At 42.4% G+C, this 144,179-nt stretch overlaps 3 protein-coding genes and 1 non-coding gene across 5 annotated transcripts; 2 read left to right on the top strand and 2 right to left on the bottom strand.

Annotated features, from left to right (window-relative positions):
* Nucleotides 1–32,320: 32,320 nt before the first annotated feature.
* Nucleotides 32,321–45,621, bottom strand: LOC138087769 (zinc finger protein 852-like). Its single transcript, XM_068983105.1, has 4 exons — nucleotides 45,094–45,621; nucleotides 42,785–43,075; nucleotides 35,968–36,211; nucleotides 32,321–33,774 (listed from the first exon to the last, which is right to left on the bottom strand). Exons 1-4 carry the CDS (start codon nucleotides 45,619–45,621, stop codon nucleotides 32,321–32,323), a joined length of 2,517 nt encoding a protein of 838 aa, XP_068839206.1.
* TRNAG-UCC (transfer RNA glycine (anticodon UCC)) lies at nucleotides 36,662–36,734 on the bottom strand. Its single transcript has one exon. It is a non-coding gene; the product is annotated as a tRNA-Gly (tRNA).
* A 1,573-nt stretch (nucleotides 45,622–47,194) lies between the features above and the next one.
* On the top strand, nucleotides 47,195–104,455 carry ZNF197 (zinc finger protein 197). The gene is made up of 8 exons (XM_068983106.1): nucleotides 47,195–47,617; nucleotides 53,292–53,443; nucleotides 54,929–55,014; nucleotides 57,214–58,636; nucleotides 74,933–75,261; nucleotides 75,517–75,718; nucleotides 102,267–103,142; nucleotides 103,227–104,455. The coding sequence occupies exons 1-8, from the start codon at nucleotides 47,195–47,197 to the stop codon at nucleotides 104,248–104,250; spliced, it is 4,515 nt and encodes a 1,504-aa protein (XP_068839207.1). The 3' UTR covers nucleotides 104,251–104,455.
* A 6,366-nt stretch (nucleotides 104,456–110,821) lies between these two features.
* LOC138087596 (zinc finger protein 502) lies at nucleotides 110,822–136,599 on the top strand. Of its 2 annotated transcripts, XM_068982862.1 has the most exons (5): nucleotides 110,822–111,013; nucleotides 111,988–112,132; nucleotides 115,401–116,638; nucleotides 127,730–127,737; nucleotides 135,507–136,599. In XM_068982862.1, the coding sequence occupies exons 1-5, from the start codon at nucleotides 110,822–110,824 to the stop codon at nucleotides 136,597–136,599; spliced, it is 2,676 nt and encodes an 891-aa protein (XP_068838963.1). The 2 variants fall into 2 exon arrangements, with proteins under 2 accessions (XP_068838963.1, XP_068838964.1); XM_068982863.1 differs by lacking the exons at nucleotides 110,822–111,013; nucleotides 111,988–112,132; nucleotides 115,401–116,638; nucleotides 127,730–127,737 and adding an exon at nucleotides 134,499–134,553 and having other exon boundaries at nucleotides 135,035–136,599.
* The last annotated feature ends 7,580 nt before the right edge of the window (nucleotides 136,600–144,179 follow it).

The following is a 144,179-nucleotide window of genomic DNA, read 5'->3' on the forward strand; positions in this document are numbered from 1 at the left end:
AGACCTTTTAGAACTAACACCCAAAAAAGATGTCCTTTTCATTGCAGGGGATTGAAATGCAAAAGTAGGAAGTCTGGAAACACCTGGAGTAACAGGCAAATTTGGCATTGGAGTATGGAATGAAGCAGGGCAAAGACTAATAGTTTTGCCCAGAGAACGCACTGGTCATAGCAAACACCCTCTTCCAACAACACAAGAGAAGACTCTACACAAGGACATCACCAGATGGTCAACAACGAAATCAGACTGATTATGTTCTTTGCAGACAAAGATGGAGAAGCTCTATATAGTCAACAAAAACAAGACCGGGAGCTGACTGTGGCTCAGATCATGAACTCCTTATTGCCAAATTCAGACTTAAATTGAAGAAAGTAGGGAAAACCACTAGACCATTCAGGTATGACCTAAATCAAATCCCTTAAGATTATACAGTGGAAGTGAGAAATAGATTTAAGGGATTAGATCTGATAGAGTGCCTAATGAACTATGGATGGAGGTTCATGACATTGTACAGGAGGCAGTGATCAAGACCATTGCCAAAAAAGAAATGCAAAAAGGCAAAATGGTTGTTTGAGGAGGCCTTACAAATAGCTGAGAAGAGAAGCAAAAGGCAAAGGAGAAAAGGAAAGATATACCCATTTGAATGCAGCGTTCCAAAGCATAGCAAGGAGAGATAAGAAAGCCTTCCTCAGTGATCAGTGCAAAGAAATAGAGGAAAACAAGAGAGTGGGAAAGACTAGAGATCTCTTCAAGAAAATCAGAGATACCAAGGGAACATTTCATGCAAAGATGGGCTCGATAAAGGACAGAAATTGTATGGACCTAACAGAAGCAGAAGATATTAAGAAGAGGTGGCAAGAATACACAGAAGAACTATACAGAAAAGATCTTCATGACCCAGATAAGCATGATAATGTGATCAATCACCTAGAGCCAGACATCCTGGAATGTGAAGTCAAGTGGGCCTTAGAAAGCATCACTATGAACAAAGCTAGTGGAGGTGATGGAATTCCAGTTGAGCTATTTTAAATCCTGAAAGATGATGCTGTGAAAGTACTGCACGCAATATGTCAGCAAATTTGGAAAACTCAGCAGTGGCCACAGGACTGGAAAAGGTCAGTTTTCATCCCAATCCCAAAGAAAGGAGGCAATGCCAAAGAATGCTCAAACTACCACACAATTGCACTCATCTCATACATTAGTAAAGTAATGCTCAAAATTCTCCAAGCCAGGCTTCAGCAATACGTGAACCATGAACTTCCACATTTCCAGAGATCAAACTGCCAACATCTGCTGGATCATTGAAAAAGCAAGAGAGTTCCAGGAAAATATCTATTTCTGCTTTATTGACTATGCCAAAGCCTTTGACTGTGTGGATCACAATAAACTGTGGAAAATTCTGAAAGAGATGGGAATACCAGATCACCTGACCTGCCTCTTGAGAAATCTGTATGCAGGTCAGGAAGCAACAGTTAGAACTGGACATGGAACAACAGACTGGTTCCAAATAGGAAAAGGAGTACGTCAAGGCCGTATATTGTCACCCTGCTTATTTAACTTATATGCAGAGTACATCATGAGAAACGCTGGGCTGGAAGAAGCACAAGCTGGAATCAAGATTGCCGGGAGAAATGTCAACAACCTCAGATATGCAGATGACACCACTCTTATGGCAGAAAGCGAAGAGGAACTAAAAAGCTTCTTGATGAAAGTGAAAGAGGAGAGTGAAAAAGTTGGCTTAAAGCTCAACATTCAGAAAATGAAGATCATGGCATCTGGTCCCATCACTGCATGGGAAACAGATGTGGAAACAGTGTCAGACTTTATTTTTGGAGGCTCCAAAATCACTGCAGATGGTGACTGCAGCCATGAAATTAAAAGACACTTACTCCTTGGAAGGGAAGTTATGACCAACCTAGATAGCATATTCAAAAGCAGAGACATTACTTTGCCAACAAAGGTCTGTCTAGTCAAGGCTATGGTTTTTCCAGTAGTCATGTATGGATGTGAGAGTTGGACTGTGAAGAAAGCTGAGCGCCGAAGAATTGATGCGTTTGAACTGTGGTGTTGGAGAAGACTCTTGAGAGTCCCTTGGACTGCAAGGAGATCAAACCAGTCCATCCTAAAGGAGATCAGTCCTGGGTGTTCACTGGAAGGACTGATGCTGAAGCTGAAACTCCAATACTTTGGCCAACTCATGTGAAGAGATGGCTCATTAGAAAAGACCCTGATGCTGGGAGGGATTAGGGGCAGGAGGAGAAGGGGACGACCGAGGATGAGATGGCTGGATCGCATCACCAACTCGATGGACACGGGTTTGAGTGAACTCTGGGAGTTGGTGATGGACAGGGAGGCCGGGCGTGCTGCAATTCATGGGGTCGCAAAAAGTCGGACACGACTGAGCGACTGAACTGAACTGATGTCTAGGTATGATGTACATATAAGCACTTGAAAGCTTTTTAAATGCCCAAAAAAGGATTTACAAAAACTCTTACTGACAGTGGAGGTGGAGAGGCTGGGAATAACAGTTAAAGGAGACTTTATTTGCAGTGATTTGATTTTTTTAATTTATGTACGAGGTCTCTTTACTAAGACTGTACATCAAAAACAATGAATGCAAATATCCTAAAATGTAAGAAGAGGTTTACTTCTGTGTACTGTGTGCCAGTTAGTTTCTTCTTTATACTTTTTGTCTTTTCCCAATTTCTCCAAATAAATTAAGTTTTAGGAATTATAGTTATGAACTGTTTTATGTCTTAAAAATAAAACACACTTGCTTATACACAAAAAAGTTCCCAAGCCTTGGCCACCAAAGTGTTTTCCACAGTTATCTACTCTGGCAAGTATAACTAGCGGGTTTTCCCTTCCTATTTTTCCTCTGTTTCCTAAAATGTTCAACATTATTTCTATAATCAGCAAGGTGATCAATAATTCTGTTTAAAAAACAAAGCAACTGGAATTCCCTGGCGGTCCAGTGGTTAGGACTCAGTGTTTTCACTCCTGGGCCCAGGTTCAATCCCTGGTCAGGAAACTAAGCTCTCACAAGGAGTACAGCAAAAAAAGGAAAGAAAGAAAGCAATTGAGTATTAGCACCCTGGACTGAAAGGTGGCCACTAGGCAGAAGAGGCTGCACATCCTTGAAGGGAACTTGTAAGTAGATCTCAGACAATGTAAAGGGAAAAAGAAACCTAGTTGACCCTAGTTCTAGTTAAGCCACTCAGTCAACAACCAAAGCAAAGCAGGCAAGCTGAACTGAGAACACGTCAGACAAAAATTGACAACTAAGGCACCGAACAAAAGAGAGTAAAATGCTGCCCAAAACCACAACATGCAGAAGAAAACAAGAGCGAGCATGTTAAAACTAAACAAAGCCAAAAAATGTCTATAAAGAGGTATTCTTGATGTACCCCCATGTCCAAAGCAGCACTGCTCATAATAGCCAAAACATGAAGACAACCTAAATGTCCACTGACAGATGAGTGGATAAAGAAGAAGTGGTACATATACACAGTGGAACACTACTCAGCCATAAAAAAGGCACGAATGAATGCCATTTGCAGCAACATGGATACAACCAGACGTAATCATACTAAGTGAACTAAGACAGACAAAGACAATACCACACGGAATCACTTATATGCAGAATCTCAAGTATGACCCAATGGACTTCCCAGGTGGCTCAGTGGTAAAGAACCTGCTTGCCAATGCCGGGAACACAGGTTTGATTCCCGTTCTGGGAAGATTCCACATGCCACAGAACAACTAAGCCTGAATACCAGAACTGAGGCTATGCTCTAGAGCCTGGGAGCCACAACCACTGAAGATCTCGAGTCCTCAAGCCTGTGCTCCACAAGAGAAGCCACTCCAACAAGAAGCCCAAACACCCCCCACAACTACAGAAAGCCCTGTACTGCCATGAAGATCCAGAACAGTCAAAAATAGACAATAAAATAAAGCAGGACACAAATGAGTCTACCTACAAAACAGAAACTGACTCATAGACATAGAAAAAAGACCACTTGGGGTTGCTAAGGGGGAAGGAGGGAGGGAGAGGGACAGACAGGGAGTTTGGGGTTGGCAGACACAAACCATTACATTTAGAAGGGATAAACAAGATCCTAGTGTGCAGCACAAAGAACTATATTCAATATCTTGTTTTAAACCATTAATGAAAAGGAATATAAAAAGAATAGGAAAAGAAGCATGCATGACTATTAGCATAACTGACACCATCACGGGCCCATTCAATTCCTCCCATCCCTCCACTGACCCTACCTATGACTGTACTACAAGGTAAGTCACTTTTCTGTCATCAAGGGCTTCCAAGTTAACAGACACTTTTTTTTGGATCGTTAGTTCTAGGCGGCTGCAATGTTCTATTAGCCTCCAAACAATGATGAAGACCTTCACTGACATACTTCCATTGCCTCCGAGACTAGTTAGCCATTCATAAAGCCTAATTTAGCAACGCACTTCCTGTTTCCAAGCACACGCTCCCACACCCAAGGTTAACTATAAACCTGTCCCAACGGCCCCTCAGAAGCACAAAGTGAAGCTGCAACTGCTTCCAGTTAGTCCACCTGATCTCACCATGTGAGTTAATGACCCTCTAATAACCTGCCTAGGTTTTCAGTCTCAAGATACCGTCTCAGTTCAATGGGCATTTTTCATTCCCTCCATCCTCCAACGGAAGTCAGAGGCAGTCAGCAGGCCTTAGCACCTGTTGTAAAGTGGCCCCATTACTCAGTGCACAAGTCACAGACGATGGTCATCTTCCCTGGAAAGCGCGGCACCCTCCACCTCTCACGAAGCTAAGAAAATTTAGAAATCGTTATTTCAACCAAAAGCCAAACACAGACAGCTAGTATTTCTAGGACTGTCAAAAAAGATGACCAGTGACAGAAATGGGACAAAGAAAGCATGCCATCTATGTGGCTGGACCACACTGACTTCATCTTGTCAGCTCCATCTTAGACCTGCAGCAGCTCCCTTTCTGAGCTTTAACCCGACTCATAAGGAATGCACCCAAGCCAGATAACTTCCTGTCAGCTCTTACTCTTGCCATCATCTGATATGAAAACTGGAACAATGTATTGTGCTGTCCCAGATGGTTAATGGTCCATGAGGAATAATGTTCATGAGACCTCAGAGGGGAAGAGAAACCCAGTTTCCACTTGTGCAAATGCGCTTTGCATTTAGTAGTCAGATTCTGTCTTTATCCTGGCCCCTTTAAATTCCCCCGTGCCTCTTCTGGCCACAATGAGTTCAGCTTCAAATGCCTCTTGATGGTTGTGCACCCACAGCTACTGCCTGATCTAAGTACCTATAATAAACATCATAATTACATTTCAAGGAGTTGCCAGCTTCATTTTTCAGTCTCAAAGTTTCTTCTAAGTCCAGAAGGTATCATTCAATATTCCCTCTGTCCAACACCATCATCCAGATAAAAGAAATGGCGGTGCTGCTACAAGGACATGGACAGTCAAATGAAGAACTACTTTGGGATTATGCATGATGAGGAAGCTGGCTAAAGCTCTGGCAGAAAGATGAAGCTTTGCAGTGAAAGGAGGGGACAGGATAAGGAAAATAAATATACAGAGAAACAAAAGCAAAGGCAAACTGAGAAGTGATAAGGTACAGAACTGCAGGCCTACAAGGGACCTGAAGACACAACAAGAGGAGGCTGAAGAGGAAAGGTGCTTCCGGAGGGGCAGGGGCAGGCTCCAGGCTTGCAGGGCCCCAGCAGCACCAACAGGAATAGAAACGACTGCTCAGGAGGAAGCTGAGAGTCAGAGAAAGAAGCAGAGACTTTCCCAGCCAAAGGTGCAGAAGAGACTGGAGAAGAGAATGAAGCTCAGGTGAAGAGAAATCCAGCAGTGCGACTCAAGAGAATGAACTGGAGGCTAGACAGAATGCCCTCAGTGGGAAATATAAAGAATAGACCTATCTCTAGAAACTGGGGCGTACAGTCAAATTAGCACCAAACATAAGCCTCCAAGCTGACCTGTTATGAAGCAGCTGCTGAAGATATGTCCAAAGAGGTCAGTGAAGTATTTGTAAAGAGACGATGAGAAGGAACAGCAGAAAAATGAGGACAACTGGCTGTGAATATGGCAAAAGAATACAGTCCTTTGAGCCCAGCCTCTGCAACCATGAACATGGATAAAAGCTAATGATTTCCTGGGCCTTTCAAAGTCTGAATGAAAGACCCACAGCACAGTAAGTAAAGATGGAAGCCAGTGAGCTGAAACTGCCCAATTAAATTCAGGTATTCCAATGCCTCAGGGTTCCTCCCAGGTCCCAACCAGCTTTTGAGGACAGAAGAAAAGGTTCATTCATTGCCTTAAGATGACACCACAAATGTGAGCCCCCAAGCTGGGGAGGAACCTGAGACAGATCAGGCCTCTTCTCCCCTAGAGCTTTACCCCTTCACTTCATTCCCAAGTGAAAATGACTTGGAAAAGAACCCAGGAAACACCAACAAATCACATGGGCATTTTCCAGGGACATTTTCTTCTGTCATTTTGTTTTAATACAGAGTAATTTTGATTTCCTCTTAAAATCCTCATTCCGTAGTCTCTTATTCTCGTGTTTTTCCTGCCAGTGAGAGGGTACATAAGGTTTATTTTACACACTGATAGTAAGCAAGCAAGTTTCTAAGACAATCAAAAACTAAAGAAAGACTGCTTCTGGCACACATTTAAAATGTTAAAACAAGGGCTCCCCTGGTGACCCAGGGGTTAAGACCCCACACTTCCAATGTAAGGGGCAGATGTTTGATCCTTGATCAGGGAACCCCACATAGAACACAGCGTGAAAAGAAAACAGCCAGAAAAGAAAAAAATAAAAGTATTTTTAAAAAAAACATTTCAGTGTTAAAATAATATTTACACCAATTTGCTAACTAAGAAATGAGCTCAACCTAGTGCCCAAAATTTGGTTTCTCAATACCATTCTATAATAAATGAAACCAGGAATCCTTGCAGAAATGGTTGATTCCAGGGTTGGAGGAAATGAAAATACAAGATCTATCTTGTGGCGCCTTAAAAAATCAGAGAAAGACACAAAAAAGGATGGGAACTTGTAAGGGGAAACAGGAGCTTTGATTTGAAAGAGCCCCCAATAGCCAAAGTTAGAATAATTTAAGCCACAAAATAAATAACACACCTCGATAAACCCCCAAAATAAATACCCAACATCACACACTGACGTAACTGATATAATTTAAGCAAATAAACAAATGGGAGAGAAGGTACAACTCTTCCTCGAAAAGAATGCCAGTTCACAGATGCAGAAGGAACAGAAATGAAAGGCACCTAGAAGAATGTCACAATAATAACTGCTTCGGGCAAGATCCACCAAGAAGCGCTAATTAGGTGAAAGCTGAGAAGAAAGAATATTTCTATGCAGTCTCAAGGTGTCTATCTCAAAATAATTGCTAATTACCAAAGGACAGACACTAACTTTACAGGGCTGATACTTGGCAGAAATACTGAATCGAGAGTATTATCACTGAATGGACGTGTGGACACAGCAGGGGAAGGGGAGGACAGGATGAACTGAGGGAGGAGCACTGACAGATATACTCCATGGGTAAAACCTCTAGTGGGAAGCTACTGTAGAGCACAACGGTGGGAGGGAGGCTCGAGAGGAAGGGGAAATATGTATACATAGACCTGATTCACTCTGCTGTACACCAGAAACTAGAACAACATTTAAAGCAATTATACTTCAATAATATTTTTTAAGAGTAATATCACCAGTTAAAAGACGTATCGACATCATCCTCAATGGAAGGAGAACATCTGACAAAACCAAATGAGAGGATTACTCTAAAATTACAAATACAAAATATTTCAAAATTGTCAAGATGGTAAAAAACATGCAAAACTGAGGAGCTGTCACAGACCGAAGGGGAGCTAGAAGACATGACAACTAACTGGAATGAGAGATTCTAGACGGGATACCAGCAAGACAGTGAGGAGCTCTCCATAAATCAGAACTTTCATTACTAGTACTGGACCACTGTAAATGTCTCAAGTTCAGTGACTGCAGTATGTTTATGCAAGATTCTACCTTTAGGCAAACCAGGTAAAGATATAAAGGAAGTCTATAGAGTTCTGACACCCTCTGTGAGTCTACAATTACTCAAAATGAAAAGGTTTTTATTTTTTTATTTTTATTTTTTAAAACTTATTTATTCTTTTTTTGTTTTTTTTAGGTTTTTAAATTGAAGACAAGTTGTTTCTCTTTTCCTTAATTTTTTTTCTTAGATACTAAGGATTAACTTGGTGATTGTTGGCTCAGAGGTTAAAGTGTCTGCCTCCAATGTGGGAGACCTGGGTTCGATCCCTGGGTTGGGAAGACCCCCCTGGAGAAGGAAATGGCAACCCACTCCAGTATTCTTGCCTGGAAAATCCAATGCACGGAGGAGCCTGGCGGGTTACAGTCCATGGGGTCGCAAAGAGTCGGACACGACTGAGAGACTTCACCTTCACCTTCAAGGACACTAAATACTGTCCAGTGTTATCTAAAATTTGAACTCACTCTTTCATTAATTCAACAAACATTTACTAAAGCACCTATTACATCCCAGACACTATGGTCTCTGTAGTGAATAAAGCAGACAAAACACACTGCTTTGAGCAGCTTATGAGAAGACAGACAAAGAGACAGAAACAGTATCAGGTGCTACGTAGTAAAATAAAATAAGGAAGGAGGGTAAGAGATCTAAGATCAGGGAAAGAAAAGTATAAGCTCAAAAATTCAATCTTCGGAAGCACAGGATGACTCACCAGAGGAACCTCCTTTCAGATGTTAAAAATACTGAAGATTACAAAGTAACACTACATTTTACCACACTTTCAGTGTTTCTGAAAGCTCAGGAGCATGACATCAGACTGCCCATGCATTAATAATTCGAGATACCAGGAGCCACAGAAAACTTAACAGTGGCACAGTTACTATTTTTCATGATTTTATCAGTTTCCCTTCCTTACAAGTATACAAAGCAGTTTATCGTTCCCATCTTTTTGGCTTTTCTCATCAAAAATTCAGTCTTCCCTCAATCTTAAGAACATGTAAAGCAGCCTCATTCATCAGCCCCTGAAAACACACACAACTACACACACGCGTATAATAAATGGAAAGATCCCTGAAATCAAATTACAGCTCAAACTACTCTCTGACACTTCTGTGCATAATAACCCACCTAATATTAATGAGTTTTCAGTTTTGAAATGCAAACAGTTTGAAAGAGAATGGGGTTCTTTCCTGGCACTACTTTTACTTAGGAAGGTGAACATTCTCTGATTTTTTTAGGCCAAGGTAAGTGAGAAGACAGAAGAGTGGCTTTAGGTTACAACTGTACCTTGTGTTTAAAAACTGTATTTTATATATTACTCTTTCATTTAGAAACCAGAAACAATCAACCTAATACATATCACTTGTTAAGCATTTACAGCATCATGTAATGCATACTATGAAAATAAACTGCAAACAAAAATGTTTTAATTATACTTGCAAAATTATGTCTCGGTGATGTCATAATGCTGGCTCCAACTTTAACCAATTTATGAACAAATGCATTCCACAAGTTGAAGACATCACAGTTTTCAAAAATAGGATGAATGTACTTGATGCCACTGAATTACACACTTTAAAATGACTTAAATGATCAATGATTACATATGGTAAATGTCATCTGTATTTTATCATAATAATACTTAAAAAAAAAAGCTTTTTAAAAGTAGCACTATACAAATACGGAAACATGTTGTACCCCTAAAACCAATATGATGTTCTCTGTGGATTACACCTCAAATTTTTTAAATTAATTAAAAATAAAATATGTGGACTATATATATTTTTAAAAGCAGTAAAATAATCCCACTTAAAAAAATATATATTTGTACATGTATAAGCGTCTGCATAATTATGCACACATTTTAAAAGGTCAAGAAGCCCTAGACAAAAACACTAACGAAGTGCGGGTACTTCTACTTTTCTTAACAATCACCCAAGTCATCTAATTACCTATAATCAGTACGCTTTGTTTGCATAATTGGGAGAAGCGATAAAACACCGAAACCAATGCTCCAAATTCGCGCCCCAGGCGACGAAGAGCAGGCAGATACTCACTCACTGCGGCAGGTCAGGCTCCCAGGCCAGACCCCCTCGGGTCGCAGCCTCCAGGCCGAGCCTCACTCACTGCCCCCAACCCGGGAACCCCACGCCCGCACCGCAAACCCCGACGCCCGCGCAGTCACCCGACTCACCGACTCGCGCGGCCGCGAAACGCTCAGTCCCCTGACCGCACGCCCGGGCCCGCACCAGTCGCCCCCACGCCGACTTCTTCGCTGGGCCGTATCGCGCACGCGCGTCACCGCCCCAGGCCTCTCGGCCTCTCTAGGAAGCTGGGAGGGCCAGCGTCTCTGTTTCTCCCGGGCCCCAGTGCCTTGTTGGCAGGCCTCTGAGCGCAGCCCGAGGGGCTTGGCCCCACACATCCCCACCTAAGGCACTGGACGCCTGTCTTCTGTTCGTGCCACAGAGCTCCATCAGTTTGTCCCGTCTTTCTACTCCCACTCCCAATGTGTGTGCAGGGCTTCCCTCCAGGGCTCCCTCCCCCCAGGGAAGGACGGGATCAAAACCGGGGGTCCGAAAAGGGACCAGCACGATTTAGTTGACCGGGCTGGCCAGGAGGAGCTGTTAAAGGAGCCACTCATTACTCTCTGGTGCTCCCTTCAAGGTGAGGAATCAAAACCTAAAGGAGTTCACGGCAGTCCCTTTCCTCATCACCACCACAACCAGTAGTTGCTCATTCCCAGTCCACAGGCACACAAACTTCCTGACCACAGCTTCCAATGTTTCCTCCTGTTAACGAAATTTAAGTAAATTTTAAAGATCTCTGGGCTTTAATCAGCAATTCATAAGTCAAACTGCATTCCATTTAGCAGATAGAGAACAGTTCTGAAGAGCAGGAAAAGCAAGAGGCTTTATCCTGAGAAGGCAGTAGAAATGAGGCAACATAGAGACAATTTTTTAATATATATTTATTATTTATTTTGTGTGTGTGTATGGCCATCCTGCACTGACTGAAGGATCCCAGTTTCCTGAACAGGGATTGAACCTTGGCCCTCAGCAGTGAGAACCCAAAGTCTCAACCACTGGACTGCCAGGGACTTCCTGGGACAATTTATTATAGTTAACCTATGACATGGGGGTAGATATATTTATAAGTTAAGATTTATGGATGTGTAACTTGTCTTGTGAGACTGGGAATACACCAGGGAAGGTTCTCATCATTGTCTGGGGACTAATAGAGCATAGAACCTGGACTTAATGAATATTAAAGGAAAGGAAATTTGCTCAGTCCTGTCAGACTCTTTGTGACCCCATGGACTGTAGCCTACTGGGCTCCTCCATCCATGGGATTTTCAGGAATACCTATTAGTAGTAACTACAAAGTTCTTGATGACAGAGAAGTGACTTACTGCACAGTACAGTCCTGGGTAGGGTCAGCAAAAAAACAGGAGAAACTCTAAGGATCAAGATGACATCAGTTATGCTAACAGCCACACACAGGGTCTGGTGAGGATGAGATAGGACTTTAATGGGTCTCTGGGTGAGAGAGCTGGTATTTGTCAAGTAGAGTAAAACTGATGCTTTGTTCTCACCCAGACACTCCAAGGACAAAACTAGTGGCAAAAGCTGAGCTCTGCTAAAGTATAGAAATAAGGTGCCCACTCCCCAGGTCAAGGAAAACTTCCCTGTCTGGACATGCACGGGAAGGCTTCTTGAGGGTCAAAGAGGGAGGGGGCCAAAAAGGAAGGGGCCCCAACCTATAATAAGTGTGGACCTGCACCCACAAGCCTCCACGGTGGTATTCTTCTTAGCAAAAATGTGCCCACATATCTTGGGAAGGGTCCAAGGACCAATCAGGTGTGAAAAAAGAAACAAAAGTAATTGGCCAAATGTAAGCAAAGACCCCGCAGAAGGTGATGGCACCCCACTCCAGTACTCTTGCCTGGAAAATCCCATGGACAGAGGAGCCTGGTAGGCTGCAGTCCATGGGGTCACTAAGAGTCGGACACGACTGAGCGACTTCACTTTCACTTTTCACTTTAATGCATTGGAGAAGGAAATGGCAACCCACTCTAGTGTTCTTGCCTGGAGAATCCCAGGGACGGGGGAGCCTGGTGGGCTGCCGTTTATGGGGTCGCACAGAGTCGGACACGACTGAAGCGACTTAGCAGCAGCAGCAGCAGCAAGCAAAGACCCAGAAGGACTGTCTTATATCAGGCATTTAAATCACTTCTTTACTGTGTCCCTGTTCCTCATTCAGGACACCCACCCTCCTCTCAGCGTGTGTGGTTCTGACTTACTAGGCTCCTCGCCATTGCAGAAGACGCCCATACCCTTTTCTCTCCAGGAGTGTATTCCTGCATATTCCTGCCTTGCTTCAGTCTTAAACCGTTTCTCTGTGTGCTCTTTCATACATTATGTTGTGTCTCTAATAATAAACTTTGTATGTGTTTTTACAGTTTTTGCCTCTTTGAGACGTTGATTCCAAATGGGGGAAAGATCCAGGGCCACTTTGCTTCTAGACTCTAGCCTCTGGTGGTCTGGTGGCTAACCATTCCTAGCTTTCATCCAGGCTGAAACTGAAAGTGTTAGTCCATCAATTGTGTCTAATTCTTTGGGACCCCATGGACTGTAGCCTGCCAGGCTCCTCTGTTCATGGAATTCTACAGGCAAGAATACTGGAGTGGGTAGCCTTCTCCAGGAGTTCTTCCTGACCCAGGGATCAAACCCAGGTCTCCTGGATTGCAAGCAGATTTTTTACCATCTGAGCCATGAGGGAAGCTCAGATATCCAGGCTCAATTCCTTGGGCAGGGAACTAAGATCTCTCTTCTGAATCACTCACTGCTGTTTCTCTGATATCACAGGGAACGGTTAGCCCCTGGGTGATTAGATCTTCTGCTGTTAATGTGAGGCCTTGTGTGATCAATATTGAGATAATTTGGGAAGAGGTTAGTTGTATCTATCTGAATATTTTAGATTCCACACTTGAAAAAAAAACATTGATTTGGCTGTGTTGGGTCTTGGTTAAGAATAGTTTTTAAAATATCCATTGCTATTTTGTGAGCCCTTTCTGATCCATAAGGGAACCATGTTGGAGATCAAAGACCTTGAGTATCCTTCTCAAGGTTACACCATTCTGCCTCTATCTTGGGGCTTTGCTGGGTACTGCAACATAAGCACAAGCTGGTCAAGATCTGACAGTCTAGATGAGGACTCTAAATTCTTTGGAGTCCTTTGATTCTTTGGGGATCCTCCCTGGGTTTAAGAGATTCTTTAAACTGTGGCCCATCCTCTTTGACCAAGGAATGGAAGATACCCAAAGGAGATCGCCAGCAGCCTTGAGTAGTCTTAGTTTGAAAGATGTCTTCAGGGACTTCCTTGGTGGTCCAGTGGCTAAGACTCTGAACTCCCAAGGCAGGGGGCCCAGGTCTGATCTCTGGTTAGGGAACTAGATCTCACATGCCACAACTGAGAGATCACATGCCACAACTAAAAGATCCCACACGTCGCACTAAGACCTGGCACATCCAAATAAATAAACACTAAAAAAAAAAGGGACTTTGGCAACTCTCCACCACAAGGCATGTGCACTCGTCAGCCAGTGCAGTCCTTCAGGAAGGACGTACAGGCCTGGTGTAATCTTCTGTCTGGACAGAGTGAAAGAAAATAGTGCCTTTATATGGACTTCAGTTATGCAGCACTGGTTGCTACCAGGGGGCCCACTAGCTACACAAAAGCAGACAGTGTCCCATTCCTGGCTACTCAGCTTCTCTTTGGTAGTTTAGCAGGCCTGGGTGCCTATCAGCTGTCTCAAGATCCAAGGAACATTTAGGTTTTCTTAGTTACATCTGGAACCTTGGCTGGCATCATGGGAATGATGAGATTCTACCACTCTGGGAAACTGATGCCCACAGGTTTAATTGGAGGTGCCAGTTTGCTGATGGTCGCTAAACTTGGAATTAGTGCACTGAGTAAACTCAACAGTAGTAGTCATGGCCCAGCTTGGATTCATGAAGAGTCTTTAAACTTCCACTATTTTTAGTGTGTTAAGTAAGTACAGCACTTTCACAGATTCTGACATTTTCAGTTCAGTTCAGTTCCGTCACTCAGTACTGTCCAACTCTTTGCAACCCCATGAACTGCAGCACGCCAGCCCTCCCTGTCCATCACCAACTCCCGGAGTTTACCCAAACCCATGTCCATTGACTCGGTGATGCCATCCAACCATCTCATCCTCTGTCGTCCCCTTCTCCTCCTGCCCCCAATCCCTCCCAGCATCAGGATCTTTTCCAATGAGTCAGCTCTTCGCGTCAGGTGGCCAAAGTATTAGAGTTTCAGCTTCAACATCAGTCCTACCAATGAACACCCAGGACTGATCTCCTTTAGGATGGACTGGTTGGATCTCCTTGCAGTCCAAGGGACTCTCAAGAGTCTTCTCCAACACCACAGTTCAAAAGCATCAATTCTTCAGAGCTCAGCTTTCTTTATAGTCTAACTCACATCCATACATGACTATTGGAGAAAACATAGCCTTGACTAGATGGACCTTTGCTGACAAAGTAATGTTTCTGCTTTTTAATATGCTGTCCAGGTTAGTCATAACTTTCCTTCCAAGGAGTAAGCGTCTTTTAATTTCATGGCTGAAGTCACCATCTGCAGTGACTTTGGAGCCCAAAAAAATAAAGTCACCCACTGTTCCACTGTTTCCCCATTTATTTGCCATGAAGTGATAGGAGAAGGAAATGGCAACCCACTCCAGTACTCTTGCCTGGAAAATCCCATGGATGGAGGAGCGTAGTAGGCTACAGTCCACGGGGTTGCTAAAAGTCAGACACCACTGAGCGACTTCGCTTTCACTTTTCACTTTCATGCACTGGAGAAGGAAATGGCAACCCACTCCAGTATTCTTGCCTGTAGAATCCCGGGGACAGAGGAGCCTGGTGGGCTGCCGTCTATGGGGTCACACAGAGTCGGACATGACTGAAGCAACTTAGCAGCAGCAGCAGCAGCAGATGGGACCAAATGACATGATCTCAGTTTTCTGAATGTTGAGCTTTAAGCCAACTTTTCCACTCTCTTCTTTCACTTTCATCAAGAGGCTTTTTAGTTCTTCTCGCTTTCTGCCATAAGGGTGGTGTCATCTGCATATCTGAGGTTATTGTTATTTCTCCTGGCAATCTTGATTCCAACTTGTGCTTCTTCCAGTCTGGCGTTTCTCATGATGTACTCTGCATATAAGTTAAATAAGCAGGGTGACGATATATAGCCTTGACGTACTCCTTTTCCTATTTGGAACCAGTCTGTTGTTCCATGTCCAGTTCTAACTGTTGCTTCCTGATCTGCATACAGATTTCTCAAGAGGCAGGTCAGGTGGTCTGGTATTCCCATCTCTTTCAGAATTTTCCACAGTTTATTGTGATCCACACAGTCAAGGGCTTTATCATAGTCAATAAAGCAGAAATAGATGTTTTTCTGGAACTCTCTTGCTTTTTCGATGATCCAGTGGATGTTGGCAATTTGATCTCTGGTTCCTCTGCCTTTTCTAAATCCAGCTTGAACATCTGGAAGTTCATGGTTCGTGTATTGCTGAAGCCTGGCTTGGAGAATTTTGAGCATTACTTTACTAGCGTTTGTGCAATTGTGTGGTAGTTTGAGCATTCTTTGGCATTGCCTTTCTTTGGAATTGGAATGAAAACTGACCTTTTCTAGTCCTGTGGCCACTGCTGAGTTTTCCAAATTTGGTGACATATCGAGTGCAGCACTTTCACAGCATCACCTTTCAGGATTTGAGATAGCTCAACTGGAATTCCATCACCTCCACTAGCTTTGTTCATAGTGATGCTTCCTAAGGCCCACTTGACTTCACATTCCAGGGTGTCTGGCTCTAGGTGAGTGATCACACCATCGTGATTATCTTGGTCGTGAAGATCTTTTTTGTACAGTTCTTCTGTGTATTCTTCTGACATTTTACTTAAAAGCAAAAAAAAAAAAAGACAAGATTGAACTTAGCAAAAAGAAAGTCAGTCCTTATCATTACAACCCTAAAGAGGTGGACAGAGTGTATCAGCTTCTTCCTGTAGTACCCTCATATGGTTTGATTCTTGTATGTTGGTGTTATGTGTTCTTCCCGTATCTATAGCTAAAATTTCCAGGGACAAAATGTTAAGTGTCACCATTGGGGTCCCTGAAACCCTTCGCCTTACTCAGAGGAACAGTGTGAAAAAGATCTATTAATGAGATTTAGGATATCTGTTCTTTTGCTTATTTTAGAGCACAGACTTACTTTGAAATCCCGTTAAAGGAAATCAACAAAAGTAAAATTTACTATAAATAAAAAATGAAATAAAAAGTAATTGGTTAATAGTCTCTTCAGCGTGAAAAGGTGATTCCACTCATCCACAGAGGATTAGTAGACTATGAGTACTCAGGTAAAGGAAGATAGATGGGAGTGGTAGGAGTCACGTCAGTTTTGTAGTCTTTGGTTTTGGGTACCTTTTGTGCCTTTTACTTTTCATTAGCCTTTTGCAATGAATCTTTCTGTGAAGCTATTTTAGAATCTTCAAACCTTTTGGAGGCTTCTGCATATCAACAAAAGTAATAAGTATCCCTTTCGGTTGGTTTAATTTGGGAACCCTTGATTTCAGCTGTACTTTTAAAAACGATAATTTTAATTGAAGTCTTACTCCCTTTTTATTTTTTTTTCTTTTTTGGCCTTGCTTTGTGGCATGTGAAATCTTAGTTCCCCAGCCAGGGATCAAACCCACAGCCCTTACATTGGAAGTGCAGAGTTTGAACCATTGGATTGCCAAGGAAGTCCCTCAATTGTACTTCTTGAATGAATGACTTTGTCTCATTATGGAATGTTCTCCATAATGGCCATTGTAAATCGAGTTGTCTTTAGTAATATTTTGACATTTTTGTATGTATCTATAGCTTCTAGGGGAGAAGGCAATGGCAACCCACTCCAGTACTCTTGCCTGGAGAATCCCATGGGTGGAGGAGCCTGGTAGGCTGCGGTCCATGGGTTCGCGAAGAATCTGACATGACTGAGTGACTTCGCTTTCACTTTTCACTTTCACGCATTGGAGAGGGAAACGGCAACCTACTCCAGTGTTCTTGCCTGGAGAATCCCAGGGACAGTGGAGCCTGGTGGGCTGCCGTCTATGGGGTCGCACAGAGTCGGACACGACTGAAGTGACTTAGCAGCAACAGCAGCATAGCTTCTGGGACCACAGTTCTTAGACATAAAATAAGCAGGTGTGACAGAAGGTAGAGCACTTAGTTCTTTTGAACTTGAGGAGTCTATCTAACAGGAATGTACCACTGGGTTGGAGATTTTGTAGTGTTTTATGTTTTACTGGGCTCCTCAATGCACAAACATTTTCTGGAGGTTGAAGGGTAACCTCATATTGATCTTACCCACTCCTTAACCAATCTATCCTAGCATGGGAGTCTTCGGCTAGATGGCAAGCTCAAACAGCTTTTAGGTGTTCAATCTAAACACATATTTTGCATCTTGGCCTTCCAAGATTCCCGTTAACAATAAATCTATTTCTTTTAATTTATGTGTATGTATATCAGCAGAAACCAACAATAACTAAAAGAGGAAACAGACCTGTGGATGCCAGTGGTAACCAAAGAAACGGTACTGTGGACTGACCAAGAGCTAAGAACCGGTGCTCTGTTAAAGCCTCCTGTTAGCCCAGGCTGCCCTGTTAACCCTGGACTGGAAAATCGATGAGTGCAGCAAGCTCAGATGCAAAGGGAGAACTCAGATTCAAGAGAAGCTTACCCATGAACTTCAGAAGCAGCAAGAGGGAATTCCCTGGTGGTCCAGTGACTGGAATTTTGACTTCCACTCCAGGGGGCACAGGTTTGATCCTTGGTCCAGGAAATAAGACTCTGCATACCCAAAAAAGGTTTCAGTGGTGCCAGTGACTGTTTTTCGTTGTCCTTGAGGATGTTAGTAGACTCCCTTGGATTCTATTCTCATCACTAAAACTGTTAAAGAACAAATTCAATGAAGAAAATTTTAAAGATCTTATTGGCCTTAAACTCATAAGTCAGACAGCATACAATCTATGAGACCTGAATGAGCTCCAAAGAGTTATGCAAGGCAAGAGAGTTTATAGACAGAAAGGAGCAGGAACAAGAAAATTATACTAGGCAAAAAGATATGGGTTGTTGCAAGGTTGGTTTCCTTATAAAGGATGACGGGGTTATCAGGTAGATTACCTAACTAGTGCTGATCAGGAAATTCCTGATAGACTGGGATTGTTTTAAAATTCCATTTCTGGCAAAACCAAAACTTTAAGTTTTATTTTGGAGCTTAGCATCAGTTACTCCATTTGGGGGCTGCTGTCTGGTCTTCAAAAGCCCCATCGGTGAGCTTTAACAAGGCTCACCTAGTGGTTGAGCAAGTGGTATTATTTGCCAATCTGTGGAATCCTGGAGGAGTAGGTTTGGGGGTACAGAAGCTACTTGAAGAAAGACTGAAGCCATATCAGGAGACTGCCCAGCGCCTGTAGGAGCAAATATCCTCTATCAACACCACCAGAGAACCGGGAGGGGGTGGACCCAATGCTACAAAGACCATCTGCTCCCATTGGAGCACACGTGCAGCTGTGCTAAGGGGCCAGGGAGCTGTCCTGGTTGTCTTCTGGTAGATGCATCCTAGTGCCAAGCCTCAGCATGTTCCCAAACTGATTTTTCAGTAGGAGGGATGTTCCATTTTTGACCAGAGGCTCTGCTCCTCTTGTTTGAACCACCCTAGGTTCTTTTTCAATGTCCCAGCCACCAAGAATGGAAACAGAGAGTGGATCCAGGCATCAGAGACCTATTGATGAGATGGAAGAGAAACCAAAGGCACAGTATAACTAAGGAGGGTTCAAGGGGTGATATATAAAAAGTATAATTGTTAAGGACATGGTACAAAACCTCAAGGCTAGAGATATTTGAAATGGTAAAAACAAAGCAACAGGCCCCAAATGGAGTAGCTCATGATAAGTGCCAAGCCACCAAAATAAAACTTAACTAAAAGCTTTGACTCTGCCAGAATTGAAATGTTAAAACTAGTCCCAGTCCATCAGGAATTTCCTGATCAGCATTAGTTAGGTAATCTGCCTGATAGACCCCTGCCATTTCCTTATAAAGGAAAGTAACCTTATAATCAACCCACTTTTTTTGCCTTATATAACTTCCCCATTCCTGCTCCCTTCTGGCTATAAAAGTCTTTTGTTTTGTAAAGCTCCTCAGAGCTCCTTTCTATCTGCTAGGCTGGCTGATTTATGAATTGTTGAAGAAAGCCAACAAGCTCTTTAAAATTTACTCCATTGAATTTTGTTTTTTAACAGGAAGCTATTACCACTTCTAGAAGCAGATTACCTGACAGAAGCGGTAGCCTTCAGCTTAGGGACATACTCAGTCCATAGTCCAGCATACAGTGATCTGGGGGAGCAAGTTCCTAAACTTGAGCTTCCTTCTGATCTGTCAGGGCCTGCCACTGGCATAACCCAACTGGAAGCTGGAGGGCAGTCCAAGAAGGTCAGCTTCCCAAGTCTTAAGGCAGGGTTCAGAAGAACCAAGAGTGAATATGGTGGTTGCAGGACAGCACTGGGGGACAGAACACAACTGGAAAATATCCAACACACCCAAAAGGAAGATAGGAACTGTTCGTCTATGCCTAATATGTCCATTAATTTCCTTTTGAAATATGTGAAAAGAAAATAAAAATGAAGTCAGTATTGCTAAGAGCACTCACCCACATGGAGACAAGAGGGCATTGAGGAAGTAGGACTTATATCCATCTCAGCCAGGATGGAATCTGAACTTTTGACCGCTTATTGACTTAAAGCAGGCACACAGAACATCTACACAATATTCCAGAAACCCAAGACACTTATCAGAACCTTTCCCTAAATAACTTATGACAGTCTATCCCTTAAGGGCAAATATTCCCTTTTTACATTAGACCCAATCATAATTCTTACAAGACAACTTTAACAATCTCGTGGTTTCTGCCTTTATAAGCCCCTGATTCTTTCTCTTCCTTGGAACATTCTTTTGGTTTTACCCAAGACTGTGTCTCCCAAATTGCAATTCCCCAGATCCCAAATAAAGCTCTTTGTTCTGTGGACACAAAAATGAGGATTGCTAAGCCAAAGAGCATTGCTCACCATCCAATTCTACAAGGGTTAAGTTGTAACCCACTGCAGTTGCTGACCTGACAGTTAAAAACAGACCCCATAGATAGCGAAAGTCACTCAGTCATGTCCAAATCTGTGACTCCATGGACTATGCAGTCCATGGAATTCTCTAGGCCAGAATACTGGAATATTCTTTCCCTTCTTCAGGGGATCTTCCCAACCCAGGGATCGAACCCAGTTCTTCCACATTGCAGGCAGATTCTTTACCAGCTGAGCCACAAGGGAAGCCCAACCCCATAGATAGTCAGATATATATTTCAGGAAGAATTTTAATGTCCCTGGATTTTTTTTTAATCTTCCCATACATAGAAATGCACTAAAACCATTAACTTGAGACGTCTGTTCTGTATGATCTGCACTATTTTCTTCTTTTGATATATGCATTTGAAATTTTGTACCAAGACATATGGGTTTCCCAGGTGGCTCAGACAGCAAAGAATCCTCTACAATGCAGGAGACCCAGATTCAATCCCCAGGTCAGGAAGATCTGCTGGAGAAGGGAATGGCTGCTACTCACTCCAGTATTCTTACCTGGAGAATTCCATGGACAGAAGTGGGCTACAGTTCACAGGGTTGCAAAGAGTCACAGGGTTGCAAAATTTGAGAGACTAACACATACCCACCAAGACATATGCTTGACTACATGTATTTCCTTGCCAAAATCATATATAAACTGTTTTCTCCCCTCTTTCTTCAGAGCAGCTCCTCAGAGCCAACTGAGGGGCTGTTTCCTGGACTTTAGTCTTCAAAAAGACCCCCAAATAAAACTCCAACTCACAACTCTTTCATCGTGTCTTTCTATAAGTCAACAGTTCTTTGCAACATTGGTACTGATTACTGTGGACAAATAATGTTCCTGATAACTAGTCTCCACAGGGATGGAACTCAAGGTGGCTGGGACAGCTGGAGTGGGGCTGGAGGTGCTGAACATTCATAACCATCCACCAAAAAGAGATTTTTGTTTTGTCTGAGAACAAAATGTTCCCATCAAAGAGGAGCTTGAGCAGGTCCTGTGTTTGGAGTGGACTTCCCAGGTGGTACTAGTGGTAAAGAACCAATGCAGGAAATGCAGGTTCAATTCCTGGGTTGGGAAGATCCCCTGGAGCAGGAAACGGCAACCCACTCCAGTATTCTTGCCTGGAGAAATCCCATGGACGGAGGAGCCTGGTGGGCTACAGTCTATAGGGTTGCAAAGAGTTGGACACGACTGAAGTGACTTAGCACTACTCAGCAGGACAGCAGCTAACATGGACAGCACCTGGACTGCTATGGTCCAACAGGTCCAGCAGATCAGCACTCGAGCGTTTGCAGAGCTCAAGAGCAGACTCCTCCTTCTGCTCTGTTCAGACAGCAGCTCTGTTCTGAAGTCCTGCCCAGCTTCTTGAAGCTCAGCCCACCTCTGCTGCTACCTGATTTCTCTGAGTCACCGCACAGAGCCTGCAGCAAGGCGATCTCTCCCCTCCTCTGCTGGGAGCCTGTCCTTGGATCTCTGGTTCCTGACAGCATTACTTCCCTTCACGTTGGGCCGCTTGACTTGGCAGGAGCCAGGGCAGAGCTTCTGCAACTTGAATGTGCATATGAATACAAATCACTTGTGGTTACTCTGGTTTAACCGGTTGTTAAACTGCAGACTCCACTTTGGGAGCTCTCTGGAAGCTGGTAAAGACTAAAGAGGAAAACTTAAAACTTAGACTCAGCTAGAAATAACTTCATGCTCATTCTGCTTCTGTAAGATATAGTTATAAGATGCTCTGATAAGTATGGAATGTTCTGTTTCTGCTTCTACAAGTTTCTGTTTGGAAATTCCCTGCGCATAACCCATAACAACTCCCACACTCTGTAACTGCCTGTAGCCCATAGCAACTAGGTAACCAATCAACCAGTGCCAACTGTAATTGTGTGTACTGACCCCATAAGAATAAAGCTCAACCTGAACTCGGAAGGCCCCAGAACTAGAGGGCGATAGCTCGTCTGGGACTGCCAGCTTAATAAACCTGAGTTCTCCAACCCTCCGTATGTGGTGCTGTTTCTCAACGGTTCGACTTCTGCAACAAGCCTATTTCTTGAGAAACTCGCAAGTGTGCCCACGTTGTGTTCCTATACCAGGCTTTGAGTAGGAAAAAACTGTTACTGTAAATCATTGACTTTTAATTTTTGCTGCTCAGTATAATCTCCTGGCTTGGAAAAGATTAGTTTGCATTCCAATCCCAAAGAAAGGCAATGCCAAAGAATGTTTAAACTACCATACAATTGCACTCATCTCACACACTAGCAAAGTAATGCTCAAAATTTTCCAAGCCAGGCTTCAGCAATACATGAACCATGAACTTCCAGATGTTCAAGCTGGAAAAGGCAGAGGAACTAGAGATCAAATTGCCAACATCCGCTGGATCATGGAAAAAGCAAGAGAGTTTCAGAGAAACATTCTTCTTCTGCTTCTTTGACTATGCCAAAGCCTTTGACTGTGTGGATCACAACAAACTGTGGCAAATTCTTGAAGAGACGGTAATACCAGACCACCTTATCTGCCTCCTGAGAAATCTGTGTGCAGGTCAAGAAGCAAAATTAGAACTGGACATGGAACAATGAACTTGTTCTAAATTGGGAAAGGAGTACATCAAGGCTGTATATTGTCACCCTGCTTATTTAACTTCTATGCAGAGTACATCATGTAAAATGATAGGCCAGATGAAGAACAAGCTGAAATCAAGACTGCCAGGAGAAATATCAATAACCTCAGATACACAGATGACACCACCCTTATGGCAGAAAGAGAGAAGAACTAAAGTGCCTCTTGATGAAAGTGAAAGAGGAGAGTGAAAAAACTGGCTTAAAACTCAACATTCAAAAACAAAGGTCATGGAATTCAGTCCCTTCACTTCATGGCAAATAGATGGGGAAATAAGGGGCTCCAGAATCACTGCATATGGTGACTGTAGCCATGAAATTAAAAGACAGTTGCTCCTTGGAAGAAAAGCTATGACAAACCTAGACAACATATGAAAAAACAGAGACATTACTTTGCCCACAAAGGTACATCTAGTCAAAGCTATGGCTTTTCCAGTAGTTGTATATGGATGTGAGAGTTGGACTATAAAGAAAGCTGAGCACTGAAGAACTGATGCTTTGAACTGTAATGTTGAAGACTCTTGAGAGTCCCTTGGACTGAAAGGAGATCCAACCAATCCTAAACGAAATCAGTCCTGAATATTCACTGGAAGGACTGATGTTGAAGCTGAAACTCCAACACTTTGGCCATCTGATGTGAAGAGCGGACTCATATGAAAAGACCTTGATGCTGGGAAAGATTGAGGGCAGGAGGAGAAGGGGACAACAAAGGATGAGATGGCTGGATGGCATCACCAACTCGATGGACATGGGTTTGATCAAGCTCTGGGAGTTGGATGGATAGGGAAGCCTGTGTGCTGCAGTCCACGGGGTTGCAAAGAGTCGGACACAGCTAAGCTACTGAATTGAACTGACAATCCCCTGTAGTGGCTTCCCAGGTGGTAAAGAATCCGTCTGCTAATGCAGGAGACTCAGGAGACACAGGTTTGATCCCTGGATCAGGAAGATCCCCTGGAGGAGAAAATGGCAACCCACTCCAGTGTTCTGTGAAGGACAGGGAAGCCTGGCATGCTGCAGTCCATGGGGTTGCAAAGAGTCAGACATGACTGACCAACTGAACAACAACAACCAGTATTCTTGCCTGGAAAATCCCATGGACAGGTGATCCTGGCAGGCTGCAGTCAATGAGGTCGGCAAGAGTTGGACATGGCTGAGTGATTGCGCATGCATGCATAATCCCCTGGGCAGTTTCTCAATTAAGTGCAAAACTGTGGGTGGGACCTAGGTGTTCCTACTTCTTTAACTACCCAGCTGGTCACAAAGTGTAGCCAGGGTTGACAACCTGAGGATGAAGGATCCTTCCTTTTACACAGATTCCCTGCAGCGTTGCTGAAGGGTGTTATTCGTTTGCTTGTTCTCAAATTTAAAACGCATTAGCTTCGGACACGACTGAGCGACTTCACTTTCACTTTTCACTTTCATGCATTGGAGAAGGAAATGGCAACCCACTCCAATGTTCTTACCTGGAGAATCCCAAGGATGGGGAAGCCTGGTGGGCTGCCATCTATGGGGTCGCACAGAGTCGGACAGGACTGAAGTGACTTAGCAGCAGCAGCTTTTGACTTTGAAAAAGGAGGAAAATTTTACCTCCCGTTTTTTACCTATTTTCTTTTTGATTTTGGTCTTGACACAGGATTTTTGGAGCTCTTAGTTCTTGAACCAGGGACAGAACCCAGGCCCTAGCAGTGGAAGTGTGCAGTCCTAATCACTGGACCACCAGGGAATTTCCTTTACCTCCTATTTTGAAATGTGAAAAGATAAGTTTTGGTATATTGAGGCGGGGGTGGGAGTTGCGGCGGGGCTCTGGACTGTGGCCAAAGAACGATCAGAGTGTACAACTGAGAATCAGCTGCGGCCAAGTGACAGAAAGAAAACTGTCCTGATGGCTGAAGGAAAGTTACAGGGCTTAAAATAGCATGGAGTTAAAACTCCCCTCCAGGTTCTCCCTACCATTCTATGCAAAACAAAGAACTGGGGGGTGGGGGGGGTGGGGGGGGGTGGGCAGGACATTAAGGCTGATTACGCCTGGCTCCCAGCTGGTCCAGCCTCTGGCTGATCTCCAAAATTCCTTGCCCCAGCCGTTTAAGAGATAACTACTCCGAACAACCTTTGAGAATAGGCCCCCATAATACAGTAGCTTTCCAAATATATGCCTGTATATACTTACTCTTTTCTTGGGTTAGTGCAGCAGCTCACTAATCTGACTGCTGCCCCTTCTCGCCTCATGAAAGGTGGTCTGTTCCTGTAAAGTGCTGGTCTCGTTCTTTTTTCAAACCTCACCTTCTCTAACTCCCTTACCTTACAATGGAATTGTCCACTCCTAGTCACAAACTCAGCCCTGGTTCATGGGGGAAAACAAGGAATTGTTATGTCCAAGTCGCTAAATCTCCCAATGACCACCAGGGAGCCGATATCCGATGCAAAAGCAAGAGAGTTATTACCAAGCTCGAGCTGGGGCTCCTACCGTTACCGACTCAGCAGCTATAGGGAGGAGCCCCAGGTTTTGGATTATATTGCTTATATAGGGAGTGTTCATGAAAAAAAGAATTTCTAGGTAGGGGGAAATCTGATTGGTCACTTTCTTTCGAAGGGTTGTGTGTTGGTTTCTGATTGGTCCCTATTACCTAGGTAGACCACAAGTTCCTGAACGTTAAGTCAGGAGATTCTCGTCTGGGGTCCGATTGGCTCGTGGGTGGTGGGGTGAGGTCAGGGGATTTCCAAAGGCTCTTTTCCCGGAACATTACAAAATGGAGTTTTTCTCTTAACAAAATGGAGTAGCTTAGGTTCTTCAGAATAAAAAAATGTGTTCTCTTTTACAAAGATGATGTTTGAATTTTAAAAGTACTTTCTAACATAGCAAAGAAATACTGATACTTTAAGTAGTACTAAAAATGATTTAAAAGTGGAATTCAGCCTCTCCTCCCTTGCCAGGAATTCATACACATCCTTCCTCCATCCCTAACACTCTAAAAGCCCTCCTCTGTCTTCCTCCAAAAAGATGATGGTATGCCTTTGGATCCAGGGATAAAGACAGGATCAGGAAGGCTCTCCTGGAGACTTGAATCTTTATTGGTAATGGGTAGGGGATCCATCTTTGGGTCAGGTCATAGGAATGGGAAAGAAAGATTATGAAATCTGTTTTTATTTATTGCTGCATCCCAAGTGGTGTTGGATGGCAGGGATACTGAATGATAACTGTCGAGGGGTGTGGTGATGGGCCAGCAACTCAGTGGTAAAAGGATTTATTGAGTCAAAAGTGAAGGTACCAAGTGAGATTTATTGAGTACACTGCAAGGGTGCAGCAAGAGAGACCCAGAAGTGTCTGCCTCTGGTAGGGGAGAGAAATTGGGCTTCTTTTATGGTCCATTCTGGTCACCCTTGGGTTGATGTTCCACCCGTATCATTGCTCAATCTTTCTGGACCGCTAACTGCTTGTGACTGCTAGTGATTTTTCCTTGGGGGAGGGTATGACTGTCTTATCTTGAAATGACTTCTCAAGCCTAAGATGACTGTTCTATTGTTCAGTTCCACAATAACCTCTGGACTGAGAAGGAAGTTTGAGACCCAAAAAACGAAGCAAGCAACTCTGTAGAGAGCAATTATGAAATATGTTGTGGGTAATTTGCCTACAGAAAGGATCAGGCAGGCGACCACCCAGAGGCATTAGGAGCTATACTCAATGTTGCTCAAAGAGGTAAGTATTCACACTGAATTGGTTGATTGAAGCCAGGATGCTTTGTCTCAAAAGGTGTAAACACAAAAGAAAAGGTGCAAACACAAACCATACCATCAACTGGAACATCTCTGAGCCGTGCGTTGCACTTCACTAAGGGAGTGGTGAGAGCGCTCTCTGCAGGCTGCTCAGCCCTTTCTGGCAAGGCAGCCGCTTCACGGAGTTGGCCAACCCCTGGAATCCCACTGAGGCTTGATATTGGATGTAATATTAACAATAGCACTTTGTTAAGCCTGTCCTATTTTATTAGTAAGATAAGTGAGTACTCATATGAGGATGGGCAGCTCGGGTCTTAAGGTCACATACAGGGCTTTGGTAGTCAGGAGCTGTTTTCATTTGGGCCAAAAGCCAACTAGGAGTTGCCATTTGAAGAGGGTGTTTCTGGCAGCTGCCTTTGGTATTCACATGTCCCAAACTCAAGGGGCCTATGTATCCAAATAGCAGTCTCTTGTTGCTGTAGGCTCCAATTATCACGGTAAGTCTCTATGATACATAGCTCCAGAGCTGGCAAGCATCATTGGTCCCAATGACAGGGCCCATCCCAACGTATCTAGCACAACCTCTAGAGTCTGCTGCTTTTAGGAGCCCCATTCATAGATGGCTGTCTTGCAGGTAACCTTGACATAAAGGACATTTGGTATCTGTTGGTTCTGATAGCCAAACAGGCCTAACAGTTAGCTTCTTTCTTGTTGGTGGAAGCTGCCAAGGACAGCAGCTTTTGGTTGACTTTATCAGGGATACTCCTCCAATGACTTGTGGAGGTGGCTCATAGAAATGGCATTTTTGAGCAGGTCTTGCATCTCATCAGGGTTGTCAACCCTTCTTGCGTGTCATAAGATCTATGACCTCATGTAGAGACTGGTTAAGGCCAGCTTGTTGGTCAGATCAGTAATGAGGATGTCAACACAGTGGATGAAAAGTAATTCTTGAGAGGGACTTCCCTGCTGGTCCAGTGGTTGGGAGTCGTCCTGTCCCCTTGCGTGCAGGGGACACAAGTTCTGGTCAGAGAACTAGGATCCCACATGCTGAGGGGCAACTAAGCTCACACACTGCATCTACTAAGCCTGCACGACAGAACTATTGAGCTCTCGAAATATTTTTTTAAACAAGTAATTCTGAGGATAACTGGGTTGGTGCAGATTGAGGCCTACCACTGGTGGCATATTGCAGAGGAATGAGGTATTGCTAGGACTGAATTGTGTACCCCCTAAATTAACAGGGTGAAGTCCTAACCTCCGGTATGACTGCATCTGAAGTTGTAAAATGAGAAATGAAGACAGAGTGTGAAAGTGTGCTCCTTCTTCAAGACAAAGAAAGCATAACCCTTACAATGATTGAGATCAGGGTTACCACTTCAGTTTCAGACAGACCAGACAACTCCCACAGAATCCATGGGGGCAGAGCCACTTAGAGGTTTGGGAGCAAGACTCCCCTAGAGCTCTGATAAGCTGGTGTATCCAGAAGGTGGGACTATCACCCCTAATCCTGGAGAGCAGAGAACTGAGCCAGAATTATTCTCGAGCCTTAAGATCTCACTTAACTAAGTTTTGAACTTGCTCAGGACCGAGCACATTTTCTTTCCCTTTGGATTTCTCCTTTTGGGAACTGAAATGTGAGATAATACACATTGGTGTCTGCCCCTAGTTCCTAGCAGAGCCCCTTAAGTCCTTGTAATTTTCGAAGTGGTAAGAGCACCAGGAGTACCTTTGGTTCTAATATTTGGTCTTTGACCCTGGTTCCTGACACAGGGTTCCTGAAATCTTTGTTATTTACTAAGTGATAGGAATATTGCTTTATTATTTTTTTGGGGGGGCGGAATCTGACCCATGCCTCCTCCACTGGGAGCAGAGTCTTAACCATTGGACCACCAAGGAAGTCTCATATTTCATTCTAATAAAGCAACTCTGCGTAGGCTCCTGGATGAGGGCTGGTCACGGGAAAGACAAAACCATGGTTAAAGCTTGAGATTTTCAGCTCCCCTACCCCCACCCCATTCTCTTGATAATGGAGTTGCCTGCATGATGAAGCCTCCATAAAAAAACAATAGTATCAGGTTCAGAGAGCTCCTCAGAGCGTGACACATCCTAACTCCACAGAGACAGCAGCTCTTGTGCTCGGGACCCTCTCAGATCTTACTCTATATATCCATCCGCATCACCTTTTATTAAAAAAAAAAAAAAAAAAAAACACAGAAAATGTAAGTAAACTGTTTTCCTGAGTTCTGTGAACCACTCTAGCAAATTAAACCCAAAAGGGGGTTGTTGGAACCTCTGATCTACAGCTGGTTAGTCAATAGGGCAGGTGATAACCTGGGCTTGGAACTAGTATCTAAAGTTGGTGTGTGTGTATCTTGTGAGACCAATCGCTTAACCTGTGCAGTTTGACACTGTCTCCAGAGTGTCAGAACTGAGCTAAATTGTGGGACACTCAGCTGGTGTTGCAGAGAATTAGTGTGGGGGATATTACCCACATTTGGTGACCCCAAATGTCAGAAGGGAAATGTTCTGTGTGAATAGTAAAGAAGACACAGGAGAGGGACTTCCCCAGTGGCCCAGTGGTTAAGACTTTGCTTTTCAATGCAGCGGGTACAGGTTCGACCCCTGGTAGGGGAACTAAGATCCCACATGCCTCACGACCAAAAAACCAGACATAAAACTGAAGCAGTATTTTAACAAATACAATAAAGACTTTAAAAAAATGATCCCCATTAAAAAAAAAAGTTTAATAGAAAAAAAAGACCCCTTCTTGGGGGTTTAAAAAAAAAGACACAGGAGAGAAACACAGGAGGAAGAACTGTGGGTTTTTATCGACATCCAATGTCTATACCCTATAAACACTCAAAACTGTATTTGGGAAGCATATAACCTGTCTGGTTTTACAGGTTCATAGCTGAAGAGGAATCGCCTCAGCTTGAATATGACCCATATCTGACTTAGATAATGTTTAGATGAGACTTTGGACTTCAGACTGTAAATCTAAAGCGGAATTAAGACTATGGGGCTGCTAGGATGGAATTATTTTGTAAATGAAAAGGACCTGAATTTCAGGAAGCCAGAGGCAGAATGTATGGACTGAATGTCTGTGTTTTTGAAATTCATGTGTTAAAGCCCTAATCACCATAATCCACCTAAGGGTGATCCTATGTAGAGTTGGGCTTTGGGGAAGTAACTCAAAATAGATTAGTTTACGTGGGTAGAGCACTCATGATGGACTTAATGTTCTTATTGGAAGAGGAAGGGACTTCGCTGATGGTCCAGTGGCTAAGACTCTATGATCCCAATGCAGCGGGCCTGGGTTCCATACTGGGTCAGGGAACTATATCCCACACGCTGCAACTAAAGATCCTGCACACTACAACAAAGATCAAAGATCCCAAAGGCCGCAACTAAGATCCGGTAAAGCCAAATAAATAAAAACAAATACTGGAAAAGAAAAAGGAGGAAGAGACAGCTGCTCTCTTTCTCTGCAATACAAGGATATAGCAAGGAAGCAGCTGGCTGCAGCCAGGACTCAAAGGATTCGTACCAGAACCTGACCATGCTGGCAACTTGATCTTGGATTTCCCAGCCTCTGAGGAATAAATGTTTGGTAAGCCACCACTCTATGGCATTTTGTTACAGCAATTCCAACTAAGACAGCTGCTAAAGATATGTCCCTCCCAATCCCCTTCTTCCCCAAAAGGGATCAGGCCCAGTCATCTTTACTCTTCAAAGAATATCTCCCTTATTATGCAAACTCTTTCAGGTAACAAAAGAGAAATAAACTCCCAAATTAATTTTGCTTAGCAAATTGAATCTAGTTCTGTACTTCAAAAATAAGACACAATCACCATGAGAAAACAGATTTTATTCCAGGGACACAAGAAAATTTCAATTATTTGGAAACCTGCCAACAAAATCGATACAAAAAGAGTAAAGGATAAGACCCATGAAATTTTACCAAGAGATTTTTAAAGTTTTTGACAGAACTTAGCATCCATTCCTAATAAAAACTTAAGTATGATAACTTCCTACAGTATGTGTACACTACATGTCAAGTACTGTTTCGAGTGCCTTACACTTATAAATGAATTTTATCCTCAAGGCCCTATGAGGTAGCTCCATTTTACACATGGAAGACAAAAGGAAGGGCACTCATGATAGAGTTTATGTTCTTATTAAAAGGGACTTCCCTGGTGGTCCAGTGGCTTATGCAAGATTACACATCTAAGGAAAGTGATGGAGGCAGGATTTGAACCTAGGTTTCCAGGCACAAAATCTGTGCTCTTTACCACTGTAACATCTTGCTCCTTCTAAAAACAGGAATAGAAGAAAACTTCCTTAACACAGTATTTATCAGAAACAATGAGGGTGAACCACATATACAACTGTGACATGCTGAAAAACCTTTCTGGAAATTAGGAACAAGACATGGAATATGCCTGTTATTCAGTGTTCAACTTATTTTTTTTTAAATATTCATGCTATTCAACATAAGTGGCATACAGACTGGAAATTAAGAGAACACTAACCGTTACTGTTTTATTGTATACCTAGAAAAGTTAGGAAATGCAACTAAATAATTCTTCAAACCCAAATTAATTAAACGAGGTAACTGGATCCAGGTAAAAATGTTTTTAAATCAGTTAACTTTTAAAATACTAGCAATAGCCAATAGAAATTGAGATGTAGTGTTCAAATGTAGCTCCTTTTCCTCCAACCAAGAGCCTGAGTGCTTTGCTAGGAAGTGAGGACATTCATTTCTACTGAGAACTTACTGGGGCTGCTGGTGGTCAGCTCACAGTTATGAGCAGTGCTGGACCTGTCCTCTCAGAGACTCAGTGTGGTAGGGTATGAGCAGAACCAGAAGATAACAAATTAAAACATTCAACAGACAACAGTTTCTTAAGATATGACCAGCCACATTCAAATCAGAGTTGAGGGCTGGACCCGTGTGTTCATATAGGGTCTCCCCTGGAACTGGGAGTTTCCAAAGTAAAACACTTAAAAAAAATAAAGTCCGGGATCTTAAAGGTTCAAGGGACACAGACTGGCAAACAGGAAGAAAAGCTTTTCTTCCTAGAGACCACAAGTGGTGAGGGTCTAAATTAAACCAAGCTTTAAAAGGGCCATACTCAAGAGGTAGGAAGAATGACTCAGTCTTAAGAGGATGACTTTATATAAACGGTAAAATGGAGGAGATCCAGTGGTTCAAACAGTCCATGACTTCGTGCTTTCATTTCTGAGGGCACAGGTTCTATCCCTGGTTGGGGAACCAAGATCCTGCAAGCTGCCTGATGCAGCCAAAAAAAAAAGAGGAAAAGGAAACCTGTAAGCACATGAAACATGTAGTGTCCTTATTTCCCCAAAAGGAGGAGGAAGATTCCACTGTTACTCTAACTCTTCTACCTTTGTGACCAGCAGCGAGCATTTGGAGATGGTCTATATTTTTTTTTTCTAATTTTTTTTCTTTATGGTAGCCACACTGTGTGGCATGTGGAATCTTCATTCCCAAACCAGGAATCAAAACTCATGCCCCCCATTTTGGGAGCTCAGAGCCTTAACCACTGGACCACCAGGGAAGTCCTGGGATGGTATACATGGAACAGGTGGTTCCAAGTAGAGATCAGGATGAACATAATTATATAGAAACTTTAACCAAAAGTTTCTTGCTGTCTTAAAGAATCATGTCTTAAGAAAGAGACCAAGCCAGACCTGAGTGCTTCTCTCCAGCGTGAGTTCGCTGGTGGTGATTGAAAGTAGAACGCTGACTAAAGGCTTTCCCACACTCGATACATTCATAGGGCTTCTCTCCAGTATGAACTCTTTGGTGCACGGTGAGTTGTGAGCTATCACGAAAGGCTTTCTCACAATCTTTGCATTTATAGGGCTTCTCCCCAGTATGGGTTCTCTGATGTACCATAAGGCTAGAATTATGAGTGAAGACCTTTCCACACTCATTACATTCATAAGGTTTCTCACCAGTGTGAATTCGCTGATGAATAAGGAGGTACGAGTTTTGATTGAAGGATTTTCCACAATCATTGCATTTATAGGGCTTTTCACCGGTGTGAAGTCGCTGATGTCGAGTGAGACATTTACTCAGACTGAATGCCTTACCACACACATTACATTCAAAAGGTTTTTCTCCAGTATGAATTCGCTCATGGTCAGCAAGTTGAGAAATCTGACTGAAGGCTTTCACACATTTGCTACACTTGTATGGTTTTTTCCCGGTATGGAGACTCTGATGTCGAGTAAGACATTTACTCTGACTGAAGGCCTTGCCACATTCATTACACTCATAAGGCTTCTCCCCAGTGTGGATTCTCTGATGGTCAATAAGATTTCTGTTAAAATAGAAAGCTTTCCCACACTCCTCACACTTGTAAGGTTTCTTACCAGTGTGAAGTACCTGATGGCGGATAAGGCTTTTACTCCGACTAAAGAGTGCTCCACACTTATTGCATCCATATGGTTTTTCCCCAGTATGAGTTCTCTGGTGGTCAAAGAGTTTGGAACTTTCATTGAAAGCTTTTCCACATTCATTACATTTATATGGTTTCTCCCCAGTATGAAGTCTCTGGTGTTGAATGAGATGGGAGCTGTGGCGATAGGTCTTTCCGCAATCACTGCATTCATAAGGTTTTTCCCCTGTATGGATTCTGAGGTGGACAATGAGCTGAGAGGTCTGCCTAAACGTCTTGCCACACTCAGTACACTCATATGGTTTTTCTCCAGTGTGGATTCTCTGATGCCCAATGAGGTGTGAACTCCAATTAAAAACTTTGCCACATTCATCACATCGATATAATTTCTGTCCCTTCAGAACTCCCTGATGTTTTGAGAGACTGGAGGACAGATCTGGATGTCCCCCAAGTTTCTTATACTCATCACATCGATCCTTTGTGGATTTCTTTTTATCCTCCTGTGTTATCTCTAAGAAATCACTTTCCAGTCTGGTTCCTTCTTCATCTGAGGGTTGAACTTTTAGTTTTTCTAAAGCTTCTTCACAGGCAGTCCCAGCTTCTGGTCCTCCAAGAATCAGTCTACAAAGTATGCCTGAGGTCCTGTCAGCTGACTTTGACTCTTCAGAAATGTCCTGCTTCGGAGACAACTGTGAACTTGCCATCCTGTTTTCACCTGCTGCCAAAAGACAGAAGAAAACAATTGTCACTCACTTTTTGTCCTGTTGAGGAAATGAACTGTCAGGAGTCTATGTAGCTTAAAAAAAAATTCACATTGAGGGTACGGAATAAGGAGACACATTGAGAACAGGAGGGAAAAAGCAAAGCTATCAGGACAGAGGGATGTGGAGCCAGCACAGCCAGGTGAGCAGACCAATTGAAAGGCAAGAGACTAGACTGTAAAGCACAGTGTGATCTCCCGGAAGTCACTTAGATGTGGGTCTCCTTAGTAAAATTATGATCTCTCAGGTCCACTCCAACCATGACATTGTACGGCTCCACAGTTCACAGCAAAGATGTCGAGGAGAGTGGTGGTAAATACTTTAAACTAAATATGAAAAACATGTAGGCAAACATGAGAGTTGAAGGGAATGTGTATTACGAGGGCATGATCAGGAAAAAGTGCACAAAAAGGAGTGATTCTGGTATGAAAGAATACTAATAATATTTGGAGAAGTTATGGGTTCAAAAAGGCTGGGAAAATGTACTGAAGGAGAGAGTGAAAGTGAAAGTGAAGTGGCTCAGTCGTGTCTGACTCTTTGTGATCCCATGGACTGTAGCCTACCAGGCTCCTTCCTCCAAGGGATTCTCCTGGCAAGAGTACTGGAATGGGTTGCCATTTCCTTCTCCAGGGGATCTTCCCGACCCAGGGATCGAACCAGGGTCTCCCACATTCCAGGTAGACACTTTAACCTCTGAGCCACAAGGAGAGAGTAGAGCTCTAAAATTGGCGACGTCCTTGTCTCTGGAGCACTGGGCTAGGAGGTGCCAGTAGGCACTCCTATGAAACTTAACAAAGGCAATAATTTGAAATACAAATCAAAGTACATTGTTTTGTAGCTTGATAACCTGGAATCATAATGAGACTGAACAGCTGAGTATTTGCTTTTGAATTCTGGAATTTAATATAAAAGCTGGGAAAGGCAGAGCATTCACGGTCATAGGTAAACACAAAAATATTGGTTCCTTTCAATCACATCTTAACCAGGCTACAAGCTTTCATATCATCTCAGCATATGGAAAATGAAAGGTATCTGGTCCTTTAATTCTAAGCCCACCCTCTCCAGAGTAGGTTACTGTCCTAGACCAGTCAACCCCAGAACCTCCTCTGACAACAGCCCCTTTCAGGAAGCAGCCCTGCCCTAGTCTTTCTGAAGGGGAAGCTGAAAAAACCATGTTTTGTGCAAAGCAATCCAGATCATCCCAGGATGGACAAGGACTAAGACTAGGTGACTGGACCAGGGCCAAGCACCAGACCCAAGTGCAGCTTATAGAGTAGTCATCAGCCCTGGGTGACCTGGAACAAAGTTCTGCCCAAAGAAATATGATATTTAATGGCTGAACCACCAATGGAGTCCCTTTCTACATAAATTCTGAACTGAAAGTAGGACAAAATGAAGGAAATTACAAGTAGTAGCTCAAGTTGAAATGATGCATGGAGAGAAGAAATCCATCAGGAACCCCAGGAAACAGAACATATGAGGAAATAGGAAGTCTAATGAAGAAAGAGCTTGGAGGGGGACAAAAGATTCAGAGTAAAGAGAATGGCCATCAGTGAGAACAGAAAAACAGATACACAGGACATGGCTGTCTTACAACACTGCCATAAAAATCCTTTTACTTCTGCTGCTGGGTTGGAAAGATTCCTTGGTGCAGGGAAAGGCTACCCACTCCAGCATTCTGGCCTAGAGAATTCTACGGACTGTATAGTCCATGGGGTCACAAAGAGTTGGACATGACTGAGCAACTTTCACTGTCACTTTTCTGCTGCTGAGGCTCCCAAGTCCTCACAAAGCTTTGTTTCCCAAAGCCTGGTCTAGCTGGTGAGTCTGTTCAGGGTTTCTAACCCTTCAGTCTTATTCTAAGTAACTTAGCTCATGACTTATAGTAACTGAATGGTTCTCTATTCCTTCCAACTACAAACTCAACTAAACCAGCTCACTTCAATTAATAAGGAAGTACAGAGAATCGTCTGAGCCACCAGGGAAGTCACAGAGAATGTTAATAACTATCAAAGTGAGTGATGATGTAGAGAGATTCATTATACTATTTTCTCCATTGTCTTCATATTTTCATAATTAAAAGAATAAGAACATAGCAAAGAAAATGTAAAGAAGGTAGACTCTAAGTTATTAGGGAGCAGAGTCATTACCCGATGGGGCCAGGCTGCAGCAATTTTCCAGCATGATGTTCCAGTACAGGGCTCTCTGGCTGAGTGCTGTACCTTTCCACTTCTTCAGAGTATAGTTCACAGACAGAAACTCCAACTCTGCAGCCTCCTGGAATGACAAGCTTCTACTGCTCAGGGACATTCGCAGCCTGAGGGGCAGAGTCAACAAGGGTACCAAGACAGGGTTGAGACCCTGGGGCCAAAGGGGTGGTGGGACAGAAAGAAGCTGGGAGGACACATTAATAAAAAGACATGCTCAGGGTAAGATAACATTCCATGAACTCAGTGGATGGGACCAAGTCCAGGGGAAGCAGTTAGGAAGAGAAGTCACAGGAGCAGACTCCGAATGGGCCAGAGCCCTGGAGGTGAGGTCGTGCTATTCCTGGGCCACAGACTTGGAACCCAGGAAGCTCACCTGGGGTCTGACCATCTGGAAAATTCACTGGAAATTCAAGGATTCCAGCACAATGGAAAAAAAAAAAAAAAAAACCTTGAAAAATAAAATTAAGTTGAAGAACTCACACTTTACAATTTCAAAACTTACTTGACAAAACAGTACTGATCAGGACTGTGTGATACACACATAGATCAGTGAAATAGGTAAGAGTCCAGAAGTAAACATCTACAGTTAACTTTTTTTTTTTCCGGCTGTACTGCATAGCATGTAGGATCTTAGTTCCCCAACAGGGATTGAACCTGTGTCCTCTGCATTGGAAGGACAGAGTCTTAACCACTAGACCACTAGGGGAGACTCCTAAGGTCAACTTACTTTTAAAATATATTTTAAATTTATGTATGTATTTTATTTGGCTTCACTGGGTCCTAGTTGCAGCATGTAGGATCCAGTTCCCTGACTAGGGATCAAACCCGGGCCCCCTGTATTGGGGGCATCGAGTCCCAGACACTGGCTGCTGATGCTAAGTCGCTCCAGTCGTGTCCAACTCTGTGCGACCCCATAGATGGCAGCCTGCCAGGCTCCCCCGTCCCTGGGATTCTCCAGGCAAGAACAGTGGAGTGGGCTGCCATTTCCTTCTCCAATGCAGGAAAGTGAAAAGTGAAAGTGAACTCGCTGAGTCGTGTCCGACTCAGCGACCCCATGGACTGCAGCTCACCAGGCTCCTCCGTCCATGGGATTTTCCAGGCAAGAGTACTGGAGTGGGTTGCCACTGCCTTCTCCGCCCAGACACTGGACCACCAGCAAAATCCCAGTCAACTTATTTTTTATTGAAGTCCCAAGACCACTCAAAGGGGAAAGAAGATACTTTTCAACAAATGGTGCTGGAACAACTGGATATACACATTCGAAAAATGAGGTTACACCTTTACCTCTGTCCATATATAAAAATTATATGGACAGTAGGCTTTGGCACCTGTTGCAAATTAGCCCCACTGCTCTGTGTATCAAATCATACATGACAGCTAGCTTCCCCTGAGAGCATGGAACCCTCCAACTTCCACCACTTTTAAGCACATTTTTAAAAAATCACTATCCTCATCCATGATTAAAACAGAGACCATCATCTCCTACATTTGCTACAAACCAATACCTAGTCAATGTCTCCGGGACTCAGTGAGTGCTGGGAGGACTGTCAGCTGAAATGGGAAGAAGGCTCACATGGGAATGCTTGTCACCACCCAGACAAAAGAAACTGCAGTGCTGTTACAGGGTCATGGAGAGTCAAGTGAAGAACTACTTTAGGATCGCGCATGATGAGGAAGTTGAAGTTCTGGCAGAGAAATGAAGCTTCGCTGTGAAAGAAAAAGGCAGGGCCTTTGCCAGATAAATTTGCACAACAGACTGGGGAAGAGAAAGATGTTCAGGTGAAGAGAAATCCAGGAGTAAGACTCAAGACAATGAACTGGAGACCAGAGAGAAGTATTGTGAAGAAACATACCAGCAGGAAATATAAAGCACTGACATATCTTAGTGAAATAAGCACCAAACGTAAGCCTCCAAGCTGACCTGTTGTGAAGCAGCTGCTACAGAAATGTCCAAGGAGGTCAGTGAAGTATTTGAAAGAGATAATGCCAAAGACCAGCAGAAAAATGATGACAACTGCCTGCGAATGTGGCAAAAGGACACAGTCCTTTGAGCCCAGCCTCTGAAACCATGAACATGGATAAAAGCTAATGACTGCTTCTGCCACGAGAGGACAAAGCAAGAAGGCCATCTATGAACCAGGAAGCAGGCTCTCACCAGACACCTAATCTGCCAGCACCTTGACAGTGGACTTTCCAGTCTCTAGAACTATGAGAAATAAATTTCTGTTGTTCATAAGGCATCCAGTCTATGGCATTCTGTTACAGCAGCCCAACCAGATTAAGACTTTGAGAAAGAGCTTTCTTTAAATTTCTATTTATCAAAGTCCCAGAGTTAAGCCTGGCCTGGCTAACACATCTCTTTGTGAACCAATCACTGTGACGAGGTGATAAAATGCTCTGATGGGTCACATCTGAGTCAGTATCTGCCACCAGAATATCCTGGAAGGGGAACTGAATGCATCAAAACCTCAGGAGCACATGGACTGAGAGTAGAGACAGTAGTTCTCCCCAAGCTGAGGTATTATAATCAAAAGAAAGGGGCCTGTGTACCAGACAGAAAGAAAACAGACATTGCTACCAAACCAACTTGGGTCCACTTGCTCTGATGCAGTAAAGCCAATGTACTAAAGCAGCATTAAAAAAAAAAAAAAAAAAAAAAGCTAATGACCTCCTGGGCCTTTCAAAGTCTGAATCAAAGCCTCACAGCACAGTAAATAAAGATGGAGGCCAGTGAGATGAAACTGCCCAATTAAATTCAGGTATTCTAATGCCTCTGGGTTCCTCCCATTCAGCTTTTGAGGACAGAAGAAAACATCAACTTGTTAAGATGACACCATAAATGTGAGCCCCCAGACTGGGGGGCAACCTAAGATGGATCAGGCCTCTTCTCCCCAGCTTCATTCCTTCACTCAGTTTCATCCCTAAATGAAAATGGCCTGGAAAAGAACCAGGGAAATCCCTGGGCAGTTTTCAAGAATATTTTCTTCTTTCTGTCATTTGGCTTTAATACAAAGTAATTCTGACTTCCTTTTAAAATCCTCTTAAATAAGTAGTCTCTTATTCTTGTGTTTTTCCTGCTGGTGAGAGGGTGTGTGCTGTGTTTAGTCGCTCAGTCGTGTCCAACTCTTTGCGATCCCATGGACTGCAGCCTGCCAAGTTCCTCTGTCCATGGGCATTCTCCAGGCAAGAAGACTGGAATGGATTGCCATTCCCTTCTCCAGGGACTCTTCCCAACCCAAGGATCAAACTCAGGTCTCCTGCATTACAGGCAGATTCTTTACCAACTGAGCCAGCAGGGAAGCCCCCAATGAGAGGGTACATAAGGTTTATTTTATACACTGATAATACGCAAACTAGTTTCTAAGACAATTAGAAACTAAAGCAAGACTGCTTCTAGTACACATTTAAATGTTAAAATTTTATTTATACCGATTTAGAAATGAACTCAATCTAGTGCCCAAAATTTGATTTCTCAATACCACTTCAACAAAAAATGAAACCAAGAATCCTTGCAGATATTATTGACTCCAGGGCTGGAGAGGTGAAAATATAAGACGAGTATCTTGTGGTGCCTAAAAATCAGGGAAAGACACAAAAAAGGATGGGAACGTGTAAGGGGAAACAGGAGCCAATTTGAAAGATGCCCAACAGCTAAAGGTAGAATAATTAATGCCACAAAATAAATAACAGCACAGCTCAATATACTCCCCAAATAAACACCCAACATCACACACTGATGTAACTGATATAACTAAGTAAATGGACAAGTGGGAGAGAAGGCACAACTCTTCCTCACAAAGGATTTCAGTTAATAAATGTAGGAAAAAAACACACAAAATGAAAAGCTCCTAGGAGAACATCACAATAACAACTGCTGTAGGCAAGAGTCCACCAAGAAATGGTAATTAGTAGGAAAAGCATATTTCTATGCAAAGTCTGAGTGTCTACCTCAAAATAATTGCTAATTACAAAGGAAAGACAGTAACTTTACAATCATTAATCCTTGGCAGAAATACTGGATCAAGAGTAACATCACCAGTAAGAAGACATATGGATGTCAACCTCAATCTAAGCAGGAGAACATCTGACAAAACCAAATCGAGAGGGTCAGTCTAAAATTACAAATATAAAATACTTCAAAAGTGTCAAGATTGTAAAAATCAAGTAAAACTGAGGAGCTGTTACAGACTGAAAGGCAGCTAGGAGACATGACAATTAGATGGAATGAGGGATTCTAGACTGGGTTCTGAAACAGGAAAAGAACATTAGCTAGCCAATCAGGAGCTCTAGATAAATCAGTAGTTTAATTACTAGTACTGGACCACTGGAAATGTCTCAAGTTTGATGACCGTCCTATGGTTATGCATGACATTGCCTTTAGGTATACCAGGTAAAGATACAAGGGAACTCTACAAAATTCTGACAGTCTCTGTGAGTCTACAATTATTCAAAATAAAAAGGTTTTCAAACTGAGGTTTGAGTTGTTACTGTGTTTACTTCTATCTAGAAATAGTAATGTCTATATACTAAGGATTAACTTGGCAATAAGGGTACTGAATAGAGGCTACCCAGGTGGCACAGTGGTAAAGAGCCACCTACCAGTGCAGTAGATGTGGGTGATCCCTGGGTTGGGAAGATCCCCTGGAGGAGGAAATGGCAACCTACTCCATTACTCTTGCCTGGAAAATTCCATGGACAGAGGAGCCTGGCAGGCTAGAGTAGGACACGACTGAGCTGCAGGCATGCGCGCGCGCACACACACACACACCACACAAATAATTACTGAGCACCTACTACCTTCTTAAACACCATAGTCTCCGCAGTGAATAAAGCAGACAAAATGCACTAACTGAAGTAGCTTATAAGAAGACAGACAATAAGATAAAAAGACAGTGTCAGGTGCTATGTAGCAAAATAAAACAAGGAAGAAGGCTAAAAGGCCTAAAATCAGGCAAGGGAAAGTATAAGCTCAAAATTCTATCTAGGGAACTCCTTGGTGGTTCAGTGGTTAGGATTTGGCACTTTTACTCCTGAGGGCACAGTTTTGATCCCTAGTTGAGGAACTACGATCTTGCTAGCTGCACACAGGGACCAAAAAGAAAAAAAATCAGTCTAGAGCACATAATGACTCATTTGAGGGACCTTTTTCAGACTGTTTCCAATATTAAAAACACTGAAGATTATAAAGTAATGAATTATATTCTATTACATCTTCTGTATTTTTGCTCTGGAGCATGACATCACAGAATGCTCACATACTAACATTCCTGGATACCAGGAGTCACAGAACTGTGGCAGTTACCATTTTTCAGTTTTTATCAGTTTCCCTTACTTGTAAGTACACATAGAGATTTATCTTCAAAACAGTCCCACAGTCTTTTTTGGCTAACTTTTTGAACCAAAAGCTGTCTGCCTTTCTTCAGCATTAAGAAACAGATGTCAAAGCAGTCTCATTTGTCAGTTCCTGAATGTGCACACAGATATTTATGTGTGTAACAAAGGGAAATTCCCTGAAATCCTTGAGCAAATTAGTTACTTGCAAAATAAGAGACCTAACATTAAGCAGTTTTTAGTTTGGAACTGAGGCAGGCTGGGACTTGGGACCCTTTGTTGCAGTGCTTGCACCTGAACAAACGTTTCCTCCAGCAAGGAAATACAAAGAAACTATAAGGGTCTAAAAATAACTGCGCATATTTGCATGTGGGACGTATTATGAACCATAAGCTACAAAAAGACCAAAAACCCAACTGCCACTTCTGAGGAGCTGGAAGCAAAAGCAAAGTATTGCCCAAGCACCCCTGCACACAGCATCACCAAGAAGGTGGATAGACCACCTAAGTCACCCCTCCAGCCAGATCCCTGGAAGCACTTCTACCCTCATTCTCTGTAAGGAACCACCCTCACCCGATAGGAAACAAACAAAGGAACCTGTTAACTTGTTTTCACTCCCTCCTGCTGCCACATAAATTCCAGTAAAGCCTTGACTGAATTTCAACTTTTATTAAGGAGACCAAGAACTCCAGTTCGTAACAAAAGTCCAAACAATTTGAAAAAGAGCAGTGTTCTTTTCCTTGCCACTACTCTTAACTTAGTAAGGAGAACATTTTCTTACTTCTTAGGTCTATGTTAGTCAGAAAACATTAGAGTGGTTTTAGGTTAGTGCTGTTACTTGTGTTTAAAAACTGCATTTTATACATACTACTCTCTTTATTTTGAAAACAGACATAATCACCCTAATGAAGCTTTTGGTATTTTTCTGCACAAATGTCACTTGCTTAATTTACAGCTTCATGCAATATCTACTATAGGAAACTGCAAACAAAATGTTTAATTATAGCTGCACATATGTGACTCAGTGGCGTCGTAATGCTGGCAACAATTTTAACCAATATATTAAATGCATTCCAGAAATTGAAGACATCATTTTCAGAAAGCAACAGTATGAAGGTACTTAATATCACTGAATTATACACTTCAAATGGTTAAAATGGCAACATTTACCATGATACATGAAAATTTATTACAACTGTTTGCTATAATACCAAAAAATTAATAATGCCTGTTTTCTAATAAAAAATATATACTCGTGTAAGAGTTTGCGAAATCATGCACAAATTTTAAAGAGTCAGGAAGACTTCAATTAACGGACTGTGATTACTCTTCCTTTTCTTAGGGTCACCCGACTCACCTAGTTATCTGTGATGAATATGCTTTGTTTGCATAACTGGCAGAGGAGATAAAATTCAGAAACCATTACTTCAAATTCGCGCCCCGGACGCCAGGAGCAGCGAAGAACCTGGGCTGGTTGATCTCCAAAGCCAGATCCTTGCCAGGGCGCAGCCTCCAGGCCGATCCTCACCCGCCACTCCCCGGGGAACTCCGCACCCGCACAGTAGCCCCCATTGCCTCCACTGTCGCCCCGCTTACCAGCTCCAGAGGCCGCAAAACTCTCAGTGCCCTGACTGCTCGACCCACCACACTCCACACTCTTCCGGCCCGGCTCTCCGCCGCTCCGTAGCGCGCATGCGCATCGCCGCTCCAGGCCTCTCTAGGAACTTGGGAGGGCCAACTTCTCGGCGTCTCCCGGGCCCCAGTGCCCTGCTGGAAGGCCTCTTGAGCTCAGCCCAGAGGCTTGTCGCCACAACCCCCCACCTAACCCACTGGACGCCTGCCTTCTGTTCCTCCCACAGTGAAACGCTTTCCCACCACAACTAGAGAAAGCCCTCGTGCATCAACGAAGACCCATAACGTCGCCTACTTTTGCGGACGGGGATACTAAAATTCCTTACGGCTAGTTGGACAATAGGGAGAGACCCAAAAAGGAGCCGAGCCCTGATACTCCAAGGAGCTTGTAAATTATCTATATATGAGGCCTCCACGATGTCTCCATCTGTTATTGGAGGTTTGCCACGGTTAAGCCTAGTCTTTCCTGAGACGATCTAGCAGATTACTCTGTGCTCCAATAACACCAGTGTTCCATACACTGATGCATCTACAGAGTAAGCATGTAGAACTTCATTACTGAGTGGATGTTTCCTAATTTCTCAGAAGAGGCTTTCTGGAGGGCCAGGCTGGCTCTCCCGGGAGGTGGGAGACGTATTGTTCTCTCTCTTTTCTATTAGCGTCTGGACCAAGGTTGTCCCCAACGGCTGCTCACCTGAAATGTGTTGAGCCTGTTCCCCTGTCGTCCTAATTCCCTGTCATTTCTGGCTTCCCTCTATTACCTAGAAACTGATGGAGTCTGGGAAGAGTATAAGTGAAAGTGAAGTAATTCTATCCTGTCCGACTTTTTGCGACCCCATGCACTGTAGCTTACCAGTCTCCTCCGTCCATGGAAGTTTACAGCAAGTATACTGGAGTGGTTTGCCATTTCCTTTTCCAGGGGATCTTCCTGACCCAGGGATTGAACTCAGGTCTCCCACATTGCAGGCAGATGCTTTACCATCTGAGCCACCAGTGATAACAAGAAGAAAAGTCTGATACTTCTCTAAGTATCTTTTAGAGTTACAAAGGGTTTGTTTTTCAGTCATTGGCATTAAATTTACTGATAGGAATGCACAATAAAGTTTGGAGAGTAAGCTATAGTGAAAATGTCTCTGTGAAAACATCAGTTGTGTACTGTAATACCTTGTGTTTGCACTTTGCTTCTTGGACTATGATCAGTTCAGTTCAGTTGCTCTATCATGTCCAACTCTGCAACTCCCCGGACTACAGCATGCTAGGTTTCCCTGTCCATTACCAACTCTCAGAACTTGCTCAAACTCATGTCCATTGAGTCGGTGATGCCAGGCAACCATCTCGTCCTCCGTTGTCTCCTCCCCCTCCTGCCTTCAAGCTTTCCCAGCATCAGGGTCTTTTCCAATGAGTGGGCTCTTCACATCAGGTGGCCAAAGGATTCGAGCTTCAGCTTCAGGATCAGTCCTTACAATGAGCATTCACGGCTGATATGATAAGTGCTACAATTCTTCTTTAGAAGAAACACCACCTCCAAAAGCTTTAATATATCACTGTATCCCTGAGTCCAGAAGTCCAGGAGAACCCCTGTCTTCCCAGAATCTACCCTGAGGCCATTTTGTGACCATCGGTGACCCTCTTCAGAACAGGGCCTGATGCCACTGGCAGGAAGAAATCTGAGAGAAATTAAAGAATGAGGAATGAATGAGGGTGAGAGAGAGAGAGACAGGATCTTAAAACAGAAAAAAGAGGAGAAAAGGGGGGGGGGGGGTCTATCGACCTGAATTCAAAGTCTTCCGTGCCCTTTCCAGCCAGTAAACTGTAACCCAGGTAGCAGGACATTTGCCGAGGCTCAGAATCCTGATCTGCAAACTGATTCTTTCCTACAAGCAGATATGAAGATGTAATTGATGCCCAAATTTCCTTCCCTCCAAATCCCTCAGTATAAATGACAAAGTCCAGACTGGTAGACTCCTTCCCTGCTTAAAAACCTTTCCGCAGCAGTCTGGATGAAGGACACATTTCTTAGAGGTTAGCCCAGGTTCTGTGCTGGACAAAGGGGCAAATCCGGTGTGCGTCAGGGTCCCCCAGACTCAGAACACGCGAGCCTACTAACGCCTCAGTTGAAACCCCGGCCCCACCCCCGCCCCCGTCGCTGTGCGTGGTTCCTGCACCAAAGTGCAACCAGCTCTCTGGCTGCGGGGGCGCGCGTGCCCAGCTTCTCGATCGAGACTTCCGGGATCCCACGGGTGGGGGGGGGCGGAAGTGGGGCTTCTCTTGCTTCCGGCTCGGCCATTGTTTTCGCTTCTGCTGGCCACTACGGTGTCTGGCGCTCGGGGGTCGCCGCCGTGGTGCCCCGGTGAGCGGGCCTTGGACTGGGAGGGAAGTGTTACCAGGGCCAGGGCCACTGGGCTGGGGCTGCTCGGCCGGAACTGCGGCCGCCCACTGCCCAGGTTGGCGACGGCGGCCCGAGCCACTCTTCTCCCCCGTGGTCGGCAGCGCGGTCCCGGTGACGCTCAGAAGGCGCCAGATGTAGAGCAGCCTCTTTGTCCCAGTGCCTTGACCAGCTGTGCCTGGCACAGAGCCCGGCACCTGCGGGCACCGCGATGAGCAGACGTGGCCAGGTGAGCGGCGCAGCATAAGCCTGGTTGAACGCACTTGTAGTTAGACTTTTCCCCAGCCTTGCGCCGGGAAACGACAGTACGAAGCTCAGAAGTGGGTCAGACCTAGTCGGAGTTTAAACGTGAAGTATGACTTTTATGAAGGAGACATAAAAGTCCAGATAAGAGGTTGAACGTTCGGAGCTGTAAGGGAAGTAGGAAAGTGGCCTTAACTTTCTTTGTGTGTGGGATCTTAGAGCAGAGTCACAAATTTTTACGTCTGTCTTTTCTTTTTAAAGAAGTCGAGGCCTGGAGAGAGTTAGTTTACTCAGGTTACCAAGATGCATGGTGACTTTGGAAGTGTAGCACAGATGCCCTAATTAACACCACGGTGCTGATTTTATAATATGTAAACTGATAAAAGTTGCCCTAGCCCCAATTTCAGTATCATTCATTCGTTTCCCAGGTATGTGCCTCAGTATCCCAAATACACACACATGTACAAAAGTGACAGGGAACCAGCTCTGCCCTTTGAATCCTCAGAAAGTGGAGGTGGCAGCAGTGTAAGTCATAAACACAGTGTAAAAAGTGTTCTAGCAGAGGTGTGAATGAAAAAGGTGCTGTGGGTTCACTGAGGCAGTCATCACACTTAACTCCTGGAGAGATAAGCAAAGCTTGCAATGGGAGGTGGGATGAGTGGAAAAGGGTCTGATATTTCTGACTCCATTGTGTTCCTTTCCTTTTGTGGCCATCCAGTTTGGGGGGTGTGAGTGGTGAGTTATGGATAAAATAGTTAAAATACAGTGTGTTTGAAGTACAGAGAGGTAGGCTCCCAGCTCCCCTTCCTGGATGAGGCAATCAGGAATGCCTTTAGGAGAAAATGGCATTTGATATGGATCATGCCAGATGAATAGGTGTTTGTCAAAAGTTTCAGAAGAAGAAAAATTCAAAGAGACGGTATGTGTGGCTTATAGCTGTTTCTGGAGCTTTAGTCCCTACCTTTCGTTATGGTTATCTCTGTCACAGAAGAGTAGAAGACTTTTGAGCAAGCATTTCCAACATAGGTTTATTTGTAAATTTAAAAATGTACTGTTCTACGATGCACATTGTAACACAGCTACTAAATAGTTAAATAACAACTTACTATTTTTTAAACACACCTTTTGGATTATCCTGCACATCCCATATTTGGAGATCATTGCAGTATTTCAGTTTGGGTACCTGGGGAAAGTGGTAGGGTGGGTGGCCAGAATAGAGGCCTCAGACTAGGTTGTGAATGCTGGGCATAGAATTTAGGTTTTATCTTGTAGTTAGGTGATGGAAACCACTGAAACTTTAAAAAAGGAAGTCACTTGGAGAGATGCTTAGAGAGTCTGCCTTGGTTGTGTTCTTTTTTTATCCCCATGAAGGTTTGCCTTTTAACTGGAGGGTCTGTCATCAGCCTGAGGCTGAACACTCTGGGGACTGTGATTTCTCTCTTGATATTTCTGTAGGTGACACTCCCATCATCCTACATCCTCAATTCTGACAACAGCTTCTGAGACCTGAATTACAGACCATCATTTTAATTGGACATAAACTGCAAGTGCAGCAAGCCTCTCTTTGGTGTCTCAATGGCTACCCAAGGCAGGGGAACTTCAGGCCTCTTCCCCAGGGGTGCTGTTCTCCAGAGACAGGAAGGCTGCCTGACTGTGAAACAGGAGCCGGGGAGCCTGACATGGGGCCATGGCTGCAGTCTCCAAAAGAATCACCCTCCTGTCTGTGAAATTTTCAGGCTCCACTTTAGGCAGTTATGTTATCACGAGATGTCTGGGCCACAGGAGGCACTGAGCCGGCTCCGGGAGCTGTGCCGCTGGTGGTTGATGCCAGAGGTGCACACCAAGGAGCAGATCCTGGAGCTGCTGGTGCTGGAGCAATTCCTGAGCATCCTGCCTGGGGACCTCCGGACCTGGGTGCAGATGCATCACCCTGAGAGTGGTGAGGAGGCTGTGGCTGTGGTGGAGGACTTCCAGAGACACATCAGTGGACCAGGAGAGGTGAGCAGCTGAATCTAGGTTGGCATCTGGAACTGTTCTCTACTGCTTGGGGTAGCCTAGGAATAGGCGTTCTCCATTCCATAGTCTCTAAACTGGTTTCCCTTTAGGATTCCTAAGCCAGTGCCCGCCCCCCGCCACGACCTGTTCTTACAAAGGGTTTTGTGCTCCCAGCCTTAAAAATACAGGGCCCAGCCAAGTTCTGTGAATTACTTCGTGAAATACCATGTTGTAAACCTAGTTTAAGCCTGGAGCACCGCACACTGCTCCTGACACACAGAGGATCTGCACACTGGTTAGAATAGGGAAGCATGTCAGCGAGAAGTAGCCCTGAAGATGTGCTGATAATATGATCCCTCATTTGAGAAGTTTCTCATTACTTCCTTGGACTTCTAAGAGTTAATGGGCTCTTTTCCTGCTTTTCAGGTTCCTTATGAGATGTGACAGGTCTGGGCTTCAGCATCATTTTTTTCCTTTATAGCTTTCCAAACCCAACTGGCATCTTTCTGCTTCTTGAATTCTAATTTTGATTTTACCTATTTTCTAGAATTCTTTCAAGTTTTAAGTCAAGGTAATGCAAATGAAAGGACAGCTTGGAGAAGTCACCAGTGTCATAATAGTGTGAAGGCTGACTGCTAGGATCATAGAGCTAACTAGCTCAGTGACCATGTGTATCAGTCACAATTCAGCCAGAGAAACAAAACCAGTAGGAAATTATATATTGGGTTGGCCAAAAAAGTTTGTTTGGGTTTTACCATAAGATGTTATGGAAAAACCCAAATGAACTTCTTAGTCAACCCAGTGTATGTCTGTTGCTAGAAAGTGACTTATGTCACTATGGGACCTTGTGAGTCTAGTCAAGAATTTGCAAGGCAGGTTGTCAGAAAGCTAGGCTAGAACTGTGACTCACAGGTTGAAGCAGCTGTCCATAGAAAGAATTCCTTCTTCATGAACTTTCAGTTCCGATTTTAAGACCTTGCTACTGTTTAAATCAAGCCCATCCAGACTTATATAAGATAACCTTCTTTACTTAAACTGATTATGAGTGAAAACTCATACTTTATACACTTGTATAAAGTATCTTCACAGTAACACCTAGATTAGAGCTAAATTGACATCAAAAGACGATCACACTGTGGATAATCAGTTCTTCCTGATGAGTCTTCAGTTGCTTCTCTTGTAACTGAGCATGATGGATTAGGGTCCCCTCTACATTTCCTCCTTTGTGCTTTACCAGGGAAAACCAGTATGTGAAATTTCCCAGGTACCCAGTACAGCATTCTATTCAGTGCTTTTTCAAAAATGATTATATGTCTGAGCCTAGGAAATCAATTCCAGTTGATTGGAGTCCTAGGATTAGACCTTTTCCCGAAAGTCTAAACGCTTTGACAGTTTCAAATCCATTGTTCGATCATTATTTCCTTGGGTATACAAGTAAGTGAAAATTACTCAGTTGTGTTCATCTCTTTGTGTCCCCATGGACTGTAGCCCACCAGGCTTCTCTGTCCTTGGAATTATCCAGGCAAGAATACTGAAGTGGGTTCCATTCTCTTCTCCAGAGGATCTTCCCGACCCAGGGATCGAACTCAGGTCTCCTGCATTGCAAGTGGATTCTTTACCTTCTGAGCCACCAGTGAAGCCCATAAACAAGTAAACACAGGAATAAGTTAATTATCAGCAGAGTCTAGTGGACAACTTGGCCCAACCATAGTCAAGGACAAGCGGTTGTGGAAATGTTTAGAGTGCCATTTAGTGAGGAGTGTAGAAAGATTTCTCTATCTTCTGCCTTTTACTTAAGCATAAGAGAATGTCCCCTCCATTAAAACTGTCACTTGGGACTTCCCTGGTCATCTATAGATGCCCTGCTTTCAATGCATGGGGCCCAGGTTCAACCCCTGGACAGGGAAATGGGTCCCACACACCGTAACTAAGAATTTGCATGTCACAACTAAAAGATGCCTCATGCAGCCAGATAAATAATAATTTTTTAATTAAAAAAAAAATACTGTCTTTTATCCAGGGAACCTGGATAGAAAAAAGGTGACTGAGTCACAAACCCAAGAGAATGACTAACAGTTGACAGGGCCACTGAACACTCATGGGGCTCTAACCTAGAAGTGAGATATTTGGACTCCATTTCTTACTCTGCCGCTGTTGTCAGTTTAAGTTTTTCAACATGGAAACATGAGAACAGGGCTGTCTCACCTAGTCTGAACTCAGAAAGTGTTTTTTTTTTTTTTGACTAAATGGAAAAAAAAAAAAATCACAGAGGCTTTTTCATGAAAGTTTGCCAGGAGAAGATGACAGGGTGTCATTTGGATCAGCAGGAGTGAGTGAGCATGTGCATGCGTGTACACTGGGGCCAGAGAGTGTTGTAGGGACATCCCTGCTGGGTTGAGAATCACACAGTTTACAAAATGCTTTATATCTGTTTTAATTTGTGTTCCTAGCAAGCTTCCAAATAGTAGCTCAAATAGTGATCATCTCCATTTGACAAGCGATGCAAGTACAGAGAGGTTAATTGGCTTATCTAAGATGAAAGAGCTAGTGTGTGTGTTTGTGTTAATTGATCAGTCGTGTCTGACTCTTTAAACATTCCCTTTGTCCATGTGTATGGGACCAGGATTTTCCAGTTCCTATATTCTAAGCCTCTACCTTTCCCCTAATATGTTGCTGTGGAATGCTATCGGGATGAAAATTGGAATGGGGTTTCCATGGCCTGCAAGAAAAGGACCCCTATGAGTCCTAGGGAATGAATAGGAACTTTATCAGGATTTAATTATCAGTGAGTTACAAGGTTGTGTTATCACAGTGCAGTTAAGTTCTGTTTTCTGCCAGTACCCACAGCTGCTGTGTTTAAGAGTGCTAAGTCCCATTGATAAGAACCATCCAGTGGAGAGATGGGGAAGCACAGGCCCCAAGGAGCCTCTTGGACCTACCATTTCATTGGAGAGATACACACTAAAGGAGAGAGCCCCCTCACTTCTCAGCAGATGTAACCCAAGAGGGCAAATCCAGTGTACTTTGTTGAAGAAGTTATTCTCAGCTTATGCTGTACTATGTACCTGCCAGAATGAGTGAGCTTATAAGTATGATTTGTTTAAGATAACCAAAAAGGACCTGCTATATAACACAAGGAACTGTACTGAATATTCTGTAACAACCTAAATGAGAAAAGAATTTGAGAGTGAATGTGTATAATATGTATCACTGAATTACTTTGCTGTACACCTGAAACTAACATGGCATTGCAAATCAACTATATTTCAGGTTTTTAAAAATGTGATTTATTTAGATATTTTAGGTTTTCTGCTCTAAATGCTGGTAAAAGTAGTAACCATGAGATTACGAGGAACTGATTTGATGACAACAAGCAAGGGTTACAAATAAAAGGTCTGTACTGAGATAGTCTCAAGGTCTCTAAAGATTGGTGTTAACTGATCCCATTTGACTTTTTTTTTTAATTCTTTTTTTCTCCTATTTGACTTCTTACATAAATTTTTGGAGAGAGGTAGTATATACTGAGAACCAATTTTTTTTTTTTTAATTTATTTTGACTGCGCTGGATCTTTGTTGCTGCTTGCAGGCTTTCTCTAGTTGCAGTGAGCAGAGGCCACTCTCTACTTGCAGTGCATGGGATTTTCATTGTGGTGACTTATTTTGTTGCAGAGCATGGGCTCTAGGCATGCAGGCTCAATAGTTGTGGCCCACAGGCTTACTTGCTTCAAGGCATGTGGAATCTTCTCAGAGCAGGGATCAAACCTGTGTCCCCTGCATTGCAAAGCAGATTCTTTACCACTAGACCACCACAGAAGTTCCTGAAAACCAAGTTTGCAGGTCAGTTCAGTCGCTCAGTCGTGTCCAACTCTTTGCGACCCCATGGACTGCAGCATGCCAGTCTTCCCTGTCCATCACCAACTCTCAGAGCTTGCTCAAACTCATGTCCATTGAGTCAGTGATGCCTTCCAACCATCTCATCTCATCTTCTGTCATCCCCTTCTCTTCCTGCCTTCATTCTTTCCCAGCATCAGGGTTTTTTCTAGTGAGTCAGTTCTTCCTGTCCATCACTATCTCCCGGAGTTCATGCAAACTCACATCCATCGAGTCGGTGATGCCATCCAGCCATCTCATCCTCTGTTGTCCCCTTCTCCTCCTGCCCCCAATCCCTCCCAGCATCAGAGTCTCTTCCAATGAGTCAACTCTTCGCATGAGGTGGCCAAAGTATTGGAGTTTCAGCTTCAGCATCAGTCCTTCCAATGAATATTCAGGACTGATTTCCTTTAGAATGGACTGGTTGGATCTCCTTGCAGTCCAAGGGACTGTCAAGGGTCTTCTCCAACACCACAGTTCAGAAGTATCAATTCTTTGGCGCTCAGCTTTCTTTATAGTCCCAACTCTCACATCCATACATGACTACTGGAAAAACCAAAGCTTTGACTAGACAGACCTTTGTTGGCAAAGTAATGTCTCTGCTTTTTAATATGCTATCTAGGTTGGTTATAACTTTCCTTCCAAGGAGCAAGCCTCTTTCAATTTCATGGCTGCAGTCACCATCTGCAGTGATTTTGGAGCCCCCCAAAATAAAGTCTTTCACTGTTTACATTGTTTCCCCATCTATTTGGCGATGAAGTGATGGGACTGGATACTATGATCTTAGTTTTCTGAATGTTGAATTTTCCCTAGACAGCATATTAAAAAGCAGAGACATTACTTTGCCAACAAAGGTCCATCTAGTCAAAGCTAAGGTTTTTCCAGTAAGCATGTATGGATGTGAGAGTTGGACTATAAAGAAAGCTGAGCACCAAAGAATTGATGCTTTTGAATTGTGGTGTTGAAGAAGACTCTTGAGCGTTCCTTGGACTGCAAGGACATCCAATCAGTCCATCCTAAGGGAAATCAGTCCTAAATATTCATTGGAAGGACTGATGCTGAAGCTGAAACTCCCAATACTTTGGCCACTTGATGTGAAAAACTGACTCACTGGCAAAGACCCTGATGCTGAGAAAGATTGAAGGCAGGAGGAGAAGGGGACAACGGCAAAATATTGAGAGGAAGGCATTCAGCATAATGCCACCACTGAGCTAAGCATTGTTCTAGGAATGTGTGATCAAGACAGAGTTCTCACCCCCAGAAAGCTTATATTTCACTGGCAGAGAAATAGACAATAAAGTAATAACTTTTGCTGAGAGAAGTTGGAAAAGCTAAGGTTTGTCAGCAGCTGTATTGGGATATTGCTCCAGGTGTCAGCCTTGGTAGCATAATTCATGCACATACGGGTACACACACCTATCACTTTTTACTTCCTTTGTACTTGTGATTGACCTGTTCTGTAGGTTAAGGCCCTTGGGAGCATACAGAGTTACTGTCCTGACTCCTTTTTCTAGGTGGTTCTTCATGAGAACATGTGTGTCTGAAGCACTAGCCCAGAGTGGAAATAGTTCTATAATCTGGTCTTGAAGCTCCTGCCAAGAGGGGCAACAGAGGGATGGCAAGTAGGACTGCAAGCTGTAGATCCTGCTTGGACAGTATTCTCCCACTTGGCTAACCTGGTAGGGCTAGAAGGACCCTCTGGCTCTTCTTTTCCTGGCTTCCTCTCTTGGGAGTGCTTCCTAGAGGTCTTGGGTTCTGTACCTTCATGAATGCTGTTTTGGACCCAATTTTATTTCCTTGTCTCTAGGTTTCAGCTCCAGGGCGGGAAAAGGAGATGCATTCTGAAGAGAAGACAGCATTGGGTGCAACACAGGAATCTACTTCTATCTCACCCCACCGTGAGGGTTCAGCCCCTAGAGCCCACCTGGAGCCTCCTCGTGATCCTGGGGCACACCACCACCTCTCCAGTGGGCACTCTGGTACTCACCTCCCTGTCTCTGGCCTTCAGTCATTCTTCCTTGCTCTCCTTTGGAGTCTTCCTTTCCTTCACCTCCCATCTTCCACCCCATTGGCCCCTTATCACCCTGCCCTGTGTCTTTCTTCCCTGGTGACTTCATTCCTTTTGCTTATTCTCCAATCATTTATGTATTTAGTGCATTTTTATCAAGCACATCTCATGCAAAAACACTGTTGAGGACCAAAGAGATGTACTACTCCATTGATACTTATAAAGAGCTTGTTGTCTAGTTGCCAGAGGGTCAGTCCTAAGTGGAAGAAAGGGCAACCTAATAAGACACATCTGAGTGATATCAGTCCCCAAGCATTTGGGGCCGTCACAGACCAGCCATGTGGGCATTGTAAACAGTGAGCAAAATCACTGTGGGTTAGAGTGGCTGGAGCATGTTTCGTGGCAGAGGGATTGAACAGTGAAAAATGGGGAAGGGATTAGAAGCGGGGAGAGAGGTGGTTGGTGCCAGAACAGAATGTAAAGCAAAGGCTTGCTAAGTTGGGAGTTCCTTGGACCACACTGAGGTATGATCAGGAGGGACTTATCTGGGAGCCTGGGTTCTGCTTGTGTAGGGCCTTTGGGTGGAGCCCGGGAAGATTTGTGGGGTGGGTGCAGTGTTAGAAAACTATTCCAGAAGGGTTACGTAGCACATGAGCACTGGACAGAGTGAGGAGCCCAGTGGCTGGGAGCCTTAGGAGGAGGCTAGTGTCACAGAACAGAAGTGATTGCCTGAGTGGATTTGGGTGGAATGAAAAGTGATAGATGTGACAGACATTTGAAGGAAAAATCCATGAGACAATGGAGAGGAGGGGGGATTAGTAGGTTTTAGATGATGTTTGGCATCACTGAGGAAACGAAGATGGAAACGTGCATTTTAAACAGTGAACTTAAGGTCTTGTGGGACACCCAAATGAAATGTCCAGATAGGCAGCTGGAGGCTTGTGGTAGGGGTCTCAGAGAACGGAGAACTTCAGAGCAGCATTAGAGAATGGGAGCCATGAGATCTCTGAGAGAGGAAAGAGGGTCACTCTGAGGCCTGAGTGCCTGCAGCATCCTTGATGAATGGGCAAATGAAGAAAGAGGCCCCACAGCCTAAGGGGCAGAGAGGTAGGGAGAGGGCAAGCAGGCTGCTGCTGGGGAAGCCACGGAGGAGAGAAGGTGGTCAGAAGTGTAGCTTCCTACCTAGTGTGGCAGAGAGAGGGCTGGAAGGAGCTGGCAGTTCTATTTGACCAAGGACCTTCTGCATCTCCAGGGAAAGTTCACAGTTTACATGGATAACACCTTTATGGAATAGATGTGAGGGTCAATGTATGTGGAGCTGCTTGGGTTCTCTTGAATCCATTTACTGGGATACAGACCTCCTCATTGGAAACAAGAGCAGGGCTGGTCCCACTCAGAGATTTCTTTCTTCCCTCAACTCAGGGTGCTTCCCTGGTACCCGCTCTTCCCCAAGTGGGGAACATAGGAGACCAAGCAGTAGCAACTGTGCTTCTAATGGTCAGGCCCCAGATGAGCTTCCTGAGTTCCAAGTCTGTGACCCAGGAGTAGCAAGGCCTCATCTCCGGGGCTCTGGCCCATTCTGAGGCTGCACCTGTGGCCTCCCTGCCTAACTGCTTCTCCTGGAGCTCGTCTTGTCCCCTGAGTTCATGGACTGTATCTTACCTTGAACTTGTCCTTTTATTCATGTGTCCTCCTAGCTTCCTTCTGTCTCTCCATCCCTTTGGCCACCAGGTACCCAATTCTGTGCTCTTGGTAACGCTTATGACTTGGCCCCTTAGCCTGGGAATGTTGCTGAGCAGTAAAAGCTTGTCATTCCAGGAGGCTGCAGAGTTGGAGTTCCTATCTGTGAACTATTCTTAGAATTGGAAAGGTGCAGCACTCAGCCAGAGAGCCCTGTACCAGAACAACATGCTGGAAAACTGCCACAGCCTGGCCCCATTGGGTAATGACTCTGCTCCCCAATAATTTAGAGTCGGCCCTCTTTGCTGTGTTCTTATTCTTTTAAATTACGAAAATATAAAGAGACAAAGTGGGGAGAATAATAAAGTGAATTTCTCTACATCAACACCCACTATAATTTTTGTTAACATTCTCTTTACTTCCTTATTACTTAAGCTGGGCTGGTTTAATTAGAATTTGTAGTTGGACAGAATAGAGAGTCACTCCATTACTGTCAGTCATGAGCTAAGTTACTTACAATAAAGCTGAAGGAATGGAAACCCTGAGCAGACTGACCAACCAGACTTTGGGAAAGAAAGCCTTGTAGGAGCCTAGAAGCCTTGCAGCAGAAGTGAAAGGGTTTTCATGCCATTGTCTTCAGATAGCAGCACCCTACATATATGTTTCCATTTGTCACTGATAACCATTCTCTTCACTCTGAATGTTTTTTGTTTCTCTGAGCTCCTTAATTAGCCTTTCTGTTTTCTCATATGTTCTGGTTGCTGTGGCTCCTGATGGATTTTTTTCTCCATAGATCATTTCAACTTGAGCTTCTACTTCTAATTTCCTTTGTCTCCTACTTTCAGTTCATAATTAAATATCATCTTTGAGCAGAACTTTGTTCCCGGCTACCTGGAACTGGTAACTATTCTACAGATAAACTATACTTGGGTCTGGTGTTTGGTCCTGGTCCAGTCACCTGTTGTCCATCCTGGAATGAGCTGGGTTGCTTGGCACAAAGCATGTTTGCCTTGGGTTCCCCTTCAGAAATAATGGGGCACAGCTGCTTCCAGGAAGTGGCTGTTGTCAGGGGACGTTCTGGGGTTGACAGGTCTGAGACAGTAGCCTACTCTGAAGAGAATGGACTTAGAAGTCAAGGATTCAGACATCTGTAACTTGTACACACTAAAGTACTTGAAGATTTATAGCCCTGATGTTGATGTGAGTGAAAGGAACCAACATTTTTTGTATTAAACTATAACCATGATTGCTCTGCCTTCTCCCAACTATTATAGAATTTAAAAGCAAATATTTATTGCTTATTTTCCCATGATTCCTGATTATCAAGATACCAAAGACGTTTGATTTATATTTCAAGTTATTGATGCCAGTCTTAATTTTCTGTATAGTACTGTAACTACCAGTCCAGTGTTCCAGGGACTAGGAGGTCCCCAGTTTTAGAGCTCTGCTCTCCCCTTAACACTTTTCCTCAGTGTTTCTCTACTTGTGGCTGCTCCATACCCTGTCCCTGTCCTGTTACTCCAGAATCACTCCTTTTTGTACACTTTTTCCTGATCATACCCTTGTAATATACATTTCCCTTCAACTCTCATGTTTGCCCACATCATTTCTCATATTTGGTTTAGAGTATTTACCACCACTCTCCTCAACATCTTTACTGTGAACTGTGGAGCCATATAGTATCATGGTTGGAGTGGACCCAAGAGTTCGTCGTTTTACTAAGGAGACACCACATCTCAGTGACTTCTGGGAGATCACACTGTGCTTTACAGTCTGATCTCTTGCCTTTTAATTGGCCTGCCCCCCTGGCTGTGCTGGCTCCACATGCCTCTGTTCTGATAGCTCTGCTTCATCCCACCTCTATGGACTAGCTTCCCCTCTTTGTTTTTCTGTCCATGAAGAAAAATTTGAGCCATTTCCCATTTTCCTCCTGTTCTCAATGTGTCTCCTCATTCCTTACCCTCAATGTGAATTTTTAGTTAGCTAGATAGGCTCAATAGGACAAGAAGTGAATGACAGGTGTTTTCTTCTGACTTGGCAGCAGATGAGAACAGGATGGTGCTTTCACAGTTGCCTCCAAAGCAGGAGATTTCTGAAGAACTGAAGTCATCTGACAGGATCTTAGGGGTGTTCTGTGGAGTGATTCCTGCAGGACAAGAAGCTGGGACTGCCAGTAAAGAGGCTTTAGAGAATCTAGAAGTTCAACCCTCAGATGAAGAAGGAACCAGACTGGAAAGTGATTTCTTAGAAATAACACAGGAGGATAAAAAGAAATCCACAGAGGATCAATATGATGAGTATAAGGAACTTGGGGGACATCTAGATCTGTCCTCTGGTCTCTCAGAACATCAGGGAGTTCTGAAGGGACAGAAATTGTATCACTGTGATGAATGTGGTAAAGCTTTTAATCGGAGTTCACACCTCATTGGGCATCAGAGAATCCACACTGGAGAGAAACCATATGAGTGTTCTGAATGTGGCAAGACCTTCAGGCAGACCTCTCAGCTCGTTGTCCACCTCAGAATCCATACAGGGGAAAAACCTTATGAATGCAGTGATTGCGGAAAGACCTATCGCCACAGCTCCCATCTCATTCAACACCAGAGACTCCATTATGGGGAGAAACCATATAAATGTAATGAATGTGCAAAAGCTTTCACCCAGAGTTCCCAACTCATTGACCACCAGAGAACTCATAGTGGGGAGAAGCCATATGAATGCAACAAGTGTGGGGAGGCCTTCATTCGAAATAAAAGCCTTATCCGCCATCAGGTACTTCACACTGGTAAGAAACCTTACGAGTGTGATGATTGTGGGAAAGCTTTCTGTTCTAACAGAAATCTTATTGACCATCAGAGAATCCACACTGGGGAGAAGCCTTATGAGTGTAATGAATGTGGCAAGGCCTTCAGTCGGAGTAAATGTCTTATTCGACATCAGAGCCTCCACACTGGGGAAAAACCATACAAATGCAGTGAGTGTGGGAAAGCCTTCAATCAGAACTCTCAACTTGCTGACCATGAGCGAATTCATACTGGAGAAAAACCTTTTGAATGTAATAAGTGTGGTAAGGCATTCAGTCTGAGTAAATGTCTCATTCGACATCAGCGACTTCACACCGGTGAAAAGCCATATAAATGCAAAGAGTGTGGAAAATCCTTTAATCAAAATTCACATCTTATTATTCATCAGAGAATACACACTGGTGAAAAACCTTATGAATGTAATGAATGTGGAAAGGTCTTCAGTTACAGCTCCAGTCTTATGGTACATCAGAGAACCCATACTGGGGAAAAACCCTATAAATGCAAAGATTGTGAGAAAGCTTTTAGTGACAGTTCACAGCTCATTGTACACCAGAGAGTTCATACTGGAGAGAAACCCTATGAATGTATTGAGTGTGGGAAAGCCTTCAGTCAGCGTTCTACTTTCAATCACCACCAGCGAACTCATGCTGGAGAGAAGCACTCAGGTCTGGCTCGATCTGTTTCTTAAGACATAATTGTCTAAGACAGCAAGGAACTTTGGTTAAGGTTTCTATATAAGGAGTATGTTCATTCTGTTCTCTGCTTTCAACCACTGATCAAAGTGGACCATCCCTAAAGGTTCTCTGCCAGTCACAGTGGTGGGAGAGGGAATAACAATGCAGTCCTTCCCAACTACTGTTTAAAAATCTATCTCATTTCTTATTCATTCATCCCCAAATCAGAATGTGTGTTTCTCTAGGACAGAGATATTTCCTTTTTCTGTTCCATTTCCTCCCTTTTACCATTTACATGAAGTCATTCTCTAAGATACTGATTCATTTCTTGGTTATGGCCCTCTTTATGTGCTATTTATTACTTCTTTATCTACTTTTTAAACTCCTACGCTAATATGGTCCCTCACCACTTAAGTTCCCTGTCTAGAAAGTCTTTTTTTTTTTTTTCATTTCCTTTGCTAATCTGTGTCCTACAGAACCTGCCAGATCCAACTCATCTTGAAAGACTGTCTTCTTCAAATACTTCTCCATTCACGTTAAACTTCTTTTCATTGGACTTCAGTACTTTGAGTTAGCTGGTGGTGTATGTACAACTGTTGTTAAATGACCTTGTAAATTATTCTTAACCTACTATATATGTGTGTACGTTCATGCCAACATATTATAGACTCTTAGAGGTTGGATATAGTATTTCTTTAAGTACATTGACAATGATTTTCATATGGTGGTAGTTTAATAAATACCTTTTTAAAACTCAGCTTTCTAACTGAACCATTCTTAAATTGGGCACAATCTCCCCTCCCCCTGGCCTCCCACCAGACTAGAAGCTTCTAAATATAGATCTTATATCTTCATAGAATATCACATACAAAGCCCTCATCAATTTCTGCATTAGTCTCATTACTGCTATCTCGTTGGTTTCTGATAAATTTTCTATTGGGTTTAGGAAGTTTCCTTCTACTTTTATTTTTAGAAGCAGTGATATAATGTAGTAGTTAAGTGCATAGATTTTTTTTTTTTTGGCCACAGCACAAGATGTGGGACCTTAGTTCCGCAGCCAGGGATCAAACATGTGTCCCCTGCATTTGAAGCACTGAGGCTTAACCAGTGGACCACCAGGTAAGTCCCATGAGCATAGATTTTTGTGCCTGGTATTCTAGGTTCAAATCCTGACTTTTCCCACTTTCTTAGGTAGGTGATCCTCAGTAAGTCTTTTAGTTTCCTTGTGTTTAGCTCTCCCTTGTATAAAATGGAGCTACAGCCGGACTGTGAGGGTAAAATTAGTTTGTAAGGGTAAGGCACTTAAAACAGTGTTGGCACTTAAAACAGTGCTTGGCACATACTGTACCACCTAGAACATTATATTATTATTTTATATTTTGAATTCTTATTATGATGGCTTTTAAGTTCTACATGATTTTTTTTTAATCCACTTGTATAATTTTATAGATAATGTCCTTTATTTTTGTAATTTCGGGGAGGGTAAGTTTCTAAATAATTGCAGTTTCCTTATACTCCTGGGATAAAATCCATTTGTTCCTGATAATTTTTTTCAAGTACAGAACTAAATTGAATTTACTATTAAGTTTTTGCCTGCTTTGCAAAATGTTTTTCTTTAATTACTCTGGAAGAACTTGAATAATATGGGAATGATTCTTTGAACAATAAAAATAACTCTGCCCAATCTGTTTTGGGGGATGAAGGAATTGAGAGGGACAAATTTTTTTTGTTCGTACCCTGAGAGACATAAATCTTTAGCAGCATTTTTATTTTTTCTGTTGTTGCCCTCTTTAAGTTTCCATCTCTGTGTAAATTTTGGTGATACATATCTGGAAGTCATCCTTTTACTGGACTGACAGTGGCATAAAGCTGCACTTCATATTCTATAAAGTTCTACTCTTTTGTATATGTAGTTAAGCTCTGTTTCATCCATAGTGTTTTACATTTTGGTTTCCTTTCAGTTTTTCTTTCATGATTGCCATGTTTATTTTGTTTTTCTTTGGAACTCCACTTTTTCTTGAATATATTTTTTCATATGTCCTTTCACTGCCTCAAGTTGCAGAGACTTTCATTAGACTACTCTCTCTCTTTTTTTTAATCACTCAGTGATTTTGAGTCCTGATATTTGTCCCATGATAGGAAAAGCAACTTTTCCTTGAATTGTTTTATAGGCTATTTGCATGCTGTTAAATTATCTGTTTAGATCTGGAACTAGAAGATGAATTCTAAATTTTCATTACTAGTATGCTATGCAGGAATAAAGAAATAAAGGAGCAGCTCAATGTTTTACTAATCTGGTTGAAAACTAGCTTTTATATGAGTCCAGTGAAGGCTCCTTCCACATGCACTACCTATTGCAATTAGCTTTGTTGCAAAAGAACTGAGTGTGGAAAACTCTTCAGTCCCTAAGACTTTATTTTACCTTGGCAGTTCCAAATTGAGAAAAGAACGTAGCCTGAGATGTTTGAGAAAACATTCAGTTTTATGAAACATCCACCAGAGATTTTTTATGCTTCCAAGAAACCTACTTATTTGTGTGTGTGAAAACGTTGGCTATAGTTTATTTCTTGTTTGACATCACAAAGTCCACCTGTGTTGGATTTTAAAAGCAAGAAACCATTCATCCAGAGCTTCTATTATTTGCTACACATTTTTGGAAGATAGTATTCCTGGAATAAGTGTTGAAAGCTTTTAGTTATTGCACATGGGTTTTGCTTCATTCATGAGTCCACAGTGCAGGTGAAGAATAACAGCAGTGTGATAAAGCTTATAATTTATTTTTAAACATCAGACAAAATTTATGCCCAGGAGATAGTTCAGATGATCAGATGTGGTGGTGAACATACTAGAGCTGGACATTTACCCTCTTATCTCTTACACAAAAATTATTCTACAGGTATATTCTGCATCTCAAACACTGGTAATTTTGCTTCTAAGACGAGTAGGAAAGGTCAAGAGATGTTGGGTGCTGACAAGTTGTTGAGTATTGTCGCATGTTGGAAGACATTTCTCTTAAGTCGATCTCTTCAAGTGCTATAAAGGATACTCTAGGTGTTAAGGACAAGTTGTGAACACCCGCAGGGCAGCTCTTTATAGAAAATTAAAAACAACCCCACTACCCCTAACATTAGGATGTGTTCTATCCTGATGTGCCCTTATATAACACTTGTCCAAAGGGGATAATGGGAAGGTGTTATGACATCAGCTTTTTCCAAGTACCTAATGGTACAAGTATCTGACCCAGATAGTGTAGACTGATTTACTCCTTGCTGCACCAGAACAGTCTTCCCACTAATATATGCATAAGCCTAATGGGCTGTACTTTGCCCAGCTGGATGCCCTGTAGGATGGGTTCACTTTCCCTTTTAAGACATATGAACATCTTACATGAAAACAATAAGAAATATTTGGCGTCCTTAATGCTTTTCAGATCAGTGACTCTTGGTTAGAAATTTCTAGCTGAAAATGTAATGTTTTTCAGGTCACTGAGTTCAGTGACTTAATTATTTCTCAAGATGTACGTACAGTTGGCATTTTATGATAATCAGGCTTCTCCCCCAAGTCCCAGTTGCATTGTCTTGTAAATAGATGATGTATTTACAAGATATTCAGTTTTCCAACTTTGTGGCATATGGATTGTGGGTGGAGAGGCACAGAGCCAACAGTCACACAAGGTTCAGTACAATGAGATGAATGGATAGAGTAACCACAGAACAACATGCATTCTCCTAAGACTAAATAAGGAGTGGCTGCATGTTCAGGGCTACAGGTTGCATAGGTAAATACTCATCCACCAGGATGTGTGCATTATACTTTGATTCCCAGTTAGGTAAGGTTGAAAAATGCTATATCCCATCTTTGAGACTGTGTGGCTGCCCAGGGAAGGAGGAGACAGAACAATGCAATTACACTATACCTGTAGTGACCCTGGCAAGTCAGTATAATTTCAAAAAAGATACTAGTGAAACCTCTAGTTAGTATTCAGGCTGCCTTTGCAATGAGCAAAAATTGATGACATCCAAGCTCTCAATGGGGAGCCACATTGCTGCTGCCCCTAGGATTCAAGGGAGGTGCACCCTAGTACAGGGGCCATTTATAAAGAAGATGATTATGGCAGCTGCTGTAGTGCTAAAATTAAAGCCACTGACATGTATTCTCTAAGCTGTGTATGCTAGCCATTGTCAACATTTATCCTAGCAAGGAGCACGGAAGTAATGAGATGGAATCATTTAAAAGACCAAAAGAAAACCATTAGAGGAACTCTAAATTCACCTCTTCTTGGGGTTCCCTGAAGTTTCCATTGAGAGTGTGTATATGGGATATTTGAACTGTAGAATCAGCAACAGCTGGACAATTTCCACAAAATCTACAAGAATAAGAGAAGTTGCACATCTTGTTGGGGGCCTCTGAGCAGTACTCCGTATAAAATAAGAGTTAGAAATATCTTATACTGGGGCAGAGCTAAAGATATGTTCCACTTCCCTACCCCATACAAGAAGTTATCATGCCCTGGCCCATAATTAAAGATGGCAGAACCGTCTTCGACAAGCCACCTGGTCTTAATCTCCAGATTCTGGAATACCCTTTTCCCTCTTGAATCATGAGTGGGTCATCACTAAGTATGTTGCTTCTCAAGGAAGTCAGGTGTATTAGTCTGCTTGCACTGCCATAGCAAAGTACCACAGACTGGGTAGCTTAACCAACAGAAAAGTGATTTTTCAGTTAAGGAGTAGAAAGTTTGAGATCAAGGTGTCAGCAGAGTTGATTTCTTCTCAAGCCTCTCTCCTGGCCTTATAGATGGGCATCTCCTCCTATCTTTACATTTAGTTCATGTCCTAATTTCCTCTTCTTACACAGTGGCATTGAAGTAGGATGTGCCCCCAATGACCTATTTTAACCCTTATTACCAGTTTAAAGGCTCTGTCTCTAAATAAAATCTCATTGTGAAGTCCTGGGATTTAGGAGAACTTCAACACAGAGATTTGCAGGGAACACAATTTAGGCCATACTATAATTTTATCCCTCTCCCTAAACCTGTTCCTCTTACAGTCTATTCCTAGAAAACAATCTTATTTTAGTTGCTTAGATCAATGACCATGGAGTCATCCTTAACCAACATCCAATTCATTAGCAAATCATGTTGGACATGTCTTCAAAAAATATATATCTTCTCATCACCTCCATCACTTCTAAACTAGTCTAAGCCACCATCATTTCTTATCTGGAATACTTCAGTAGCTTCTTCATCTCTCTACTTCTACTCTTGTCCACCCTTAGAGTGTTCTCAACAGAGCAGCCAGAGCAAACTTTTAAAGCATTATGTTATGGAGTGAAACATAGAACTTACAGAAACAGGTTTCTTGGTTGCTTTCATAGCTAATAGCTAATAAACCTTTGAACATGTGGCAAGAGGGAAGAAAAGGTAAGATCATGTCACTTTTCAGTCCCTAAACCCTCCTGTGTTATTTGTGATATCCAAAGCCCTTATGGCCCAAAATGTGCACCCCCTCCTTTTGTAAGGCCTTTGATTCCTGATGTTTCATCTATCAGGGTAGCCAGTGCCTTAACTGATCACTTCCTGTCTCTGCCTTCCTTTTCATAGTCCCACTGCCACCTATCCCCTTCTCTCTCTCCTTTTCTTTCTCCTGACTCACTACTATGTTCTATGTATTTATTGTCTCCTCTGACTTGAAGTTAAGCTTCATGGGGCAGCAAGTTCATTTTCTTCACTACAGTATCTGCGGAGACTAGAACAAAGACATAATAGGCACTCAACACTGTTACATGCTGCGGGTACACGGTAGCTTTGAGGCTGAAAGGAGAGGGATGTGTGGAAAAGATAACTTCTGCTCAGCAGCCGGAGCTCGGGCTGTGACTTAAGGGAGACTCACTTCGAGAAAGGCAGCCTGACCGCCCAGTTGATTGGTCCCTCTTCCCGCCCTAACCAAGTCCCTTCCTCAGGCTCCATCTCTTCTAGTGCTCTCCGCATATTGGCTGATCTCTCCGCCCTTTCGCCCTGCCAACCAATGATAGGACAAAACTGGGCGAGAGGCGGGGCCAGAGCTCCCACAGATCAGCGGGCTGGCCAGGGGTCTGGAGGACTCCAGCCTCCGGGGCACAGAGGTACAGAAACCTCCCGATGCCTAGAAAGACCGGAGGTTTAGGGTGGGAGTTAATGGGGAGTCAGTGACGTAGTTCCTTCTCCGCTTTGTTCCGAGACGTGGGTCGGGCGCTTTTGGTGAGGGGTATGTGGCAGCCCGGTGTGGGGTTTGGGCCGGTTCTGGGAGCGGGAGAGGCACACGGACCCGGGGCCAGGCCTCCTTCACCGCTGCCAGCGGCGGAGACGGAGGCACGGCAGTTCAAGGGGTCGTTGTGGGGCCCCCTCCCCTCGTTCGGCGCTGGCCCTTTGTCTTGAGTCTTCTCCCACTGTGCTCACTTCGGACTGGGCTGACAGTAGTGACTGAACTGTATCATCCCCGCTGCTAGCCATGGGACCAACCTGGTAAAAGCGGTCTGAGTCCCGCCCAGGCTCCAAAGGCCTCCCCAACACTACGTATTTGATTCAGATCACCAGTATAATCCCTGATGTGTTCCTTGGGAGAAAACGGACCCAGAGAGGAGGGCAGAGTCTTGCCCAAGGTTACTTATTCATTTATTCATTCAACAAATACTTAGCACCAGCTAGTATTGTATTAGATCCGGGGATTACAGTTGTGTACAAGGCAGAACTATATTGTGGTATGGAAGAAATGGAACAAGCTTTAAGGGTTAGACGCACGGTCTGGGAATCTGAAGGGGGAAAGACAAAACCATCTTTGAGTCCTGTCAATCCTGAGAGAAAGGTAATCATAAAAAATTCTTCTAGCATCCCATCTAGCTTTAGCCTTATTTCTTCCCGTCTTTAAAGACACTTGACTGAGCAAAGTTTCCCTCATCTCTTCTGCAAACTTTTGTTGAAAGTTGGATTTCAGAGAATTTCTTTCTTTGAATGCATTTTTCAGAGGAGAATATGGAGGCTTATGATATCAACAGAACAGTTGAAAAGGAGCAACTGTGGTACGATGGAATGAGGATTTCCTTCAGACACAGGAAGCTTATCTCTTACTATACTTATAGCCTTCAGCAAGTCATTCAATCTCTGGGAACTTCATTTACTCATCTTTAAAATGGGAATGATCATCCTTACTGCTTGCAGTTCAGTAGGAAGGAAAGTGACCCAGGGATGGGACATTGCCCTGAGTGTCTGCTTGCAATTGAGATCTTAGAATACTCAGTCATTTCTATGTGTTTACAGTGATCCAAGACCCCACTAGGAACTTTTTCACCAAACCCAAAGAAGAGATGAGGCAAGATCTGTGCTGGGCAGAAATCCTTTGGAATGAGGCTACTGTACACAGGCGTGAAAGTGAGCCATTTTCTTCTCTTCGGCAGGTGAGATCTTTATTGTGATATTAATTAGTTTGGGGATGGGAATCTTACCTGCCAGAGAATGTGGGGACCAGGGCTGAAAGGGAGCATTTCTGAAGAAAAACAGAAGTGAGAGGAGGCCCTCTAGATCCTGAGGAGTAGAATTTGGGGATGGGAGGGACTCCCATCCCAAATGTAGTGATGTAGTGGAACTCCAGTTTGGGTGTCAGGAGACTAACTCGAGTCTTAGCTCTCCTCTAAGTTCCAATTTCCCCATCTCAAAATTTTTATGAGACTAGGTGGTCTGCAAGGTTCCTCCCAACTCTGACATTCTGAGAATCTCTGAACAGTTAGACTCATTCAGGGAATTTTAGACTAAGTTAGGGAATTTAAGCCCTTGGATGGCCCTGTTGAGACAGAACTGCCAAGAATGTCAATATTGTCATGGTATTTAGACAGTATAAAGTACCAAAGGGCTGGTGGAGGAGGGATGGAGGTGGTCATGTGTAGAGGGTGCACTTCTCACCATTGTATACTCAGATTAAATTGGCTAGCATCCTGAACTTATTGAATATTTTGAATCAAACATTTGTTGAGCCCTCTGTGCCAGGCACTGTGTGGGATACACATACGAATATCATGGGCCCTGTTCTCTTGAGGCTTAGAGCTTAAAGTGTACATGTGAAGAGGAGGGATGCAGACATACACACAAGGAATTACAGTACAAGGCAACTTGATATTACAGTTTTATTATGGCATTTTTTTAAGTGCAGAAATTTTTATATGGTCAAATCTATTAGCTTTTTTTCAGCCTTTGTTTTATGCATAAGGCCTAGGCCTTTCTCTCCCTGAGATCAAGGTATTTCCTTCTAGTTCTTTTTTTTTCCTTGAAATTTTTACATTTCACTTATCTGTTTCTCTTGAATTTTTTTATTTTCAGATATTGTCTCTTATTCATCACTCTGAAGCTAATCAGTAACCAAAGACCATGTAACTCAAAAGGACCTGAAAGGCTGATGATCCTGGTGAATTAGAGGAATGTAATCTCCCTAGGTAAAATCTCTGTCTCTCTTGGAATAGAACTCTGGTCTTTGTGAGTTCCTCACAGCCTAAAATGAATGGTACTGCTGAGATTAAGACACTTATCCGTCAGACTCAGGCATTGTGGGTCAGAGACCTGTGGGGCCTCTTTGGTCTTGTTCCACTTGCTGGTTGCCTGAGGTTGTAGTTTGTGCCCAGTTGCCTGGATACCCCTAGTGATGTGCTGTCCTTATCATCTTATCTGTCCCTTGTCCTCCTTTAGCCAACACCTCATCTCCATACTATCAGGGAATTTTTCCAGAATTTCTGAGCGAATTTCCCATCTATTTGGGCAGAGGAAAAATAGTTAGGTTTTCTTTTGATCAAACTCTCCTTGAACTAGTGCTCCCTGCTCTACTGATAAGTCTTGCCTTCTCCTCAGATCCTCCAGAACCACCCTGAGCTTCCTTACTGCACGTCCTTGTACATTTCTTTCTCTCTCCCTGCCTTTTAACCAAAACCTGTATTTTAGCATGTTTATATATTCTCACGACTTCCTCTGTCCTCTGTATCTTATTCTTAAGTTTGTATTCCTAACATATTCTTCCTCTTGCCTAAAGTGTTTCCCCACGTTTTCATCTTTCTTTTTTTTTTCTTTTTGTTTGACTTGGACCATTTTAAAAGTCTTTATTGAATTTGTTACATTTTGCTTCTGTTGTTTATGTTCTGGTTTTTAGCCCCAAAACATTTGGGATCTTAGCTCCCCGACCAGAATTATAATCCACACCTCCTACATTGAAAGGCGAAATCTTCACTAGTGGACTGACAGGAAAGTCCTTCCCATCTTTCTTAGTGATATTATCATTCTCAATATTCAGATCTGGATCTGATGATCTAGAATTCTTTCCTTTAGTCATCCTCTGTATCCAGTCTGATATATGCATATCCTTTTCTGGAAATAGCTGGACTTATTTTCTCTCTTGTCATTAGTCTGGACCAGGGTCTTGCTATCTCAGACATCTGTGTATCCATTTAGCAAACATTCACTCAGCACCGAGAAAGTGGCAGGCCCTGTCATAGTCACCCATACTGCATCCCTAAATTCCCAACTCATTTCCCTTCCTCCATTATTTGTTTCTACTCTAATCCATCTGGGCTAATCTTTCTAAAGCATTCCTTTCCTAATTTCACTTTTGGATAGGGTGATATAAAATTTGTTGTCTAAATTGGGATACTTTTGTAAATGAATGGGGGAACTATTAATAATGATGGTATAAAATTTTTTAATATTAAAAAAAATAATGATGCTGGAATACAAGGTATAAACCAGGACTGTTCTGGGAAAACTAGGGTGTATGATTATCCTACTTCTAGGTGGCAAGTTTTGGAGTCTTTCTTTTTAATTTCCTCAATTTACTTCTCATGGGATACCCCACTGCTTCTTTCTTCTGTTTTTCACTTAATGAAACAGAGAAACGTGAATGTGCTGGGGGTGGAGGGAGGTCTGGGACTAGGGAAAATGAATGGCATTGCTTGAAAAACTATATTCTTAATAAGTGAGAATGAGAAGGAAAGTAACGAGAGGAGAATAGCAAGGTAGAAAAAGGAATGTAGAAAATACAGAGGAAGCTAAGGGTAGATTTCACTCTTCTGTTTAGAACTTTTTTCCCATTGATTGTCAGATTGTATCCATATATTTTGCCCTGTAATTTCAATGTTCTGGCTGGTATCACTTCAAGCAACTTGATTGTTTCATGCCTTCATTTGTTCATTCAAGAACAACAGAAATTTCGAGTGCTTAGTATTTGCCTGGGACTGTGGTTGGAATACGATAAAGAACAAAGTGGACAAAAATCCCTGCCTTTCTGAAGTTATGGGGTAGTGTAACTACCCAATTATTTTCAGTACATCAACCCTGTGCCAGATTCCTTTGGAGAAAACAGTTCTTGCTTATCCTCAGGTTCAGCCAAAGTTCTGCCTTTCTTTTTAAACTTTATTATTTATTTATTTATTTTGGCTGTGCTGTGTGGCATATGGGATCTTAGTTCCCTGACCAGGGATCAAACCTATACCCTCTGCAATGGAAGTGCAGATTCTTAATCACTGTACCACCAGCGACGTGCCATTTCTGCCTTTTTAAAGCACCCTTCCCCAAGCATCCCAAGCCCCAGTATTGACTCCATCTCTTAGCCCCCTTCATCTCCTGAGTGGGTACATTGTAAATTTGTAACTTGTTCTATTAGTGTATTACCATTATGCCACTGTAAATTCCTTAAATGTAGGTATGATATTGTGTGCTTATATTAGTCTTCTTGGACAGCCATAACAAAATTCCGCAGACTGGGTGGCTTAAGCAATAGACATTTGTCTTCTCACAGTTCTAGAGGATAGAAGTCCAGGATCAAGGTGACTGACTGTTTTTGGTTTCTGACGAGGACTGTTTTCCTGGCTTGTAGATGGCTACCTTCTTGTTGTGTGCTCACATGGCTTCCCTCAGTTTATGCATGTGGTAGGGAGTGGACAGGGATGCAAGTGCAAGTAGTAGGTCTTCTTGTATGGACACATTAATCCTATTGGATCAGGGCTCCACCCTTATAACCTGCTTTAGTCTTAATTACCCCCTTAGAAGTCACATCTCCAAATATAGTCACATTGAGGGCTTTGGATTATACATATGAATTTTGGAGGGATACAGTCAATGTGTACTGGTCCTTTTTTTTTTTTTGCATTCAATATGGAGTTGTGTAAATACCTAGCTATTATTGTTTTTCCTGTCCACACCTTTCTTGAAGGCTGCAAGACATATTTGCATAATAACCTTTAAGGATAAAATAAATACTGCACTAGCTAATTGGATCAGCCATGCCTAGAAGTGGGGTGCCCAGGGGCTGGCTTCAAGGTGCTGTCTTATTCTGAATTTCTAAATTACTTTATTCTAGTAATTATGAAAATCTGTTCCTCTAAGTGAAAGTCACTTAGTTGTGTCCAACTCTTTGCAACCCCATCTACTATACAGTCTATGGAATTCTCCAGGCCAGAATACTGGAGTGGGTAGCCTTTTCCTTCTCCAGGGGATCTTCACAACCCAGGGACTGAACCCAGGTCTCCCGCATTGCAGGTGGGTTCCTTACCAGCTGAGCCACAAGGGAAGCCCAAGAATAGTGGAGTGGGTAGCCTATTCCTTCTCCAGTGGATCTTCTTGACCCAGGAGCCGAACCAGGATCTCCTGCATTGCAGGCGAGTTCTTTACCAACTGAGCTATCAGGGAAGCTCCATTCCTTTAAAGTCATTTCCTAACTTTTCATAAATAATATTGTAGAAAGGAAAATAATTAAACAGTAATACAGTTTAGCAGAGCACAATTTGCCAGCAAAATGGGAGGCCTTCATAAGAGCAAATACATAAACGTATCCACCTAGTCATCCATCCATTCATTCATACAAACAGTTTGACTTTTCTTCAATGGTGCTTTATAAAAGTTGCTCTGTGTGAGATCCAGAACAGAGATATGTACATGGTAGAGTGTTCAATAATTACTTTAAGAAATGTATGAAGAAAAGAGAAAGTTTCAGAGAAGATTAAAAATGGAAAAGAAGCTGAGAAAAAGCCATCAACTTTCTCAGAACTCTGGAGGTAGCTTCACTAGCTGTCCTATTTGGCTCTGCAGTCCCCTGATTACTTCTTATTGGCTTCCTCCACCTGCCAACTCCTGTTTGATTAGGAGGGTGTAAGCAGCTGGGTGTGAGTGTGCTCAGGCTCCTGCCAAGTATCCTCATCTCCTACCATTTTCTGTGCCTGCCCTTCTTGTCTTGGGCACAAATCTGTGTACATGTGCCTGTGTATCATATCAGTGGCACCAATACACTTCTGAGATGTGAACTCCAACCTTCACATTTATTTTCTTGCTGGCCTTGAGCACTCAGCATTGGATATGTCCCTCCTGCAGAGAGCCTGGCTCTGTTTATCACAAAGCTATGAGATAATAAAAATTAGTCATACTTTTAAGTCTTTATTGAATTTGTTACAATATTGCTTCTGGTTTATGTTTTGGTTTTTTGTCTGCAAGGCATGTGGGATCTTAACTGCCTGACAAAGGATCGAACCTGCACCCCCTTCAGTGGAAGGCAAAGTTTTAAGCACTGAACTGCCAGTGAAGGACCTGGTCAGATTTTTTTTTAATCAGTAGGCAGTACTGCAAAACAATGTCATTGTTCCATCCCAGTAACTCACTTACGAAACTTTTATCCTAGGAATATATTTCAATGAGAAGAAAACTTTTATGTGTCTAGAGTGATCATGATAGCATTATTGATAGTAATTAAACCTCAGGGAACAACAGAAACGTCTGATACTAGCAAAATTATAGGTAAATTGTAGTGAGTTTAATTGGTGGTGCATTATGTAGTCAAAAAATGAAAATGAAGTGGAAGTGAAAGTGTTAGTCACTCAGTCGTGTCCAATTCTTTGTGACCCCATGGATTGTAGCCTGCTAGACTCCTCTGTCCATGGAATTCTCCAGGCAACAATGGTTAAGTGGGTAGCCATTCACTTCTCCAGGGGATCTTCCCAGCCCAGGGATCAAACCTGGGTTCTGCATTGCAGGCAGATTCTTTATCATCTGAGCCACCAGGCAGTTAATAGCAATATGAAAAATACTTTTAAAAAACTAAGTAGAAGAAGTAGAATGCAAAATTGTACTTACTGTATATTTACAACTATCATTACGAACATGGACAAGTCTGAGAAGGAATATAGTAAAAGGAGAATTAGTGATGTGTTAGTATCATGGAGTCATCTTTCAATTTTCTCTTACGACTCAACCTTCTCTAGATTTGAGGTCTTCTAGAGTTATCTATACATTGGTTTCCCTAGTAACTCAGACAGTAAAGCATCTGCCTGCAATGCCGGAGACCTGGGTTCGATCCTTGTGTTGGGAAGATTCCCCGGAGAAGGAAATGGCAACCGACTCCAGTATTCTTGCTGGGAGAATTCCATGGATAGAGGAGCCTGACGGGTTACAGTCCATGGGGTTGCAAAGAGTTGGACATGACTGAGAGACTAACACACACATACACACACACACACAGAGTTACCTATATGTTCAGAGTTTGAGGTCAAACCAGTTGGGAAATTCCTGCTCCTCTCAGTTGTGCTGCCCTCCGCTTTCACCCCCTTGCTATTTTTTTTTTTTTTGCTGCTTGTGGGGGGAGGCTTGTGTGTGGGATCTTAGTTCCCTGACTAGGGATCAAACCCATGCCCCCTGTGCTGGAACTGTGGAATCTTTAACCACTGGACTGCCAGAGAAGTCCCTCTCTTGCCATCTTTAGATTGTTTACCATTCTGCCATGCAAGGTCCTATCAGAGTTTCCCCCACTATGCTTTAATTAACCCTGTTCCTCAGTTCAGCCTCTCAGGTTCACCACATAGACTCTGACTGGTAAAAAGCAGACAGACTGAACTTGCACAATGTACCTGGATCCAGTTACAGACCAACACCTGCACAGTAGGCTATGATGTGACTAGACTTCAATATTGGAAGAAAAGTGTTACCCCTATCACAACAGAGCTTAAGAAGAGGAATATAGACAGGGACCTAGTACCTATACTAGAGCAAAAAATGAAATCTTCGTCACACTCTAAGATGGAATCCTCATTACTATTTTATGAAACAATTTTTGAGCACCTATTTTGTTCCAGCCACTATTATCACTGGTGCTAGGGGAATAGGTCAGCATGAACTAAATGCCAAACTGATCTGAAGATTAGACATTTGACCTACTGAACTAAATATCTTTCAGTGCATTTTTCTCTAGGGACCATACTATGAGTTCAGTTTAGTTCAGTTCAGGCACTCAGTCGTGTCCGACTCTTTGCGACCTCCTGAATCACAGCACGCCAGGCCTCCCTGTCCATCACCAACTCCCGGAGTTCACTCAGACTCATGTCCATCGAGTCAGTGATGCCATCCAGCCATCTCATCCTCTGTCATCCCCTTCTCCTCCTGCCTCCAATCCCTCCCAGCATCAGGGTCTTTTCCAATGAGTCAACTCTTCGCATGAGGTGGGCGAAGTATTGGAGTTTCAGCTTCAGCATCAGTCCTTCCAATGAACACCCAGGACTGATCTCCTTTAGGATGGACTGGTTGGATCTCCTTGCAGTCCAAGGGACTCTCAAGAGTCTTCTCCAACACCACAGTTCAAAAGCTTCAATTCTTATTTCATGGCTGCAATCACCATCTGCAGTGATTTTGGAGCCCCCAGAAATAAAGTCTGACACTGTTTCCACTGTTTCCCCATCTATTTCCCATGAAGTGATGGGACAAGATGCCATGGTCTTAGTTTTCTGACCGTTGAGCTTTAAGCCAACTTTTTCACTCTCCTCTTTCACTTTGATCAAGAGGCTTTTTAGTTCCTCTTCACTTTCTGCCATAAGGGTGGTATCATCTGCATATCTGAGGTTATTGATATTTCTCCTGGCAATCTTGATTTCAGCTTGTGCTTCTTCCAGCCCAGCATTTCTCATGATGTACTCTGCAAAGAAGTTAAATAAGCAGGGTGACAATATACAGCCTTGATGTACTCCTTTTCCTATTTGGAACCAGTCTGTTGTTCCATGTCCACTTCTAACTATTGCTTCCTGACCAGCATATAGATTTCTCAAGAAGCAGGTCAGGTGGTCTGGTATTCCCATCTCTTTCAGAATTTTCCACAATTTATTGTAATCCACACAGTCAGAGGCTTTGGCATAGTCAATAAAGCAGAAATAGATGTTTTTCTGGAACTCTCTTGCTTTTTTGATGATCCAGCGGATGTTGGCAGTTTGATCTCTGGTTCCTCTGCCTTTTCTAAAACCAGCTTAAACATCTGGAAGTTCTCAGTTCACATATTGCTGAAGCCTGGCTTGGAGAATTTTGAGCATTACTTTACTAGCATGTGAGATGAGTGCAATTGTGCAGTAGTTTGAGCATTCTTTGACATTGCCTTTCTTTGGGAATGGAATGAAAACTGACCTTTTCCAGTCCTGTGGCCACTGCTGAGTGTTCCAAATTTGTTGGCATATTGCGTGCAGCACTTTCACAGCATCATCTTTCAGGATTTGAAACAGCTCAACTGGAATTCCATCACCTCCACTAGCTTTGTTCATAGTGATGCTTTCTAAGGCCCACTTGACTTCACATTCCAGGATGTCAGGCTTTAGGTGAATGATCACATCGTATTGAGTTAGATGGCTCCAGTTCTGGGAGCAGAGCATGAAACAGGAAGAAACCAGGGTGGATTATATATTACTTATTGTTCATTCTGAAACTGCAGCTGTTGGGCTCCTGTCAGTCCCTCGCTTTCCATAAGCTTCCTCTTTCCATAAGTTTCCTTGCCTTTATCTTAGCCTGTATGTCTAACCTCATTTTTCTCATTTTTTTGATCAGTCTTCCCAGCCTTACTTTTCCATGTGAGATCCTGTAGTCCACCACATCTTGTTATCCTTGGATCGTTCTCCTTCCTTTAGTATAGAGAGCAGGTGACATGTGCAAATTCCGTTTCTTCTTCCAGATGGTGAAACAAGGACTGAGAAAGTATTGATTCCAAAATATCATTCCTGAAAAACCAGTGTCTCAACTTTCAAGAGAATACCACAGAGGTATTGCCAAGGAAGTCAAAATTTTGAAAGCACCTTTGAAGGGAAAGAAAAGACTCGAGGGGCCACTGGTATGCTCCAAGCAAGAAAAAATGAGGAGAAAGACAAGAAACTTTAAACAGAAAACAGTTCAAGACAATAAAACATTCACAGAAGTGAGTGACCTAGAATCTGAAAAAGATGGCCCTACAATAAATGAGAGAATTCAGGCTGTAAAGAGACAGTATGTGTGTACTGAGTGTGGGAAAGCCTTTAGTCAGAGTGCAAACCTCACAGTACATGAACGAATCCACACAGGAGAAAAACCCTATAAATGTAAGGAGTGTGGAAAAGCCTTCAGTCATAGCTCCAACCTGGTTGTTCATCGGAGAATCCACACAGGATTGAAGCCTTACACATGCAGCGAATGTGGGAAATCTTTTAGTGGTAAGTCCCACCTTATTCGGCACGAGGGAATCCACAGTGGGGAGAAAACCTATGAATGTAAGGAGTGTGGGAAATCCTTTAGTCGGAGTTCTGGCCTGATTTCACATCACAGAGTTCACACTGGTGAGAAGCCCTACACCTGTATTGAATGTGGGAAAGCCTTTAGCCGTAGTTCAAACCTTACTCAACATCAGAGAATGCACAAAGGAAAAAAAGTTTACAAGTGTAAGGAGTGCGGGAAAACATGTGTTTCTAATACAAAGATTATGGACCATCAGAGAATTCACACTGGCGAGAAGCCTTATGAATGCGATGAGTGTGGAAAAGCTTTCATCTTAAAGAAGACCCTTAATGAACATCAGCGACTTCATCGTAGAGAGAAACCTTACAAATGTAATGAGTGTGGGAAAGCTTTTACTTCTAATCGAAATCTTATTGATCATCAGAGAGTTCACACTGGAGAGAAACCCTATAAATGTAATGAGTGTGGAAAAACCTTCAGGCAGACTTCTCAAGTGATTCTACATTTGAGAACCCACACAAAAGAGAAACCTTATAAGTGCAGTGAGTGTGGGAAGGCCTATCGTTACAGCTCACAGCTTATTCAACATCAGAGAAAGCATAATGAGGAGAAAGAAATGTCATAAATAACGTATATTGTTACAAAGTGGAGCTAATTGCTGCTTTTGGGAAAAGCAGTTTTTCAGTATCATCAATCTTAATTCTTTAAGAATCCACACAGGGAAAATAATCAGAAGTAGACAAAGATTAGCAGAAGGGGGTATTCATGCCAGCATCATGTAAAACTGAAGGAAGAAAACTAGATTTTCGACAGAATTGGGTTTAAATGAATGATGGCCTATCCATATGATGGCTTTGCATCCATTGTAAACATTTTTAAAAATATTTAGTGCCATGGAAGAAATGATTTGAATTAAATGAAAGATAAATGAAAGAGAAAAACAATGAAATATCCAAATTTTAAAAATTTTTATGCAAAGGAAAAAGTGGAAATGAAATAATACCAAACCAAAATATTAACAATGATTATCTTTGGGTAATAGGATTATAGGTAATTTCTATTTTCTTCTTTATACTTTTCTATGCTTTTTAGATTTTCTACAGTGAGAATGTACCACTTTTATATTCAGGAAAAAAGTATAGAGTATTTTTTAAGTGCAATGAGCACATACTCATTTTCATTCAACAGTGTTATGAAAGTTACAGACACTAAAGTCCTAGGATTGCGCCCTAATACCTTAGTAGAAGGGGAACCCTCAGCAAGTCACTTCCTTTTAGAGCCTGTTTCCTGTGTATTACATGATAAATACCAGTTGTTGGCTTTTCGGTTTTAAGATAAACTGACTTTACAGTCAACAAAATATCTAGTCCACTTTCTTAATCACTTTTAGGTTAAAAGATACTATATACTATAGTATATAAAAATATACTATATTCTCTCCCACTGCTGTAGAAGGATCCAGAGAGGATAAAGAACCACCTAGGCTCCATGTTTTCAATATATGTCTACAGAACCAGAAAAAAATACCCCCTTGTGAAATTGGAACAATTGCAGTTTCATAAACTTTAAAGAGAGTCAGCATAATCTAACACAAGGGGAATACTACCTTCACATGTTTCATAGACTTTACTAGCTAAAATTGCAGACTTTTGGGTCAGAGATATATAAGTTCTAATTCCAGATCTACTATGCACTAGCTTGCCAGTTTTGGACAAGTCCCTTAACTGCTCTGAGCTGTAGGTTCATCTGTAAAATGGGAGTAACTACCTACCTCACCGGATTGTTGTGAGGATTAAATGAGATAATGTCTATAAATGTGTGACCAGCCTTTATGTCCAGCCCTCTGAGAAAGCCTTAATCTGTTTTCAATAAATATTTTAAACTTTTAAGACAGCTCAGAATCTGGGAGACCTTAGAATTGCCCCATTCTTAACTCAGTGGTTCCTCCTCCTTTGTATACAGTGAATGCCTAAGCCTGACACCATTTGTCTTCTGCATGTAGTGATACATTGTTTCAGGAACTACTGAGGATTTGATAGCCAATTTGTTCAAGAAAATGGAGTCTCAAGTGAGGTTAGGTGACTGGCTAATAAGTGGTTTAAGCCAGAATTTGAACTCAGATCAGACTTTCAAGTCCATGCTTTCTGTGTTTTACCAAAGTGCCTCTGCCTTTCATGACGGTTCTGTGAGTGGGAGACCGAGAAGTTGGGATTCTCCTGAGTAGCCACTTCTGTGAAAGGTGGTTGATGATATGTGGACAATTATAGGTTGATCATGGTTTCATAAGGAAGATGCTAAAAATAAGTGGATGGTATGAAGCATATATTTGGGTGGAAAGAGATTGTTTAGTTTTTGTCCTATTTTGTTTGATAGGATGATGGCTTATATATAATTTTGTGGTATAATAGTCCCTCTTTGCATAGTTATTCAAAGCATGGTTTCTAGGCTCTGTTGCTGTGTTCAGGGAGTAGGACTGTTGTATCATTGGTCACCCTTGGGTAGGCACTTCCCCAAGAGTCTGGGTGGACACAAGGGAAGGTCACTCACTTGTGACTGTGGCTAGACAGAACTGTAGCAGGAAGGAACTTGCATCATTTTTCCCTAGTCATGTGTCCTTTTCAAAATTCTACAGGGAGGTTATAATTAATATTTTATGCCTTTTGTCATGCCAGCCATTCTCAGCTGCTGATTACCTATATGGAAACTCCCATAACTAATGTCTCCTAGCCCTGCTAAAACTGCTTTATAAGAAAACAGGCAACTAACTTCCTGTGTGCCTGTTGGTATTTTTTAAGCATTTATTATTGCTGAGCAGAGTTTTTGATGCTTCTGATACTGCTGAGCAAAACATTTTTCCACCACTGTGTCATAGTGTCTGAAATCTTTCTTCAAATAGCCTTTCTTTTTCATCTTAGAAAACTCTGGTCTCCAAGAGTAAGTATCTTCTAGGGAGGAAGCTGGAGAAGGCAATGGCACCCCACTCCAGTACTCTTGCCTGGAAAATCCCATGGGTGGCTGAATCTGGTAGGCTGCAGTCCATGGGGTCGCTAAGAGTTGGACACGGCTGAGCAACTTCACTTTCACTTTTCACTTTCATGCATTGGAGAAGGAAATGGCAACCCACTCCAGTACTCTTGCCTGGAGAATCCCAGAGATGGGGGAGACTGGTTGGCTTCCATCTATGCGATCACATAGAGTTGGACTCAACTGAAGCGACAGCAGCAGCAGCAGGAAGGAAGCCAGAGGTCTGAATAAATTGACATTTCTTACCCAGGCAAGCCAAGATAATGGATCCGGGAGGAGGCCCTCAGTAACTTCTAATCTTCTAGGCTGATACCTGTCTTAAGCTGCAGGAGTAAATGTTAATAAGTGCGCTCTATAGTCATATACCCATTGTACAATGTAGTTTGACCTGAGCACTCACCTTTCTGCAGAAGTTTTTTAAGACTACCAGCTGCCTGTTTCAGTCAGCATTTAATTTTGCAATTCTTACCATTCTTTCGAGCCCTTTCATGATACACTGAAATTCAAGTTCTGTCTGTTTGAATGTGTTTTTTCCCAACTTCCTGTTCTAATGGAAGCCTGGTTGTTCCCTAACAGCAGTGCTTCCTCTGCAGTTCCTCAATTGCTAGTTTTTGTCTCCCCCAACCCATTTACCTCTCTGTACACCATTTCTTCTCTATTCTGTCAAAACCCCAACTCTCTTAAAATGTGTCACTAAACTTCTGTGTATTGTCCATCTCTGTTTCTGTCATCTGCTGGTTTCCTGTGCACTCACATTTACTCACTTGTTTTTAGTACTCTCAATATTCCCAAGGAATATGAAAAGTCAGTATTTTTTGACCACAGATACCCTGTATGTAGAATTGCTTTGGTGTGGACTAGAAATATATACATCTCTTTTAAGTTATGAGAAAAAGTGTGAAATTAAAATGTTATGTAGCCTTGATTAAAGGGAAATCTGAAAGACAAAGAATCTTGCATAGATTGGTGAAAGTCTCCCTAGATTTAGAGATATTTTTCATTGATGGTGTGTACTATATTAGATGTTATTAGGAACTCGGAAGAAAATTTAAACCAAAAAGAGCTTTAAATAGTAACTGAGCATTTTCATGACCATGAATCCCATAAGACTATATTTCATTTTCAGCTCTGTGTCCTGAGTGAGAGAATTACTTTTTAAGTTTTTTTTCCATTCAATTTAAACAAAATAGTATGTTCATATTGTTAGGTTGTTTTTAGAAACTAGACTGTCTGTCCTCACTTCTGATGTTATAAAACTCAAGTCATAAAACTTTTGCTAAAAATGGTTATAATTCCTCCAATAAATATCTGTTATTTCCTTATTATAAATACCACTAAATTTTTTTTTCTTTTGCTTCCTTTCTTTATTCAGACTGGGAAGAAAACTGTTCAATTTGCTTTTCTTTAAGCAGATGCTTTTGGAATGAAGATGTGATTCTGGCTCGTTTCAGATTCAAACACAACATGAAGCCTATTATTTTCATACTCTTAATAGAGTTGTTCCTCAGTAACTGCAGGGGATTGGGTCCAGGACACCCTCCACCATACCAAATCAAAGGGTGCTCAAGTGCCTTCTATAAAATGGCAAACTGTTACATATAACCTATGCACATCCTCCAGTATACTTTAAATCATCTTTAGATTACTTATAAAACTGAATACAATGTAAATGCTTTGTATATGGTTGTAAATGCAATGAAAATAATGCATATGAATAGTTGCCAGTATGGCAAATTCAGGGTTTGCTTTTTGGAACTTTCTGATGTGTTTTCATTTTTAATATTTTTTACCTGTATTGGGTTAAATACATGATGCAGAACCCACAGATTTAGAGGGCCAACTCTACAAAAGTAGAACTCTAGCCGTTATAAATTGTTCTGGGATTTCCCTGGAAGTCCAGTGGTTAAGACTCCACACTTCCAATGCGAGGGATGCAGATTCAGTCCCTGGTGGGGGAACTAAATTTCCACATGCTGTGTGGCCAAAAAAAGAAAATGTCCTCTTCTGTTATTTCGCTGGAGAACTTGTATAGCAAGTTATTGTCCCATCCCCTCTCTGATCTCTATTCAAACCTATACTATTATATAGACATCCTTCGGCTGTATAAAACCAGCATGTTCCCTGAGGTCCATTTCTACTCCAGAAGGCAGATTTGTGAGGAGTCCAAAGGACATGGCTAATTACTTTCTGGGCAATATAGATACAGGACTTCACTAGTTCTCACTCCTTCCACTGACCATTTTAAATCCACACAGCACAATTTAATGTATAAGGACTGTAGCCGTGACAAAGCTGTAACCATTCTTTTAAGTTCAGTGGTTCCCAAATCGAGGAATCACAAGAAGTAATTTCACATATACAGGTATATTTCCCAAGCCCACAAAATTAGCATATTTGGGTCAGGGTATAGGAATCTATTGGAGAAGGAAATGGCAACCTACTCTAGTATTCTTGCATGAAAAATCCATGGACAGAGGAGCTTGCAGGCTACAGTCCAGAGGGTCCCCAGGAGTTGGACCAACTGAGCGACTAAGCACACATTCACTGGAAATCTATGTAAAACAAAACTTTTAAAGCAGGGGTTTAAGGAAGATCTCCATGAGGAACGTTGACTCTTTACATCGCTATTTTTGTCATAATCATCCATTTTACCTCAGAAAAATCTACAAATCACAAAATTACTGAGACATATACCAGAGTTTGTGTAATCATAACAAATTAGCAACCAGTTTACTGAGTGAAAGAAAATGCTGTCACATTTGCAATGTTGGTTTAACCACAGAGTTGAGCAGATTCATGTTTTAAAAAATTATAGGACTTACATGGTGGCCCAGTGGTTAAGAATCTGCCTGCCAATGCAGGAAATATGGATTTGATCCCCTTGTCCAGTAAGATCCAACATGCATGGAGCAGCTAAGCCCTTGTGCCACAACTCTTGAAGCCCGTTAGGCCCTAGAGCCTGTGATTCACAAGGGGAAGCCACTACAATGAGAAGCCTGTGTACCACACTAGAGAGTAGCCCCAGCTCGCTGCAACTAGAGAAAAGTCTGCACACTGCAATGAAGACCCAGCACAGCCAAAAATTAAGTTTTTTAAAAATAAAAAATAGTAGAATAAAGTGGTGAACAAGATAAAAATAAAGTCCTTTGGCTATGACACAGCATAGAAATGTTGGATAAAACTTAAACATCCTTTTAAAGGTGTTTCAGAGAGTAAAATAATCCTCAGAGCCTAGGATAAAGAAGTGGAAGTCAGATAAGTGAGTGCTTGTGTGTCATGTGGCAGTTTGCTGATCCTGGTCATCAAAGGACATAGATTTTATCAACCACAAGGGCAGGGATTTGAGTCTCTGCACCTCACAGCCTGTGGGATCTTAGCTACCTGACCAGGGCTGAATATGAGCCCCCTGCCATGGAAGCATGGAGTCTTAAGCCCTGGGCCACCAGGGAGGGCCTCCCACTCATGCTTTGAGACCTATAAAGTACTATCTCCTGGTTCTCTTCCTACTTGGTTGGGTGTTGGGTCCTTACCCTCTTTCTGCTTAGTATTTTTCACTCACTCTCTGGTACATTTTGTATGTGTTTTCTGTCTATCCTCCCTAATTTCTAGGGACTTCACCTCTTTATTTATGTCCCTACTGCCTAGAACAGTGTCTAGCATATGATTAGTACTCAGTGAATTGTTGTTGAATGAACAAAGGAGTAGAGAATGAGATGTTTAAGCAAGTGTTCTGTGAAAGCTAGAAGAAAACATATCAATAGAATAACACCTTGCTCATTCAACAAGCACTCGTCTAGCACCTACTGTGGCTTTGTGCTAGGTGCTAATTGTATGTGGGATCCATATAGTTGTTAGGAGAAGCACACTGATTGAAACCGCCCACCCTGGCCAGGCACCATAGTAACCATTTGCGTGAGTTGTTTTATGACAGGAGATCCTGATAAGGAATATGGAACTAATAAGCCATCACCAACCAGAAGAGTTTGGGAAAGGTCAAAAGGAGACACTGCATGTCCGTCCACTTCCCGGAATCCCTCTCACTAGCATCCATCTTGGCTGAGCAATGTGTGCGCCACCAGGAAAGACTCTTAATTAGAATGATTGGCCAAAGACCACCTGGAAACTAATCTCATCACCAGAAAACCCATGACTGCAAGCCATACGGCAGAGCAGTTCTCCTGGGTTCCCTTACCCTACTGCTCTCCACCTGGGTGCCCTTTCCCAATAAAATCTCTTGCTTTGTCAGCAGATGTGTCTCCTCGGACAATTCATTTCGGAGTGTTAGACAAGAGCCCAGTTTCAGGCCCTGGAAGGGGTCCACCTTCCTGCAACACAGTCATGGCTTTTGCCCTTGAGACAGGAGACAAAGAGGCAGGAAACAAATGCTGGATGAATGAAGATGGGGGTGCAGTTGCTGGAATTTGATAAAGACTGACTGGAACCAGCTGAAACCAAGGTTGTTTTGAGAAGTCTGGTCATGGACCTATGGTTCATTATATCTTTTTTGTAATACCAAAAATCACTCCTTGGCCATGACGGACCATCAAAGGCCAGAAAGTGGACAGTGGTCCAACTCCTGGGAAATACCCCCTCTTCCTGAAATAGCAATATTCCTGGAACTAGTAATATTGCTCCCATATGTTAGCATATTAAATTACTTAGCCCATGAAAACTACAACCTCATGCTCTGGTGCTGCTCTCACTTTCTGAGATAGTTCACATTGGGCCTGTGGAGTGTGAATTCCTCTAAAAACACTTTCACTTTTCTCTGACTTGCTATTGAATTCTTTGCTGCACAAAGGTAAGGACCCTCACTTGGTTATCCATGCCAAACACTCCTGTGGGTCCAAGGATTTGACATTTCCCTCTTTTGCAATACCCTTTTGGAGCCTCTTTCTGTCACCTTATATAGAGGGTGACAATTCCAGGAGTCCAAACTTAAAAGATTTAGGTATCAAAGAGAGAAGCAGAGTTCCAGTACCCTTTACATAGACCTATCTTTACTCATTTCGCTTCTCTTCTTTTCACAGCTATTTGTAAGGCCTCTCCAGACAGCCATTTTTCTTTTTTGCATTTCTTTTCCATGGGGATGGTCTTGATCCCTGTCTCCTGTACAGTGTCACAAAGCTCAGTCCACAGTTCATCAGGCACTCTATCTATCAGATCTAGGCCCTTAAATCTATTTCTCACTTCCACTGTATAGTTTAAGGGATTTGATTTAGGCTATACCTGAATGGTCTACCGGTTTTCCCTACTTTCTTCAATTTAAGTCTGAATTTGGTAATAAGGAATTCATGATCTGAGCCACAGTCAGCTCCTGGTCATGTTTTTGCTGACTCTTTAGAGCTTCTCCATCTTTGGCTGCAAAGAATATAATCAATCTGATTTCGGTGTTGACCATCTGGTGATGTCCATGTGTAGAGTCTTCTCTTGTGTTGTTGGAAGAGGGTGTTTGCTATGACCAATGCATTTTCTTGGCAAAACTCTATTAGTCTTTGCCCCGCTTCATTCCACATTCCAAGGCCAAATTTGCCTGTTACTCCAGGTGTTTCTTGACTTCCTACTTTTGCATTCCAGTCCCCTATAATGAAAAGGACATCTTTTTTGGGTGTTAGTTCTAAAGGGTCTTGTAGGTCTTCATCAGTTCAGTTCAGTTCAGTTCAGTCACTCAGTCGTGTCCGACTCTTTGCAACCCCATGAATCGCAGCACGCCAGGCCTCCCTGTCCATCACCAACTCCCGCAGTTCACTCAGACACGTCCATCAAGTCAGTGATGCCATCCAGCCATCTCATCCTCTGTCGTCCCCTCCTCCTCCTGCCCCCAATCCCTCTCAGCATCAAAGTCTTTTCCAGTGAGTCAACTCTTCACATGAGGTGGCCAGAGTACTGGAGTTTCAGCTTTAGCATCATTCCCTCCAAAGAAATCCCAGGGCTGATCTCCTTCAGAATGGACTGGTTGGATCTCCTTGCAGTCCAAAGGACTCTCAAGAGTCTTCTCCAACACCACAGTCCAAAAGCATCAATTCTTCGGTGCTCAGCCTTCTTCCAGTGCAACTCTCACATCCATACATGACCACAGGAAAAACCATAGCCTTGACTAGACAGACCTTAGTCGGCAAAGTAATGTCTCTGCTTTTGAATATGCTATCTAGGTTGGTCATAACTTTTCTTGGAAGGAGTAAGCGTCTTTTAATTTCATGGCTGCAATCACCATCTGCAGTGATTTTGGAGCCCCCCAAAATAAAGTCTGACACTGTTTCCACTGTTTCCCCATCTATTTCCCATGAAGTGATGGGGACCAGATGCCATGATCTTCATTTTCTGAATGTTGAGCTTTAAGCCAACTTTTTCACTCTCCACTTTCACTTTCATCAAGAGGCTTTTTAGTTCCTCTTCACTTTCTGCTGTAAGGGTGGTGTCATCGGCATATCTGAGATTATTGATATTTCTCCCAGCAATCTTGATTCCAGCTTGTGTTTCTTCCAGCCTAGCGTTTCTCATGATGTACTCTGCATAGAAGTTAAATAAGCAGGGTGACAACATACAGCCTTGACGTACTCCTTTTCCTATTTGGAACCAGTCTGTTGTTCCATGTCCAGTTCTAACTGTTGCTTCCTGACCTGCACACAGATTTCTCAAGAGGCAGGTCAGGTGGTCTGGTATTCCCATCTCTTTCAGAATTTTCCACAGTGTGTTGTGATCCACACAGTCAAAGGCTTTGGCATAGCCAATAAAGCAGAAATAGATGTTTTTCTGGAACTCTCTTGCTTTTTTGATGATCCAGCGGATGTTGGCAATTTGATCTCTGGTTCCTCTGCCTTTTCTAAAACCAGCTTGAACATCAGGAAGTTCACGGTTCACATATTGCTGAAGCCTGGCTTGGAGAATTTTGAGCATTACTTTACTAGCATGTGAGATGAGTGCAATTGTGCAGTAGTTTGAGCATTCTTTGACATTGCCTTTCTTTGGGATTGGAATGAAAACTGACCTTTTCCAGTCCTGTGGCCACTGCTGAGTTTTCCAAATTTGCTGGCATATTGCGTGCAGCACTTTCACAGCATCATCTTTCAGGATTTGAAATAGCTCAACTGGAATTCCATCACCTCCACTAGCTTTGTTCGTAGCGATGCTTTCTAAGGCCCACTTGACTTCACATTCCAGGATGTCTGGCTCTAGACGAGCGATCACACCATCGTGATTATTTGGGTCGTGAAGATCTTTTTTGTACAGTTCTTCTGTGTATTCTTGCCACCTCTTCTTAATATCTTCTGCTTCTGTTAGGTCCATACCATTTCTGTCCTTTATTGAGCCCATTTTTGCATGAAATGTTCCCTTGGTCTTCATAGAACCATTCGACTTCAGCTTCTTCAGCGTTACTGGTTGGGGCATAGACTTGGATTACCATGATATTGAGTGGTTTGTCTTGGAGATGAACAGAGATCATTCTGTCGTTTTTGAGATTGCATCCAAGTACTGCATTTTGGATTCTTTTGTTGACCATGATGGCTATTCCATTTCTTCTGAGGGATTCCTGCCCACAGTAGTAGATATAATGGTCATCTGAGTTAAATTCACCCATTCCAGTCCATTTTAGTTTGCTGATTCCTAGAATGTTGATGTTCACTCTTGCCATCTCTTGTTTGAGCACTTCCACTTTGCCTTGATTCATGGACCTGACATTCCAGATTCCTATGCAATATTGCTCTTTACAGCATCAGACCTTGCTTCTATCACCAGTCACATCCACAGCTGGGTATTGTTTTTGCTTTGGCTCCATCCCTTCATTCTTTCTTGAGTTACTTGTCCACTGATCTCCAGTAGAATATTGGGCACCTACTGACCTGGGGAGTTCCTCTTTCAGTATCCTATCATTTTGCTTTTTCATACTGTTCATGTAAAACAACAGAATGGGAAAGACTAGAAATCTCTTCAAGAAAATTAGAGATACCAAAGGAGATCCAACCAGTCCATTCTGAAGGAGATCAGCCCTGGGAGTTCTTTGGAGGGAATGATGCTAAAGCTGCAACTCCAGTACTTTGGCCACCTCATGCGAAGAGTTGACTCATTGGAAAAGACTTTGATGCTGAGAGGGATTGGGGACAGGAGGAGAAGGGGACGACAGAGGATGAGATGGCTGGATGGCATCGCTGACTTGATGGACGTGAGTCTGAGTGAACTGCGGGAGTTGGTGATGGACAGGGAGGCCTGGCGTGCTGCGATTCATGGGGTTGCAAAGAGTCGAACACCGACTGAGCTACTGAACTAAACTGAATTTACTCAGGATGGTGGACAACTGCAAAGACGTTCTCATTCCAGGGAGGCAGTGTCCCTTCCTCCTCATTTCAGCTTGATTTATGTTTAACACCAGAGCTCCATTATCTCATCATTTGGGCAAGAGCTCCAATATTTTGGCCACTGGTTGTGAAGAGCCAACTCATTGGAAAAGACTCTAATGCTGGGAAAGATTGATTGCATGAGGAGATGGGACAACAAAGGATGATACACTTGGATGGCATCACGGTCTCAATGAATCTTGGAGATAGTGAGGGACAGGTGTTGCAGGAAGGCGGACCCCTTCCAGGGCCTGAAACTGGGCTCTTGTTAACACTCCGAAATGAATTGTCCGAGGAGACACATCTGCTGACAAAGAAAGAGATTTTATTGGGAAAGGGCACCCGGGTGAAGAGCAGTTAGGTAAGGAAACCCAGAACTGCTCTGCCACGTGGCTCGCAATGTCAGGTTTTCTGGTGTTGGAGTTAGTTTCCAGGTGGTCTTTGACCAGTCATTCTAATTAAGAGTCTTTCCTGGTGGCGAAACGCATCACTCAGCCAAGATGGATGCTAGTGAGAGGGATTCTGGGAAGTGGACGGACACGCGGTGTCTCCTTTCGACCTTTCCTGAACTCTTCTGGTTGGTGGTGGCTTATTAGTTTCCTATTCCTTATCAGGATCTCCTGTCATAAAACAACTCATGCAAATGGTTACTATGGTGCCTGGCCAGGGTGGGCGGTTTCAATCAGTGTTCTTCCCCTAACAGAGGGTCCTTCACGCTGTCACAAAGAGTTGGACGCGACTTAGCGACTGAACAACATCAAGGCAATTCACAAGGAAGTCATCTGTAATGTATGTTATTTATGGTGAGAACTGCTGTGGTTCACAAATAGACTGGATATTTCACTCACGAAGACATTCAGACGTTCGAGAAATTATAAAGCTCAGCTGCAATTCAGATTAAAACAGAAAGGTCCAATTCTTTCAGGAGGCGACACGAGTCCTGGGGGCCTGGGCCACGTGATTCACCTCTGCATCCTTGGGTTCTGGAAAAAAGCCACACCTGTTCTTTGGGTGAGAGGAATGAGCCCAGGAGCTCTGCCTTTTCTGCCACCACTGGGAAAGCTAGGAACCATAGAGATGTGGTTTCCTAGAGAGCCGAAACTGGGAGGTGGGGTGAGCCACCGGATGTCTCGATACCCTCGGGTCAGCCATTATTCTGGGCTTCAGGTGCCGTCGCGTCCAGTTTTCGTGTCATCTCCTGGCGTCCCGGCGCCAAGGTAGTGGTCCCCAAGGCCGGAGCCGCCGCGGGAGACCCCGGTGAGCGGGGTGGGCTCGGGTCGGGTTGGCAAGCGCGGAAGGCGGCCCGGGTTGCGGCTTGAGCTCTCCAGGGCAGCTCAGCGCTGGCCGGCCCCTCTCTGCTCCTCTCCCTCAGGGCGGTCCCTCCACCTCTTGGTTGAGATGGACGCCTCGGCTGCGGCTTGGGGAATATACTGAAGACAGCGCCTCTGTCTCTGTGTGACTGTGGATTGGCTGTCAATAGAATGTGCTGCCCCTTTGAGAAGAGTGACCTCAGTAGCCAGGTTCTCAGCTCAAGTCTTTCTGCTTTTTTCTCAGTCTTCTCTGAGGCTGATGCTGGATACAGCTTGAGACTTCCCTGGAGCACGGACTCCCAGAATTCTTTTTTTTTTTTTTCCCTTGAAGGATGGATTGATTCCCATTTTTCTTTGTAGTTTTATTGGCGTATACTTGGTTTTCAATTTTATGTTAGTTTTAGGTGTACAGCCAAGTGAGCCTGTTATACATATATCCACTCTTGATTCTTTTCCTGTATAGGCCGTTACAGAGTATTGACTAGAGTTACCTCTGCCATACAGTATGTCTTTAATAGTTATATTTTTTATATATAGTAGTGTGTATATGGAGAAGGCAATGGCACCCCACTCCAGTACTCTTGCCTGGAAAATCCTATGGACGGAGGAGCCTGGTAGGCTGCAGTCCATGGGGTTGCAGAGAGTCGGACAGGACTGAGCGACTTCACTTTCACTTTTCACTGTCATGCACTGGAGAAGGAAATGGTAGCCCACTCCAGTGTGGGGGACCTGGTGGGGTGCCGTCTCTGGGGTCGCACAGAGTCGGACACGACTGGAGTGACTTAGCAGCAGCAGCAGCAACAGCAGTGTGTATATGTCATTCCCAGTCTTCCAATTTATCCCCCCCACACCAAGTCCCATTTAAAATTTTGTAATGTAATGGTATTTAAGAAGCAAACAGGCCACGCATATCACCATTGCCTCAGAGAATGTATTTTCACATTAAGTACAAATGTGAGTAAATGCTGTCGTTTGCGAGAAAGGTCATTATCAACCTGTGAGTGACTGTGTATGGTTATCGTTTTAATGAACTGTTGTTTGGAAACCTTTGCTTTAGAATAGTTGTTTGGGTTTCAGAAGTCTTTTGTTAGATGCAGTTATTTTGTACTTGTGGGGTTAGAATCCCTGAGATCAGAATTTGCTCCCATAACTGAACTAGTTGAGTGGCCTTGAAGTGAATCGCTTAGCTCCTCTGAGACTTCTTTTGTTCTTTTTAACCTGTGCTTACAAATCTTTTGTGAGAAACAAGCGTAATGCATGCTTAAGGATTTCTTATTTGTATCTCTGCAAAGTAAGAGTAAATAAAATTCTGATAATTTACTGTAGAAAATTATTTAGAAGTCTCTTTTCCCTCCAAGTTTTATTTGGAGACCCTATTTTTTTAGAACAGTTTTAGGTCCATAGGAAAATAAAGCAGAAAATACAGAAACTTCTCATATGTTCCCTGCCTCTACACTTGCATAGCCTCCTCCAGTATCAACATCCCCCACCGCTGGAGGGATAGAGTGGGAGTTTGGGGTTAGCAGATGCAAACTAGTATTTATAGGATGGATAAACAACAAGGTTCTACTGTATAACTTAGGGAACTGTATTCAGTATCCTGTGATAAACCTTAATGGAAAAGAATATTAAAAAATGTATATGTGTAATTGAAGCACTTTGCTGTACAGCAGAAATTAACGTGTATACCAACTGTAGGTCAATTAAAAAATCCCTCATAGTTTTGCCTTTTCCAGAAGCCATGTAGTTGGAATTTTAAATTATATTGGACTTTGAGATTAGCTTCTTTCACTGAGTAACATACATTTATGTTTCCTTTGTATCTTTTCATGGCTTGATAGCTTCTTTTTAACACTGAATAATATTCTATTATCTGGATGTACCACAGTTTATCTGTTTACCCATTGAAGGGTATCTTGGTTGATTCTTGGTGTTGACAGTTATGAATAAAGCTGCTAAAACATCCATGTGCAGGTTTTTGTGTGGACATATGTCTTCAGTTCATTTGGATGAATACTGAAGAGCACAGTTGCTAATTTATGGTAAGAGTATGTTTAGTTTTGTAAGAAAGGGCCAAACTGTCTTCCATAGTGGCTGTACTATTTTGCATTTCTACCAACGAATGACAATTTCTGTTGTCCCACATCTTCACCTGCGTTTGGTGTTGCCAGTGTTCTAGATTTTGGCCATTCTAAAAGGTATGTAATGGTATTTCATCGTTTTAACTTGCATTTCCCTGATGACATATATGATGCAGAGCATATTTTTATGCAGTTATTTGAAATCTGTATATCTTCTTTGGCGAAGTGTTTGTTTAGGTCTTTAGTGGAAGCTACAAGTCCTCATCACTGGACTGCCAGGGAATTCCCCTTTGGGTCATTTAAAAAAAAAAGATTGATTTATTTTTGACTGTGCTGGGTCTTTGTTGCTGTGCCCAGGCTTTCTCTAGTTCAGGCAAGTCAGAGCCACTCTTCATTGTGGTATGCAGACTTCTCATTTTGGTTGCTTCTCTCGTTGTGGAGGAGGGGCTCTGTGTGCATGGCCTCTGTAGTTGTGGTGCAAGGGCTTCGTTGCTCCTCAGCATATGGTATCTTCCTGGACCAAGAATTGAACCTGTGTCCCCTGCATTAGCAGGTGGATTCTTAACCACTAAATCACCAGAGAAACCCACATGGGCATATTTTAGTTGAGTTGTTTGTTTTCTTAATTGTTGAGTTTTAAGAGTTCTTTGTATGAAATATACAAAAGAAGGATATTAGGCTTTTATCAAGTATTTGTGTCTTTTGCAAGTATTTTCTTTCAGTCTATGGGTTGTCTTCTCATTCTTGACATTGCTTTTTCCAGAGCAGACTTTTTGAATTTTAATGAAGTCTACCTATTACTTCTTTTAAGGATCATGCCTTTTGAATGTATCTAAAAAGCTTTCGTCATACCCAAGGTCATCTAGGTTTTCCCCTAGGTTATCGTCCAGGATTTTTGTAGTTATGTATTTTATATTTAGGTCTCTGATCCATTTTGGGTTAATTTTTATGAAATATGTAAAGTTTGTCTAGATTGATTTTTGTTTTGTTTTGTTTTGTTTTGCATGTGACTATCTGGTTGTACCAGCACCATTTGGTGAAAAGACTATCTTTATAACATCGTATTACCTTAATTCTATCAAAGATCAGTTGACTCTATTCATGTGAGTCTATTTCTGGACATTCTATTCTGTTTCATTGATTTGTCTGCACTTTGGCAATACGGCACTGTCTTCATGACTGTAACTTTTTAGAAAGTCTTGATGTTAGGTAGTGTCAGTCCCTCAACTCGGTAGTATTGGGTAGTGTCAGTCCCTCAACTTCACGATACTGAGGGAGAAGTCCTTCAGTATTGTGTTAGTTATTCTGGGTAGCTTCTCCAGGTGAACTTTAGAATCAGTTTGTTGATATCTACAAAATAGCTTGGTGAGTTATTGGAATTGCATTGACTCAGTAGATAAGGTTGAGAAGAACTGGAATTTTGACAGTACTCTTTCTAGCTGTGAGCATGGGATAGAAATAGTTTTTAAAAATTCCTTTCCATCACCGCCAGATCAGTGACCAAAGAACTGCTCAGTTTCTTTTTTCAAGTGTTCTATCCCTACTAATACTTTAGAACTTTATTTGATTAGGCTACAGGTTTCCCCTAATATCTGAAAATAGTGTTCTTATGAAACCTTCATAAGCTCAGATGGTGTAAAGCAAAGGAGCAGTTACCTTAGGACACATCTTGCTAACAGATGTACACAGCAAAACTGGATAAAGCACAGATGCTCACAGACACAGGTTAAGTCCATGGTGGCTTGATGCTGAGATACTGAGTGTAGTTCCTATGGAATGGGCATGGCAGTGCCACTCTGGCTACTTGGGGTACCTCTTGCTACCTCTTAGTAGCCTTTAGAATTTGCTTCTGCTTTCTTACCACTTCACTCTAGTTCTACAACCTTACCTCAAAGTTTTCTTCCTTTCTCTGATTTGCACAGAACATTTCTAACAGAGCTCCCTTGCTTTAGAAATTAATATTTCTTCTTGGAATAGCTTTCCTAATCTGGAAAGTGATCTTTTTATTTTATCTTTGAAGCCCAACCCAAAATTATCTCCATGAGTTTTTACTGTGCTTGTTTATCCTCCTGTTAATTGTACTTGTACTTTGTATTGCGATTATATTTTATTTTGCTCTCCTCTGCTCTGTTATAAGCATGAACTTTTTAAGGGTCCACATGTTAAATAAAATTAATGGGGCATTCAGATATGTCACTGATAGTGATGTAACTGTTACAGCCTTAAAAGTGTAGACTATTCCTACCTTTCTGCTAAACAGTTTCTTTTCTGGGGATTTTTCCTGAAGAAATAAGTAGAAATGTAACCAAAAATTCTTTAGCAAAGATGGTCATTGTAGCTTAATTTGTAATAGGAGAAAATTATAAATAATTAAATGTCCAACAGCAGTGGATTACTTAAGTATGAATGGATTGATACACTCTTAAGAATAATGATTAAAGGATATTTAATATTGGACTTCCATGGTGGTCCCGTTGTTAAGACTCTGGGCTTCCAACTCAGGGGGTGCAAGTTCAGTCCCTTGTTGCAGAACTCAGATCCCACATGCCTCGTGGGAAGAGAAAAAAAACGAATTTCATGTTTTTGATATCAGCAGTGGTCTGGATAACATGAATATTAATGTCCCTAGAGCCTTGGGCTGGGGCTTCTGTCAAAGAAGAAACTGCCCAGAATTTAGAACTCTGCATTCAGCAAGGTTTCTTCATTACTGGGGCTAATTGGGGTGCTGAAAATCTGATTGTGTCTCTGGGTTAACTTTAACAATGATTTCTTTAGGTCTTATAGATGATATTCTTCAAGCTCTAAGGAAGAAGTGAAGCAAGGATTGAGGGACCCTGGAGAGGAGCCTGTCTTCAATGGCAACAATGACAAGAGAAAATTGGGCCCACAATGCTCTGCGACAAGAGGGCCTTGTTAAAGGGAAGGATGATACCTGGAAGTGGGGAACCAGCTTCCACGGGAGTAGCTCCACTGTTTGGGAGACCTCCCACCTGCACTTTAGACAGTTACGTTATCATGAGACATCTGGACCCCAGGAGGCACTGAGCCGGCTCCGGGAGCTCTGTCGCCGGTGGCTGAGGCCAGAAGCACGCACCAAGGCCCAGATCCTGGAGCTGCTGGTGCTAGAGCAATTCCTGAGCATCCTCCCTGGAGAGATACGGACCTGGGTGCAGATCCATCGGCCTGGGAGTGGTGAGGAGGCCGTGGCCCTGGTAGAAGAGCTGCAGAAAGACCTTGATGGACCAACATTAAAAGTGAGAAAGGGAAAGTGGGGAGTAGGCCAAGGACAGGCTGGGATAGAAAATGATCCTGTGATTTTCTTTAACAGTAACACAGCAGCAACCCTTATGCTAATTAAAACAGGTTCATGAGCTCTTCAGACCATAGAATATCTGTCTGGAGAAAGGGATTTATGGTTGGGATCTTTGGACCAATTCAGAATCAACACAGAGCATTGACTCTGCTTTGTCTCCCTGGGTGATGCTTGCTAATTCTGAGTTTGATTCAAGAATCTGAAGTGCATAATGTTCCTAAGAGCTCCTCTAAACAGAAGCAAGTATAGTGTTTGTAAAGTCTGTTTGGATTGGTGGTGTAAACCTGGAGTATCAAAAGTTGTGGAGAGCAAGAATGAAGCTTTCTAGATCTGGAAAGACCACTCTATGTGTTCCCCTGCTGGGGACTGTGTGAGACAAGAGATTGGGTTGAGATATTTGCCTCTGATCAGATTTTATATCCTTGGCTATTAAATTGGGATCTTAACATGGTTTCTAGTATGTGTCAGCTCTGTTTCTTTCGATCTGGAGCCCACTAGAAACATTTCTATATGAAAAGTCTGAAATATAATTTGGGAGGGATATCAAGGATGGGTTGGTTTGTTTGTTTTAATTATGAAAATGAAGAATTTTAGAGCTGTGTTTTTCATTACTAATCACTAAGCCATTGTTCTCATTCAAGGGATAAAAAATGGAGGCAGGAAAATGTTCACTGCATTGCCTTTGTGAGACATCTAGTTAGCAGCAAAACCAGATGTCTAAACTTCTAGTGTTCCTTCTGTTGGAGCAGGAGGGGATGAGAAAAGTTGTGAATAAATAGAACCCAGTGTTTTAGATTAAACCTAAAGCTGAAGACTTGTAGATTAAGTCTGAAGCTCTTAATTGCTTGTTACTTCCCATTCCCTCCTTAACCCACACCCAGGTCTGGGTTCTGTTTCTACCGTTCTGTTCAGTCTCCTCTGGGAAAGGTCACCAGTACCATGAGTGGGGCTAGAGGGCAGAATCCATTGTTCTCAAGGCAAAGCTTTCCTGCTGTTTTGATGCTCCATACTTGAGGTGGGTCACTCTCATCTCACAGTTCTAGACTATATGGGCAGAAAGAGGTCCATGTTGGTTAGGTGAGTTCATTTGGTGGAGGTACAGGAAGAGTCAGCTTATTGCATTCTGCTTGTTCCCAGGTTCCAGCCTTTGTCCAGGACCAAGACACTTTCCAGGAGGGTCTGAGTACTCCAGGAATAGAACTTCCTCATGCACCCACTGGCAGCCACATATCAGCTGAAATTCGCTCAAATTCTCTTACTGACCCAGTGGTGTTTGGCTTGCTCCAGGATCCTCAACATGGTAACTTACTCTGTGGGTCTGGCTTTGGACATCCTCAGGACTCTTGCTGGGTCTCACCTCCCTACTCCCAGATAGCTACTTCCTCTTCTGCAGTTCTGTGAGTCCCTTAGGATACCAAACTCTTTTCTTTTCTCCCTCGTGTCATTGCTTGGGTCCCTCTGACCCTTTATCCATTCTTATTACTAATTTTTGCACTTTTCCAGCCCCGCACATGCGGGTCAGAAAAGATTTGTGTTTCATTTTCTAGCCATTATTGTCTAGTTCTGGTAGTTATGTGTCTTTCTGAACTCCTATTTTATAGAAGATAAACTTACTGGATTTGGACAGGAATGACAGTTATCTCATATGCAGCTTTTTCTTCTTCAGATTCTCCTGCCCCTGAAGCTTCTGCCCTTTCCCAGGAAGAGAACCCCAGAAACCAATTAATGGCTCTCATGCTCTTGACAGCCCAGCCCCAGGTAAAATTTGCTACCTCTTTTCTTCCTAAGGCCCTATCTGCACTGCCTAATTGTGGCTCAAACGTACACTCGCTCATCCTAGTGCTTGGGTGTTCAGTCAGCTCCCATCTTTGAATCAAGGTCCCTGCTATTGAAGGGCAGAGTTCATGTGGGATCTCCTGTGTCTCTCTGATATCCCACCTCATGCCCTCATAACATGTCTCTTCCCCAAAAGTGAAAGGAACCCTTCAGTAGGGGAGCTTCCTGGGCATGGATAATCTCACACATACCTGTCATTTCAGGAATTGGTGATGTTTGAGGAGGTGTCAGTATGCTTCACTTCAGAAGAATGGGCATGTTTGAGCCCAGTTCAGAGGGCCTTGTACTGGGATGTGATGCTGGAGAATTACGGGAATGTGACTTCCTTAGGTAAGGACCCTTTCTTCCCATAATTTGTACCTTTACTTCATCAGCTTTTGTTTCTTTTTTTTTTCTTTTTACACCTCTATGACTCCCTGCAGTGTAAGTGCAGATTCTTAACCACTGGACCACCAGGGAAGTCCCAGCTTTTGTGGAACTTTTTGCTATGCTGCTGCTGCTGCTGCTAAGTCGCTTCAGTCGTGTCCGACTCTGTGCGACCCCAGAGACGGCAGCCCACCAGGCTCCTCCGTCCCTGGGATTCTCCAGGCAAGAACACTGGAGTGGGCTGCCATTTCCTTCTCCAATTTGCTACGCTAATTACGAACATAGTGTAGCATACTTATTTTGAAAAATACTTGAAGGAAAAAAAATTTTAAACTGACTTTTTACAAACAACTACCCTCAAAATTTTGATATTTTACCTTTTTGGCTTTTTCTATGTATTGGAGAGGTTTTTTTTTTATACATTGTTTTGAGAGTGTGTGTCTGTGAATATGTAGTTTTATAGCGTGCTTTCTTTGCATTTACCTCAACTCGTATTATCACACATTCTTTGCAAACATTATCTGTATTGGCTGGATAATTTGTGTCATAATTTGTGTCAGTTAGCCATTTCTGTATTTTAGATAATTACTGTAATAATAATCTTTCTCTATGCCTAATGTTTCTTTTTATTTTTAATTCTCATTATTTTTTAGAAGTAGAATCACTAGGCCTAAATTAATTATTTTAAGGCTCTTGCTTCCTACTGCCAAATTGCTTTCCATATTGATGTCAGTCCTCTCTGCTCTTACCAGCTGTACACAAGAGCCACTCCTTTGGCTCTGCCTTCATTGATGCTGAGTAGTCCCACTCTTTTAAATTGTTGTTTATATAATTTTTTAAGTTATATATTCTGAAGTGCATTTCTTTGATTAGTAACAAGAGTATTTTTTAAAAACCTGTTAGCCATTTATGTTTCTAACAAACATTAAACATGTACATGCTGCTATGTAATTGGCAACTATGGGAATGATGTGATTCTTCCCTTAAGTAGCATGATTTGGGAGATGAATACAGAAAGAATAAGCAAGGCAGAGTGAAATAATTGGAATTAGAGTGGCATAAGTCTCTTGAGATGGAAATGGAGAGGACAAAGCAACCAGCACCATTCCTGGGAGTAAGAAAACGCCATGAAGGAGGTAGCTTTGTATTTCATTGTCTAAGTATCATTCTTTACATTTGGCAGCTTTATGATACTGAATTTTTATTCAAGAACATTATATATCATTACATTTGTTCATGTTGCCTTTGTCTGTTTCAGGCCTGTTTTAAAAGTGCCTTCAGGTAGATCTTACATAATTCTGGTCACATTGACTCTTTGGAATAGGAATCTTTTCTGATATTTTCTAATTGATCAGTTTGCATATATGAAAATATTTAATTTTTGTATGTTAATTTTGTACTTAGCAACCTTAGTAAATTTTTTTATTGTTCATAGTAATTTATACTGTATATTTTTACATTTATGAGGATATGTCTTTTAGTATCTCTAAGGATATGTCTTTTAGTATGTCTGTTAGTATCTCAGCTGTGGTATGATGGTCAAATATTTTGTAGATTTGATATTTTGATATATATTCCTAAACTGCTTTCTATCAATGACGTACCAATTTATACATCCACAAAAAGAGCCCAAGAGGGCCTATTTCCCCTGTATGTGCTTGTGATTTGGTCACTTTTAAATCTTTGCTAGCTAGGTGAACAATCCTATCCTTTGGTTTTTTTTTTCCATTTCTTTGATTATCAGTACTATTATGTTTGTTGTTATTTTATGTTTATTCATATCCTTTCTACATATTTCTTTTGTTTATTAGAAGTGGTAACCCTTTGTCACATGTTGTGCATTTTCGAATTTGTTTGCCTTTCTGTGCTTGTTATGAGTTTAAGTCTTACATAATCTTTCAAACAGTAATATTTTCCTTTATGGTGTCTTTCTCCATAAAAATACTATTTTTAAAATCACATGTATTTTATTCAGATATTTTCTTTGTTTTATTTTTATATTTATGCAGAATGACCCAGGAATCAAATTTGTTTGCTCACTTTTTTGTTTAATCCAAGTGATTTTCAGTAGTTCTAATGCGATTTACTATATAACCCATCTTTCTTTTTAGAAATTTTAAAACATGTTTGAATGGGTTAATTAATTTTATGAGAAACACTCACCATGGATCCATAGCTTATGCTGTAAGCCAAAATAAATTCCAGATTGGTCTAAATAAAGGTTAAACTTAAAAAATAATAAAATAGAATTCCTTTTTTGTTCTAGCTCTTTGAGGAAAAAGAAGTTTGAATCAACTTTAATAAGTAAGATATGCTCTAACTGCAGTGTTGTTAGGGCTTTGAGCAAGCAGATACCGAAGTACTTATGTTCTTTGACCTAGTAGTTCTGATTTGAGGAGGATACCTTAAGGAAATGGTTCAGAAAGAGGGAAAATAAGTAATATGTCTAAAGACAGTCCCAGCAAAAAAATTGACAATGATTAAAATTTGGGAACAACCAGATTTCCTCAGATAAAGTACTCCGTAGCCCATGGTGTTCTGACCTGGGAGTAGACTGTGACACTATCAAATCTGACAGTTTTGTGTACTCAGTTTCTGTGCATTGATAAGCTGGTAGAAAAGCAGACTTCAGGGCTTCCCTGTTGGCTCTGTGGTAAAGGATCCATCTGCCAACACAGCAGACGTGGGTTTGATCCCTGGTCTGGGAAGGTCTCATATGCTGCAGAGCAGCTAAGGCAGTGAGCCTTCACTATTAAGCCTGTGCTCTGGAGCCTGGGAGCCACAGCACTGAAGCCCACATGCCCTAGAGCCTGTGCTCTGCAACAAGAGAAGCCACCACAATGAGAAGCCCACACACTGCAAACAGAGAGCAGCCCCTGCTTGCTACAGCTTGAGAAGAGCCCAAGCAGCAGTGAAGACCCAGCAAAGCCAAAAAATGACTTTTAAAAAAGAGCAGACTCCCAGATAGCTTGCACATACTTCTTCAATATATAAAAGAATTATAAATGTTCATTTAAGAGATTGGAATAGAATTTAAAGGCAGTTATTCAAGAAATATTAAGTATCTCACACATCAAGCTTAATCCCTGCCTTAAAGTACATTCGAGTTGAATTGACAGACATTTACAAAAATAAGTACAATACAATGTAACAAATGCTATATAATAAAAGTATGCATGAGTGTGGGAGCACATAGGAGCTTGGTATGATGAAAGAACTGGGAGAGTAGGAGGAGGGGTGGGTGGTTTAGAGAAAGATTTACAGAGGGAAGTGACTTTTTTTGTGGGGAAGGGGCTATACCACTTGTGGGATCTTAGTTCCCCAACCAGAGGTTGAACCTGAGCCCCAGCAGTGAAAACACCAAATCCTAACCACTGGACTGCCAATGAAATCCCAGATGCTATTAATATGATTTCTTAATTTTTTTTTTGATTGTTCGGTGCTACGGTACAGAAATACACTGCTATTGTATATTAATGTTTATCCTACAACCTTGCTGAACCTACTTAGTTCAGGTAGTTTTTTGGTTGCTTCTTTCAGTTCAGTTCAGTTCAATCACTCAGTTGTGTCCAACTCATTGCGACCCCATAGACTGCGTCACGCCAGGCCTCCCTGTCCATCACCAACTTCGGGAGTTTACCCAGACTCATGTCCATTGAGTTGGTGATGCCATCCAACCATCTCCTCTGTCATCCCCTTCTCCTCTCACCTTCAATCTTTCCCAGCATCAGGGTCTTTTCCAATGAGTCAGTTCTTCACATCAGGTGGCCAAAGTATTGGAGTTTCAGCTTTAGCATCAGCCCTTCCAGTGAACACTCAGGACTGATCTCCTTGAGGATGGACTGGTTGGATCTCTTTGCAGTCCAAGGGATTCTCAAAAGTCTTCTCCAACACCACAGTTCAAAAGCATCAATTCTTTGGTGCTAAGCACAATGATGTATTATATTAATTGATTATTTGATGTTATACGAATATTTGCCTTCCTGTGATAAATCCCACTTGGTCATGGTGTAGAATTCTTTTTATGTGTTGCTGGAGTCAGCTAATATTTGGTGAGAGTCTTTTTTTTTTTTTCCTTTAATTTGCTTATTTGGCTGTGCTGGTTCCTCATTGCTGTGTGGGCTCTTTTCTAGTTGTGGCGAGCAGGAACTTCTCTCTAGTTACAGTGCACGGGCTTCTTATGGTGGTGGCTTCTCTTGTTGCAAAACACAGGATTTAGGGTATGCAGGCTTCACTTGTTGCGGCTCCTGGACTCTAGAACACAGATTCAATAGCTATGGCTTAGTTTTTCTGCGGCATGTGGTATCTTCCCAGACCAGGGATTGAACCCATATCTGTTGTATTGGCAGGCAGATTCTTTACTACTGAACCACTGGGAAGCCCCTGTTGAGGATTCTTATGTCTCTATTCATAAAGATATGGTTGTTTGTAGTTTTGTCTGTTTTTTGTAATATCTTTGTCTGCTTTTAGTATGTAGGTAATACTGGCCTCATATAGTTGAGAAGTGTTTACACCTTTTTTGTTTATTAGAAAAGTGTGTGAAGAATTGGTATTCATTCTTTTAGTGTTTGGTAGAATTCATCAGTGAAACAGTTTGGGTCTGGGCTTTTCTTTGTAGGTAGTTTTTTGTCTACTGATTCTATTTCATTGCTTATTATGGAACTATTCAGATTTTCTGTGTCATCCCGAGTCAATTTTAATACATTGTGTCTTTCTAGAAATTTGGCCGTTTCATTTTTTTTTTTTTTTGACCATTCCATCTTAAGAAGTTGTTCAGTTGGCACAGAATCATTCATGGTATTCCCTTAAACTTTTTTTTTTTTCCTGTAAGATCAGTGGTAATTCCAATGGGGGTGACTTTTGTCCTTAGTTTTTAAGCCTGTAAGTTTGGGCAGGTAGCAAATTGGGAAGAGGAAGAGCAAATTCAGGAAGAGAAAGGGGCATGGGCGGTGATAGGGAAGCAAGCAAAAACATGACGTGTTTGGGCATCTGTATATAGTTTTCCATGCCTAGAGTCTATAGGCGTAAAGGGTACTAATAAGAAGCGAAGCCAGAAAAGTAGCAGATAGTGGAGGATAGCATCTCTTGGGCTGTTCTTGTCATTTGTGCATTATTCTATAGGCAGTGAAGCATTGTTTGTTTTGAGCAGGTGAGTGATATGATCAAATATACATATTGGAAAGATAATTAGCAATGGAGTGGACATGGATTAGAGGACTGGGGAGGATTGGAGGTAGGGAAGCCTGTGTTTGTCTTGCCTGCTTAACCAAAGATTGCAGAAAATAATCAGCTCCCTCTATCATTCTGATATTTTTTTTCCCAAGTCCTTTAAAGCTCAGTAGGCCCACACATAGTCTGATTTCTATACTAAAATTACATTTATCCAGCTAATTAGCTAGTATATATATGAATCCTTTATTTCTTAACCATTTTCCATTTCTGTTTAACCACTTGCAACACTTCTATTTCTTAAAATGCTTCTACTTCCTTAAAGAAAGAAAACTTTCCTTTCAACCAGCATTCTGCTTAAATTGTAAAACCAGTCTGTTAACACTCCTTTCCTATGTATTTTCTCTGTATTTAGGTAGAAGAATACTGTTTTTAAACTCAAATAGAAGATAATGTTATTGTTATTTATATGATTTTATTTATTAGATAATTTGGGAAACTAGTTCATAATTTTTCTCACATTTGGATGGTGAAAATGAGTTTCCAAAACATTTAAAATATACATCATTTCATATTTTAAAATATTTGAGAATATTAGAGTCATAAAGAGGTTAACTAGTTTAGCCTCATTATTTTATAGATGTTTTCATAGTTTTTAATGTCTCTATATTTTTTCTTTTCATTCAGTATTTTTTATATATAACTACATGATGGAGTCTAATGTAGACCTGATATTTTTGTGAAATTAATTTAAAATTTTCCATTTCTCAATTTTAAAAGAATTCGAGGTGTTAAGTTGCTTTTTAATAGATTTTTTTCCCTATAGTTAATTACTTTCAAGTAATTAAAAAATGTTGAGGATGCACTTGACTCTTCAGAAGTTAAAGATGGCCTTCAGAGTTTTTAGGTATATTTTCTTTCTTTTCGAGTTCCCATCTTCTTAGCATGAAGAAGAAGAAAAAAAGATAGTTCTTTATAAGCCCCATCCAGCTTCATGAGCTTATATATGAACCACCTGTATTAAGATCCTTCTCTAGTTCTTCTTGCATCTGTTTATTCAACATCCTTTCTATGTTTCCATCTGCTCCCTGAAGGCAACGAGCTTAGAAGTATCTCAGAATGAATTCTGTGTTAATCCATTTATAACATTCTGTCAGTGTAGCATTCTGCTTTGTACTTCCTTTTAATGAAAAGCTTTTCTTTTTTGCGTGCATGTAAAAGTATCCTTCTAGTTGTTTTAAAGTCTTTTGAAAATCTTGTTGTTGCTGACACAGGGATATGGTAATATTTGCATCTTTAATTTCTTTTATCAGAATGGGAGACCATGACTGAGAATGAGGAGGTGACATCCAAGTTGAACATATCTCAAAGAGCAGATTCTCAGAGAGGAATATCAAAAAGATTTCAAGGAGGTGTTCCGCAGCTTCTTGACTTTGAGGAAGAGTGTGAATGGCAAGTTTTTTCAAGTCAGTGGGGAAATGAAGCAAAGGAAAGAGATACACTGAAGAAAGGTTCCCTGTGTGAACGAGACAAGAAAAAAAGGACTCCACCAGAAAAACGAGGCCAAAAGTGGAAGGAATTTGAAGAAAGCTTGGCTTCAGATTCAGCTTTTTCTGAAAGTTTAATAGGTGCTGAAGGAAAGAAGCTGTATAAATGTGACATATGTTATAAACATTTCAATAAAATCTCCCATCTTATAAATCATCGGAGGATCCACACTGGGGAGAAACCTCATAAATGTAAGGAGTGTGGCAAAGGCTTTATTCAGCGCTCAAGCCTTCTAATGCATTTACGAAACCATTCTGGCGAGAAACCTTATAAATGTAATGAATGTGGGAAAGCCTTCTCTCAGAGTGCTTATCTTCTAAACCATCAGAGAATCCACACTGGGGAGAAACCTTATAAATGTAAGGAGTGTGGAAAGGGCTTCTATAGGCACTCAGGCCTTATTATACATCTAAGACGCCATTCTGGGGAGAGACCTTATAAATGTAATGAGTGTGGCAAAGTTTTTTCTCAGAATGCTTACCTCATTGACCACCAGAGGCTCCACAAAGGAGAAGAACCTTATAAATGTAACAAGTGTCAGAAAGCTTTCATTCTGAAGAAGAGCCTCATTCTGCACCAGAGAATCCACTCTGGGGAAAAACCCTATAAATGTGATGAATGTGGAAAAACTTTTGCCCAGACCACTTACCTGGTTGACCATCAGCGGCTCCACAGTACAGAGAACCCATATAAATGTAAAGAATGTGGAAAAGTTTTCATTCGAAGCAAAAGCCTCCTCCTACACCAGAGAGTTCACACAGAAAAGAAGACTTTTGGTTGTAAAAAATGTGGGAAGATTTTCACTTCGAAGTCAAGTCTCATTGACCATAAGAGGATGCATAGCAGAGAGAAGCCTTATAAATGTACTGAATGTGGGAAAGCCTTCACTCAGAGTGCTTACCTTTTTGACCATCAGAGACTCCACAATGGGGAGAAGCCCTATGAATGTAATGAATGTGGGAAAGTTTTCATTTTGAAAAAGAGCCTCATTTTACATCAGAGGTTCCACACTGGAGAGAATCTCTATGAATGTAAAGACTGTGGCAAAGTCTTTGGTTCTAACAGAAACCTCATTGACCACGAGAGACTCCACAATGGGGAGAAGCCCTATGAATGTCGAGAGTGTGGGAAAACCTTCATTATGAGCAAAAGTTTCATGGTCCATCAGAAGCTCCATACACAAGAGAAGGCCTACAAATGTGAGGACTGTGGGAAGGCTTTCAGTTACAATTCAAGCCTGCTCGTACATCGGAGAATCCACACCGGGGAAAAGCCCTTTGAATGCAGTGAATGTGGAAGAGCTTTCAGTTCTAACAGAAACCTCATTGAACATAAGAGAATCCACAGTGGTGAGAAACCGTATGAGTGTAATGAGTGTGGCAAATGCTTCATTCTTAAGAAAAGCCTCATTGGACATCAGAGGATTCACACAAGGGAAAAATCTTACAAATGTAATGACTGTGGGAAAGTCTTCAGTTACCGCTCAAACCTTATAGCCCATCAGAGAATCCACACTGGTGAGAAGCCTTATGCATGTAATGAGTGTGGGAAGGGCTTTACCTACAATAGAAATCTTATTGAGCATCAGAGAATTCACAGTGGAGAAAAAACCTATGAATGTCATATATGTAGAAAAGTGCTTACCTCTAGTAGAAATCTTATGGTACATCAAAGAATCCATACTGGAGAAAAACCTTATAAATGTAGTGAGTGTGGAAAAGACTTTAGTCAGAACAAAAACCTTGTTGTACATCAGAGAATGCATACTGGGGAAAAACCATATGAATGTGAAAAGTGTAGAAAATCTTTTACTTCTAAGAGGAATTTAGTTGGCCACCAGAGAATCCACACAGGAGAGAAACCATATGGGTGTAATGACTGTAGTAAAGTTTTTAGGCAAAGAAAAAACCTAACTGTACATCAGAAAATTCATACAGATGAAAAAAACTGTGAATGTGATGAGCCTGAAAAAGAATTCTCTCAGACTTCAAACCTTCATCTTCAACAAAAAATCCATTCTTTGGAGGATTTTGGGTCCTATTCTCTTGGGTCCAAATTCTCTTGGGTCCAAAATGCCAGTGAGTCCAAGATCAAGATTCAGAAAATCTAGTATTGTGTAAAATGGAATAGCATCCCTGCCTCTGTAAGTGACTGTTGGATAAATGGAAGCATATGGTTTTTATAAGGAAAAAAAAGTCATGATTGACCCTTTTGTAGACAAGTGTGTTGCATGAGGCAGAAAGTTTTAATCTAGACTTTCAAGACTACAAAAACATAAGGCAAATTCTAGTTAAAAGATACTCTGTTCCAAATCATTTCTTATGAACCTAGAAAAGGACTTTGAAGCACTTAAAGATTCTGAAGAAACTGAATTATGATTTATAAGATATAATGAAGATATTGTAAGTGATAGCAAAAATATCTTTGTATTAAAAAGTGTATGTTTTGAAAAGATACGTATATATGGTACATCTTAAAGATAGTATCACTGCTAGAGAATGTCTGTACAGTGTGATTAAGACATACAAAACATGAAGTTGGGTGGGCAGGACTGCTCTTTGAGGACAATTTAAGTACACTGGATTTGGAATCTGAAAACCTAGGTTTGGATCCTGGCTCTTTCACTTATGAGCTCTGTGATGTTAAGTCAGTCTCTAAGTCTCAGTTTCTCTGTCAGTCAAATACTGGCATAACCCCTACTTCATAGAATTGTTTTGAGCATTTAGTAAAAGGATCATGAGACAGTACTTTATGAGATAATTTAATTGTCAATAAAATTGGATAAAAGATATGGTCAAAATCTGGAAAATGGCATAATGTAGTGTTTGTTCATCAAGTTAATATTAGGACTTCATGAACCTCAAAAGTTTAATTTTTATAGTAAGAGGAAGTATGGTGGATGGTTAACTTTGGAATTTAGTACTCTAAAAAAACTTTAAAAACAACTTTTTAAATGTTTAAGGGAGATAATATATACCTAGTTTGTTTTTATGGAAAAAAAATATTGGCTTACTAAATAATGTCTTGCCATTAATTTGATGCCAAGAAAAAACAGTTTATTTTTCAACCTTTGAATTTTAAACCTAGCGGATGTAGAGTGTCAAAATAGAAGGACATTCCTATGTCACTTTCCTTGCTGACGGGGAAAAAATCCTTAACCTCAGCCCCAGAGCTGATTATCTCTGCTGCTGTCATTCTCACTTCTAATCAATATTTCGTGACATACAAATGGCTTGTTACTCAAGAAAAAACATTCTATCCCAGCACTCAACTTAACCACGTAAGTTTTTTTACACAGCCTAGTCCTTCAAATCTCTGATTATATCAATTCAGAATCCATCTCTGAGTTGTCAGTCCCATTTACTCCCACTGAACCAATCATTCATTCATTCTGTACCCTTTTGTACATTTGTAAACTTAATTCTTGTATTCTTGGTTTGGTAATTTTATGTTGTAATTCTCAGAACGCCAGTTCTGTCACTGAAGTATAAATGCCTTAATATTGGGATTTTGTTTTCTGATACTTAGCAGCATTGCAGTGGTGTGTTGATTATAGTAAGTGTTATGAATTCAACCCCGAAGTTATTTGAGGGCTGGTTCCTTTTTAGACTGAAAGAACCAAGAGTGAAAACTGGAAGGGGCCTGACTTAAAAGTCTGAAGGCCTTAAGAGTCAGATTCTGCCACTTTTCCTTGGACAAATGGTTTCATTTCTTGGAGCCTTGATTTCTTCATTTGTTAAACAGAAGGAAGAATATCTACCTCCCTAAGTTTTTATGGGGTAATGAATATGAAGATGCTTTATGTCCATACTGAAGAAAAATTACCCCCATTATGTGATAATCACATGTACTTTAATAATGGAGAGAGCTGGCATTTACCTCTTAATCAGTTTAACAAAATGTAACATTGCTGAGACAACTCACATATGCCTCCCTCCACATGTAATGTGATAAGCCAAAAGTATAACCTGAATTTATCAAGCTTCTTAGACCTGATTGCTAGTTTACAGGAAATACAGGAGGCAAAGGAACAAGATAAAAGACGTCATAAGAAACAAGTTCAGAATGTGGCATATTGTTTAGGAAAACTGCACTGCAGGAATCCCCTGGCGGCCCAGTGGTGAGTCCTCCGCTCTCACTGCGGAGGGCAAACATTCAATCCTTAGTTCAGTTGGGGAACTAAGATACTACAAGCTGGGCGTTGCAGCCAAAAAAAAAAACACTGCACTGGATTCTTCAAAGATGATGAAAAAGAGAAGGGGGTGATAATAATTGTTGATGCTGGGTGAGTATTGAGAGTTTATTGTACTACTTTTGTATATGTATGAAATTTTCCATAATGAAAGGTAAAAGTGGAGGGGAGGGGGGCTTAAAACATATTAAAGAGCGAGGATGAAAAGGCATTACACACTGGGAGAAAATGTTTGCAAATCATATATCCAACACAGAATTTGTATCTAGGCTAGATAATTCTCAAAACTCAGCAATAATAAATAGATCCAATTAGAATATGGGCAAAGGACATGAACAGGTATTTTACCAAAGTATAGATTGACAAGTGAAAAGATATTCAACATCATTAGCCACTGGGAATTGCAAGATAAAAATCTGTACAGCTATCAGAAGAGCTTTTAAATATTTTAACACCAAATGCTGGCAGGGATGCAAAGGAACTGAATCTATTTACATTGCTGGGAATGAGAAATAGAACAGCCACCATGGGGAATAATTTGGCAGTTTCTTAGATGCATTTACCATATGACCCAGTATTTGCACTCTGAGCATTCATGTCAAAAAAATGAAAACTCCTGTTACACACACACACACAAGCCTGTATGTGATTGTTAAAAGCAGTTTTACTAGTAATAGTATTTTGTAATAACCCATCAAATATCCTTCAACAGGTGGTTAAACTGCAATATATCTATACCATGGAATAATTACTCTGCAGTAAAATTGAATGACCTATTTTTATCTGCAGTGACTCAAGTATATTCCAAGAGAATTATGCTGAGTGAAAAAATCCAATCTCAAAAAGTTGTATACTGTCTGGTCACATTTACATAATACTCTAAAATAAGAAGTATAGGGATAAAAAACCAGATTAGTGGTTGCCAGAGGTTGGGGATGGAGGGACAGAGCACCAGAAGAGGGAGAGGTTGCACTTAAGAGAGGTCTTGGTGTTCGGAGCATTGTGTATCTGAATTGTGATGGTGGTTCCACAGATCCACACGTGATAAAATGACAAGTACACACACACACATTGTGCCAGTGTCATTTCCTGATTTTTATCTTAAATTATAATTATGCAAGATGTACCCATTGGTGGAAACTAGTTGAAGGTTATTATCTTTACAACTCCTGTGAATCAGTAAATTCATACTAAAAAGCAAATCTAAACAGCCATACCAAATAGAGTGTGTGAAACTGACTTGGAAAAACAATGAAGTCTATATTTCTGGACAGTTGGAAATTTGAAAATGACTGATAATAGATGATATTAGGGAATTTTTGTTAATTTTCCTACCTGTAATGATGGTATTGTTAGTGTCAAGATTCTTATTATTATTAAAAGATACATATAGAAGTATTTGAAATGAGTATTTTGATGATTACAACTTTAAAAATATGTTTTTCAGTATGTATAGAGAGATACGGCAAACGTTGTTTAGTTGCTCAGTAATGTCTGACTCTTGTGACTTCATGGGCTATAGAAGCCCACCTGGATCCTTTGTCCGTGGAATTCTCCAGGCAAGAATACTAGAGCGGGTTGCCATTTCCTTCTCCAGGGGATATTTTGGATTCAGGGATCTAATCCTTTCGCCTGTAGTGGCAGGCAGATTCTTTACCACTAAGCCTCCAGGAAAGCCCAATGCAAAGAGAGTGAAGTGTTAGTTGTTGAGTACAGTCATTCACTGTACCATTCTCTGTACGTTTGATATTTCCAAAATAAAACATTTGGGTCAAAATGATCAGGGCCTTCTACAGATGGATACTCTGTAGCTTCAGGCTCCCGGCTTCGCGCCTCACTTCAGTGCTCTTGCCAGGCATAGGAATGCCTATTGCCCTGAGGTTCAGGGTCCCCAATCCACCTGCACTCTTCCTCTGAGCTTGTTCTTCCATCCCTGATCTGTAGCGAAATTGGACACCCAACGAGAAGACAGTACCTCCGAGATTCCTAGAGAGGCTGGTCTGGCGACTTGGGGAGCCGGAAGCCCATCCCCAGGCACTTCCTGTCCGGTCATTGTTCTCGTGCCGGTAGGCGCCGGGGTCCAGGCCACCCGCCTTCTGCTCTAGAGCTCCCGAGCTCCGGCCGTGCTTCTGCTCCGCGCACGGTGAGCGGGGGTGGCGTGGCCTGGGCGCGAACGTCGGGGGCGCGGGAGGGTCCATTCCAGGGGTATGTCTGCCTCGTCCTCCCTTCAGGGATCCCAGCACTGTCTGTCTGTCCCGGGGCGGCTCCGCGCCCCACCACTTCGGAAATCCGCTGTTGCCTACCTACCGGGGGCCTAGCCCCGGGGTAGGTTGGACACGAACCGCCCCAGGGGCCCGGATTATCCCAGGAACTGGGCTGTGTGGCGTCTGGAGGTGGAGGAGATGGTTTGCCACGATTGGAAATAGGGAAAGGACGTTGAAAGGAAGCCCATAATAGGAGACTGTGCTGTTTAGGGCTGGGGGCCAGTTAGAGTATCAGCAGTCTGATGACAATACCCATAGTAGGCAATCTTGTGTATACACGGGTGAAACTAGTATTAAGGACCTTCCTCCCTGATAAAATTCAACTAGTCATGGAAAGAAGAATTCTCCAGAATTAAGATTTGTTGCAGGACTAAAATATTGCATTACTCAAGAGATGCAGTGTGTGGAATAAGTTGCCAGTAAGTTAATGCAGAATAAAGTATATGATCACTTCAATAATAGCAAAAGAGAACTTAATGAAATTTAGCATTTTTCCCCTAATAAGACGTCTAAAGGGAAATAGGAAAATTTCAGTTTCTCCATAATCAGCTATAATGGTAGATTATTTTACTCACAGGTTAAGAACAAAATAATCTGTTGGCTTGGCTGTGATACTGGGGAACTGTTAGTTCATGGTGATATGATTTATTTCAGTCCTTTTAGAAAGCAGTTTGACAATATATGTCACCTATAAAATCCTTTGGTTAGTAATCCCTCTAGTCTAAAGGAATAATTCAGCAGCAGAAAAAACTATTTGCATGAAAAGACTCTTAAGAATTATGTTAAGAAAATAAACTGGAAATAAAGTTCTTTTACTAAAGCAGTGATTAATAAATAGGGGCTGGTTTAGTAAATTATAATATTATGGTGGTGGTGGTTTAGTTGCTAAGTCATGTCCAACTCTTTGCGACCCCATGGACTGTAGCCCACCAGGCTCCTCTGTCCATGGGATTTTCCAGGCAAGAATACTGGAGTGGATTGCCATTTCTTTCTCCAGCGAATCTTCCCAACCCAGGAATCAAACCCAGGTCTCCTGCATTGCAGGCAGATTCTTTACCAACTGAGCTATGAGGGAAGTCCTATAATATTACAGGTATTATATAATATATAATATTTATATTGTAGTTAAATTATGTATATTATAATGTTTAGAGTACCATGCCAGAAGGAGGTGGGATTGTATGTACTTAACATTGAAACATCTACCATCTTAAGAGTGCTGCTTTGTCTCACAGAAAAGTTGAAAGAAATAGAAAAATATAAAAGTCAAAGGAAGAGGACCTTAAAACCACCTGTGATTACATCACCCAGAGATAACCTCTCCAAACTTGTTGGTGTCTAGTGCTACGTTGCTTCAATCATGTCCAACTCTTTACGACCCCATGGACTGTAGCCCACCAGGCTCCTCTGTCCATGGGATTCTCCAGGCAAGAATACTGGAGTGGATTGTTGTGCCCTTCTCCGTTGGATCTTCCTGACCCAGGGATTGAACCTGCATCTTTTATGTCTCCTGCATTGCCAGGCGGGTTCTTTACCACTAGTGCTACCTAGGAAGCACAGTTGCTGTCTAGACTGCCAGTCTTTTTCTTGAGAGTCTTTTGTTCATACTATAGTTCTTGGTGCTTAAAACAAACAAAACAAAAAACTTTGCATTGTAATGACTCTTCTTTAAAAAAAAAAAGCATGGTGATAATTGTGAAAATATGCATCCCCTAAATTAAAAAGTTCAAGTCATAATTGTCAGTATGGTTGGAGGTTTTCCCTCAAAATAAGTATCTTAAATTCTTCAGTGTACAGTGATTATCTCTCTGGAGATGAGCTAGGGGTAATTTTGTAAAATCATTTTCTGTATTTTTTAAGTTTTTACAATTAAATTATATTAACTGTATAATCGGGAAATCAATAAACATTACATAAATGTGTTTGTAATGCGATCATTATGGGGATAAATTGCTTATTTACAGTCCAACTCCTTCCCTCCTGTTGAAGAGTAGAGCAGGCCCTGTGCTGCAGTGGCTGCTGCCTGGACACTGGTAACCTGTGGTCTTAGTGGCATCCAGGCAGACCTCTGCTCTCCTGACAGTGTTTTCTGATTTCCCAGTAGAAACTACTCATCATGTCCCTGGGAGGAAACTCAGGAAGAAGCTTTTGAAACTTAAAGATTAGATGGGGCTTGACTTCTGCTGGGCAACCCCCAGCCATAGGAATTCTGCTGAGCAGAGACGATGACTGCAGAATTGAGAGAAGCTGTGGCCCTGGCCCACTGGGGCCCAGTGACAGTGAAAAAAGAGGAAGAAGAGGAGGAAGGCTCTGTGGGCCAGGTATCCAGCCAACAGGTGCGCTCTGAAAACATCAAAGTCTGGGCTCCTGGGGAAGATCCTCAGTCATGCCTCCCTGTGTCAGAACAGGAGGAAAAGGTAAGCAGTGGTCGGGGAGAAGGGAGGGAGGATTGCACATGATTTCAGGAGGGACCCTGTCCCTCTGCTTCCACACCTAGAGTCTTGTTTCCTGGTGAGGGCTCTTTAGTCTTTTGCAATTTAATTGAAACATACTATTGTATTGATGTTGACATTCAGTACTTTCTATAAAGCAGTGCTTCTCAAACTGTGCTACAGTTTGCAATTACCTGGGGAGATTTTTATGAAATCATGATACCTATGTCATATCTCATGTAAGTTAAATCAGAATCTCTGGGGAGGTGGGCCCCAGATCTCTGATTGAAAAAAAAAAAGCTCTTCTGGTGCATCCAGGCATGATTTGATAACTTTTACTTGTACTTCTCAAACTAATATGCCTAAGAATCACCAAGGGTTGGGGTCAGGGGATGAGGTCTTGTCAAAATGCAGATTCTGATTCAGGAGATCTGGGCTATTGGTCAGAGACTCTGCAGTTTTCACACACTCCCAGTGATGGTGATTCAGCTTGTCCACAGACCACGATTTGACTCGTGAGGCTGTAAGTTTTCAAACCTACACCTCACCATGACTAGCCCTATGAGGGCAGAGGTACCCCAAAGCCTCTCTGTAATAACATGACCAGAACCTTGCTTCTTTGATCTTTAGGTCTTAGGAAGATCTACTCTGAAAAATCTCCCCATGTGCTTTCTTGTCTTGTCATGCACTCACTGACAAGTTAGGTTTGGGCAGTGAAATGAAATCAAAGTGATAGGGGAAAAGATAGCAGGCTTGCTTCTCTGCCTAACTCACCTTGGGGATTAGGGAAGGCTCTCTGGCTTCCTTTTCCCTATTTAAAAAAATAGTTGGTGTTTTTCTTTCTTTTTTTTTTATGGCCTTGAAGAATAGGTGCTTATGTTCTCATCCTCAAAGTTATGATCATACCACCTTCCACCGACAGTCTCCTCATAAACCCACCTGTGCCTGCTTGTTTCTAGGGTCAGAACATGTTCTGGGACGTGGCTGTAGTCCTGAAACCAACACAAGAAGCACCTGCTGCTTCAGCCCCAGGCAGTTGTTCATTACCAGGGACTCTGGCCAAGAGTGAGCTCCTGGACACTCATGGGAACATGGCCTGTCTAGGTGAGGTCAATTCTCTGATTCGGAATCTGACTGTAGAGGCTGCTGGTCTGGTCTCGCCTGAGCAACAGAGAGCACTGAGGGGTTGAAGGTATCAGGGAGAGCTGGGCAGAGGGATGCTGAAAGATGCCTATGCATTTATCAAAGGAAATGGCTTGTTTTGCACACAGTTTCAAGACACCACACCAGGCAAACACAGGTAAACTCCAAATCTAGCTTTTTTAAAAAAAATAATCTTACATATTTATTCATTTTTGGCTGTGCTGGGTCTTCGTTGCTGCAAATGCAGTGGCTTCTCTGTTGCAGATCACAGACTCTAGGGAGCGTGGTCTTTGATAGTTGTGGTTCCTGGGCTCTAGAGCACTGACTCAGTAGTTGTGGCACACAGGCTTAGTTGGTCCTCAGCAAATGGGATCTTCCCGGATCAGGGGATCAAACCTGTGTCAGCTACTTGGCAGGCAGATTCTTTACCACTGAGCCACCAGGGAAGTTCTCCAAATTTAACTTTTGATCACATTTATTGTTCAGCAAGTTTCATATCTATGCACACATGTAGACACATGTCCTCTCCCTATGCTTCGTGATTGTTGTAGCTTGAGCCTACAAGAGAAGCCTACAAGAGAAGCTAAGATAAGAACGGTCACCTTTTGTGGTGATTTTTTGAGGTGTTCCGTTTTCATAGGTCTTTGTGGACTTTCTAGAGGATTTTGAACACTTGGCCATGATGATGTCCAAAGTCAGTCATGATGGCTGACTTACCACCTGGTTCAGGCTGGGACTCAGGATATGCATGGCTAGCAGTGGTGGAAGCTTGTGAAGTAGAGACATATAATTGGGTCAAGTGTGTGGTCACCATAAGTCCTGTGCTGTGGAAGCAGTCCCTGCATGCCTGCCAAGGTCCCTCTGGCACTGTCATGCTATGAGTCTTGCTTGGCCAGGGCTGTGCTTGAATATTCTGAACCCTCTCTCCTCCCTAGCCAGTTCCTCAAGCATTTGCAAACCAAGTCCCTTTCTTAAACCAGTGTTGTGGGGAAGGTTAGGACGGCCACCTTTTATATTCCTGTGTCTTCTTTAATTCCCCAAACTCTCAGTAACTTCTGTTTCCCATCTTTGCTTTCTGTTCCAGTCCTTCTGGCACAGTCCCCTTATATCAATTCTTTTCTGTTTCCCTGCTTTATCAGACATTCATGGTCTGAACTCCCAACAGCTGCACCCATCCACTAGGAATGGCCACTGTTTTCTATCTTTTTTTGGCTGTGCTGGGTCTTTGTTGTAGCAAGTGGGCTGTGGGCTTTCACTAGTTGTGGTACACCAGCTTCTCATTGTGGTGCAGGGGCTTTTCTTGTTGCTGAGTATGGGCTCAGTGGTTGCCTCGAGGGCTTCTTTACTTGCACCATTCAGGCTCTCTAGTTGTGGTGTGCAGTCTTAATTGCCCTGTGGCATGTGGGATCTTAGTTCCCCATTGAACTTATGTCCTTTGCATTGGAAGACTGATTCTTAACCACTGGACCACCAGGGAGAACCAGGCAACTGTTTTCTTTCCCTGCTTTTCCCAGCCAGGACTCACCTTTCTGCCAGCAATTTCTGTCATTACAGGTAATGGCGAGAACACTGACTTCCAGCAATTGAGAAGGGAACCCCAGTGTAGTTGCTGCCGTGTCTCTGAGAACTCTTTGACCTTGAGCAAGTCCATTCTTTTTCTGAACCTCCATTCTCTGTTCTGTGAACTGGGGTCTGTTCATTCAGTAAATACAAGATTTGTTGAGGACCTGCTTCCTGTGTGCTCAGCTGTGTAACAGGTGCTAGACATATAGCAGTGAGTGAAAACAGCCTTGCACTTTTTTTAGCTCCCATACAAATGAAGGGAAGTACTTTCATCTTGATAATAAAATTGTATAGTATACATGAAAGTACTTTGGAAATGTTGATGTGACTGTCTGAGAGTTTTATTTAAAGTTTGGTATGTACTCATTAATATTGAATTTATTAAGGTTTATACATTAAAATAAAAAAAATTTTCTTTTTAATTTTTTAGCCATACCACACAGCATGTGGGATCTTAGTTCCCTGACCAGGGATCAAACCCTCGCACCCTGCATTGGAAATGCAGAGTGTTAACCCGTGGACTGCCAGGGAAGTACTTAAAGTTTATATATTTAAAACAAGTTTTTAAACTTTTCTTGTTTTTATTTCCTTTGTACATCTGGAAAAATTCAGAAGTTGGGGCTTCCATGGTGGCTCATTGGTAAAGAATCCGCCTGCCAATGCAGGAGACACAGGTTCGATCTCTGATCCAGAAAGATCTCATATGCCACGGAGCAACTAGGACCATATGCACCATAACTATTGAGCCTGTGCTCTAGATCCCGGGAGCTGCAGCTGCTGAGTCTGTGCACCCTAGAGCCCATGTTCCGAAATAAGACAAGCCATGGCAGTGAGAAACCTGAGCATCACAACTGGAGAGTAGCCCCCGCTCGCCACAACTAGAGAAAAGCCCAAACAGGAACGAAGACCCAGCACAGCCAAAAATAAATTTAAAAAAATATTAAAAAAAAAAATTTTAAAAAGCAGGGGGGGAATTTCCTGGTGGTCCAGTGGTTAGAACTCCCCGCTTCCACTGCTGAAGGCCCAGGTTCAATCACTGGTCAAGGAACTAAGATTCCAAAAGCCATGTGATGTGGCCAAAAAATCAGGAAAGGAAGAGTGAAGAGGTAGCAGGGGAAAGAGGTAACAAGGAGAAAAGTAAGATAAGGAAGAAGAAAAGAAGATATAAGAGCAGTTTTAAACTACAGGGAGAAAAATGGAGTAGAGTTTTTAAAAAGTCAGAACAGTAGAAATAGATATAACCAAAAGAAGATTAGCTTTTCAGGGTTTTCTGTTGTTGTCGAAGTCAGGGCTTTGTTGTATCCAGGGCTCAGCCATTCTCTTTCTCTGACACTGCCCTTCCTGAGTGACGGCTGGAGTTTCATTACCATGGTTGCATTACCATGGTCTTAGCCAGAAACCAAACTGGACTGTCCCCTTACCCAGTATTGCTCTGTGCCTTAAACATCCCCATGCCACCCACTCCCTTCTTGGTTGGAGAGTGGCCCTGGTCTGTGCCAGTAGGGTGTCTGGATGCTCGATTCCCCTGTGCAGTTGCTCATGACCTGCAGCTCACAGCTGAATTCAACATACTTCCCCATCTTTATGAATTGACCATCCTATTCTTTTTCTAGGTCATAAAAATCTGAAACTTGCATTTCTGTTTTTGTTTGTTTGTTTGTTTCAGGTGCTGAAACCAAAAATCCACAGTTATTGGTTCCAAAAATTGAAATATGTGATGAAGCAGAAAAACCCTTCATCATTTCAGGAAGAATCCAGAAAGTTGACCCGCAAGGACCCAAGTTAGGAGAAGCCTGTGAAAATAGGAACATGTTAAAGAGGCAAAGAATAAAGAGGGAGCAGAAAGATTTTGGACAGGTGACAGTGAAGGACTGTCACCTCTCTGAAAAGCTCAAAGAAGAGGAAGACCAGAAGTGTCCCAAATCTGAGGAGCGATACACCCTCAGTTCTGGCTCTGTTAAAAATCAGAAAAGCCAGCCTGGGCAGAAACCTTTTACATGTGGTGTGTGTGGGAAAGGCTTTAGCCAGAGTGCAAACCTTGTGGTGCATCAGCGAATCCACACTGGGGAGAAACCCTTTGAATGTCACCAGTGCGGGAAGGCCTTCATTCAGAGTGCAAACCTTGTTGTGCATCAGCGAATCCACACTGGACAGAAACCCTATGTTTGTTCAAAGTGTGGGAAAGCCTTCACCCAGAGTTCAAACCTGACTGTACATCAAAAAATCCACTCCTTAGAGAAAACATTTAAGTGCAACGAATGTGAGAAAGCCTTCAGTTACAGCTCACAGCTTGCCCGGCACCAGAAAGTCCACATCACAGAAAAATGCTATGAATGTAACGAGTGTGGGAAAACATTTACTCGGAGCTCCAACCTGATTGTTCACCAGAGAATCCACACCGGGGAGAAGCCGTTTGCCTGTAATGACTGTGGCAAAGCCTTCACCCAGAGCGCCAATCTTATCGTGCATCAGCGAAGCCATACTGGGGAGAAGCCATATGAGTGCAAAGAGTGTGGAAAAGCCTTCAGTTGTTTTTCACACCTCATCGTGCACCAGAGAATTCACACCGCAGAGAAACCTTATGACTGCAGCGAGTGTGGAAAGGCCTTCAGTCAGCTCTCATGCCTTATTGTGCACCAGAGAATTCATAGCGGGGACCTTCCGTATGTGTGCAATGAGTGTGGGAAGGCCTTCACGTGCAGCTCGTACCTGCTTATTCATCAGAGGATCCATAATGGGGAGAAGCCATACACATGCAATGAGTGTGGCAAGTCATTCCGGCAGAGGTCGAGCCTCACGGTGCACCAGAGAACCCACACGGGGGAGAAGCCCTATGAGTGTGCCAAGTGCGGTGCAGCCTTCATCTCCAACTCACACCTCATGCGCCACCACAGAACCCACCTCGTGGAGAGCACATAGAGTACAAGGGAGACCTCCAGGTGCCGATCCAAACCTCCCGCTCCCCAAGTTTGATAGACACCTCTTGGCTATTTCCTCCTCGGTGAAAATGAAGCCTGCTCTGTCCTACAAAGTTATGGTTTTGGACTTGCCTGGTGGTCCAGGGGGTAAGACTCAGCTTCCAATGCAGGGAGCACGGGTTTGATCCCTGGTCAGGGAAGTTCCATATGCTCTGCAGCCAAAAACAAAGAAAAAAAGCAACAGTTTTCAGGAGTGCAGCACAAAACACAAGGCAGACATTTCAGAGGCTAGTTTAAAGAAAATGAAAATGAAGGCCTCAAGGCAAGGATTTTGTTTTTAACAGTACTCCAAGTGATCATATTGTGTGAAATGGGATGTGGCCTTCTTAGAAACGGGTCATTCAGAGCTCCGTGATAAAGATCCTTCTGGGGAAAAGGATTTTTCACTTAATTTTGTTTTTGAAAACTCTGGTAATTTTCCTGGGCAACATGCAGGTTACTGGTGTGTCTGACTGATGGGATTCGGGCGCTTTGAACCTTGTGTTCTAGTATTTTGGGTTTAAGCAGTGACTTATGAAGGAAACCACTTGGGGTAGCAATTCACCAACAACTCTCACCTGTGAACATGCTAAATTTTCCATTCCCTGGGTAATTTTTTTTGAAAATTAAACAAAAAACTGTCTGCCACTCCTTAAATGGATGGAAATAGGAACCGGTTGTTTCCCTCGTGGTCTGCACCTCGTCACAGCTGGAATGGTAAAGCTCTGGAGACTGCTAATGAGTCTTTTCTGATCATTTCCCAGCCTGCATGGCAGTCACTTGAGGACGGGTGCAGACTGCACAGCAGAGCCACCGAGACTGCTGGGCTGTGTTCCTTTGAGAAGATCAAGAAGTCTTCTAATAACAACCGTGGTTACCACTGCATTCCATTTGAGTGAGACGCTGCTAACAGACCCCTTCCAAGATAGAGGAGTCACAGAATAAAGCTGGAGGCATGCCCACTTTGTCTGTTCTCATTCTGCCCAGGCCAGCCAGAGGGCTCAGTTTGGGCATCATTGTCACTTTCTGAATGATCTGGTCATTAGAAGAAATAATGGAGCCCTTGTAATTCTGAGAGGACCCAAGAGGAAAATGAACAGAGAGGGAGGGGGCAGAGTGGGATTCCTAAGGTCTTAATTTGTTTTTTTTTTTAGAAATTCAGAGGTATTGGCATATGAAAACTTTTAGGAGGAGGAAGAAACTGGCTGAGGTAAGATACCTTTGTTACCATTTGAGCCTTTATTCCTGGAAAAACAATTTCTACAACTATGCAATAGGTAGAGTCATGTAATAATATTGCCTTGTGTTTATACAGAACCTGATTCCTTGTGTACCTTCTTGTGTAGAGTCATAATACCTGGCACTTATATCGTGTTTTCACAGAGATCATTACCTTAATCCCTGTTACACTGAAAGAGCTGTTTGTCCCCTTTACTGAGAGAGGTCATTTAGCCAAGACTAAGTAACAAGCCTGTGTTCAGACCCAGGTCCTAAATCCAGGTTCCCTTTGTTCTACCATGTTCATTCTGTCTTACACATGTAACCCCACCCAAATCTGTGGGAGAGTCTGAGAAAGGGGTAGATAGTCTCATAGCCGAGCTGACAGATTTGGGGATGTGCCTTAGAGTGACCAGCAAACAGCAAATTTAAGATAGGGTTTGAGTCTCTTCTCTTGATTTCTGGATCTATCTACATCCTACTCTCAGCGTGCAAGCATTTACTGTAAATGCTATACCTGGTGAGAGCACTTGGGGGCAGCCCTTGTGCGTAAGTCCATGCATTTATTGTCTCATTTCTACAGGACTAAATATTAGTTACACAGCGTTTTGTAGTTTACAGAGTATTCTGCCATACAAAAGGCATACACAAAAAGCTTATTAACTTCTTAACTTGTTTTCCTCTTTAACCACAATCTTTCATCAAAGTATGTATGACTTCTCTTCCCAGTTTCACTCTGAATCATATAGACACAAAAAATCAATACAAGCCCCAAGTAAGAACCAAAAGGGCCCATGCCCTCATAGACCCTGATAGTGACTCTTTCTGTTCCCAGTCTGGAAGTGGAAAGACCCAAAAATAACACCACATGTCTCTGCTGAAATTAGGAACAAGTTAGGTATCTTCCTCCCTGAGTGATCAAGAGGCTCAGAGAGGGCGAGCAGGTCTGAAGATTCAGGGTAAATCGGTGACACTAATACACTAAGAGGCCACAATTGTGCTTTGTGACCATTAAGATGGTTAAATGGAGCCTTGTGTTGTATTTTTATCCTTGTAACTAACTGAACGCTGAGTCATGGCTGATTGTGATCTCTATTCGTAGGGAGTTCAGAAGAGCTATCCAGATGATTATCATGTAAAGCTAGGTTTGGGAATCACTGACCCAGTGTTTTACAACAGTGGTTTTTTAACCTCATTTGCATGTTAGAATTATCTGAGACACTTGAAACTTTTTCTGTTTTAGGCCTCAGTATTTTTTAAAACTTTGGAAGGGTGTGAACCACTGCAGGCAAGTAAAACCTGCAGGTCACAGATGTGTGTGATCAGAGGTGGAGGGGAACTCTAGTATAAGGCAGTGTTCTGCTTCAGCAGAAAAGGACACTGACCACATCAGCTTCTGTGCCTCTGACGACCTTTGGCTGCTGAGACGCTGACCTGACTCACTGTATTTGTGTTTCAAGTGAATATACCAGTTTATTTATATAAGCAAAACAAGTTCTATATAACATGCTTTTCTGTCCCCTATTCGACAAAGTGACTTTTTACATTTTTGTTTGTATTTCATCTCCAAATCTGGGTTTCCACAAATACCCAGGTTCAGGACTCCTGATCCTACACAAATCATGTGAGCCTCGTAGGTTGCTAAACAGATCAGATCCTTCCCCAGCTTATAACAACTTTCCCTTCCAATTCAATTCCAACCCTCGAAATAAATTACCACCTACTTTTTCCAGTAGGGTTTCTGGTAGGAGAGGAGTGACTACCCTTTGTTATCAAACAACTTAGGTTGCTTAGGTTGTCCTTTTCCTTGGGGTCATCGCCCTGCTTTTTTATTCTCGTGCAAAATAGATCCCCCACCAAGAATTGAATCCTCCCTGCAGTGGAAGCTCACAGTCTTAACCACTGCACCACCAGGGAAGTCCCTTCATCTCCCTTCTTCCTAGGCTGGTCTTGCCAGAAGTAGATGGGAACTCTGAAGCCCCATTTTTTAAGTTGCTAACTATCAGTCTTTCAGCTCTCAGAGAGCTAGGCCTGATGGTGAGCATTAAGGGTAGAATGCAGAAGTCTGTTTTTACCCTTAAGTGAGACAGCAAATGGATGCAAAAGTGAATCCTGGGGGAGAGATTCCTCATCAGCATACATGCACATAAGCACACACAGCTCCCTGTCAAACACAATTGGCTGTGAATCCTCCAGGCTCAGGAAGCTAGCCCTTCCACCATGCTGTGGGTCCCCTCTCTCCTCTAGGTGGCTGTCCTCCCACTTCTGTCACTTTCCCACCTGTGTGCCTAACCTTTCTGGGGTTGCGGTCCATTTGAGAATCTTGTGGAGGTTGTGGATCCTCTAGGAGAAACTCAGATTGCACGCTCAGTTTTGTGTTCATTTGTAGAGGCATATCAACTCCCTGAGGCCAATCCAAGAATCCTTTGGGGTCTCAAATCACACCTGGGGATTTACTATGTAATCACCCACACCTGCTACACAATGGTAACTTTATTTTTTTTGGCTGTGTGTGACTTAGTGGGGTCTTAGTTCCCTGACCAGGGATTGAACTCCAGCCCCTGCAGTGAAAGTGCTGAGTCCTAACCACTAGACTGCCAAAGAATTCCCAGTGACATTTTTCAAAATCAACATCAGACTACAGAATCTCGAGGGATGTTGCCCAGACACATAACCTTTTCAATCTTGCTCCTCCTGGATTCTCCCCCCCTCCCCGCCCCCCTCAGCAAATGGTGGCATCATCCAACACCCAGACCGGAAACCCAGGAGCCGTTTCTGGCTTCCAGTGTATCAGGCATTGATGACAAAAACAGTTGTTATGCACTCTCTTTGTGGCAGACATGGTGCTAGGTCCTGGGGTACCAAACCAAGCAAGGCTTGCATTTCCCCCTTTTCATGTCTCTCACTGGAAAGCTGGACCCCTTAACATGATTTATTTACCAAGCTCTTCGTCATCTCTTTCCAGCTTGTTGGTTTTGTTTCTCATGCACCTTTACTGCGGCCTGGAGGCAGCTTGCTCTCGTGGTGCCTGTGATCTCTCCTCACCATACCCCACAGCCCCCTTCTGCTTTGTGTAATATTTGGCTTCTTTTAATATGTGGCTCAGGCCCATCTCTGGGAAACCTCTGACCTCCCCATGGCCAAGAAGTATATTTACAAGTGTAGAAGAGCATGATACTTGTATCCAGAGTTTTACTTTGGGCTTTAAAGTGAAAAGCATCTGGATTCAAAATTGTGTGTATATAGTGCAGTTCTCGTAAAATGTTGTTACATACACTGTATACTCTTTAAAAGTGTATAGATAAAATACATGAAGGAAATAAAAAAGTTATAAATGTTTAAGTGACTTTTTTGGAGCCATACAAATGGTAAATTCCAGAGCTTGGGCTCAAACCCAGGTTCTAGGGATAATGGAATTATAGGTGATTAAAATTTTTTAAAGTAATTTTCATATTTTTTATAAGGAACAAAAATTTTATAATCAGGAAAAATATTTATTATAATCACAAACTTAGTTTTATTGTATTAACTATAAATAGTATCTCATTCTCCACTTGGTAGAATGTGGGATGTAGAATTTTGGTAGAGAGTGGGATGCTCTGTCTCCTCCCCTTGTCCACCTCTCTGCCTCTGAAAGTGTCAAGTCTGACAATTCTTAAATTCTGTTCTGTAACGATAGTCTTTTATGCTTTGTTTATTGATTTGTTCTGAAAGTTGAAATAAACAGCATGAATGTTATTATGACTGTATACATTTTCACTGCAGATGTAGTTTATTGTGATTCTGTTTCCTTTTTGGAGCAGCATTTTGTTTTTATTGAAGTTTCTAGTTGTCTTTTCCTTGTGCTGGTTGCTTTTAATACCTCCTCCGTTACTCCCAAATTCTCCATCCAATTAGACGTTCTTTGAGTCCCCCTTTCTCCTGTATATATTCCTTCCAGAGACCTCTAGCCTCCTGTTTTAGTCTGTCCAGGATGTTTGTTTGTTTGTTTTTAATTTAAAAAAATTTTTTGGCCACACTACGCAGCCCGTGGGATCTTAGCTCCCTGACCAGGGATCAAACCCATCCTCCAAGCAGTGGAAATGCGTATTCTTTATGCCTACTGTCCTGTTGTTACACTGGTACATAGCATCCTAAATTCCACATCTACCTTTTGTTTCCACTCTGGTTTCACTGCAGAGCATCAAGTCACTGACCAAAAAGAACGTGTGGAAGGCAAGAGTATGTTGGGTGCCTATGTATGTAAAACAACTTTCTCTGCCCTCACACTTGCTTGGTAGTTTGACTGGCTGTGAAATTCTAGGTTGAAAATTTACCCCCAGAGCTTGTAGGCATTGCTTCACTGACGTATAGCGTCCGACATTGCTAATTAGATGCCTGATTGCAGGCTAATTCTTATTCTTTGACAATCAATAGAACTCACATTTTTGTGATCTCTTTTCCCACCCCTTTCAAGCTCTTAAAGTCTCCTGTTTATCCTTGATATACTCCATTCCCTAATGGACTCAGTGAAATTTTTCAATCTAGCGACTCAAGTACTTCTAGGAAATTTTCTCATGTTATTTATGTGACAGTTTTCCCTTTCCATATATTTTTTTTCTATTTTCACTGTTTTTGCAATTCCTGTCAATCAAATATAACTTCTGGATTGATCCTCAACTACTTAACTATATTACTTTCATTTCCTTGTCTTATATACCATTTTCTGGGAGAGTACCTTGATTATTTTTCAACCTTTCTAGTGAGTATTTTGGCAGTAATTAATTTGTAAGAGCCTTTTCTTGTTCTCACTTTATTCCTTTTGTGTAGCATACTGTTCTCATTTTACAGATGGCTCTTAAATCTGAGTATTCTAATTAGAAGAATTTTCCTTAAAGTCTCTTCTGTCACTGAATTGCCTCACCACCTTCATTCCCCTGCTCTGGGTCTTTTTGTTGTTGTTGTTGTTTATCCTGTTGACTCTCTTTGGAGGATTTCCTCAAATATGTTGTGATTCTTACACACTCAGATATAAACATACATATATTTGTGTGGTGTGGAGGCAGGTAGTGGGCTTGGCTCAGTAAAAGGCTTCCCTCTTGAGTGGTTGGTAGGAACAAGTTGTTTCTCTGAAGACTCTAAATGCCAGGATGCAGAGATCTTTTGGCAAAAAATCATCTCATGTTTTTGTCTGGGGTTTGGATAATGTAAGTGATTTTCTAGAGTGAGAGAGAAGGGGATCAACTGTTAACTACAGGTTTTCAGTTGATGCTCTTATTTTTTTATTCTTAAATTAAAAAAAATTTTTTTTTTTTTTTTTTTTTGGCGGCACTGCACTGCACGCATGGATCTTAGTTCCCCCACCAGGGAGTGAACCCAACCCCCTGCAGTGGAAGCTTGGATTCTTAGACCCCTGATGCACTTATTTTTAGCCCTATTCCACCTTACCCTTCATTGCACCAGGGGTTTCCAAGCCCCAAGTCATCTGGAGTTTGGCAGGTAGACAGCTGCCTCCTTTTACTGCATTGCCTTTAGCAAGTATTTCAAGTTGTCACTCCCTCCATCTAATTTTATTGTGGATGAAGCCACTATTTCATCCATTTTCTATCCTGTAGAAATTTGTTTCCCTATCCCATCATTGTTGTTCATATATTTTAAACCATTTTAACTCATTATTATTTTATTGGAAGCTAAATGATTTAAAAAAGAATGTTGATAATCCTTTGATACAGTAGTACCACTTTTAGAAAACTAAAACTAATTATTTTGACAATGGTTTATATACTTGTCAGTGTTAATATTTTACAAAAAATGAAAATAGTCCAACTGACTAACAATAGTAGAATGATTATATGTGATGGAATGTTCTGCAACCACTAAATATCATAATTTAAGGAATCTTTAGTGATGCAATAAAATATTTGCAATATTAAATGAAACATGCAAAGTATAAAACTCAGTGGTGTATATAGATACTTCATTTTTCTTAAATGTATTAATACATGCCTAGAAAAGACTGGAAGAAAATAAATACCTGAGGTATTAACAGTGGTTAAATTTTCCTGCATTGTCTACATTTTCTACAGTGAGCCTAAATTATTTTCATGATCAGAAGGGAAAAATTAAGAAAAAGATCTTGGCTTGTTTGGAGTGGTAAGATGTTCTTGTGGGGTGTGGAATGGGTAGTGGGGAACAGCAGAATAAGAGTCAGGGGAAACACAGTGGTCAGTTACCAAGGACCTAATGCCAGGCGAGGGGATTCAGCTGGAGAATATATGTAACCCCAGTGTTTGTGACATGCAGTTAAAGCTGTGGAGAGTGGAGGCTGGGCTGGTGAGGGGAGAAAGGACTCTGGAGACCATACAGACCACTTCTGTCAAGAGTCCAGGAGAGACCCTGGATTCTGACCCAGGCAGCTGCAGGGGCCAAAGGATAAGAGACAGATGGAATGAGCAGGCCTTCGGGGCACGGAGGATCAATCCAGTCCTCCACACCCTGTGACACATGATCTCTGACCACTGAGGCCCAGCCCAGACCCGAGAGGTCCTGGTTTCTGTGTGCCTCTCTGGGGCTGCCCTGTGTCACCCTGGGTGTGAGGAGGCAACCTAAGTCCTAGCGGGCTACTTGGCTACCCAGGTCCCCATGCTGGGCCAATAGCAAGGTTGTAACTGCCCTGTTGGAGGGGTTTCCTATGTGCTAGGCACTCTGCTAAATGCCAGATGTTTTTTTAATCTCATTTAGACTTCACCTGAGGAGGGAAGTTCTCTTATCTACATTCTCTTTATTCTTTTTTTTTTGAAATGTTTTTATTGGAGCATGGTTGCTTTACAATGTTGTGTCAGTTTCTACTGTACAGCAAAATGAATCAGGTATAGGTATACATATGCCCCCACTTTTGTGGATTATCTACATTTTCATAGTCAGCAGTCACAGTCAGGATTAAGATAACTGAGGCTAAAGACCATTATCCCCTCGCCCAAGCTATCTTCTCAGTGTGCCTCCAAGAACCCCTCTCCTCATCTAAAAGTGCTTCATTTAATTGGGAACAACAGTGCTTGCCTGTGGTAAGAAGTTCGGTGGTACAAGAGCAGACAACAAAGAAGTGTCCCTCCCAGCCCAGAGTACCCAGTATGTGCATCACAGAGATAACTTGTCAGTTTCTTGGGGATCCTCCCAGACATGCATTTATAGTCTTATATATTCCCCCCAACACAGGCACACACACGAGCTTAGGATACTTTTTTTTTCTTAACTCAGTGTGTCTTGGAGACGGGTTGTTTGCCTGTAAGATCTATCTCATTCTTTTTCACTGCCGTGTGATATTCTGTTATATGGACGTACCATGATTCATGGAGCAAGTGCCCTACTGGTGGTCATGTAGGTTCTTTGCTATCTTTTGCTTTTACAAACAATGCCATGATGAATATCCTAGCATACTGTCCTTTATCAGTTTATCCTGCAGCAATTTTGTCTGCAGGATAAATTGATAAAGGGCATGTGCATTTGATATTTAGATCGAAATTGCAAAAGCAGTTCCTATTATGTGTGAAAATGCCCATTTCCCTGAATCCTCTATAATACAATTGCTGTCTTTTCTGCTCTGATAAATGAAAAATGCTGTCATATTTTAGTTTGCATTCAGTTATGAGTGAACCTGAAAATCATATCTTGTGTTTAAAAGCCATGTGTATTTCTTTTTGTGTGTGAATTGCCTGTACATGTTCTTTAAGTGTTTTTTTTTTTTTTCCTGTTGGGTTGTTGATCCTCTTAAGAATTTATTTCTAAAGTGAACAGTGAAAGCAAAAGTCGCTCAGTCTTGTCCGACTCTTTGCGACCCCATAGACTATACAGTCCATGGAATTCTCCAGGCCAGAATACTGGAGTGGGTACTCGTTCCCTTCTCCAGGGGATCTTCCTAACCCGGGGATCTTCCCAACCCGGGGATCTTCCCAACCCTGGGATCAAACCCAGGCCCCCTGCACTGCAGGCGGATTCTTCACCAGCTGAGCCACAAGGAAAGCCCTAAGAATTTATTCTACTAATTCTGTAGTAAAGAAATGACTGTTCTCATCTGCCATATGTGCTGCAAGTATTTCCCCCAGTTTACAGTCAGTCCCTTTACTGTGATCTTTGCTGTTTGGATATTTACCATTTATTGTCAGATCAAAGACTTGCCCTCTTCAAGATGATTCATTCTTCCATGATTTCACCTAGTCCTTTGAGACAGGTTCACTGGAAATCCATTTTATAGTAGGGAACGAGTTGGGTCTTGGCCCCACAGCCGGCCACTTTTCCCCGGGTTCCAGCAGGAGGAACCGAGCGAGAGAACCACAAAGATGGTGACCCGTCCTCGCTTCCTGGAGCTGCGGGCAAGAGCCTGCAGCCTGGCGCTTTCTCCCCCGCCGGTTCACTGAGCCGCGGCTCGCGCGCTGACTGAGGGTCCGGGATCTGGGTTGGACTGGCTGGCGCCTGGGAGACCCGGAGGTGAGGGTCCTGGGGAGGGGCAGTTGCACGGGGAAGAGGGAAGAGCGGGAAGGGGCTGGGTGAGTCAGGAGTGCAGAGGATGGAGGGGAAGGAGGGATCGGCAGTTTGGCCAAGGGAGGATCTGGCTATAGTCAGGCGCTGGGAGCGGATGTGTTGGGAAGGAAAGCGGGAGAAGAGGCTGCAGCCTGAGGTCAGCTACGGAGAGGAGGAGGCTGCCATCGGGGAGTGGGCGCTGTTCTGGGAGCTGGGGATGGGACCAGGGCAGGAAGGGAAAGAGTAAGTATGAGAGTGGGGAAGAGCAGAGAGAGGCGAAGCGGGTGGGGCGGCGGAAGGAATAGACAGGTTGGGAGGGTGAGGGGAATGGGTTGGAGAAGGAGGGGCTCGTACCAGCGCAAGGACAGCTTCCTCCAGATTCTGGGACTCCGGTCCTGCCGAGCTGACTTCTCTCGCTTCGGGCCGCTGGAAACAAGTCAGACGTGCCACTGTGGACAAGATTATTTTCCCGAAGTTCTTGAGAGTATGCTACTCTGGCCCTGCTGCTCACTTACTCTGAACGTAAATCCTCTCTTCCACTCAGGGTTAGGCGGTTGGGATGAAATGAGGCGATTGAAAGGGATTTGTAACCCTTTATTTAAAGGCTGCCTGGTTGCAGAAGCCTGCCATAGTCGTCTGGATGTTGTTTAGTCGCTCAGTGGTGTCCAACTCTTGCAACTCCTGGGCTGTAGCCTTCCAGGCTCCTCTATTCGTGGGATTTCCCAAGCAAGAATACTGGAGTGGGTTGCCATTTCCTTCTCCAGGGTATATTCCAGACCCAGGAATCAAACTGGAGTCTCCTGTGTTTCCTGCATTGGCAGGTGGGTTCCTTACCACTGACCCACCAGGGAAACCCATTCCTGTGGATAGGTGTGGATGAGAGAAACCAACCCTAACTTGACTGGGAAAACAGTTTTACTTTCACAGTTCAACATGGAGTACAGTGCCAGCTGACTGCCTCAAGCATAGACGTCAATGGCAGGAGCTGCTGAGCTACTGTTCTTTTTTGTCCCCTGGTGGTGGTGAGCCCTCAACTGGGCAGACTGGGGCCAGCAAAGCCCTTAGTCAGGCTCAGTCCTGCCTCTGGAGCTGGTCTGGGTTTCCCATCACCGCTGCTGGGAGTTACACCAAATCTACTTGAAGCTTGAGAGTAAGAAGCAGAGAGGTCTTGGCTATTGAGAGGAAACAGGTCAGAGAGGGGAGATGTGAAGTTGTAACTCAGTTCCCAAAAGTTAGAATCTGTTTAGATGAGAGTCCAAGGAACCATACTGAGGTAGGAGCCACCATTTATGGGCTGTCCCCATTGCCTATAAGCCAAGGGAAGGGGAGAAGGTAGGGCCAGCATAAAAAAAAAAAAAAGCTATTTACTTATTTGGCTGCCACAGGTCTTAGCTGAGCACACAGGATCAGTTGCAGCATGTGGGATCTGGTTCCCTAACCAGGGATGGAACTTGGACCTCCTGCAATGGGAGGACGGAGTCTTAGCCACTGGACCAGTAGGGAAGTGCCAGGAGCTATTCTGCAGCAGATGCAATGTATTACTCTCTTGCTGAGATGGCCCGTTCTGACACCTACCTAGTACTTTTTCCATCTACAGTTTTCCCGAGGCATGAGGTGGTCATTGTATTCCGAGCAAGGCAGTCTTTCATGGGGCATCAGGCATGCCACTGGGCTTGGAGGGAAACCGACGGGGATCGCCTTCTATGAGGCCGCTATGGAGAGGCTCCTCTTAATTCCTAGACCTCAGAGGGCTGCGCCGGACAAGAGCCGCCGGGCCTCTGATGACGCACTACCGGCCGCGCCGCTGTTCTTCCGGCCTCGGCAGGTGACTCTAACCCCTGGGTCTCCGTGTTCCTCACGGACAGTGGTCGCTGCCCTGTGGGGAGCCCCCGGACATCACGGTGAGCGGGCGGGACCTAGGGGAAGGGAAAGACAGACACCGCACGCCTCTCGGCAGTGGCGGCAGCCCTGGTTTATCTGGAAACCCGCCCGGGCCTCGTTCTCCCCGAATATTTGAGTACCCTTACGGCCCCGAGCTCCTGGCAGCCCATCCCCGCTTGCAACTTCAGCACTGCACTCACCAGGGCCTGGCACACAGAATACACCTAAGAAGATGATGGCGTGAATGAGTGAATGATGATTGAGTAACGGATAAGTGACCGAGACCTAGGACCCGAGTTCGGAAACGAAATCCTGGGGGTCAGAGTTCTCCGTTTGGGCACAGCTGTTTCCCCCAACAGTCTTGCAGCTCAAAAACTTAAAAAAATTTGAAGGGACTTAAGAGGAGAAAGCAAATAGTGTGAAACGCACTAGCGAGAGAGTTTGGAGACCTGAGCTGTAATTCTCTGGGATACCGAGCCGATTTCTTGATCTCTAATTTTGAACTGTCACTGCCGCCTTTTCTCTACAAAGCTCAGTTGACAGTATGTACGCTGAAACGTTTATGTCTAACAACAAAAGTTTACTATCCATTACTTGCCAAATATTATGTAGAATTTAGAGGCGGGACTACAAGAGTGAGTGACCTCGGAGCCTTACCAAGTGGGAAGTCGCTTCCCAGTGTAGTAGTGGAAGATACATATGTGAGCAGATCTGTGATAATATTTTAACCCGCGTTTATTTGTCTCTTAACGGATACCAGGCACTGTTTGAAACAGTTGTGCATTTGTTTAACCTTCACAACAACATCTAATTTTCAATGAGGAAATCGAGGTCCGTAGAGAATAGATGACTTATCCGAGGACGCACTGCTATTAAGTGACCCAACGCTGCAGAAAATGTAGGTCCAGGGTGCTGTTGCAGCCTGGAGGAATACTTTACTTGGAGCCAACAAGCAAATCAGGAAGGGCTTCACAAAACAGTACATTTAAGTGTGGTGTTATGTAAGGAATTGTGGTTTCAGTTCTTGAAAAACACCTGGCTTCCCAGAATCCATCAGCCACTTATAGAGGAGTAGCGAAGTGGCAGCAGGGAGAAACCTTACAAGACATGAGGAGGATGCTAGGTCCCTGTAAGTTTTAGCAAAATGATGTTGTGTGTGTGTGTGTGTGTGTGTGTATATATATATATATATATATACACACACACACACAGACCTGTTTTCCTCAAATCTGGATTAAGTTTGATCCTTTTAGCATCTTAAAATCATGAACAGATATTTCACATTATCTTAGTTGTGTAAGCATTCCATTCCAGCCGACTTAGAAGCAAGGTGTCAGCAAACTGTGACCCATGGGCTAAATTTTGGTCTACCACCTGTTTTTGTTTAAAAAAAAAATGTTGAAACAAATAAGCTTACTTGTTTACATATTGTCTAGTTCTGTTTTCAAACTACAAAGGCAATGCTTGCTAACTTTTGATGTAGACACACAGCTTAGATGATCCGCAACTAGAGAGTAGATGTGACAGACTTGTCCTTCTCAAACGTGACATTTCTGGATTTATGTTGAGTGCTTGCTGTGTGGCATATATTTTTATAAGTGCTTTATGTGAATTAACTCATTTAGTCAAGGGTTTCACAGACTTGGAATATTACCTGATTTGTCACCTTTTTCAGATAAGCAGCCTGTTCCCATGGGCTATGGCAGAGCAAAGTTTCTTGAGTTTCAGTACAGCTCACTTTGCCACTTTGATCTTATTCTGAATGGGAAACCTATACCATATCCATTAGATGTGGCATTAAAAAAAAAGGGTTTTTTTTTTAGGGGGGGACAGTTAAAACTCTGAGCCAGATCTTTCACTTTAAGATATTTTTTGGATTTAAAAAGTAATTCATGTTTATTGCAGGAAAAATGAAATATGTAGAAGAATATAAAGGACAACATAAAGTAACCCATTAAATGACCTAGAGATCAGTTGTTGACATTTTGGAGGATCTTCTACTGTCCTTTTGTATGTGTGTGTTTTGTATATATCTGTGTAGTTGATAACTGTTTCTGTTTATTGAATGCTTACTTTAGTACTGGTATATATGTGCATATTTTTTGTTTTTAGTGTTTTGTAGTCTCCTGTTTTAACATATTGTATTCTCATGAGTATTCTTTGAAAACATGAGTCTTAATAATTTCATAATCTGTCATATTGGTATACCATCAATTTTTACTTGCCTGTATTTTCTTAAAATTATAGTAATAGTGTGATCCTTGCACATAAATCTCTGTGCTCATCTCTGATTATATTTTTTCACTTTTTTCTGTGATTACAGAGTTATTTATTTATTTTTACAGAAAAACTTTCAAGCATTACAAAAAGAAAGGCCTTAAGACAACAAAAGTTTCAGACTTCTCTGGTGGTCCAGTGGTTAAGACTCTGTGCTCCCAACCCAGGGACCAAAGGTTCAGTCCCTTGTTGGAGAAGATCCTGCATGCCACGTGGCGCAGCCAGAAAAAAGAAGAAAGTGTGCCATAATCTTATTCCTCAGAGATGATCATGGCTAACAAATGGATAGATATTCTGAGAGATTTAAGTTATTTATTTATTTAGACCATGCTGTGCAGCTTTTGTGACCTTAGTTTCCCAACCAGGGATTGAGCCAGGCCCTCAAGCAGTGAAAGTGCAGAGTACTAACCACTGGACCACCAGAGAATTCCTTAAGTTAGTTTTTTAAAAATAAGGCAGAATATAAATAATTGAGGAAATATGGGAAATAGAGGGGAAAAATCATTTGTAATTCATATCCCCTTGGTGATGATTAATTTTCCTTTTTTGGTCTTATTCATATGCATATTTTAACATACATATATGATGCTACATTTGTATCTGAAATTATGACATACTGATAAATTTGAGGATCTTCTGAGATACATTGCAGGTGTATATAGCATAGACTGAGAATTTTGTTCTGAGTTCCTGTACCTACAAAATGGTGATCATGGTGTCCCAACTGACACTCAGCATACAACTTTAAGACCTACTATATATAATTAGATTATCTCTGGAAAGATGGTACCAGATTACATTCCCACCAGTCGTGTGTGAGAGGCTCTTTTCCTGAACTTTGCCAGTTTTTGAGTTTTAGCATTAAAGAGAAAATTTCCAATTTGATATAAAAATTAATTCTTCATTCTTTGAGTTCTCATTTGTTTGATTACCATGGAGGTGGAGATTTGTTTTGATATGTTTATTGGCTTTTTGTAATTCTTGGAGTATTTGTTATACTACCCATTTTTCTGTCAGTTCATCTTTTTTCTTTACTCATTAATAAGAATCCTTTTATTTATCAGGTCCATCTACTTCTTTGATGTGTAAATTTAAAAAATACATTTTTTAACCCTTTACTCAGTTTAGATTTATTTTGGTATATGGTATGAAATAGGAATCTCACCAAGTGTTTTTTCCAGATAGTTAAACAGTCTCAGCATAATTTGGGAGAAATCGATTATTCATGATTGGAAATGCCAATTTTTATCATATATTAAATTATGTTTCTCTTAGGGGATTAAGAGTCTATAAAGTCAAAAACCAGAGTTTAACTTCCTTATAAATGTGTAAACTCACCATTAAGGTTTCCTAGTTACACACTCTCTTTTTTTTTAAGCTGTGCCACACAGTACGAAGAATCTTAGTTCCCCCACCAGGGATCGAACCCCCACTCCCTGAATTGGAATGGCAGAGAGTCTTAACCACTGAACTGCTGGGGAGATCCCCTAGCTATATACTCTTGATGATTTTATCTGTTACTCCCAGAATTTCAATTACTCTCTTTATGACAAAAATTCTAAATATAAGTTTTCTGCCCATACCTCTCTCCTCTAATATCCATGTATGCCTGATATTTCAAACTGAATATATCTTTTCCCTCCCAAACCAGTGTTCCCACTCTCATTAAATGTTACTGTCATCACTCAAGCTTCACACCAGCAAATTGTCATTAACTTTTTCCCCTTACATCTCCCTCTAATATTCTTCTTGTCCTGTTGTTTTTTCTCTTAGCCCAGTCTCCTTATTGGACTGCTGAAACAACCTCTCAGGGGTACTGCAGCCTTCACCTTGCCTCCTACCTTTCACCCCTGTACACACTTTTCTTGTTCAGTTCAGTCGCTTAGTCATGTCCGACTCTTTGCGACCCCATGAATCGAGGCATGCCGGGCCTCCCTGTCCATCACCAACTCCCGGAGTTCACTCAGACTCACGTCCATCGAGTCCGGGATGCCATCCAGCCATCTCATCCTGGGTCGTCCCCTTCTCCTCCTGCCCCCAATCCCTCCCAGCATCAGAGTTTTTCCAATGAGTCAACTCATCGCATGAGGTGGCCAAAGGACTGGAGTTTCAGCTTTAGCATCATTCCTTCCAAAGAAATCCCAGGGCTTTCTCTTGTACTATGGACAAAAGGATGTGTGTGTGTAATAGCAGATCTAATCATGTCACATCCTTTTTTCAAACATTTTCCAGTCCTTTTTGTGGCCTTCTGCTCAGTTTAGGGTTAATTCCTTAAAATGACCTGCAGGATTGTATTTGCTTGCCTCAGGCTTCATGGCTTACTTCTAGCATTTCGTACTTTGGCCCTACTAGAGCTCGTTCATTTTTTTGAAGCATGGGGCTTGATTCCTTTTATATATTCCATTTCATTTCTCTTGATATCTTCTTTTCCCTCTTCACCCATCTAATCCTTACTTATCTCTTCTTCAGCGAGGCTTTCTTTCCCAGGTTAGATTAGGTCCCCTCTGCTCTACATTCCACAGTGCCCAATATTTCTGCTTTTTTAATTCCCTTATTTGTAACTACTGGTGTAATTTCTTTGTTGAGCTGTGATGTAAGCTCTGGGTGGGCAGGGTCATGTCTGACTTTTTCTCCACTGTCTGAAGTGAAGTGAAGTGAAGTGAAGTCGCTCAGTCGTGTCCGACACTTTGCGACCCCCTGGACTGTAGGCTACCAGGCTCCTCCCTCCATGGGATTCTCCAGGCAAGAGTACCAGAGTGGGCTGCCATTTCCTTCTCCAGGGGATCTTCCTGACCCAGGGATCGAACCCAGGTCTCCAGCATTCCAGGGAGATGCTTTAACCTCTGAGCCACCAGGGAAGCCCTATATATATATAGGGCTGTCTAGTTCTGATTGTACGCAGGCCCCACTCTACCTCATGAATATCTGTAGGATTCTGCAGTGGGTCTACTTTATGTCCCTGTTATGGAAGAGGATCAGGAAATCCCACCTAGAATCCTCCTAAATCTCTAAAACTCAACACTGAGGCACAGACCTTAATGAGACGGCCACAGAACTGGTCTTATTAATTACTTCACCAGACATCCTATTCTTTCATGTTTTCTGAGGTCTTGATTATGATAACCATCTCTCTGCCTTCTGTTTTCCTTGAGATGTTTCCAGTTTTACTTCTCACTTCAGGCTTATAGGGAGAGATATTTTTTGATGAACAGTTACAATTTTGACTTTCCAAAAACCGGAAACTCTCTACTATTTTTGCAACTCTTTGTAAGTCAAAAATTATTTCACAGAATTTTTTTTTTTAGCTGCAGCTTGCAGTTTTATATTGAGCTGTGCCCAAAGAAAAAATTTTTCACTGATAAGACACTTTGAAGAAAGGACAATCAGTGTATCTCTAGGTTGTATCAAATAGAGAGAAATCCCTAACTACTATCCAGCTCCTTGACTATAGGGGAGGTGGGTGGATCAGACGTAATGCATTAGCCTTGTTATGAGGCCATTTCCCCCATGTAAATTTTGATTATATTAATTGCCTTTTCTTTAGATTATTGTATAATGGAAAGAGTGGACTCATTAACATGGATATTCCCATTCATAGTTATTTTTATCTTTATAAATAACATTCTGATGTGTTTATCAAGTGCTTGAGTATTTGCTAATATGTTAGTCTGTCTGGCTGTCACTTGAACAGCTGACAGATGGAGTTTGTAATCCAGAAAGCTGGAAGCCATCGTAACACTTGGTGGTGCAGGCACATTACTATCCTGACAGATTTTGTGTGTTATCAGATAGTATCCTCAGACAACAGCTCTTTCTCATTTTTCTGTTTACTGGGACAGTGATATCCCCTCCCCCACCTTTTTTTCCTCTATGAGCAGGGCTCCACTTCCAGCCTTGAAGTCTTTTACAAATCAAAGCAAAGAGAAGATTTGTGGATGTTGAATATGCAAGGAGCTGAAGAGAGAGAGATTGGAAGAGAGATTTGTCCAGGTGAGTGAGCAAGTGTTCACCAGTGGAAGAAATAGGAGGGCTTTGGAAATTTTACAAGAGAAACTCAGTGAAGCTCAGAAGAGAAAATTGCTCTCTCTTTTAGGATGTTGGGATGAATGTGAGTGAGCACCTCTTGGGACCAGCTTTTCCCTGGTACATTTCTACTGTTTGGCTCGTTTACATTCTCTCACTGTTTTGCCCTAATCTTAGTCTGTTATTTGTCTTTTTCCTTTTATCTCCCTTGTCTCTGATTGCCTCACTTCCTTGGTGTCTACAGCTGTCCATTTCTCATTAATGATGATCACCTTACCCTGGTGCAGATCTCTTCCATCGCTTATAATTCTGAATTACTTGCTCACTTGCTCTTATTGACCCTTACTCATAGGCCAGTATTAAGACCTGTCAAAATGAGGTCCCTCTAAGTTAAGGGACTTCCACTGTGCCCTACACAAGAGAAATTCACTGCAGTGGTTTTTTTCAGGTTGGATGAACAAGTCTGCTCCAGAGCAGGATGGCACTGATATTGAGTTGCCAGGGGTAGCATCAAAGAGATCCCAAGAGGATGAATACCAGGATTCTACATTTGAAGAAAAACATATATGTGAGAACATGAAGGAAAACCCTCCCAGAGAGGCTCCTGGACCACGGTTTTTCCGAGAAGGTTTTGGAGCAATAACTTTTATCCATAAGGAAGCACCTCCAGAAATGATTAGCCAGGAATATCATTTAGAGAGAAGCTTGCTTTTGACCTCAAGTCTTGTTACACATCTCAGGGTTTCTACAGAAGAGAGCCTACATAAATGGGAGACAAGTAGCATACACACCAATGAGATTTCAGGCCAAAGTAAATGTTTGACCCTCTCTACACAGAAAAAATCTTGGAAATGTGGTGAATGTGGAAAAACCTTTACTCAGCGCTCATCCTTTACCCAGCATCAGAGAACTCATACAAGACCCTACACATGTGAGGAATGTGGGAAAACTTTTAGTCGTAGCTCATTCCTTATTCGACATCAAAGAATTCATACTGGAGTGAAACCGTATGAGTGTGAGCAGTGTGGGAAAACATTTAGATGTCGATCATTTCTTACTCAGCATCAGAGAATCCACACTGGAGAGAAACCGTATAAATGTAACGAATGTGGAAATTCCTTCCGCAATCATTCACATCTCACTGAACACCAGAGAACTCATACTGGAGAAAAACCTTACAAATGTAATAGATGTGGGAAGGCCTTCAGTCAGAACACACACCTCATTCATCATCAGAGAATTCACACTGGTGAGAAACCTTATTTATGCAATGAATGTGGCTCTTCTTTTCGCAAACACTCAAATCTTATACAACATCAGAGAATTCACACTGGGGAGAAACCATATAAATGTGATGAGTGTGGGAAAACTTTCCATACAAAGGCAAACCTCTCTCAGCATCAGAGAATTCATACTGGAGAGAAACCCTATAAATGTAAGGAATGTGGGAAAGCCTTTTGTCAGAGCCCATCCCTTATTAAACACCAGCGAATTCATACTGGAGAAAAACCATATAAATGTAAGGAATGTGGCAAAGCTTTTGCTCAGAGCACCCCACTCACTAAACATCAGAGAATTCATACAGGAGAAAGACCCTACAAATGCAGTGAATGTGGTAAAGCTTTCATTCAGAGCATTTGCCTTATTCGGCATCAGAGAAGTCACACTGGAGAAAAACCCTATAAATGCAATGAATGTGGAAAGGGCTTTAACCAGAATACCTGCCTCACTCAGCATATGAGAATTCATACCGGAGAGAAGCCTTATAAATGTCAAGAATGTGGGAAAGCCTTTGCTCACAACACATCTCTTACTGAACATCACAGAACTCATACTGGTGAGAAGCTCTATAAATGTAGTGAGTGTGAGAAAACCTTCCGGAAGTATGCACACCTTAGTGAACATTACAGGATTCACACTGGTGAGAAGCCTTATGAGTGTGTTGACTGTGGGAAATTCTTTAGACATAGTTCAGTCCTTTTCAGACATCAGAAACTTCACAGTGCTGAATAAATCTGGCATTCATGTGATGGTTTCTCGAGGGAGAGTGCTAGGAATCTGGCCCAGGGTAGAGGCACAGGAAGTTCCTAGAGGGAAGGATAAAGGAGATTTGGACACCATACTCAGAAGAATATTTCCAGAAATGGAGGTGGGAATTTGGAGTATGCAGAGCCTACTCCAGGTGGGCATCTGGGAATACAGGATAGGAAGGAAGTTCCTACTTTTCAGAGAAATCCTGGCTCCTTGCCATTCCTCTCCCTAGGGCACTCTAATAGCTGGAGGTGCCATTTATTAAGTTAACACTGTTTCCCTTATTACACTCCTGCCTTACCTCCCCAACTTGTCACCTGTGTTCACTGCTCACTAGGCTGGGTTGCTTTTCAAAACTGATGCTCAATGTGAAAGCGGCAGCTCTTCTGAGGTGGTGCTGAATAACCACCAAGTGACTGAGGTGGCTATCGTGGGAAGGCTGCCCATCTGTAGACGTGGTCCCATGAAGGTTAGACAGAAACAAATGAAAACAGAATCCTTACTCATTTATTTATTCAACAAGTATTGGGATATATGGCAAGAACTCGGCTGATTGCTACAGGAATGGTGAAGAAGACTTTTTATCAGGGTGAGGGAGATCTTTCCCAATCCTTTAAAGCAGGAGGATCACTTGGGGCTAAGAAGGAAATAAGTCAAAGCTTTTCTCAAACGCTGTCAGTTTGTGGGAAGGAAGTCAGATCTCAGAGTGTCACAGAGAAGAAGACCTATCTTCTGTCCCTGTGGAATTATTGGCTTACCCAGAAATGAAGTGGTTTTTGCTGGGTTACCAGTGGTAAGAGGCCTCAGAGCAGAAAGCCTGCCCATGACTGAGCAAGCCACCCACATATTCCTGACCTGGACTAGGGCATATTCCTGTCCCTTATCAGTTTGACTGGGCGACTAGTTCACAGGGACCAGGGGATAGGAGCCTGCTAGGATCAGCTTAGGACTTGGTTTGTTAGCCCTTAGGGTGAGAAAGCATTAGTGATGAAGGAAGGCAGCCCCTTTCAGGTTGGCTGGATTTGGGCACTGGTGGACAGTCCTTAAGAGAGAAAGCTTCAGTGATGAGATCACTGTATTGGAGAAGGCTAGGTTTTGTGTAATCATGGCATTGAAGGTTTGTTTTTTGCTTTGGTTTGACTGTGCCACTTGACACAAGGAATCTGAGTTTCCTTACCAAGACTGAACCCGTGCCCATTGCAGCGGAAGCGTGGAGTCTTAACCACTGGACCATCAGGAAGTCCCAGCACTGGAGATAACCATAGATTCATGAGAGTCGGATGTTTGTTTTTATTGGGACTTTCTTATTCCAGGATGTTTATCATTCTTTGTGAACTAGAGCTATAAGGAAACCCTTCTCATGGGATGCATTTGGAAAGAATTCTGAAGAGAATTATCTCTTTTTCAACGCTGAAAATCAAGATAGTATGGTTTCCCATGACTGATGGCATTTTATTTTTTGAGTGAAAAGAAGGGCATGTTTCCCCTTTACGTCTCCATTTTCTTTCTTGTACTTAACTGCTGCCCAGAGAGTCAGCTGTGGAAGATTATATGAGGATAGCCTTTGACTGGTATTGGAAATAGTTTTCTATGCTCTGAAGTTTATATAGTTTTAAAAAATATGACCATCAAACACAACTAAAGTAAGTTAATTCTGGAATGGTTATTTGGAATTCAGCATTGATATTTTTTTCCAGAGCAACTGTCTTACAAGCATTAGTTTGAGCGATTAATTACCAATAATGGGAATATGACAGAAATAACATACTTTTCCCTCTCCAGCTATAAAAATAATGTTCTCAAACCTGCCATAGGGCAGTTCATAATTGAGTACATTAATGTCTTAGGGGGGAAAATAACACTATGAAAACTGTATTTTATGCTCATGGAAAGCAAATGTCTGTATTTTTTCAAACACTAAAGAATTCATTGCTAGCACATAGTAAATGCTCAGTAAATGTTTATTTGTTGAGTTAATATATTTTAATCAAACTCTGCTTACCAAAAACTTTAGGAACTTCATGACATTTAGAGTGATATTTATATGCTACTGTCTTTGGAGTCTTGACTGGAGGTTAGAGAGGAAAGGGAGAGTTTTCTTGAGGAAGAAGTCAGAAAACCTTAATGGTGAAAGATGTCTCAGTTGTTAGAAAGATTTTCTAAAATGGAATGGACAAACCGAGGTTTTAATCCTCAGGCTAAGAGAATCTGGTACCATTTTTACTTCCTGGAGAAGCAGAAAGAAAAGGAACTCATCTGCTTTACCCCCATCCCATATTCTCACACATGCAGATATTTACTCCTGACTTTGTGTCAGTTGCTGGCCCACCATGTGTCAAGTCACTCCAGCTTGGCCTCAAGCTAGCTTCTTCCTCAGTCTTCCCTCATCATATCCAATCAACCACCATATCCAGTTGACTTACAACTAAACTAGGAAGCCACCCCCACTGATAGTGCTTTATCCAAGCTCCCTGATTTATTTCCTAGGCTTTTTTCCCATTTTCCCAACCAGTCTTGCAGTTTCTTGTATGACTGGGCCATCTTTCACGTGTCTTCTGGATGGTCTTTGCAAGACACAACTGTGGCAGCTCTGTGGTTCTCTCTCTGAATATAGTGTTAGCCTCCAGGGATAGCTGAGTCTCCTCATCTGGCCCGTGCCTGCTTCATCATTTCAGAGGGCATTCCTTGCATGTTCTATTCCATAGTGCAAATTCCTGTGACTCATCATCATTGGACTCTAGTTTGGCATTTTTGCACATTCTCTTCCTATCACCTGCTTCCCTTCCCTGCTTCTGCTTGCTTGGGAGGCTCTCACTTGTCACTTGTGAATGTACTCAGGCAACAACTCTTCAAAGCTGTCCCCGATGTCACATGTTTTGTATTTCTGTATTTTTTTACTTCATCATTTTATGTAACAGGTTATAATGGCTGATAGCTCAGTTGGTAAAGAATCCACCTGCAATGCAGGAGACCCTGGGTCAATTCCTGAGTCAGGAAGATCTGCTGGAGAAGGGATAGACTATCCACTCCAGTATTCTTGGGCTTCCCTTGTGGCTCAGCTGGCAAAGAATCTGCCTGCAATGTGGGAGACCTGGTTTGATTCCTGGGTTAGGAAAGGCTGGAGAAGGGAAAGGCCCGCTCCAATATTCTGGCCTGGAGAATTCCACGGGTTGTATAATCCATGGGTCGCAAAGAGTGGGACAGGGAAGCTGTGGGGCAGCCTATGTCCTACCCAAGCCTGGTCCTTTATCTGGCCCCACAGTCCCAAAATCTTCATTCTACTCAACTCTTATATCATTGCACAAAAACCTTCCTGGTGGCCTGGTTGACCAACTAGAGTTTCTTAGGTATAGAAGAAGTCCAGAGGCAACCCTTGAAATCTAAGGAAAATATAGAAATGCTATTTAGAGGACTTCCCTGATAGCTCAGTTGGTAAAGAATCCACCTGCAATGCAGGAGACCCCAGTTCAATTCCTGGGTCAGGAAGATCCACTGGAGAAGGGATAGGCTACCCACCCCAGTATTCTTGGGCTTCCCTTGTGGCTCAGCTGGCAAAGACTCTACCTGCAGTGCAAGAGACTTGCATTCGATTCTTGGGTTGGGAAGATCCCCTGGAGAAGGGGTTGGCTACCCACTTCAATATTCTGGCCTGGAGAATTCCATGGACTGGACAGTCCATGGGGTTGCAAAGAGTCAGACACGACTGAGCGACTTTCACTTCAGTTTATAATGGCTAGTTTACAAATCTCTCTTCCCACTGTCAGCTCCATCAGGGCAGGAGCCATGTGAAATTTATTCATCTTTGTATCCACAGTCTCTGGCCTTTAGTAGGTGCTCAGTAAATACCTGTTGAGCTCAGCTAAAATTGAGTCAAACAATTCTCCATGCCCAAATGCAGGTTGTGACTTAAGTCCACAGTTACTAGCAGAAAGGTACAGTGAATACAAGAGTATGTCATGAAGTGTTTGCCAGAAGTAAGAATTCTGAACCTTCCCCCAAGGTTCAGAGTGTGTGGTCCACTCTGATACAGAGAGGATCTTGTAAGCAAAAGTAATATGTAGCAAAAAAATTTGGGGGGGAGGTTCTGTTACAAATTAGGCATTTAAATGTCCCATTATAGTTTAACAAAGTGTTTCCAGATATATTGCTGTCATGGTCAACAGGAAGAGAAAAATGCATGCAGGTGTAGAAGCACAGCTGTGTGAACTGGAATGTCCTTGCGGTAAGAGAGACAAGCTGAGCAGTGATGCTGGCTTGGCAGGAGAGTAGTTGAGCTTGAGAACCCGAATATGGAAGACCTTCCTGAACTCATGGCTTTTCTTGGGGCTCTGGAATGATGAAGAATTAGAATGTGTTGCTTATATTCAGTGAATCAAAATGTAATTTGTGACTTTAGAAGAACATGAGATGAGGCCACATGAGATCCACAAAATGAGAGAGGAAGACAGAAGGATGGTTGAACTTGCCTGAGGTAACACAGCTATTCTCAGGTGAAATTGAAATTCCAGTATCCTTGCTTTTCCCTCTGATTTCTCTTTATTGTACTTCTGCTCCATGATGCCTCTTTCCTTGTGTCTGTTATGCCCTAATTCTGAGAATGGGAAAAGCTCACTTTAGATCAAGAAGATTTTTGGCCTATAGAATAAGACCTTATTGCATGTAAGTGAGGCAGAGAAATAAGTTGATTCTGCATTTTAACCCCATCTTTTCCCCTACATAATGCAGAAATCTGGTCTTGACCCCTAGTAGCTCTAGTTTCACTTTCTTGCAGCTGCTGGCTAGAGCAGGGCTAAGGTCATCTTAGTTCAGTGGGATTTTTTGGTGTCCATTCCTCCAATCCATTTTCCACCTCTCACTGAAGAAGCTCATCACAAATTGCAGTTAAGCCCCAGATTCCTGTTTCTAGTAACCTGCTCTGCCTGGGGCACCCCACTGCAGGGTTAGTTTCCACCCAGCAGAGCCTTTTGATAGAGATTCTTTGAAGTCTAAAAGGGAAAAAATATGTAGGCTTAGGATCTCTGGCATGTGGAATGTTAGGGCTATGGAGGAAGAAGATGGTATCTGATTCAAAAGAATTGCTGAGGCTGAGACACTGGGTAAAAAGAAAGGCAAGCCCAACGTTGTTCTCTGGCCTGTCAGCTAACAGTTCTACAAAGGGTCCTCTTTTAGCTGAAGATAGTGATGGTTTCAGTCTGGCATTTCCACTCCTGCTTTCAGCATCATAAATGGACTCCATTTTGTGAAAATGGTCCATCTGGGAATTTTTTTAAGTTTATTTATTTTAATTGGAGGCTAATTACTTTACAATATTGTCCATCTGGAAATTTGAGCAGATAACTTTGTTGCATCTCATTCACTTAAATGCTTCCTGAAAGCCTACTACTGGGCACTAGGGATATGATGGTAAGAAGTGTTAGTCACTCAGTCGGGTCGGACTCTTTGTGACCCCATGAACTGTAGCCTGCCGATGGTATTCTCTGTCAATGGTATTCTCCAGGGAAGAATACTGGAGTGGGTTGCCATTCCCCTTCCAGGGAATCTTCCTGACACGGGAATCTAACCTGGGTGACAGCCCTATTTTCCTGAGCTTGCAGATCATTGGAAATGCCTGGAAGTGGGTCAGGTGCCCTGCTGCCAGTGGCTTCATTCCTGGAATATGCAAATACTGCCTGAATGAAGATCAGCAAGATCTAAAGTTTCTCAGAAGAGGGGCAGGGGTGCTACCTTGAAGGCAGGAAAGTCCTGTAAGTCATTGCAGTCAATGGGGCTTGAAGCTGGGATTTGGGGAGCATGGTAATGTTCTGCAAACATTATTGACCATTTTTAAGTACCAGAAATTCTTGGTAAATTACACGGATTAACTTCATTTAATCCTGACAGCAACACTATGAAATTTGGTATGTTTGAAATTAATATCTTTATAAGTGAGGGAAGTGGCACAGAGGGCTAACTTGACCAGGTTCACAAAGAGAGAACCTGGGACTTCAAGGCAAAGCAGAGCTCTTGTCTTGGCCAATTGTTGATCAAACAGCCGGAAGCAGTAGGGTGTTTTTGGTTCCTATGAGGAGACCAATTATCTTACAGTTGAGAACGTGTAGCAGGAAGGTTGAAGCCAGGTTTAGGGAAACTTTCAGAAAACCATCAAAGGATAATGACCTGAAACAGAATTTTGGGGAAGATAAACGTGGTCCGATTGCTGGGTAAATTAACCTGGGGTAAGAGTTCCCGGGAACGACCCCGACTCTCACTTGACTTCAGCATCCTTATTCGGGGAAGAGGTATACTGAGGTGCGTTTGCGACTGTTTTGGGGCGGGGGAAGAAGCCCGGCGGCTTGCCAGGGAGGAGACGGCTGCATTTGCTGGTGCGGCGCGTACTGTTGCCGTCAGGCTGGGCTGGAGCGCGGGAGGACCTGCGGGCTGCCTGGGAACCCGCAGACGCGAGAGGGCGGAGAAGCGCGGCGGGCGGTGCCTCGCGGTTCGCTTGGTGAGCAGACTTGGCCGTCCCCGGCTGCGGCTGGTCCCGGGAGTTGAGCTGGCCTCAACGCCTCTTCTTTCCGGAAGAGCCAGGCCTTTGGAGCACAGGCCTGGGGGTTGGGACCGGCTCCCTTGGAGAGGGAGGGAGGAAGGCTGTACCAGAGCCCTGGTCTGGGAGGCCCGGTTCCATTTATTTGTACTTGAGTGAGCGAACTTGTGGGTTACTTCCGTTTTTTGTGTCCTAGAAACAAATACTATCCCTCGTTTTGCCACTTCACAAAGTTGTGCGGGTTGAATAAGTGAATGTGCAAGTTATCGCTTTCCTTTCATTAAGTTTTTATTACTAATAGCAACAGGGTAGGTGCTGTGTGAAGACATCCAGACTCAACAGTTTAACATCTGCTGCTGCTGCTGCTAAGTCGCTTCAGTCATGTCCGACTCTGTGCGACCCCATAGACGGAAGCCCACCAGGCTCCCCCGTCCCTGGGATTCTCCAGGCAAGAACACTGGAGTGGGTTGCCATTTCCTTCTCCAATGCATGAAAGTGAAAAGTGAAAAGGAACTCGCTCAGTCGTGTCCGACTGTTAGCGACCCCATGGACTACCAGCCCACCAGGCTCCTCCGTCCATGGGATTTTCCAGGCAAGAGTACTGGAGTGGGGTGCCATTGCCGTACTACGTATTGTATGCTTATCAGCCGGTATTATTCTAAATACGTTCCATGCATTAATTCATTTATACATCATCACAACCCTATGAAAGTAATTATCAGCTCCATTTAACATTTGTTAAGAATGGAACACAGAAAACGTAAAGTAACTTACCCAGTACCACTTGTTGGCTAATAGCTGATGGAACGTGGATTCAAACCCAAGAGACTGCCAGTTTGAGCTCATGTTATATACTTGTCTTCAAAGTTTAGTGGAGGGAGATGGAATGTAATCAGTGTTAAACACAGAATGGAAAGTACTATCGTAGATAATTTGTGACATTCTTTTAGAATGTTGAGAAAGTGCCTTGGAAAGGTGAAGAAAACTTTTCTAGAGGAAGAAATGTGGTTCATACTTGACCTGAATATTAAAATTGTTT

Source organism: Capricornis sumatraensis, chromosome 10, assembly GCF_032405125.1.
Source record: "Capricornis sumatraensis isolate serow.1 chromosome 10, serow.2, whole genome shotgun sequence".
In the NCBI taxonomy this organism is placed as follows: domain Eukaryota; kingdom Metazoa; phylum Chordata; class Mammalia; order Artiodactyla; family Bovidae; genus Capricornis; species Capricornis sumatraensis.

Excerpts from the sequence above, each read along its gene's own strand:
- LOC138087769 (XM_068983105.1), bottom strand. The coding sequence starts at position 45,621 with ATGCTGCGCCGCTCACCTGGCCACGTCTGCTCATCGCGGTGCCCGCAG. Across the intron at positions 43,076-45,093 it reads GGGTTTCAACTGAGGCGTTA|AGAGGCCTGGAGCGGCGATG; the intron begins GTAGGCTCGCGT and ends CCAAGTTCCTAG. Across the intron at positions 33,775-35,967 it reads CTGCAGCCTGGCCCCATCGG|CAGGTGAAAACAGGATGGCA; the intron begins GTAATGACTCTG and ends GTCTTTTGGCAG.
- LOC138087596 (XM_068982862.1), top strand. The coding sequence starts at position 110,822 with ATGACTGCAGAATTGAGAGAAGCTGTGGCCCTGGCCCACTGGGGCCCA. Across the intron at positions 111,014-111,987 it reads TGTCAGAACAGGAGGAAAAG|GGTCAGAACATGTTCTGGGA; the intron begins GTAAGCAGTGGT and ends GCTTGTTTCTAG. Across the intron at positions 112,133-115,400 it reads TGGGAACATGGCCTGTCTAG|GTGCTGAAACCAAAAATCCA; the intron begins GTGAGGTCAATT and ends TGTTTGTTTCAG.
- ZNF197 (XM_068983106.1), top strand. The coding sequence starts at position 47,195 with ATGGCTACCCAAGGCAGGGGAACTTCAGGCCTCTTCCCCAGGGGTGCT. Across the intron at positions 55,015-57,213 it reads GCCCCAGATGAGCTTCCTGA|CAGATGAGAACAGGATGGTG; the intron begins GTTCCAAGTCTG and ends CTGACTTGGCAG. Across the intron at positions 75,262-75,516 it reads ACATCACAGAGTTCACACTG|AGAAACCTTACAAATGTAAT; the intron begins GTGAGAAGCCCT and ends TTCATCGTAGAG.